This window comes from Lepisma saccharinum, chromosome 10 (genome assembly GCF_977018435.1).
Source record: "Lepisma saccharinum chromosome 10, izLepSacc3.1, whole genome shotgun sequence".
NCBI lineage: Eukaryota > Metazoa > Arthropoda > Insecta > Zygentoma > Lepismatidae > Lepisma > Lepisma saccharinum.
The window spans coordinates 29,863,299-30,007,477 of NC_139238.1; the positions used below are offsets into that span (position 1 = coordinate 29,863,299).

At 38.3% G+C, this 144,179-nt stretch overlaps 2 protein-coding genes and 1 long non-coding RNA gene across 3 annotated transcripts; 1 reads left to right on the forward strand and 2 right to left on the reverse strand.

Annotated features, from left to right (window-relative positions):
* Positions 1-30,153: 30,153 nt before the first annotated feature.
* LOC145994292 (uncharacterized) lies at positions 30,154-44,562 on the reverse strand. Its single transcript, XR_014442328.1, has 3 exons — positions 44,317-44,562; positions 35,232-35,514; positions 30,154-32,050 (listed from the first exon to the last, which is right to left on the reverse strand). It is a non-coding gene; the product is annotated as an uncharacterized LOC145994292 (long non-coding RNA).
* A 322-nt stretch (positions 44,563-44,884) lies between these two features.
* LOC145993846 (transcription factor E2F6-like) lies at positions 44,885-83,244 on the forward strand. Its single transcript, XM_083129700.1, has 8 exons — positions 44,885-45,232; positions 57,995-58,252; positions 58,698-58,827; positions 63,299-63,515; positions 64,651-64,760; positions 65,493-65,641; positions 67,987-68,239; positions 82,942-83,244. The coding sequence occupies exons 2-8, from the start codon at positions 58,073-58,075 to the stop codon at positions 83,109-83,111; spliced, it is 1,209 nt and encodes a 402-aa protein (XP_082985826.1). The 5' UTR covers positions 44,885-45,232; positions 57,995-58,072; the 3' UTR covers positions 83,112-83,244.
* A 14,760-nt stretch (positions 83,245-98,004) lies between these two features.
* On the reverse strand, positions 98,005-125,703 carry Archease (protein archease). The gene is made up of 4 exons (XM_083130397.1): positions 125,546-125,703; positions 105,286-105,310; positions 103,056-103,260; positions 98,005-98,429 (listed from the first exon to the last, which is right to left on the reverse strand). Exons 1-4 carry the CDS (start codon positions 125,595-125,597, stop codon positions 98,250-98,252), a joined length of 462 nt encoding a protein of 153 aa, XP_082986523.1. The 5' UTR covers positions 125,598-125,703; the 3' UTR covers positions 98,005-98,249.
* Between the last annotated feature and the right edge of the window lie 18,476 nt (positions 125,704-144,179).

Genomic DNA, 144,179 nt, shown 5'->3' on the forward strand with positions numbered 1-144,179 from the left:
TTATCTACGAAGTAAAATGTAAAGAATGTCAGAGTGTGTACATAGGAGAAACGAAAAAAAGGCTGAAAGACAGGTTGAAACAACATAGGGATGATGTACGACTTAAGAGAGAGAGAAATGCAATATTTAAACACACGAGAGAAACAGGACATGACATAGAGTGGGATGAGGCTAAGCAGATAGGAAGGGAGAAGAGAATGCTAGTTAGAAAATGGAAGGAAGCCAAGGAAATAAAGAAAGGTGAAGAAGACACAATGAACTGGAATGGGGGACTAAAGTTAAACAAAGAATGGAAGAAGATGTTGGAAAGAGTTGAAAGGACAAGAGAAAAAGAGGAGAGGAGAAGGAAGAAAAATGAAGGGAAAAGAGCGTGAGATTAAAAAGTCCAACCACATTCTATGGAAGTAATTGTGTTTAGCCTTTTAGGTGAAAGTAAAGTTGGGAAGTGAAAGTCATCTGCTAGAAAGTTCCAAACAACTTTCTAAATAGTCTGGAGGGAGTAATGTTTGTGTATATATATTGCCCTTTTGTTGTATCTGGTTACTTTTGTACTTGATACAGAGTCTGAAGAAGACCTTGCTAGAAGGTTGAAACGTTACGTTAGTTTATGTTTTTAATAAAATAAATTACTGCCTTGGTCAGCATATTTAGTTTTTCATAATCATGGAAACAAGGCTTAATGGTGTTATAACTGTATTTAATATGTACGTAATTTAAGATACATGAGTGTTCACGTGCTCATGCGAACATTATCAGGCGACGCGCCTGGTGATATGTCAGCTGTTCTCTCTCCTTGGCTATGACCTTTCCACAGCGACTGTGCATGAAAATATGAGTGAGAAGCCAGAGGTGGTGGGAATATTTTCTAGATCCTCTGTGAAGGGGTGGTCACGACTCCTTTTATCCACCCTAGTACCTTCATCTTAAGTTCATTTCGTGCTTATCTTTCGTCGCCCCTCCCCCTTCCTTACATTTATTCGCCCCCTCTTCGCCTCCTATCTGTCGTCTCCCTCTAATCTTTTGTCGGCTGCCATCTTTCATCGCATCCAGCCTTATTAATTCTTATCTTTGTTCGCCTCCTGTCTCTCTTCACCCCCTTATCATTCGCCGCCCCATCCTTCGTCGTTCTTGTCTTTGTTCGCCCCCTGTCTCACGTTGCCCCCTTATCATTCGTCACCCCTACCTTTCGTCAGTCTTATCTTTGTTCGCCCCTTATCATTCGTCGCCTCCTATCTTTCGTCATTCTTATCTTTGTTCGCCCCCTTATCATTCGTCGCCTCCAACCTTTCCTCATTCTTATCTTTGTTCGCCCCCTTATCATTCGTCGCCTCCTATCTTTCGTCATTCTTATCTTTGTTCGCCCCTTATCATTCGTCGGCTCCTATCTTTCGTCATTTTTATCTTTGTTCGCGCCCTTATCATTAGTCGCCTCCTATTTTTTCTCATTCTTATCTTTGTTAGCCCCCTTATCATTCGTCGCCTTCTATCTTTCGTCATTCTTATCTTTGTTCGCCCCCTTATCATTCGTCGCCTCCTATCTTTCGTCATTCTTATCTTTGTTCGCCCCCTATCTTTCGTCATTCTTATCTTTGTTCGCCCCCTTATCATTCGTCGCCTCCAATCTTTTCTCATTCTTATCTTTGTTCGCCCTCCTATCTTTCGTCATTCTTATCTTTGTTCGCCTCCTTATCATTAGTCGCCTCCAATCTTTCCTCATTCTTATCTTTGTTCGCCCCCTTATCATTCGTCGCCTTCTATCTTTCGTCATTCTTATCTTTGTTCGCCCCCTTGTCATTCGTCGCCCCTATTTTAGCCACTCGTTACACTCGCCAGTAAGCTTCCTGCTCCCCATAATGGTAGTTCTTCGTAAAATACCACAATATTTGCCATATTGAAGAAATAAAATGACATCCTTAGTGGTCTGTCATCCCTCCGTCCCCCTTTTTTTCACTCTTGTATGTTTCTTAATTGTCACTACTTGTGATATATTTCATTCCAACTGTGTATCAATATCGTATCAATCCCTAAGATTATATGTTTATTTTATTTAAGTGTCTCTGAACGCTTCATGTTGACCAGGGCATCCACTTGTTTTTCTCAGTTGTCTCAACCTCTGAGGCATGTTTACAATGCATTGTGTTGTGCCATGCAAATCTCCTGAGCATTCAGGAAACAGGTAATACTTCTGGTTATAGAGTCAGCGGTTTGCATGATGGCAATTAATAACACGATTCGGCATAGAGGAAGAGCTCGATGGCCTAGTAATATAGAGGTGAGACAAGCTGAGAGGGGACTGACTTTTGGGATTGAGTTGAGAGAGTGGAGGTGGTCAGCAAGGGAGTAGGTCAGAAGTGGAACGACGCTCTGGTCGACGAATCAAATAAGCGAAGTCCTCTGTAAGCTTCTCCAATTCGTCGACCAGAGCGTCGTTCCACTTCTGACCTACTCCCTTGCTGACCACCTCCACTCTCTCAACTCAATCCCAAAAGTCAGTCCCCTCTCAGCTTGTCTCACCTCTATATTACTAGGCCATCGAGCTCTTCCTCTATGCCGAATCGTGTTATTAATTACCATCATGCAAACCGCTGACTCTATAACCAGAAGTATTACCTGTTTCCTGAATGCTCAGGAGATTTGCATGGCACAACACAATGCATTGTAAACATGCCTCAGAGGTTGAGACAACTGAGAAAAACAAGTGAATGCCCTGGTCAACATGAAGCGTTCAGAGAGACTTAAATAAAATAAACATATAATCTTAGGGATTGATACGATATGTGAAAAAATAAAATAGGTCCTTGGTGGATGTCGCCCACGACGCCCCCTCTTTAATCTGCCCTTGGGTGACATCGACACTTGGGGTAGCAGTCAGTGGCGTGCCCAAGATGGCTTGATGGGGGCAGAGAACAGCTTAATTTTAGATCTATTCTTTCCGCACCAAGCGATATAACTGTGCACATGTAAATCATTTGCAGAAAGAACACGGACTACAAGGTCGCGTCGGAAGATCACTGCACTGCACTTAGTCGCCTGATAGAGAATCAAATGACTGGTTAGTTTTACTTCTCTCCTTACATTTTTTTTACTAATTTATATTTTCTGTGTGAAAGGGCAGAAAAAAACGAGACGAGACAAACAAATATCGTCTCGATATACCATCTGCCTTGTCGGGTTTTAAAGCTGCAAATTTTGGAGTGTATGAACCACCTTATTTCGTGGGAAGGGAGGATATTTTCTTCCTTGGACATTTTTATTAGAAGTTTACTGTTTGTTTTAAACGTCATGTTCATGACTGATGACTTAGTTTTAGACCTCAGAGAGAGGTAACACAATTTATTCTTGTTAGCAGGTGATCTACTTTTATGTTGGGAGTAGTAATTGTTTAGTTTTAGGTGACAAGGTCGAGGCATGGTCGATATTTTAGACCTCTCGGGGTGAGAGAGGGACGATCTCCCCTGACGCCTTTGGTCTTGTAAAGTTCAGACTTATTTAATTCAAATGCAATACCAGGTACCTAGCTACTATGATAATTACAGATCAAAATATCTAATTTTAAAGCTGTTGGCGTGCCAACTTGGCCCATATTTGATACCTCGGCTTTTTCCAATCATGCACTACATTTGAAAGTCTTCGTTGGAACACTTTAGCCTAGCAAATGCTCTAAAATTACTGAGAGTTTCTTTTTTTAATATCAATCTCTGAACAGCAGTCTGAGATTTGCAAATATCAGTAAAAGGTGAAAGAATCGGTCTTTTTTTGCGCCATTCTTTTTACACCTTTTTAGAAGCAGAAATGTTTTATAGCTATGTTAAAATTTTAAAAATATAGCGCCTACAAAATAAAATATACCATATGGTCTCAATCTCATCGACTGCCTTCGCGATTAGCCAAAAATGGCAGAGAAGTGAAGTAAAATAAACTAAATCTATTATTTCTTTCTAACTTTTTCATTAATGTAACTCTTTTTTAGTATGCGACGTTCGTTTTTGTTAAAATTATTCTACGATTTATAAAATTATGAAATGGTAAATGAGAACACGGGCAACTTTCTTTGCAACACATCAATCAGAAAGTTGCAGAAACATGGATTTTCTCAATGCGTTTGCACGTGTACTTCATCCCCTTTTAAAAGTAGCGCGTTTTCAGTGATGTTAGTAATCATTAAAGAAATGCCTCAATGCCATCATGCCTAACTGCATGCAAAGATTGAGTACCAGGCAGGGATGGAAATATGCGGTAATTATCGTAAGATATAATACGCGTATTTCAGTTTTCTTGCATTAAGTACCGTTTAATGGAATTGTAATAACATAATCCGTAATAGAGGCCTCTCGGCCTCCTCTTATCTCTTACGATCGATTGATTTGCTTTTATTTTACTTCGCTTTTTGTGCCACTTTTGGCTAATTGCGAAGATGGGAATGAGTTATGATATTATGAAATTGATGAATGGACACTTACAAACATCCATGCCCAGGCCGGAATTCGAACCCGGGACCCCTGGCGTCTTATCTCTTATGAGCCATTGTGGATATTCATATATTAACTAAATATATAATATATATATGGGGAAGAGATTGTAAAAGCTGAGGCAGAAACTGAAATAAGTTGTCCGGAAATGATAAAGCAAATTTTCTAAAATAAAAAAAAAATTAAAAAAGTAGCAGTTTTTCAGAAACAAATTATGCAAGTCCACTTCATGCTCGGTTAGGCAATTGGGACTAGACCTCAGTGGCGGCTCGTGGCTCGGGTCGAGCCGTCACATGTGTGTGGGTATAATTGTGTATTTTATGACCCTTTATTCATACAACAATTTAGCAGAAACAACTTCTCCCCTTCTAACGACACCCGATCTCAACCCCGTCCCGCAGGACATAGAGACTAGAATGGGAAATTCTCCCTATTCCACATTCAAATCCAACCCTGCTTATAATGTTGCCAATTTACATTGACAAAAATGTTATTTCCCACCTCCCCTAAAAACTGGAGGCAGTTGTTTCTCTATGGAGGAGGGCCACCTTCATCACTATTTAGCGTGACTACTGTTTTCCCTGTTAACCCACAATATATTGGAAACTTATATATTTAAAATTTCGAGTAGCGGTGCTTTAGTAGATAGAACGTCAAACTGTCACAGGGAAGACGTGGTTTGATTCCCGTGGAGGGTGACCAAAGTCAGAATTTTGCGGCATTGTTCCGGAATAAATCGGCCCTGGGGTTTACTCAGCCTCAAATAAATGGTACCTGTAGGTAAAGTTAAAAAACTGCGATGTGGAAATTTTGATTACACTATGATATAGCAAATGAGCAGCAGGAATTCCCGCAACTTGAAAACTGTTAATAATCAACTTCTTTCACACACTATAAAAACTTTTGTAAGTGATAGAAATATATCTAAGAATAAGAAACAGCTGTTGGTCTGTACATAAACACAGACAACCAGGGTTAGTAAAGGTCCAGTAATCAGTAGCGTCGGCACATTTGACCCCGCACTATGCTAAACCTTATCTACAAAGGGAAATATACCGTCTTTGTCCCCCCCCCCCCGGTTTTGGAACCCAATCGCCGCCACTGCAAGAAGTAACCCATGCATTCTAATGTCTTCTATTGGGTTCCGCAACAGGAGAGTAACCTTTTTTCTCGCACAATTTAAATTCGGTCCAAGTTGCGTATGGTTTCATTTCAATCCGAAACTTGGACCCTATTTAAGCTGATCCGGAAAAAGGTTCCTTGGAACATATTTAAATTGATCCGGAAAAAAGGATCCTGGATCGTATTTAAATCCATCCAGAAAAAAAGTTCCTGGACTGAATTGACAAATAAAAGGTTCTTTACGGTCCAGAACTCATTTATGCTTGCAAATTCTCTCTCCTGAACCAATATTGAATTTATTTACAATTCCTGGACCTTTAACAATCCTGCAGACAAGATGATTAAACAAAGAAACCTAAGCGTTCAGAAAAAAACATATCATGCTGATGGACGTCAGATTGATTTTTTTTCCAGCGGCGGGGCAAATGAGGCACATCTCCCTTCGGAAAACAATGCTTGTTTGAAGTTATATTGCTGCAACGCCCTTGCAATAGTTAACATATTTTATTGTGACTGATGTGTGAAATATATAATTTTTGATTGACTTTCATTTTCCAGCCGTACCTTGAATGCCCATGACCATGCTCCACAAACTTGACTTTTATTTACATCTTAAGTAGCCTATTGCTTATATAGCTATTTCCTCCCACTTTTATGTGTTTCTATCTGTGGTCTAATTGCGACAATGACGATGAAATAGATGAACCGGACAAACACAATGATACATCCATGCTTTGACGACCAGGGTTGGAAGCTTAAAGCTCTGGCATCACAATGTTTGACGCTGCTCACACCGCCAGGAGCTTTCTCAATGTTGTATAAAACGTTGTACACAAATGCACTGTCCAGAAGACAATATGATCACTTTGACATGTGTGTTTCAGCATTTTGAGTGGACGCTTTAGTTCTGAGGTTGGCAACTATGGAAGAGATTGCAACCCTGGCCATCCATACACTGGGATAGGGACATATAATTCTAATAACCTTGGATAGGGTGGCCTTGAAGTGGCAGAAGCAGAGAACACCACCACGTGGAAAGACGATTTTCATCTCGTACATACGCATATGTAGTGACATATATACTCTTAATTGAAAATAATATCATTTATAATAAATTGTGTACGTAAGTACAGTCTACTGCTCAGTTCTCTGTTTCCTTCTGAACCCCCCTTAGTATTTACTATAGGATTGTAGTTACGGTGTTCACTCTTCATAATCAGGGTGGCTACAAACAAGCAGAAATGAAATTCCCTGACTTTTCCAGGTTTTCCAGGACATAATTTACATTTTTCCCTGACAATTACAAACTAAACGAAATCAATGTTTTTGCAAATGGAAATAATAAACTCATACAGATCCACGTATGATTTTGTTAAGTACAAATATTATCTTTATGAAATTGACTTAATTTCTCTATTCTCTATTATTTGAATTCGAACTGCAAAATAGTGAATTTGGAAAATTAATATAATTTACAACCTAGGGAAGGATTACAGAATTTTGTCATACGCAGTAAGTTTAAAATAAAATACTTGATTATTTTTAAAGTTACGACTAAATGAGATAAGAGTGAAGAGAGTGATTGATTAAGAAATACAATTTGTAATTTATCTCTCTCCTTATACATTCTCAGTTTTGTATGTTGATATTTCCACTGTGGTTTGGAACCCTCTGCTTTACAAGAACCATGAGTGCGGACTCATTTTTCAATGCATAAAGCTACTTCTCTCTTCTCTGTAAAGCAAACAACTTAACTCTTGCATATAAGTGAAACAATTGAATCAAACAAAATAAAGTGTCATATTCATTATTTACATTATCAATGGGATTTCTGCTTCAGTACAGTATATCCAAGTGCAGTACTGTGAAACTGACAACATGCAGTTATACCATTAATGCTGACGAAAAGGGTATGTAGGTATTAGACATTTAACGCAAGGAATTTATAGAACTGCACTGTATAGGTACCTGATTTAGTTAACCACACATTAAAACAGGAACACACTAATAATAAAAGCTTCTGAAAGTTTATATACGAGGGGCATCCTGAAAAAAACTCCAATGGTGCCTATACGCAGCACTAGTGGTCAGAGATAGACATACACACATGCAGGCAGGAAGAAGTGGCAAATAGCAGTAATCTGGAACAGTTGCAATGCAGCCGTTTTAGGACAGTTCTAGGTTAAAGATTGCAGCTCTCACACAGTCTCCCACCGACTGCGATGTAGCCTACATTGCACGCTCAGAATTTGGCACAGAGCCACCAGCAATCGTGTGAGATGTGCAGACCGGATGTCGTGAGTGATAGTATGGTCAGACGATGGGGCAGACAATTCGCGGAAGGCCAATCGAATGTGCACAACCCCATACAGCTGAGGCCCTTTGCATCACTTCAGGTGAGAGATCTTGGACCACTCCCTGTACAGACCTGGCAGATAGTTCCAGTCTTTGCTGTCAGACACACATACCATGGACACACAAAATTTAGTGCCATGCTACGAAAAAATGCCAGAATAACGGTGGTGATTATGCCGAAAATTAGGTTAGGACTCACTGTTACTAATGCAATAAATTACAACTGATCTTCATGTTTTATTTATGCCTAATCGGTCGGGTCTCTTGCATAGTAGTCAGATGCCCTAACGACTGAGCTCCATTATTACTCGCTCGACAAATGCCGATGGTGCACACTTAGCTCGGTAATTCCAAACATATCTCGTGCGACAAATACGAAGATATGGCTCCCGTGTGGCGGTAGATACACACTCAATCTCCTGTTTGAACCCTGCCACTTTGCTCTGTGATGTAAATGGTGTTGATAGAAGTTGAAAAAATCATGGGAAATATATGATTTAATATGGCATCGGAATTATTCCATGTACGTATAACTCTATAGTTTACTCTTGAGTAAAATGTTGGAAAACTTGCATGTTCTAGATGACCTAGAAAAGACAAGAATGTTGGATTTCATTGAATTTTTCGTTGTTTTAGGACATTTCTTTAAAATAAATCGCTAAAAATGCCAACAACTCGCATTTTATGCCAAATTCGCATTATTTCGATATTTCGAAAGGGCGAAAAATGTGTCCAGACATCACTACACATTCCTGAACATAACTTCGCAGCAATTACCATTTTTCACGGTTTTGGCTTTTGCGAAAAATCAATGTCCCTACTAATCGGAAATTACTTTCTGGCCACCCCTCGTATAAATCAGTAGATGGAAAGTGAAAATTTAGCAGAGCTGGCAGAGAATAGTCAACTCTTAAAGAAAGTGATTTGCTTTTATGATTGAATGATTCGAGTAAATATTTACGTATTTATTATTAGTATTTTATTTCATAACATTGGACATTAACTTCACTCAGTGAGAGATTAATGACCATCTCTCACGAGTTTAAACTGACCGGACAGAGAGTGGTGTTAATTTCTTTGCAATACTAGTGTTGCAATAAATTTGAGGTTGGGAGCATGCACTTACTAATTTTCATAACGTTCACCAATGTAGATTTAGGTTTCACTTTTTCGTGATAGTATTCGATATATATCCCGTTTGGTTGGATTCATCTTGATATCTAAGAATAGTGCAATGTCATTGTAAACGTATGTTAACTTGTGCGAAACCAGTAATACGTCAGGATGATGAAAGAAAACCTTCGTAAGCACTGCTACATTAAATAAGGTGAAGTGAGCCAGAAGAGTAATAAAATTCCAGCAGCATATTTGCAGTCTAAAGCTCTTCCTGTTCATGCATGCGATTTTCGTTGGATGTTGCAGTCCAAGCAATTTCTGTCGCATGTTGTAGTGAGATACTTTGTCGTGTGGCGATATTCGACAAAAATCGTATGTATCAATGGAACCTATTTGTTTCCATGTTCCTACAGTTTGCCCAACAAAATGCCTTACTACGACGTCCGACAACTATCGGACGGCGCCACCCATTCTTATCCGCTCCATCTGTACTACTCCCATACGGACAAGTAAAAATGATAATTCAATGCATTTTCTATATGCATTCTATATACTATATGGTATCATCAGAGTAAGGTCGTACTGGCCCCATGATACCATATGGTATCATGGTGTTGATTACGAAATGAATGTGCTTTTCGGACCTTCATACTCTTATGTTTTGGTGGAAACTCTGACACAGGTCTGGAGCGGGCCTGGGAAATTCACATTGATGACCCCTCCCCTCCCCCCTCTCCGCAACTTATCCATCCACATTTCCGAACAGTGTTTCACATTTTGGCTCATTATTCAACTTGTAAGGCACCCAGGAACATGAAACGTGTTTCAGTCTCTTTGGAAACGTCCATTCGTTGAAGAGAATACTAAGGTTTGCGCCTTCTCTCCAAAATAGCGGGAGAAGAGGGGGCTAAACTCCAGATTTTTATGTTTTTTTTCATTGAAATTCAAGGGTCGCGCCCCCAAACCCCTTCCTCGATTCGGCATTCTGAATCGTACATGGTTGCATGATATGTTTTAACTGCAAAATGAAACTTATCCGAAGTAGATTGCTCCCATAGTGCCCGAGTTATAACAATTTTCCTCCAACAATGCAAATTACCTATTTTTCGTAAAAAAAAATAAATCACATTTTGGCTTATTATTCAACTTGTATGGCACCCAATAACATGAAACATGTTTCATTCTCTTGATAAATGTCCATTCCTTGTAAAAAATACTAAACTTCGCGCCTTCTCCCCAAAATAGCGGGAGAAGAGGTGGCAAACTCCAGATTTTATGTTTTTTTCATTGAAATTCGGGAGACGTGCCCCCCCGCCCCCTTACTCGGTCTGGTGTTCTGAATTGTACACGGTTACATGCGCTGATGTTTTAGCTGCAAAACAAAAGTTATCCGAAGTGGTTCGCTCCCAGAGTGCCAGAGTTATAACAATTTTCCTCCAAAGTGTGTTCGAATTTAAAATTTCCGCCGAGAAGCCCAGGCGAGAGAAATTTCTCTCTCTCTCTCCCCCCCCCCCCCTCCTGCCATCACTGGTTTCTGGCGCCGTGGTTGTGTTGCGCATAAAGGGACCTAAAAGTTGAGGCCGAAACTTACGAACGAGACTTCCTGTTCCCCTGCAGAGTTCCGTAACGATATCTTTTAATAAATAATTAAATAAATAAAAAAAAGTCAATGAAGACGAAATTCCCTGACATTTCCCTGAATTTTTATGACACCTCAAATTCCCTGACATTTCCCGGTTTTCCAGGTTTTCCAGGTCTGTCGCCACCCTGATAATATACTGTAGACATTTAGACGCAGAATTTTACTGCTGCTATAGCGCTACAATTTTCGTCCTGCAACTTATTAAACTGTGCTATTCTCCCTGCAAACCTATCTGCGATATATTCGATTGTGAATGACTACTGATTTTAAAATCAGGTCTACCATTTCAACTGCTGAAAATTGGTGGTTAACATATTGAGCGAATGAAGCTATTAGTAAAAAATTTAAAAAAAAATGGAGGGCCCCCACAGAACATTTTGCCCAGGGGTCTCCACAAACCTTGATATGGGCCTCAGCAGTACTCACAATGATAAGCAGCTTTTGGACCTAATGGCTAAATGAAATATTAATTCCCCTTTTGGTAGTAAATTCATCTTGTTACGTAATAAACAAGGTATATATGCACTCATGTAATAAGTATACTTATGCATACATACTGTGAATGGTAAGGTCTTTAATTGTACAGAATCATCTAATATTTGTTTCATATTTTATGACATCAACCTTTAAATTTGGCATAAGAGGCACAAACAGATGAAAATTTGTTTTAAATTAATTTTATGCTGAGATAGGCTAATCAGGACTGGACCTATAGTTTTAAAATGGAATCTGAATCATTAGAGATTGAACCTGGCACACTTGATAACAAGAGGACGGCGATTGGATTCCAAAACTGGGGTGCAAGGACAGTTTGGTACAAGTAGATAAGGTTAGCATAGTGTGGGGGTAAAAGTAGCAAAAAGTGGGGGGCAATTGTAATCCCCCCCCTAATCACCGCCACTGGAGGATGGTGTTGTCATTATGCAATTGGGTAGGGTAGGCACACACATGAAATGGAAAGCAACTAGAAGCAATGACTAATATGTCTCTTAGCTGCTTCATCATGGAAAATTATTTATCTAGTTTATATTTTATTAGTAAACAGCATTGTGAACCTCTAAACTCACTCACAATTTTCAAAAAAGCTACGCATCCCAAATGGCTTTTTATCAGAAGAAAAATATCCATTCAAATAGCTAGCCTTTTTGCAACTCTACATAGAAATATTTTTTTCTGATTACAGGTGATGAGAAGGCGTATGTGACTGCATGAATAAAATGTTTCTTAAGTGCTGGATTGGGAGAAGGGGTACTGTGGAATGGACACCAGGGACACCTGACATTAACCCCATGCACTTGGTCATATTGGGAAATTTGCTATCAGGTGTATTCTCTGAAAATCCAGAATCTGTATCATCTCTGGAAATGGTTAATTGCAATGGCTGCTCTGGATTATCACATTTTGAAGAAAAATCAAGGTAACATATTGAGGAAGTATGTTGAGACTGGTGGTGGACATGTTTTCCACTAAGGAAATGAGCTGCTTACAGTTCTTCCATAGGTTGCAGATCTTATGGCCATCCTGTACTATGAGATATTTTTTTCATTTCAAAAGCTTCATCACTTTCTCTGTTGAGGTTATAATCTACAAATGTATTAATTGCACTAAATCATACAGTAGGTTACCTATTGTAAACATACTTCCAAAAGTTAAGCACGCAATGGTAAAATCAACAAAAATGGAAAAGTAAAGCTTTGATTAACACAAAATTGCACATGAAGGTAACAAATGTTTTTATGCATTAAAGAAAACAAGAATTGTGTACAAAGATGAAAAAAAATATTTACTTTTCGTAAGTTATATCATGATGTCACATTTGGGCAGTGGTCGAAAGTAGCGCGCTACTTGTAGCGGTGCTACTGTAGCTAGCTACAAAATTTGTAGCTGTAGCTGTAGCGGCGCTACATTTTGAAAATTGTAGTTGTAGCGGTAGCGAAGCTACAAAATTCCTGTAGTTGTAGCGAAAATTTCGCTACAGCATTTTGAGGTAAATTTTGAATGTGGCAACAGCATTAAAAAAAATCGACAATAACGCTTACTTTTGCAGGAGGTTCATAAAGACAAAGTCTATTACATGGAAATATGTATAATGTAGATAATAAATATCTTGATATCACAGTATCTTAATAATTCTAAAATCCACACAACTAACTGACATATATGAATATATTCCAGCTAACAGCTACTTTTTTTGAGATTTTGGGGAAATGCCTCATTTGTGGCACCCCTGAAAAAAAATACCTCGTTTGCGCCACCCCGGAACATATATTGTGGATATCCCTAGTTATAAGAGGCAGCAAAATGTCTTTAATTACTGTGTAAAACACAACTTGCAGTGCAAAAAGGAGCGATCCATTTTCCACTAGAATGACAGCAAAAGTGCCAGCAATCAATGGCTCAGTATGTTAACAGAACTCTCGGATTTGCACATCAGTTTTCTCAATATATTTCCCTTTAGATTTTCTGTTACTTTTGCTAATCATGACAATGAAGATCAATGTTTTATTTAGTAATTATCTTATCTACAGTCAAGGGGTCCCGGGTTCGATACCTGGTGGAGGCACATAGTGGTTCGGACCCCACTTTAAACTGTAGGTCCAGTCCCGATTAGCCTTACTGTGCATAAAGTGGACTTAAAACAAAAAGTCAATCAATCTTATCTAGAGTCGCTTCCTGTCACTTTTGGCTAATTGTGAGAATGAGGAAGAATGCGTGGGGAAAGGAGGAGCAGGAGGATCCCATCCTCCAGGTGTCTTTCCTAGTTTTTATTTGGAGTCCACTTTATGCACAGATAAGCAAATCGAGACTGGTTTCGAACCACTATGTGACTTAACTCAATATTTATTCTCAAGGAAAATATGTTGATATATAAATGTAAATAATTCTACCAAATTTTATTTGTGTATAGTTGTAATCATTAATTTTGTGTCATCCTAATTGAAATACTCATATGTCAAATTTGAATTGATCTGCTGCTTACATAGGTACGTTATTCTGAAACACTATATTGAAAATAAGCAACTGAAGTAACACTGCTATCAAAATTACAGAATGACGGGAATCATGATAATAAATAACAGAATCTATTTTCCAGCAAGTACAACTATCATACTAGGGTCTTCTTGGAATATCCATGTGGTTGTTAATTTCTTTTATGCAAAAGTAGCGGAAAAGTAGCGAAGTAGCGAGTAGCGAACAGGAGTAGCGTAGCGAGCTACTTCTTGGAAAATGTAGCTGTAGCTGCAGCGAAGCTACATTTTGGAAGAGTAGCTGTAGCTGTAGCGAAGCTACTTTTAAAATGTAGCGTTCTGATCACTGCATTTGGGTCATTAACAGAATGATGTTTAAAGGCAAACAAACCAAACAAAACTTACAGTAATATGGTATATGACCATGGGCGTATTTAAGGGGGGGGGTTCAATGGGTCCAACCCCCCCCCCCCCCGATCCAGTAAAATTACCTGTTCTATCAGCTTGTTCATAAAAATTTATTCGCCCTTATTTTAATCTTCTAAAAATTAGAGATGTATAGGACGGGATATGGATGACAAGAAAATTATGTAATTCCACACACCACATGGGACTGCAGGCCGAATGTCTGCAATTTCTTGATAGTTTCGGAATTTCTGTGATAAGAAACTGCATTGGGACTGTCAAATTATATTTTTTTCTCCTCGAGTCTTCTTAAAGGAATTTGGTTTTTAAATAGGCAGTGCAAATCAGGGAAACACCGTAACATTCTCAAGTTATTTGACATAAGATGGACAGAAAAGTATCAACACTAAGTTGAAATATCCCCACTTGTTCTAACCAAATTGTTTTCATGCAGTGCAAGATTATGTTGTGCACCTCAAAATGAACTGTTCAAGTACTGTGAACATGTCAGTATTCTTAACAGAGATATTAATAATAATAATAATAATAATAAAAGAGAGTTCAGAGAACTAACATGAAATTTATTCCAAAGCAGAGAAACTACTTACTTAGACACTATGATGAAGAAATAAGATACCCAGTCGTCAAATCTCTCGGAATAATGCACCAGCTGATTGACTGATTTGGTGTTTCAAGTCTACTTTTATGCACAGTATGGCTAATTCGGACTGGACCTACAGCTTAAAGTGGGATCCAAACCACTAAGTACCTTCACCGGGGATCAAACCCTTGACAACCCTTGCAAGGCGACAACGCTACCACTACGCCATCGGGGAGGCCTAATGCACCAGCTGAGAACACAGTTGATTATTACAAGGTAAATCTTCAATTGCAACAACTTATTCCAAAAATGTGAAATGGCTATCCCTCATTCATTGGAACAGTGTGTCAAAATGTAGGATGACCTGGTTGATAGATTGGATTTTGATAGCCTGTTCATTATTAGGTCTGCTATACGTCACGGATTTTCCGGGACAATCCTGGAATTATATAATTTGTCCTGGTGTCCCGAATAGTTTCTTCGGGATGCACAAATGTCCTAGAATCAGGTGGGAAAGAAGAAATGATTAAGACTATACTTTCTTCAAATTAAGTGTGTAATATTAAAATACTCATTTTAACAATCTAACTCCACATTAAACCACTCCCTCTCGATGATACAAGAGTTATCGAATTACAAGAAGATGCTGCAAAGATATTCGACTTCACGATATTGCCGCCGTCTGCTAGCAGCACTGAATTTTAGTTGGAAGTGCATAGTAAGCTGTTTACTGTAAACAGTCAGTGATTGGGTGCCCACACTGTTCAGTCCGCAGTTCTCAAATAAAGTTTCGACATTGTGAAATAGAAGGTTAGTTCATTATGGCACCGAAAAGGAATTGCAAGTTTAAAATTTCGAAAGAATATGATAATGGATATGTACAGTTGGATCCATGAGAACTACCGTGTAAATTGTCCATGACTATTTTCATAATTTTTTCCTTCCATCCTGTGTGTTTTTAATCAATGGATGTTTATGCATGCTGGTGCAGAAGTTGTCCACAGCTTATTTTCAGTTTTCTTTTAATTCCTGAAGCTCATATTGGATCAAATAAAGTGGACGAACATAGTGATGGAAAATTTGCATGGTAATACTCATGGATACCGCTGTACATACACAAAACTTGACGGGTTCAGCACCCCCCACACACACTCCCCAACAAGCTTCTGGTCAGCAGTGTCCCGGATATTCACTTATGAAATATAGCAACCCTAATCATACCAAAAGTTGAACCCCTCCCCTTACGTGAACTGTATATACGCCCATGTATGTGACAAAAACAAAATTTACATTAATATGGTACGTGACCACCCTGGACCTTCACACAAACTTTACGATGATTTTCCATGCTTTCAATGAGGTGATCAACCATCGCAGATGCGAGCCTTGGCCATTCCTCCATTAGGGCAGTTTCCAACTCTTTGAGACTGGCTGGAGGAGGTAAACGTGCAGAGACAGCATGCCCGAGGGCACCCCAAAGGCTTTTTTAATGGGATTAAGGTCATGGGAATATGTTGGCCACTCCATACGAGAAATGTCCTCACTCTCCAGGTACTCGTCAACAATGTTGGCTCAATGGGGATGGGCATTATCGTCCATAAGGAGGAAATCGGGATCAACTGCTGCAGCGTAGGCTCTCACAATGGGGTCTAGGACTTCATCCCGATACCGTGTAGCCATCACAGAACCGCCTTTAAAGATGTGCAGCTCGGTATGATATCCTATAGAAATTTAAGCCCACACCATCCATGATGCTGCCACCTCTGAATGTGTGATGTTCGATGATGTTCTTGGCCTGATTGCATGTGCCTCATTCTCTCCAGACCCTTACATGCTTATCATCTGATACCAGGGCAAATCTGGACTCGTCCGTGAACAGGAAATTGCACCAATCTGAGACAGTCCAATTAACATGTTGACGACACCACTTTAATCTTGCCCCTCTGGCTTGGACAGTTAGTGCAACACAAACATGGTACTCGGGCCTACAATCCCTTCATGTGGAGCCTTCGGTGCACAGTACTGGCATATATTGTCTTACCAAGTGCCGCTGCAACCATGGATGTAACAGTTGTGGAGGTCGCTCGTTGATTCCGCTTGGCTACTATAGCAATATATCGATCATCAGATGGGGCGGTAACCCTTGGACGACTGGGCACAGGTCTCCGGACAACTGTTTGACTTGTTTCCATAATCGAAAAATTACCGAATGATCACAAAGAAAAAAGCGACATCTTTGATTGACTGTCCTGCTTCACTGTATCCAACAGCACGCCAGCACTCACTATCTGTCACTCGTCTTCTTTCAGCCATAGATTTTATCAAAAATAATCCTACAAAAGTTATAAACACTTCGTATCAGCTCAAACCTTTCAGAATGCTGGCATCTTCAACGAAAGTGTGATGATTCTTGCACGAAATCCTCGCTTTTATGCTATTTCAAGAGCACAGATTAAGCACCTAGGTACAGATGATTCACTCTATACTTACAAAAAGGAAGCTACACATAAAAACTGACATCTACATCCGCAGCGATTTTCAGCCACTCAAATTCAAATACGCTTTCGAAAATTTGCATTGCGTGCTTAACTTTTGGAAGGCAGTGTAGAATTCACACACCCAAACTACTGAATTGGATAGACTTTATTGCTGGGCAAGGTTCAGCTGTTGCTAATTTACCATCTAGTCCCAAAAGTACAGATCAAATTAACGATAAAATTAAATATTACAAAGAAATTAAATGATAAGAAAATACAATAAGAATAAAATCATAAGACAATAAAAACAATTTGAACAGTAAAATAGAATAGTATAAAAGTAATTAAGTTGAAGAAAGTTAAAAGTGACATGAAAAATAATTTCTGGCAACTCGCAGGAATTTTTGATTATTCATAGCTTGATACATCTTGCTTCTGATTGTTGATCAGTGATTCGTGGAGCATGTCATGAAACATTTGGTAACAGTTTCATACATTGGAGACACATTAAAATAGCATATTTTGTGTTTCGCATGGTTCGTACTTACCAACTGTGTATTGCGGAACATAGTTCAAGGAGCCATTATGCTTTTTACAAGAAAACAAACGCAATTTTTCACATTCTGAGTGCTTTTTTTTTTTTATTCGTTTCTCCCCTCCGGAACACACAATATGACGGGCACATCTTGACTCATGTTGTGGGTATGCAGTGTATCAACCTTCTTCACCGAAAAATACCTACTATCGTGTTCGTCACCGGTGGAAATTATACATGGGTAGCTGACGGATAGCCCCACGAACCATACATGGATAATCCCATGAACCATTTACGGATAGCCCCACGAACCATTTCTGATAAGGTTAGGTTAGGTTTGGTTACATTAGGCAAGCATAGTAAAAAAAAGGGGTTGAAACACTGACAGGGGCTTACGTCATCAAACCTATGCAGCATCCGGTTGTCGTAGGGCAAGCAAATGAAAGCAATGGCAATTGTGCATCGGTGAGATATTTCTCTTGAAAAATACATGATTTCCCGGTCAAATATATTCCACGATTAAAGAAAATACCTCGACGAACGTTGTAAACCTTGGAGAAACTCATTTCCATAAGTAGTTTCTTGTGTAAAATTGAAGAAATGTGTCTCCGATGTATGAAACTGTTACCAAATGTTTGAAGTCTTGTTCTTTCATGAATTTTGGGAATGCATTCCAGACCTTGGGTGTTGTGTAACTGAATAAGGACTGATAAGCTGAAACTGTCAGTGATGAGGGCTGAGTGTGTGTGAACTTTGCTTCTGACATTTAATTTCGAAAAGGGGTAGTTTGGGCTTTTACTATTAATAATGTTGTGGAGCATGCAAAACAAGTGCAGTGTTCTCCATCATACCATGGAGAGAATAAGAAGTAAGTGAACTGTTCACCGCATTCATGCTTGTCACATGTGTTTACTTTTTGTCTAGTGGTGCCCATCATTACTGGATTCATGTTTAAGTGATTCACATTTACAAACATTATATAAGGATATACAGTTTTTCTTCAACAGTAATATAAACAATACAGAATTACAATAAATTATAATGCATATTTAATAATTAATTTTATTATAGGGCTGAGTTGATACTGATGTATTACAATCAGCCAATACCAGTTGGAAGTATTGGTTGGATACTTTCCAATACTTCTCTGGGGTGCAGGTGTAAAAATGTCATGTGACACTATCACGAAATAATTCTTGAAGCTTTCCTGGCTATTGAAGAGGTTTTCTCGGGCAATCAGCCAGATGATTTCCGGATAGGCTTCCGAGCTTTCGAGATCTAACGTCACTCTCATCTTCAGGGATTGAAGTGCAGAGATAAGTCAGGGTGAAGTTATATGTATTTGGTATGGGAGGGGTCCGGTCCGGGCCACCTACACTGGAGCTACAGACGTTCCTGGATCACCTCAACAACCAGCACCAGAAGCAGAAATTCACCATGGAGACTTAGACCAACGGCAGCCTTCCATTCCTGGACATCCTCATCACATGCAAACTGGATGGGACCTTAGGACACAGTGTATACAGGAAACCTCCTCACACCGACCTCTACCTCAACGCCAAGACTTTTCACCATCCAGCGCAGCGATCAACACTACTCTCAACATTGTTTCACCGAGCCATCGCCATCAGCGACACAAAGCACCTTCAAGAGAAAGTAAGACACCTGCGCACAGCTTTCACACAGAATGGATACAGTGAAGGCATTATCAACAAGACACTAAAGAGTACCCGGACCCACCTGATAACCAAGAAGACAAGAAGATAGCCATCGTCTCATACACTGGTAACCTCTCTGCAGTCATCAGCAGCATTCTTTCAAAACACATCAAGACGATCCACAAACCGCCATCGAAAGTCAGAAGGCGACTTCGAAACCCTAAAGACGACCTAGGACAGAAGACACCTGGGATTTACCACATCTGTTGCTGCGGTAAAGCCTACATTGGACAAAAGGGGAGGACAATCTAACAACGATGCAAAGAACATGTCAGCTATATCAAGAATTTTCATCCCGAAAAATCAGGGCTAGCAGAACATTCCATCCAGGAGGGCTATAGAATTGACTTCACAACCACCGAGATCATCAAATTACTGGGACCGTCTCATCAAAGAAGCAATAGCCATACACGGCGAAAAGGAAAACCTCAACAGGGACATGGGACTTGAAGTGGACCCAGCCTGGTTAATGATAGTCGACTGGGATGGTGGATGTCATAGGAACGCCACCAGATTGGCTCGCCACTTACACCGGACCCCTCTCACACCAAATACATATAACTTCACCTTGACTTATCTCTGCACTTCAATCCCTGAAGATGAGAGTGACATTAGCACTCGAAAGCTCGGAAGCCTATCCAGAAATCACCTGGCTGATTGCCCGGCAAAACCTCTTCACTATCTTGAAGTCGAATAACCTTGAAATTATGCAAAATGCAATATTTGTGCATCAGGATCATGGTGGAGAAATGTTTTTTTGTGAATAAATATTAATCTCAGGCATAGTTATGTATCTTTGAAAGTAAATATCTGGTAAATTAATATTTTAAAGAATGTTCAGATATTATTGTTGGATTTTGTAAGGTCATCTTTTCACCAAGAGTGAACAGAAATAAGATGAAACTACAACCATTTGAAACAGGAATATTTGCAGTTTCACACAGACCTTAAATGCATTCAATGTGTGGCAGGACAGGTGTCCAAGCAATACTTCCATTCTAGCCCATTCTCGCCAAACCTTCAAGCATGTTTGTTTGATGTTTCCGATGACAATGTCCATTCTCCTTGGCAATTCTGACAAGTGTCTGTGGAAGTGGATGAACAAAAACATTGTCTTTGATGAAACACCACAGGCAGAAATGGCACAAAAGTCCCATCGGAAACAACACACAAGACATGCTTGATATGATTTGGAGAGATTGAAACTACTGCTTGGACACCTGCCCTGTCACAGTGGTTCACAACGAATGCATTTAAGATCTGTGTGAAATGGCAAATATTCATTTTTCAAATGGTAGTAGTATCATGTATTTCTGTTCACTATTGGAGAAAATATGGCCTTAAAAAATCAACCAATAATTTTTGAACACCATGTATAGTTCCAATGTAAAAATTTAAAAATATTCTCACCCACTTCAAATTAATACGTTGATTGATTTGGTGTTTTAAGTCCAGTTTATGCACAGTAAGGCTAATTGGGACTGGACCTATAGTTTAAAGTGGGATCCGAACCACTTGTGCCTTCACTGGGTATCGAACCTGGGACCCCTTGATTACAAGGAGACGACACACTACAACTGTGCCATCGGGGAGGCCCTTGAATTGTTACAATGTTGACATATCAGTAGGAGGATCAGCACTGGAATCCGCTCAGCTCTATTTTGCTGATTATTACTTTCCTCCAAATTTAAATGTTCCACAGTACATTTATTTTTCACCCACAATTGCATTTTATCATCATTGGGTTATTCCATGTCAAATCAATCAAGGTCTGAACCATGACACCTCAGTGCAGTGGTAGTACCAGTAAAATTGACGAAAACTGCCAAATTTCAGATTTCTTCGGCTCTTAGTTTTTGAGTTATTCACTTTCAAACAAGTAAAAAAATCTCAAAATTTGACGACATTTTGAAATCTTTAAACAGTTGTAGATAAAAAGACTATTTGACGTAGAGAGCTCAAATTGGTGTCATTCTCTTCTGCTTTAAATTAGCATTAATTTGAAATGCAATATAAATATGGTATTTGAATTTTGTAATTTTTAAGAAACTCAAAATTTTCTTTTTGAAAATCTCAAAAACACTTATTTTTTGAAAAAAAAAAAAAATTGAAGACATCAATGGACTATTTGTGTGGAAACTTTCATGTGTTCCTATGGAAATTATTTTTTTGTATTGTGCGAAATTTGTTGACTTCCATGTTAAACCATAACTTAAGTTGAGTGGTTGATGTTGAAGTATTCGTATTAGTCTATTTTATATTTTTTGGACTACAAATAATTTCAAAATTTGTAATATTTATCACTTTTAATAACTATGTATTGGTACATATTTTGTAAAAAAATAACATGGTATCTAACAACCTTAATATATAAAAGTATGATATAAAAGTTTGAGGAGCTTTCAGACCGAAGTGACATGCAACAGGCAACACATTTTGCTTGTCCCTTTCACGTTGCTCGGACTGGGTCATTTTTCAGAAAAGTGCATCATGTTGCTTCAGTCTGTTGTTCGTGCATGCACAGGCGAATGCTTCTTTATTAGACTGAAGGGACCCGTGTTGCTTGTTGTTTGTTACTTGGGTGTGAATCCTTGCTGTCACTTGTCACTTGTTGTTTTGGTCTGAGATCCCCTTTACAGGTATTTGAAGGATAAAGTATTTATATCATGACTCTTAACACAACATAATGATTAATGAGAGATAAAATATGTGAAGTATTCCAGTCAGGTTTACGAGCCATAACAGAAAAGGTACAAGTTTCAAGAGAAATAACTAGGCGTTGAACTTGGAAGAACAGTGGTTCAGTATCAGTAATGGACTACAACAGGGAAGTACTCTTACCCCACTGCCCTTCATAACAACAATGGATACAATTAACGAAGAAGTGGGGAAGAAGATAGGAGAGGAAGAGATGTAGGCCCTGTTGTTCGCTGATGACTTCATAATATGGAGAAACAGGGAAGAAGAAGTACAGAGCCAGCTTGATAGTTGGAATGAGAAAATCAGAAGAGCAGGAAAGAAATTCAGTGCAGAAAAGAGCGAGGTGCTAATAACAACAAGAAACAGAGCCAGAAATGAATCAAGAATAAAGATGGACATTGAAGAGTTGAGGGTAGTGGAGAGCTTCAAATCTCTAGGAAGCATAATTGAGAGAATTGGAAGAATAGATGAGGAGGTAAACAGAAGAGGGCAAATGGGTGGTGGACTATATAAAAGCGTTCGAAGATTAATATGGAACAAGGATGTTCCTATTAAATGCAAGAAGTTAATATATAACATATACTATGTGCCAATAATTTCATATGGAGCAGAGACTTGGACAATGACAGAGAGAGACAAAAGAAAAATGCAGGCAGTGGAGATGAAATTTTTAAGGAGTATATTGTGGAAGACTAGAAGGGATAGAAAGGAATGAGGAGATCTGACAGACAGTGGGTGTGGTGAAGCTTGAGGACAGGATAAATCAAGCACAGATGGGATGGTTCGGACACATAAAGAAGATGGATGCAGAAAGACTACCAGTAAGAGCTTACAATACACAAGGAGTAGGAATAAGGCCAATGGGGAGACCAAGATGTCGGTGAAAAGAGCAGATAGTGGAGACTTAGGAGAAGAGGACAAGATTGAAATACCGTGGAAAGAGAGGAGTGGTGGAAGACCAGAAAAGAATGGAGAGGCTTGACATCTATGCAGACCCAGCCAGAGGCAGGAAACGGCAAAGGATGATGATGATTTCTTGATTGTTTACAGTGATATGTGGTGACCTTGGAACTTGGGTAGCAACTGATAGTGGTTAATCTTTAATGCATTGTCCATTTCCTCCTCCTTTTCTGCATATGCGCAAGCACACGCACACAAACAAATGAATAAATGTATTGTTGTTTCAACAAAATTTGTGACGTGAATATTGAAATTTGCTACAACCTTTCAACGTTTGCAGCAGTTGGTGGGTTAAAGGTGGGAAGGTAGAAATAGAAATAGTCTGATTTACTTTGGTGGCAGTCTCTATCTGAATCCCTTCAGATTGTCGAAAAGGCTGCTGAGTATCTCCTTTCAGTCTACCAGCTTATCGCAGGGGGAGGGTGAGAAGCACGTCACAAAAATTTTCGCTTACGAAATGTGCTTTCGACAAGACAATAAATTCTCCGATTACAGATTTCAGAGCAATTGATCTATCACTGTTAGACTCGGTATACGTAAGTGAACATCACCAATTGTTTACTGCAATCTTCAGCCAGTTGTATTTTGTGAAATGCTCAGTGAAGTAGCTGTGTTTTATACTCTCAAGTGATGCTTTTAATGTGAATTAATTATTATTAAACTAATGTGTGGTCTGTGGTTGATAAAAATGGTTATTTGGTTTATTATGAGTATTACATACGTATATTTTTTTGATATTAAGACCTTGTATTTGTATCCTAATCTAATATGTAAACACAAATATATAGTTTTCAATTTGATTTCCAGATATTAAAAGTGATAAATATTACAAATTTTCATATCATTTGTAGTCCAAAAATTATAAAATAGACTAATATGAAGACTCCAACATCAACCACTCAACTTAAGTTATGGTTTTAACATGGAACTCAACAAATTTAGCAAATTTCGCACACATTACAACACACAAAAAAATAATTTCCATAGGAACCCATTGCCGTCCCATTATGAAATTTTGCACAGTCAATTGATGTCTTCAAAACATACATTCTTTTAAAAAAAATTAAAAAATGGTGTTTTTGAGATTTTCAAAAAACCTTTTTAGTTTCTCTTAAAAATTACAAAATTCAAATACCATAGTCATGTTGCATTTCAAATTAAAGCTAATTAAAAGCAGAAGAGAATGACACCAATTTGAGTTCTCTTCGTCAAATAGTTTTTGATCTACAGCTGTTAAAAGATTTCAAAATGTCTTCAAATATTGGGATTTTTGCTTTTTTGAAAGTCAATAACTCAAAAACTAAGGGCTGAAAAAACCTTAAATTATGGCAGTTTTTGTCCTCTTGATAGGTACAATGTATAAACAAAAAATCTACAAAATCCTAAAGATTAAAGATTCAAAAATAATTTTTATTGGTTGATTTGACATGGAATTTTAAAGCCACAAGGACTACACACCTAAAATGTAAGGAATAGGATAAATATTACAGCACATTTTTTTTTGATTGATTTGGTTTATTTTACTTCGCTTTTCTGCCACTTTTGGCTAGATGAGGATGAGTGATGAAACTGAAAAAAAAAAAAGGGGCTCTCGCAAAGAACACACATGCCAGGCCAGGATTGGAACCTGGGACCCTAGGCATTACAGCATGAAATGGAGGTCCGCTTATTAGAGCAAGAATCAGCCATTATTAGTGTATCTACCAGTGATGTGCGGTGACATCGGCACTTGGGGGTAGCAATCAGTGGTGTGCCCAAGGAGGGCTTGTGGGGGTCAGGGGTCATCCTCCCCCCCCCACCAAGGCAAGTATTGCTAAAAGAAAAAGAACATCCAAGGCAGGAAAAAAACGCAAAATAAGCCATGACGACTAAAATAAAGTACACGTAACCCCTCTCCCTATCTTCCAAAAATCCTGGGCAGGCAGGTAGCAATCTATTTTCATTCTTGAGTGCAGAATTATTCAAAATGTCTATATTTACTCATATGTAGAGTGCGATGCACAAACATTACCAGGTAAATTGTCAATCCCAGTGTTCATTCACTTAATTTTATGCAACGCAATGTTCCAAGAACTCGTAGCGTATGTGGGAACATGAAGGAAAATAGTGATGGATAACTTCCATTTATGTATCCCAGAGTGCAATATAACTATCCTAACTTGAGACCATTACATTTATCACCATCGTAATTCATACTTCATTGCATTACCCTACCTCCACTCCACGCACACGTTTATATTCATACGTCACGGGTTCGAATCCCAGGCTGGGGATCAGTGTTCTTTGTGAGGTTCCATCATCATACCATCACTCATCCTCATCTTCATGATAACCAAGTAAGTACAATAAAGGAAGTTGAAGTTCAATAAACCAAACAAACAACAATAAGAACGTGCGTTCTGTTGCTCAAATAAATACATCCGTATTCATGACTGTTTATCTTATCCAATTGTTTTCTTTGGAGGCTAAGAGAAGAGTATGTTTAAATAAAACATTATCAAAACTAGAGTGAGATAGTAAGTGAGCAAATAGTTGTTACATAATCATTATATCTTCAATATTTGGAAAAAAAAAAAAGTGTAACATTTCGAAGTATTTTTGTCTGCACATAATACGTTCCCATTTCATAAATAATAAAATTACATCCCATATTATACAATGTGTAAAAAGTTGTGGTGTAAATAAAGAGAACATACTGTAAGTACTGCAGATATTTCTTCCCTGAGTTCCTTATAGTACAGTCAAATTGGACTTTGACCTGGACATTGAAAAAAAAAAAAAAAAGAAGATGAAACCTGTTGGGATATGTAATCCTACATGAGGTACATTTCTCACAGAAAGTCCCAAAGAATCCCATTGCGGGTTTCGGAGATATGGCCACCGTCAGATTTGTAGTGCAATCTTCAAACGCGTATAACTTCTCACAGAATAGTGATAGAAACTTCGTTCTTGCACCAAATTAAAGGTAATGAATTGGAGAAGTTGGCCGCGGTGGCTCAGTCGGTAACACGTCTGACTACCATGCTCAAGGTCCCGGGTTTGATCCCCGGCCGGTTCAAATCCGGGAACTTTTCTAACGGTGAAAGCGGCCCCGGCGCCCACCCAGCGTCGAATAACATGGGTACCTGGGGGAAACCCCGGGGGGTAAAGGCGGTCAGGGGCGTGATGCTGATCACATTACCCCCACTCACGACCGGATCAAGAAAGTGTGGGGCGTTACCCCCACACCCCCTATACGCCTTCATGGCGTGGTGCTATGCACAGGGGAACACTTTACCTTTTTTATTGGAGAAGTTATTGGATGCAGGAATTTATCTGCATAGTAAATATATATTAAAAACTGCATATATTTACGTTTTTGAGGATCTGTCTTAAAGTTTGAGCAAAAATTACGCATTAATTATAACATATGATTGAAGATTTTTGCAGTACGATTTTAGAGTGTTCAAAGAACTTTAAAACGGTACCTTTTTATTTTATCTATCATTCAATTTAATGAAGTGATTTTATTTTATGTAATTGTTGTTGACCAACTGAATATGCGGCATATGGTTTTCCTTACAATTAGATGTTGATGCTGTTTTCGTTTGTACGCTCAATTCAACAAAATTCAATAAATAATTGTCTTCACCGGGTAGTTAGAGATGGTTTAGTTCTGTTGAGGGTTTAAATATAACCAGTACTTTGGTGTCTGACAAAAGAGGATATGCAGACCTAGGTATGATGTCATTCACATGGAATGCTGTTGAAGGGGTCACACACTGAATCCCACCCATAGCATGAAAGGTGCAATGACCATCAATAGTATTAATATTATGGTCTGCATTGTCAAAAATAAACTGAATATAGTTCAATTTTATCTACCATTTGTGAGGAGTGCACTGCAGCAGATGCCTCGTACTTAATGGCCTCACTGTATGATGCACGAAAGCCTAGACGGTACAATATATTAATAAGTTGTTTTGATCCATATCGTCTGTGGAGGGTGACACAGACCAATTTGAAGTGGTGACACAAATGAACGTGGTCGGACTGCAGCTACAATAGAGTGCTGTATCGACACGGACTTCCTATTAACTTTTTCATTCATTTTACTTCTGTTTGGCTGAATTATATTGTCAATTAACACTTTCAGTGTTTGTGGCATTAATTCTCCACCACCTTGGTTTATTTCTTGTGTTGTTGGATAAGTACTGCAGTCGTATGCTTGCTTTCGGATGTCCTGACGAATTATCATTGCAGCAGTGAGTACAATGCACTTTCTTTCTTCTTCCATGTCTTGTCTTCTATCATTGTACCATTTTCTCAGTTAGTCCAGTAAAGCATAACAAACTGTGTTTACCTTTCGTCTGAGTTACAGTTATGTTATCCCCGTATCATTCAATGCGTTTGCGCATTAGATGCTTTTCAGTGAATGGTGGTACAGATAGATTTATTTCTTCCATTTTTGAAACCAAATCGCTTATTGCAAATTGACATTCATCATTGGTTTCTAAAAAATTGCAGAGTTGCATAAATGCTGACGATCTTTTATCATCAGCTCTGTTTCCTCCCCATTGCCCTTCTCCAGGTTTTGATGATCCTGGAACCTGGAATCTAGAATAACAATAATGATGATAGCGTCCCTCAGCAGCAACAAGATCTATTACTCCGGACAGTCTTAAAGTAACTTCTTGTGATCACGCACAGTTTCCTCCCTTTTCTACAAAGTTTCGAATGGAATCTAAAATTTCCAGGGTTGAAATGGTACTTCATTTCTCCTGTGCTGCATTTCTAAACTTCCCTGGATCGTTACACTTACCACCACAGAACAAACACTGAGTTGTGAGATCGAAAGGTACACGAGGTGTTGATGGCTTGGGTAACATTGGTGCAACTTAAATTTGACGGTGTGTGTAATCTTTCCGACACTGGTATGAACCACAACAGATTTGCGATCTTTCAAGTCAGATTCTACACCGTCACTTCTAAGCTCGCTGTATTCATTTATCTTCAGAAGTCCTTTCTGTGTAAGGATAACGGTTTTCCCACCAGGGTCCTTGCAAGGTTTCAGGGAACACTCCATATTTAGAACATGTTTAGTTTGGACACTGCTCAGCAAAATTCAAGATATCTGTAGAACTAATGTCTTGTGCTTTAGAAATACAAAACAAGAATAATACCATTTCTTATATTATACATTCGAATTTAGCTCTAAAACAATATGCTGAGTATATTAAATAAAAACCTTAGTAAGAAAAACCATATGCCGCGTATTCAGTTGGTCAACAACAATTACATATAATGAAATAACTTCATTACATTTAATGATAGATAAAATATAAAGGTACCATTTTAAAGTTCTTAGAATGCTCTAAAATCGTACTGCAAAAATCTTCAATCATACGCTTAATAAACTGTCTCGGTCAGCAACTTAGTGTTTTTTAATATGGAAACAATGCTTAATTATATTACAGTTTGTTAATGTGCACACGATTCTTAGGTAGCCCCCCAAACTGCTGTTTTGTATAATTGACAGTTCCATTGAAGTGAAAATGGGCTTCATCACCCAATATAAATTCTTGCCATATCTCGAAAACGAACAGCATAGTTGGCGGTAATCTATTGGCTTTGTCTCTTGCACTAATTGCACCTTACATGGGTGCAAGTACAAAATCTCATGCAGCCACCAACCCTCAAATTCAATGCTTCTAATTGCATGTTATATACATATAATACTAATTTGGTCACTCTAATGGCATAGTGGTAATGTTTTTGCCTTGTAATCAAAGAGTACTAGGTTTGGTTCGATAGTTGGTGGAGACACATAGTGGTTCAGATCGCACTTTCAACTTTATGTCCAATTCCGATTAGCCTGTCTGTGCATAATGTAAACTTAAGAGAAAATCAAGCAATAGAATATACTAATCAAACAAGTTTATCATGAAAGTAATGTACAATTACTGTTCTGAACCAGCTGATGGCAAATTCAAAAAAATATTGTCACTTCATATCTAACAGACATTGGCAATTAAAAATAACAGAAGTATCTTTTGGTTAAAATATATGATAACATCATGCACCAAACAACAAGAATTGAAATGTATTTATTTAAGGGTAAATTTCTAGTATCGGACAAACGGATTTCTTCAAATTTACAGGAGAAATTACTTACCGAATGCAGTTTCTTTATACTTGTGTAAGTTCGGGGAAGTGTTTTCTCGCATCGTTCATTGAATTTTGCCGGTAAATCATCTATTTTTCAATATAAATGTGTGACCGATGCACGAAAGCTCTTGCATCCATTTACTTCCAGGTGGAAGCCTGTGTGTGATGACGTAATCCTGGTCAGTGTTTCCAAACACGTGATTTTGTAACTGAAGAAGGTACGTTTCCACAAATGGTTTGTGGGGCTGTGTCAATGGTTCGTGGGGCTATGCGAGAATGGTGTGTGTGGCTACGCATATCTTTTCGAAACCAATTTTTAACTATTGTAACCTATACGTGACCCTACCTAACCTAACCTTACCGGAAATTGTTCGTGGGGCTATGCGTCAATGGTTTGTGGGGCTACGTTGGTATTTTTGGGTGCAGTGGGGTGGAAACACTGCATGCCGAGTACAGTAGTGAAACTGTGACTGCTATTTTGCGTGTTTCCGAAGGCAAAAAGAAACGAAGAAAACTTACTCGATATGTCGCAAATAGAGCTTATTTCCGTGAAATAAGTGAAATGCCACCTTCAGCAATGTTTCTCAATGCATAAGTACGAATATTCAAATTAAATGAACTAGCAAATTTCAGTCGCTTGTCCGATACGAGAAATTTACCTCTTTAAGTGTTGTGAACAGATTTACACCTTCATACAGCATCGTGTATTTAACATACATGCATAAAACTATTTTACAGAGTAAGGTTAGATACATAAAAGAGGCTTATTTATATATTTATTGAGATAATTCCAGATACAGCACAGTTGGCCATTTTACACTGAAATTGTCAACAATGAAAATGCAAAGATAATAATAAGCAAAAAAATATTTAAAAAATAATAAAAGTAACACAAAAGTGAATAGCAAATTAACAAAAAATAAGTAAAAGATGGCACTATTTGATATTATTTACAAACATTTCTTCCAATAGATGAGTGAAAGGCAAACTCGGAGGAAAATATATCGATTCTTGATGATAGATCATTGTATTGTGTGGCAAGTCTGTAAAAGATAGATCTTTTTTGAATTTCAAGTCTAAGTTTTTCTGTATAAAATAATCTTGTATTGCGAGTTAAAGCATAGGTACTCTAAAGTGGGATTCCTCAAGAAGTGTGTTGCAGCAGATTTTGCCATTCACAATTTTGTATAAATAACTGAAATCATTCTGTAAACGTCGCTGATAAGCAGTTTGTAAGTTTAGAAAAGACAAGAGATGCGGAGATGAAAAATTGTGTAATGAGAGAACCCTGTATCGAACTAAAGCTAGGAAGAAGTGAAAGACTGAATCGATTCTAGAGAGATGAGTGGGACATGCCATGGACCAGATGGGAGAGCAGTATTCTATTATTGAGGAAATGAATGATTTGAAGTAGAAGGTGAGGGCTGAGATGTCACTAAATTCAGTGAAATGGTACAGTAAACCTAAGAGACGCATAGCCTTTTTAGTGGTGCCTAAAATTTGTTCCTCAAATGTGAGCTTTTGGTCGAAAACAATGCCTAGGTCTTTGTGGGAGGATACTGCTTGGATGTTATTGCCAGAGACGGAATAAGATGACTTTAACAGGTTTTTCTTGAGAGAAATGGTGAGAATAGTACACTTTTCAGCAAGTAATGTAAGGCCCCATGTCAGACACCAGGAAGTAAATGTTGTTATGTCATTCTGATAAAGATGAGTATCGTCGGAAGTGGAAATTTCTCAGAAAATTTTACAGTCAGCTGCGAAAAGAAGGTAGTTACTAGAGCGAGCTGTGAGATGGTCGGCAATGTCGTCGACGAATAGTATGAATAAGAGAGGTCCTAGAACACTGCCCTGTGGAACTTCAGAGAGGACAGGAAGAAAGTTAGATACAGTCCCTGGAAGAACGACACGTTGTTGGCGATCGCTAAGGTAACCTGTGAGAAGGGTTAGAAATTTGCCATGAATGTTGAATCTATTGCATAATTTGTGAATCAGAAGGCGGTGACTAACAGTATCAAAGGATTTGGCTAGATCAAAGTATATTACATCTAATTGTGAATTATTTGAAATAAATTTCATAGCATGCGAGAGAAAAACAGACAGGTTTGTAAGACCGGAGCTACCAGGAAGAAAGCCATGTAGGTTTGAGCTTAAGTATGGTGAAACAAATTTGTTCAGTCTGTCTTTGATTACTTTTTCACAGATGATGGACAGAGGAGAGAGTAAGGAGATTGGTCTGTAACAAGAAACAAGATTTTTGTTACCACTTTTGTGAATCAGTGTGATGTGAGCTTGTTTCCAAGCGTGAGGAAAGACGCATTCCGAGAAACACCTGTTCAAGAGAATGGAGAGGGGATAACACAAGGATTGCACTGTTTTCCTGAGGAACATGGTGTTGATTTCGTCCGGACCTAGGGCACGGTGAGCTGAAAGAGACGACAATAGATTTTTCACCTCATTGGGTGTAGTGGCAAGCGTCATTAGAGGAGGAACAGACTGGCCTTACTTTTGGCAACGCTGCAAGGGAGGACGGTGGGTGGAAGTTACCGTGAAAATAAGCGTTGAAGAGTTCTGCCCTTCGGTCATCTGTGGACATTTCACTATCATGTGTAATTTCAGCTGAAATCCTACTATTATTTTTCTTGAGTTTATTACATTAAAAAAGTTTTTTGGGTTTTCCGGGATTGTTGCAGTGATATTGTCTATATGTTCCTTGTATTTTTTCCGAATAAGATATGTGTGTGTGTTCACTAGGGAAGCCCTTCCAAAGTTGCCATTCTCGTGTCTTGTTGGCCAATACATCCCGCACTTCTGAGTCGAACCAGCCCGAAAATCTACGAGAATAATATACATTCAATACATAAGTCAGAAATTTACAAAAAGATAAATAAAAGGTAAAAGTTAAAACAATTGTTCTTAAAATATCCTACATTATTGCTGAATTTCATTTCTATACACTGGGACATTTAACTCCACTAGTGTTACCAATTTGTCCATCCAAGAGTTAGATTTTAAGTCTGTACTTGCTATTATGATGTCTTCTCGTGTTATAATGATGCACTTTCACACATAATTTTTCCAGATTTATTTTACTATCTATTACACCTGTTAAGATATTTTCTATAAACTGATGACAGAATATATTTCTTCTACATTCAAGTTTACATAATTTTAAGTGTTTTACTTAGGTTACTGTATTCTTAATACATGATACATTTTAAATTATACATAAATCTCCAAAACGTTCGTGGAACATTTTCAATTAGCAATGCATTACTTTTGAAATTTAATGGATGACATATTTGTAAAACATATACTAAGGACGGCCTAACCATAATTGTATACATGAAGATGAAAAGTTCCGAATTACTGCTTGCTTTCCATTTTTGTATCAGGTTTCCCATAATAGATCTTGCTTTTTTAACACTCTTATTTATGTGTGGTTTATGTGTAAGCTTAGTATCATATAATGCACTGAGGTCTTTATATTGTCTACATTGTGTACTGGTACATTAACCTTGTAATTATACACTGTGTATTGCATTCTCCTGATGTACCTTACAAATTTAGTTTTATTAAAAGTATAATATAAAATATATCATAAAATACTTATGTTTCGTGAGTATCTGTTTTACAAAAGAACGACGTTTCGGGATCCTACTATTGGAGAAATCTTCCAAGATAAGGACTGTCAACTTGATTTGTTTTTGTGTGGGTAGTGACCCTGCTATGTGTATGTAATCTTTGTGTGTGTAGTTTATTTCATCATTTTAGTTTAGTTCTTCGTCCGAGGAAGACCCTGATATAGGGTTGTTAAGTGTTGTTACATCTTAACAAACTGCCTTGGTCAGAGTGACCCAATCAACAGAAACTTTTCACACCGCAGCGGCACGACAGGCTCCAGAAGCATGTGTTCGATTTGTGAAATCCTCAAGCGACACGTATAGCTTGTAGCTTCAGTGTGAAACCTGGTGGGTCAATCTCATTGTCACCTTGAAACGGCAGCTCGTGTTGACCACAGAAGAAAAATATCTTGTCAACCGGTGGGAATGTTCCTTAGTTTTATTCTATCTCCTTTTTCTGTGCTTGTTAATTAAACAGGCAACATCTTACGGTTGGGCATACATAAGAGATGTGCCGTGCAGAAATTTTAGCGGAAAATGCAGGCTCCACCAGGCATACCGTGCCATTGCTCTACAGAGCCAGCAAAAGATCAAGCGAAGCCAAGGGTGACTCGGTAGCTCACTTGGTAGAACAAAGAATGGCACGGTATATGCCAGAGACCCTGGTTTTCGAGTCATGGTCGAGCTTGCTTTTTCAGCTAAAATTTCCACATATGCAACATCTTGCTTTCTCTTCTCGACATTCATAAAATTTTCGGCCTTCATGGCTGCCCCTTTGTGGTAGTTAGTGTTTGAGTGTTTTTCCAAAACAGTTGACTTAAAAGTCCATTTTTAACCCACGAAACTCTCGGACTGCATACAGGAAACTTGGTCTGGTCACTAATAAATCGTCACTCAAAACTTAGATTTTCAGTCGATCTGAGCAGCTTATTTCCTTTTTTTTTTTTTTTTTTAAAAAAAAGATGATGCTCCAATGCCCATTACTGTTGAAATATTTACTTTAGAGACCTTCGATCATTCGGCTCATGACCCGAAACTAGCAATACACAGTCGGCAGTGTCTTCAGCTTTGGACCCAAACTTGAAATAGTGGTAGACTCCAGCAATTTCCAGCAAAATGTGTCACTAGTTCTCCCCCCTCCCTAATCTCTACATCTTATAAAACTGTCAGTGGACACTGACTGATCACTAATCGACTGTCACACTTACTCCTGAAGTTTCATTGAATGATTCTGTTGTACAGACCAACCGTGAAATTGAATCTGCGTATTTATATCCATATTATATTGTGGAATGTTTCGCACATAAAATGTTTTATAGTTCGACTCCACCTCCTGTTCAAGAACGTTCCCCCTTGAGCTTTTCACAGAATTAGTAATCCAACGAATCGCCCGACACATGGCACTGCCTTAAACAGTGCTTCGTTGTGCAACTTCCAAATGCTGACAAATCTTTAAATAATGCTCAAGTTCGTTGCGACAACACCGAAAGAGCAAGAAAAGTTTACATACAATATTATCAATAACAGGGTTATCCCTCAGGGTTCTAGAACATTCTCCGCTTTTCCTCGATAATTATATCTCTCTTTAAATTATAATAACAATATTTTATTTCACACACACAAGCCAAAAACCTCATTTTATCTAGTGTAAATCAAAATATTTTGGAGGGGGCTCGAGCCCCCCTCTGGATACGTGCCTGCACCCTGATGAAGGAGGCAGTTTGTCATCTGAAACGTTGTCCTAATAAGACTCCATACTCATTCACGTAAGTAGTTAAATTTATTAATACTATCTAACGTATTGATTTTCTTTCCAGATGAATTTAAGTATGGTCCAGGAACTTGGACCAAATTTAAATTCTGCAAAGAAAAAGGCTCCAGTCCTGTTGTGGAACGCAACAGAAGCCATTGGAATTTATGGGTTTCTGGATCTTTAACAACTCGGATAAAATCATAATTCAGCATGTTACACTAAGCCAATGGAGTTCAATGAGGATTGCAACACAGACCAATTTATATCAATATCATCAAATGAAAACAATTTCAAACAAAAATTAATAAGAACAGATCATATACTTACAATTTCCTCCTGAAATTCCAAAGACCCCACATTAAAATACCATAATTTTAAGACAAGGAAATACCAAATGCAGCAGGAAAGAAAGAATGCACTCCTCTCAACAGCAAGCCTATCTGGTGCGTAAGCAGAACCTCAGACTACGCTGAATCACATGGTGCTACACGGCTCATTCACTGCAGCAACCACATCATTCAGCGAAGCCGGAAGGGCCATTCCAAAGCAGAAACAAAGGAAGTTAGCTGCCAAGCCATAAACACAGTATTAAAAACCTGCCGCAACGGAAAGCATGTTAAACTGGTATTCCATACTTACCTCAGAGGAAGACAAGGGCTGCGAGGAGAACTAGAACTCTGTCTGTGATGTGGTTCGCAAAATGCACAAGTCACAGCCAGAGCTCCGTTCCCACAGCAGCAAAGTCTCAGATCTCTGTACTCCCGCAAAGTATTTTTAATGACCAAAATTGTTTTTATGCTCAGGTAGGCTAATCAGGACCGGATCTACAGTTTAAAGTTGGATCCAAACTGCCACGGAAGCAAACCAAGGACCCCTTGATTACAAGGTGGCAGCATTACCACACCATTGGGAGATTCATTAACTGCAAAAAGATGGATGGACGTACTATAAATTGCTGCAGGTTGAAATACCTCATGCAAAACCTTTCAATTTCACCTTAAAAAACTATTTCTGAATACTAAATACTTAAAGATAAGGTAACATTTTCAAAGCCGGGACACGGATTTCTTCAAATTTACAGGAGAAAGCACTTACGTAATTGAGTTTCTGTAGACTTGTGATAGGTCGTACAAGTGTTCTCTCTTATCGGTCAAGTTACTTAACCGTTAATTCATGTTTGTATGTGAGTGCAAATGGAACCTAACCTAACCTCGTAGGCATACCTCGTCCTAATGATTGTTTGTGGGGCTATCGTGAATTTTTGGGGATAACGTCAATGGTTTTTGGGGCTAACATCAGTGCTAATGGAACCTAACCTAACCTTGTAGGCATACCTCGTCCCCGAGATGGTTTGTGGGGCTAACGTCAATGGTTTTTGGGGCTAACATCAACCATCCACGGGTAGCCCCACAAACCAGTGACGTTAGCCTCAAAAACCATCCATGGGTAGACCCAGAAACCATTGACGTTAGCCCTACAAACCATCATGGGGACGAGGTTAAGTTCCATTAGCACTCATTTTCACCGAAAAATACCTACGGAAGGGGAAAAACAAGGAAGATTAATTACTTGATATCTCAAAAATGGAAATTATTTTCGTTAAAAAAAGCTAAATCCCTTGTTAAACAATCTTTTGCAATGCAGAATAGGTAAATACGAATGTCAATAATTACAGAATAAATAAGTTACAGACGTTTCCCGGCTTTGAAAATTTTACCCAAGATAAATACAAGTTTTCATAATATGGTTAAAAAAAATAGAAATAACAGTGTAAATAAAATTAGTCAACATACAAGCATAGACAGGACTACTATCTGCGTCAAAAATATTGAACCCTCTGTTTACATGCTTGTGAAATTGTACTCCAAGGGAAGAAAAAAGTTAAATATACCTCATTTGAAAGCCAGAAGTGTCAGCTTTTAGACAAAAGAAAGAAAAACTCTATGTTTTCTATTCAGATAAATATGTTTCTAAAAATGTTTTTTTTTTTTAAATTCAAGCTTCTTTATGTGGAAATATGTCAGTCATATCCAATGTTGCTATCATTTATGGAACAGCCACAATTAATGCTTAATTACAATGCTGCAATCTCGGTAATGGTCAGCCCAATGGTGATGCAATGCATATCCCAATGATGACCATGGATTAAAAATCATATTTCTATATCTTGTCACATTGTGTGAATTATTGCCGCTTCATTGCTACGAATGCAGGTGGAACAAGAGGGCTTTGTTTCCACACATCACTACCTGCCCTATAAACACCTCATCTACCTAGCAGCTTTGACATGGAAAGTAAGCCAAAGGTTCTGGTTACTAAACGAATTGTTGCATCCAGACCCAGAGCAGTATAGTTGAGATGCTGTAATTTTTTTGCATCGTTCCTGTGTTCCTGCCGTAAATTATTGCCAGAACTCGCACCATCTATAACAATCCTTATGAGCACTTTTTCTTCCCTGTTTTCCTTTGTTATGAAGTTGCTGCACATCACAGGCACATTATTTTTGCATAGAGCAGACTGCAAAACTATAACTCATGGGTTTGAATGTTTGGTAAGTTTTTCATTGACTTCATCACATCGTGCTTATCTTTGCAATTACTCTGAATGTTTAAATAAGTGACATAAAATGATACAGAGAAAATTATGTTTGTATAAAGATTGGATAAAGGCAAGAAAATGTAACAAAATCTATAGTACAGAACAATTTGATTGATTGATTGATTTGGTGTTTTAAGTCCACTTTATGCACAGTAAGGCTAATCAGGACTGGACCTAAAGTTTAAAGTGGGATCCGAACCACTTGTACATCCACTAGGCATCGAACCCGTACAGTACAAGAAAGAAAATGGCTCTCACTCATAATATGACATAATTTATTCATTATTTTATACTGCCATAATGCCTTGGCTTAGACGAATGGAATGCACTCCCAAGATTCCTGCATGCCATGTGGCGAGGCGACAATACTTTGGAAGTCACCTGAAACCTGCGGAGTCTGTGATTGACCGCATTCCACCATACGTCATGTGTGCATTTATCATATTAGGAGTGCTAAATAATAATTAAAATCTCTGGTCATTCTTGAGATACGCATGTCAAACTTCTGGATTTGGATCAAATGTGTTACATAAAGAGCTTTTTACAATTTCATTGAATTTGCCATTGTGCATTTCAAGTTTGCATTTCCCTAAAACTTCTATTTTTGAAGTAACTAGTACAAATCTGCATTGGACTTTCCCCATAAATATGCAAAATTAATCCAACTTCAAGTATGCAATATAATGATATATCTTCAGTTGATTATGAACTGTAGGATGCTAAGTTCTTGTAGAATAGAAAAAATAAACCTCTTAGTTAAATATTAATTATAATAAGAAAATGGAGTGAAGAATAATTTTCAGATAACGCTTATCAAAAATTAGACACTTGAAGGTTTCCAATGAGGTATATTTGATTTTTTTCCTCCCATGGGATACAATTTTACAAGCATGCAAGGTAAGTGCTCAATACTTTTGATGTGGACAGTAGTTTAATACAGACTAATATTTTAAGTTGTTATGTAGGAGAAAATTAATTCAAAAAACTTTCCAACCTAGGTTATTGGTATTCAATGGGCTTGCCTGGTAGCATAGTGACCAACGTCCTTACCTTGTGGTTGATGGATACGATCACTCCTTTGTGCATATAGTGGTCTTATTTTGGGTTGTACTATACTGCGTACTCTGCTAGAAAAAATTGGAGGTTACACATGTGAGGTTCCTGTGATTGGTGAATTCAAATTGAATTAGAGCCTTCATAAGGAGATAAGAGATCATGTCCACACTAGTTCTGAGCAGCATCACATGCCCATTTAATTAAATATTTCATGATAGATTTTGGGGAACATCTAAGGTTCTACTTGAATACAATGTGGATTAGAAGAGTGTAATTTAAGGCTGAATGACATGAGATTAGATTTTGCTGGATTAGCCAGTTGGACTTGGGTGGTGTGGTACTTTATCGGCTGTTTGTTTTTGCCTTACACGCTATTTGTTACCATTCATGTTGGTTCCCTTTTGTCCCCACAAGGCATTGTGTGGAGCAGACAAGCTGAATAGATGGATGAGCGACTTGAGGGAGAATGTCATAGGAGAATAGATCACTGCTGCTGTTTTGCTTACAATTGCAAAAATTAAAAGAAACGCATGGGCTAGAAATTGGCTGTAAAGAAAATATGGTAAAGTGTACTCGACATTTTTTTCTAATGAACTTGACTATGTTGCTCCAACTCCGCCTGTGACTATCTGGTTCTAGACTCTTTTGGTTAACTGTTTGATATCGCCCGAATGGATTTCTTCAAATTTACAGGAGAAACTACTTACTGAAATCACTTTCTGTATCATTGTCGAGGTTCTTTGAGGTATTTTCTTTCGCAGAAACTAAAAACTTCACCATAGAATGCTGCAGAACAATAAATAATCAGTTGTTACGTAAGAAACTTGCATCTCCTGTAACATTAGGCCGTTGTTTCCATTATGTACGTGCAGATGGCACGAGCGTCGAAAGTCACGCAGTCTCGGCAGTGTTTCCAAACGTGCCTTTTTTTTACGAGAATTTTTTTTAACTATGCTTACCTTACCTAACCTTGCCGGAAATGGTCCGTGGGACTATCGTGAATGGTTTTTGGGGCTATCCGGAAATGGTTCGTGGGGCTATCGTGAATGGTTTTTGGGGCTATCGTGAATGGTTTTTGGGGCTATCCGTCAATGGTTTATGATGACATAATAAACACGAAAGTAGGTATTTTTCGGTTAAGAAGGTTGAAACACTGCATACCCACTCCAAATCCACAAAACACAAGCACGACTGCACGCTATATTGTCTGTTACCCAAGCATAACAAGGAAGACAAATAATGACTTGTAACATGAAAGTTGACACTATTTTATGGAAAAAGGCATAACTTCACCTTAAAGAATCTTCCACAATGCAGAATATGTAAGTATCAATGCTAAAATTAAGGAAATAAACGAGTGAGAGGTGTTGGGGCCTTATCAGACAAGTACCCTCTTTTGGACTGGTGTTCTCATCAGTATTGAAGAAGCTGCTGCCGCTCTTCAGAGCTTTTTATCGACTTCCAGGTCTACTGTCGGATTAAAAATGACAGATACTCGAGCTTGGACTCCAATTAAAAATTAACCAGTAGATCTACATTAAAACGAGTTCAACAAAATTTAGCTTATTCAATTTTGCATAAAATTATGCTAACCAAATTTTTTTCGAGTATGTTTTATATCTTTTATCACCGTGAGAACAAAAAAAAAAGAATGAAAGATTGCTCTCTTTGCAGCTCTGTAAATCTAAAGCGAGTTGTCCAATCATGATGAAATTTTAGTAGTGTGCAGGCAGAAAGGTTTTAAACACAATTATTAATATTCAAGTTTTCAAAATTTGTCAAAAATACGTTCATTTCAATTTTGTGAAACAACTTTTTGTTAGTATTGGGTAGTCCTTCAAATACAATATTGTTTTGAATCTCTTTGCATCTGTATGATGCATGATCATTCTCAATTCCCATTGCGAAAACAATTTTATACAGTTTTTTATTCAGTGGAGTAAAGATGTACGTGGAACGTGGCAACACTGTAAGCATTGACTCGCATTTCCAGCCTGTTGTTTTCATGGTTCAACGGACATTGCTATATGCGGCGACAATACCTGTCAGAGGTGGTTACTAAAAGAGGGAACACATTAATTGAAGTTAAGAGAATGGCACATGATATGAAGAGTTTTAGCAGATGGCTGAAGGATCTCGACGCTTAACAGCATGAAGGGGAAGAAGAAGTAAGCAAGAGTATGTATTCATACATGAGATTTGGAGGATTCCTTCATTAAAAAGAAATAAGAAATGTTCAACTAAATATCCCAACATTTAATACACTGATAAGAATAAAGATTTTCATTATTATCAGATCTCATTGCTATGGTTAAATTCCTAAATATTAATAAAAATGAATGCACTTTTTATCGAGCAGTGAACAAAAAAAAAAAAATAAAAAAATCACAACCTACACTCAAAACCACAGATAAAGCGAATTTTCCTTGCCAAACTCGCAGATTATCTTTACACGACCAAATGTTCTCCTTGATTGGTTGTTATCACAGCATGAAAGAAATGTCAAGATGTATGTCAACAAATATAAGGGAACACTGTAATTTGCTTACCTGTATCATTGACAATGCAGAAATCTTATTTATCAAGCTATTCGGAAGAGATCTGGGTATGAAGCGACCAGATACCTAAATACATATAATATTTGGAACGAGTTTACAATACCGGACCACTCTCCAATTTCTATGAAATTTTCGCCTACTCACTAACTGTGAAAAAAATGAAATAAATTATGGTTTCTTAACGTAACCCTACCATAAGAACAATAGCTCCACAGATGATGTCATTTTCCCAACATGAAGAAATCAACGGGCAAGACAAGGTATAGTTCTCTTAGCTAAAATATTAATTTTTATTTGTATTTATGCTAATGGAACCTAACCTAACCTCATAGGCATTCCTCGTCTGACGTCAGCAAGATTGTTGTGCGTAAAGGAAGATCATTAACGAATTGCAAAAGAAAGATGGTTCCCAATTGCTGTGTATGGACTATCACTGTGGTAAATCGCAAGGTTATTTTACAAGTTCTACACGTAAATGTACAATTTTAACAAGTGACCGCCAAATATGAACTACAGATACGTCATCAGGACACCGAAATTAGTGTAGTAGACAAAATTTTATAGAAATTGGAGAGTGGTCCGGTATTGTAAACTGATGCCTAATATTCTGTCCAAAATGTTGGACTGAAGAGGTGAACATTAAGATGTGAAGAAGCACGTTTCGAAGACGAAAATATTCCACATGTGTAATTAAAAAAAAAACTTTTTACATACCAATTGCTTTCAGTGGTCATGTGAACATTCAAGAAAGTCTGTGATTGTGGATGTCAACATTCTCATAAATTGTGTCTGCTAGAATTTGAGTTCTCAGGTTCAAAAAATGTTCTACATATACACAAATTAGAAGTGTGGCAAACTGAGACAATCAAACATGCCTGACCTACTCATTGATTTGCTTTATTTTACTTCGCCTTTTGTGCCACTTTTGGCTAATTTGCGAAGATGGGGATGAGTGATGAATGTGCTAACGACTACACCACGAGGGCTGGCTTGACCTACTCATGTATATATATTTGGGTAACGATTAGATATAGTGGAAACACATTTCTTGAAATTTACAGGAGAAAAGACGAGGAAGTACTTACGGAATTGTTCTTGTGGACTTTCTGAAGCTGGGAAAAGTGTTTTATCGAATTGTGCAAGTTATTCGGCCTGTAAATAAGGTATTTTTCGACATTCATGTATCTCCGTTGCACGATAGCTCATGCCACCATTACCGTCGACTACGTCAATCAAATGTTCCGTGCATTCGATTACGTAACCCCCTGTCAGTGTAGCAACCACGCGGTAGTTTTACAAGATGACGTGTGAGCGGATTTTTTTTTCCAATTTAATTTTCTATGTTTGCCTAACCTAACTGAACGTAACCTAACATTCTGTGAATGGCTTGTAGATCAATTTTCGCTTAAAAACCTTTTGTGAATAGTTAGTGCGACATTTATCGGTTCATAAGTTTGGAAACACCTCATATCAGCTGACGACAGACAACGTGAGTCAAAATTTGTCCGCCAATTAGCAACGACCAATAAATACTTATAATGTTAAAAATAACGCCTTTTTCATTGAAAAAATAGTAATCCCAAGTTAAAAAATGTTCCGCTATGCACATGAGGTAAGTAGAAATGAATTTTATTTCAAAATAAGCGAGTTAAATGTGTTTCCACTATATTTAACTAGTACCCATATTTGTAGGGAATAATATTTTCGATCTTAATTGTGTATACCTGCAAATAAGGAAATTTCTACTCCAAGGAAAAAATTTAGAAGTGAACTAAACTTGTCAAAAATGGTAGCACTACTCTGTTTCACAGTTTATGAATGACCACTCGGTGCAAAAATAGGCTCGGGTACCCTTTTCTACACCCTCGATTTTTCGCACATTTCAAATATTCTCGTTACGAAAATTAGTTCTTCATAAGAAACAATGTTTCTAAATAGCGCGGAAAGTAATTTTTTTAGATCTACGTGCTAGGAAACTTACGTTTTTCAATATTTAGATTCCTTATGCAACGTCGAAACGGTTTTGCAGGGATTTGATCATGGCGCATCTTGGATTCATGTCACAGGCGCACGTCTGAACATTTTCTTTTTCTTCTTATCTTTGACTTGTGCAATGGGATAATTTGCAATTTTTTCTTGTTATGAATGACTTGTGCAATGGGATAATTTGCGATTTCAATATATTATTTATGTAATTTATTGGCGGATTGGATATTTGAGACATTGCAATTGTTTTGTGCGACTTTAGACATTGGAATTGATTTGTGTGACATTGAATTAAGACAAAAGGACTAAATATGAGATTGACACACGTTCAACGGATGAAGGACATAGAGGACTTTGTTCGACGAGACATTGTAATTGACTTACAGGGAACCTAGCCCCACGAACCATTAACGCTAGCCCCACGAACCGTTGGCGCTAGGCCCACGAACCATTGGCGCTAGCCCCACGAACCATTGGCGCTAGCCCCACGAACCATTGGCGCTAGCCCCACGAACCATTGACGCTAGCCCCACGAACCATTGGCGCTAGCTCCACGAACCATTGGCGCTAGCTCCACGAACCATTGGCGCTAGCTCCACGAACCATTGGCGCTAGCCCCACGAACCATTGGCGCTAGCCCCACGAACCATTGGCGCTAGCCCCACGAACCATTGGCGCTAGCCCCACGAACCATTGACGCTAGCCCCACGAACCATTGGCGCTAGCCCCACGAACCATTGGCGCGTGGATAGGTTAGTTCAGTTAGGTTGAGATCGATAGTTAAAATTTGGTGTCGTGTTAGTATCACGATCTAGAAATTGGAAATAATTGCGAACCATTTCAAACGACAAAATTTCAACTTTAAACGGCTGTACAGTCGTAAATACTTCTTTCCGCGCTCCAATTTTTTTTATTCACAAATAGGATCAAATAATGTTCATAATGAAAAAGAAAAAATTTCAAAATTCGAGGGTGTAGAATAGGGTACCCGACCCCAAAAATACAGTATAGTAAAGGCAGATAACTTATTCTGGAAGAGCTGCAGTAAGTAATCATTATGACTATGTGGCAAGTGAATTCATATGTCGAACAGGCACATGTACATAACGAGATTAGCATCTAGCAATTGGAAGTTCGACCTTTCCATTTTACTACTTTTAACTATATTGATGTAATGATGGTAAACCATAGGACCATACACATTATTGATTTTTGACCTGAGGAAATAATGTGGTGTACACACCATCTTGTCTGTCGTTTTTTTTAAAAAAAGGTAATCTCTGTGCACAAGTGTGAGGCATTTTACGACAGGAGAAAAATGGAATAATTTTCACATTTCTTCGAGCAATTGTGAAGAAAGGAAAAATGCATGTATGGATCCCTTAATGCCACATAATTTTATGGTTATTTTTTCTGCGACTTACAAAATCTTGTCCGAGGTTAGGTCTCTACAGTACATAGTCTACAAGATTTTTATGATGCTACAAATGAAACTTTGTTTCCTACAAGAGAACAAAACTACAAACCAATGAAGAGCACTAAATATCTTGTTATCGATACAAATAGTTGCCTTTGAAGTTGATGACACCAAAGAAACTTGGCGGATTACACCATTTTGCATGTTTACATCGCCAAGCTACGAGACGTTATTCCTAATGTTTACTAAACATTTGGTAGCATACAACTTCTTACATAATCCTGAAGCGCACAAATTCCAACTTCGATAACAACACGAGTTTCCTGTAACATGTATTTTCGTCCCTTGCTTTGAATTTTCCCACTTGCAAACTTGAACAGAATTGTATACAAATACCCATTAACGCCCTCTCTTGATAAAATTTAACAGTCGGAAAGTGGATATACCTTTATATCATTCAAATAAATATATTTTGTGAAAATGTAACGTTCACATGTTGTTATAGTATCTATATATAATTAAAAATTAATGAGGTTTTACTATTTTATTTCATGAATATGCTTTCTCATATGTAGTACTTTTAAGTGTTCGATAGTAAAGCTCATTGAGTGGCCTCGACCGGAAATACGTAATTTGCGGGAAATACAAGTTCGCGCCACTCGTTGTTGTTACTGGCTAAGTCGGCAGATGGCTCGGTTTTTTGGGGACGCGACTGCCGCTTGCATTCTTCTTACATTGCGTGTGGTAACTTCTTCGCAGTGTTGGTGTTCGTACATGAAAGAACGTTTGTGATAGTGTGTGTATAACCGTTTTGTCATGAAATTGCTGGAGAGTTTATTTAAATAGGTGGACTTTATTTACAATTCAAATATTAGAGTATGTTAAGCGCGAGCAAACCGCTCTTTGTGAAACAAAAGACTCACGTACTCCACGTTCTGAAGCCAGTTGCTTTGAGATCTATTATGAAAGAAATTTGGAATAATGCTAACGAATTACATCACTGATGCAATGAGACTTTAGCAGAGGTAAGCATTTTACTTAGAAAAGTAGACTTGGAATTTAATATTTAAACACTACTTCAATATTTGACGAATGCGTCTTCTCGAAAGATTCCTGCTGCTTGCAACTTTTTGTATGTACTTCTGTTCGTAGAATTTAATGAGCTTGTCATAAACTTAAGTATAACTTCGATCTTTTATGTACTGGTACTTTTAGTTTCATTAAACAGCAAGATCTTATTTTCGTCGAGTTTGATTGCAGTTGGCGTTGGCGTCTTTCCGGTTTGTAATACAAGGTTGTGGTTAGTTATCACATGTTGCAACGGCAGAAATTAAAAGACGTGAGGCCAATTAATTTTATCCGAAAGTGTAAAATAGGACTTGAGCATGCAATTATTGTTTTCTTTAAATCATTTTAGCACCGGGATTCATCACGTCCTCAATAGCCCGGCTTTGCACGAGTTTCAGCATTGTCGAGATTTCCCCACCAAATTTTCCACGAGTCCCATTGTCATCTTCTCTTGTAAACAGCGTATTGGAGGCTATTTTTAATGTTTTAGTGAAAATTATTAGAATATTAATACAAAACTAGAGAGTTCCGCCAAGTTTTTTTTGGAAACAATTTGTTTTATGGCTTCTCAAGAAGAAATATTCGAAACAATACATTTAGTGTTTAACAAGTCGTTTTCATCGACAATTTTGCGATCATTATTGCAATAATGTTAATCGGAAATGCTGCTTGTATTAAACCACCGGAATTTCGTTTTTCTTATTCGTACTTAAGAATTTCACTCTTCAGTAGTTATTCACATTGAACTTAAAAATCTTTTCAATTTGAGTAACTTGGCAGTGGCATGGTAGAAAGTGTTTTCTATATGCAGACCTCTGTCGTCCAACTTCCCTAAAAGAAGGAACTACGAGTTTAATTAAATATGGAAATTACGCCTGTGGTTCCTGAAAAAGAAAGCCATACAGAATATTTAGGCATGCCACTGCCATTTTAATCTACGAAATTTGTCACACTTGTTTTAGTAAACTCTCAATTCTTTTTATTTTCTACTTTTTTTCCTATTTGAAAGCAATTTTCTTGAATGCTTTCGTTGTTTGCTTTTTATAGTTGTGCAGTGATAATGGCTTATTCCCTTATTTCACGTTGAGGTTCCTCTATGACAATAAGCTAACATATATTTTTTAAATTTATGTATTTTGCACTAGGGTGTGTATTCAAGGACACTTACTGAATGGGTAAGATCCTTCTGGCATTATATTCAGAAAAAAATATTTTTCTACCAAAGTACACGAATGGTAATATGAGAGAGTGAAATTTTTAGTGATTGCTGATTTTGTTGTTTTCCTGTATTCACATAGTGAACTGATGAAAGTATTTTTGCATGAAATGTCATTGCATAATCTGCCTCTGGGGTTCACCCAGGCTTTTATAGTTGGTACCTACAGGAGTCTGGTGCGGGGCACATCCAGCTACTAACAGTCTATAAAATTAATTGCTAAGAGCTCTAGACCTGGCCCTCTTAACCTACAATTCCACCTAGTACTAATAGTGCATATGTGTTTAGTTTAGTTTAGGAGGGCAAGGTTTAGAGCTCTTGCAAAGTTATTTTAGTTAATATTAGCAGTTGGGTGTACCCTGCACAACCCCCCTTCCTTTACAAGGTGCTTCTGTCACCAAGCAATGTATCCAACTCTTCAAGTCATATGGTTAAAAGCCCACATTTGTGGTTCACCCATATCACACCACCAGGTAAATCTAGCAAGTCAATATGATAATGAATTTTATGTCTTAAGAAGCAAATAGTGGGAATTATTTATTCTCAATTTTAGTTTAAATTAGTATTTTCATGCCTTATTTGGTGTTTGAACGTGGTATTAAGGAACTACGAACTTGCCCTCAAATGATATGTTGATTTTTTAATGGAATTTCTGCAAGGTTTATTTGTGTATGTAGCAGGTTTTTTGAGGTGCTCTAACCGAGAGGGACACACTCTTAAACTCACCCATGCAAAGAAGTATTGTGTATGATTGTAAACAAAGGATAATTATGTTCATGTAATGATGAATCACTGCAATCTAAACATGATTCGTTGTGAATTGTTGATTAAATTATTTAAATTTAATGAAAAAATATTGCTATGTGTTGACCTTAGAGGCACAAAGAATCCTTTCTGAGGATTAGCAGAGGAAGGAAGTAACAATTAGGAATGCTGGTTAGAGAATTCGAAGTGGATGGTTTATAGCGTAGAATCTTGGATGGTAAGGCTGCACACATTGCCTCACTGTAGCTATGGAAATTGGCCCTATATGCTTTCACAGGAATTTCATTTTTAAAAACATTGGCTACAAAGTTGTACTTCAAAAAAAGGTTTTGAATATTCTTCCTTATAGACAAGAGGTTCTTTGTTCGATTCTCAGTAAAGGCACGTAACATCCAGTGACATGTTAGTTCCAGTTTAATCTTTGTCATGTTTAGCCTATCAGAGAATGAGGGACTTAAATGTAATATAGACAATTTGTGTACAAGCCATGAATTACGACTGATCTTTCTCTCCTTGTAAACTGTATTCTGCCTGTGGAACATGCTTGATTATACAAGGCAAAGCAGAAAATAGAACTATGGGGTGTAATGCACACATTGCTGTGTCACGTTGCTGTGTAGTCACAGTTTTGTGATAAGTTTTATTTTTGTGATTGAAGTATAATGCCCCTCGTTTTGTACTCAGAGGTAGAAAATATGATGATAATAATAATGGTTAAAAAAAGGGGTTGCTATCCTAAGTATTCCAAGTTTTCTAGGGATATTATTCTTGTTTATTTGTAATACAAGATTTTAATTTTTTATAAACTTATATATAATTGTGTTTATTTTTTCTGTATTATTGTAAAAATTAAATAACCTTCATTATACTAAGAAATGAAAGGTGTGGAAAGGAGCAGGTGTAGGGGAGTTGGAAGACTACGTTAAAAATTTAGAACTTTTTTTTTAATAAAATAAAATATGTAATGCGGTGTATTTTGCCATGCTTACTATCTACACTGGTCCTGGAGCAATTGTAGAAAATCCTTGGAGTCCTGGAAAAAATTGCATGATTTTGTGTATGAACCCTGTATGGGTAAGTTCCCTGGCACATTTTAAAGAAAAAAAACATTCAATAAATATTTTTGAGACATTTCTTAAAATTTCTGGGCAGCTACAGTACATCTAAGCATTATGTAAATTAATGCACACATGTGACCAATGAGAATATACAATGTATATTTTTTACCTCTAGGACAACGGGAAATCCATTTATAAGTTTTATTTTCTGTACTGGTTTATTTTTAAGGTGCAAGTTTCATGCAAATGTGGAAATGCAGCAAAGTTTGTTGTATGATTTTGTTATGTATTGGTGCAAAATATTTGTTGCTGAAGTTGACACAAATTCCTTTTCTGTTAAGAGTACTTGTAGTGTGTTCCTCTCTGGCTTATTTTTTAAAATATGTGCATTAGAATAATAGATATATTTCTGGCCTATCGTTGAGCAAAGTTTCTGTTCCTCACGTGTGTAAAAAAGTGGATAGCATTGTATTCTCCAAGTATAAAAATTTCCTTGGTTTAAATTGCAGGTAGTTAAGCTTTGGTGCTTAATTACAGTATTCTTAATTATACTGAAGAAACGATGTGCAAAATTTGTTCTAAAGTGCAAGGTAGAAAATTTTTCTGAGATATTGCAAGTTTCTCTTGTACCATAATGCTTTAAATTGGAGTTTGCTAAATGCACTATATGACATTCAGTCAAATTTTCTTCAAAGCTAGGCCCCACCTCTGAAAATCAGGTGCCAGAAAAAGCACCTACTAGCAGTTGTGCATACTACGTACAGTATGTTTCAAAAGTTGCGCAATCTAAACTTTGAAAAGTGTTTATAATGAAAATCGTAAGATATTTACATCGGGTTTTCTGCACTAAACGTATCCTGTAGGCTATCGCTGGCTTCATAAATTTATGTTAGCATTTATCTAAATAATAGCAGTTACATTATTTTAAAAATCACTGTTAATTTGCTGAAAACATCTGAACTGAGTTTCAACAATAAATGCCAACTCAATTTGTGGGATCATTTGTTGGTGTTTGACTGGTTGTAAAACAGTTGCTTTATGAGGTACAGCAGAAGCAGGGCATTTTTACTGGAAAACCTCTTGCACATGAGTGTAAGACTGAGTAGTAAAATATTCTTCACCGGCACATGCACCACTGCAATGAATTCGCCATGCTGAATCAATTTAAAAAAAAAAACTGGCACAGTAGCGGCGAAAATGAGTCAGGGGCAGCCTAGGATTCTCTCAAGAGTCCAATTTCGGCACAAAAACTTGATTTACAATTTTTCATGTAAATGTATAGCCAATACTTAGACACATGTTGCATGCAACTGTTGGCAATATTTCCTCCTGCTAGTGTTGACATATACAGATATATGTCCCAAAAATGGCACTTTTCACTCAACCCATAACATCGCCAGTCAAATATGCATCAAATGTTGCACATGACTAATATTTGTTGCAAATGACAGACTGACATGGCATCAGTCATTAAATGTCTAATTATGACCCTTCGTTAATTTCTTACATATTTTTCTTACTCAGAAGTTCATTTCTGGAAAAAATTGAACTCTGCTTTCAGTGTTATTAATTTATAGAGTTTTCTGTATGGAGTGCACTGATAATTTTAAGCATTGAAAAATATCTCAATGGACGAGGCAGAAAACCCAGTGTAAATATCTCTTACATTTCCAAAGTTTTTGCCCGACCCTGTGGCCGAGTGGTTAGCACATCGCGCTGCGACGCCAAGGGTCCCGGGTTCGAATCCTGGTCGGGCTTGGTTGTTTGTGAATGTCTATTCATCAATTTCATCAATCATCCCCATCTTCGCAAATTAGCCAAGAGGCACAAAACGCGAAGTAAAATAAACTAAATCAAATCAAATTTCCAAAGTTTTGGTTGTGCGACTTCTGCCTGAGCATCACTGTATTCAAAACATTGCTAAATTATTTGAGAAAACATGTAATGGGGTGTTGGAGGACAAAGGATAAGAAATTGTTATCAACTCTATGGAATGTTCACAACTTTGATAAAAAAAAATCATTTGCTTACTTACGCTAACTTAAAATCATCAAAATTTCGTACATATTATAGCAAAAGATCAGTCGCCAGGCGGAAATTTTTAGTTGCCATGGCGACCTTAATTTTTCGAGCCCTGCCATAGTTAATCACAATGTCGAAGATGTCTTAGTAACGATTCCTTCCTTTTTTAAATTCTGTACATTTTACGACTACAAATCACAGAAGAATTATGCTAATTTTATGATCATGATTTTCCAATTATCTAGTCATGTATGTTGAAAGTTAGAACTTAATATTCAGCTTCATGATGACAGTGTTTGATAGTGAGATAATTCCATGTGCAGGTACTGTAATGAACATAACATTATCTGACTTGCCAATTTTGAAGTAAAGTAAAATTCCCCATCCTTTAGCATTGTGCCATGAAGACACATTTAGGGCATGTGGGGAGTAAGGCCCCATACATTCTCGATCTCGGCCATGCTCCGGATGCCTCTTCCCCCAGGTGATTGATTTGAGGCTGGGCAAGCACCAGAGCTGCTTTATGCAGGTCAAGGCAGGAAATATTCGAATCCCTTAGATCACCCACCCTGGGTATCTTGACTGGTGCTCAGATGCCCTACCAAATAAATCATCATGCCTCTATTGCCAGTTGTCCATTGTGCAATTAATGCAAAAAAACAAGGAATGTTTTTTATAGGTGTATCAATGCCAAAATTGCCAGTTATAAAGATGCACAATGCTTGTTGTATGTAGTTCAATGTAATAAAACAGTGTGTTACATAGGTATATGGTATTTGATATTGTAAGACCACAAACAAGTTGTTTTTGTAAAAATGTAATGTTAAATGTGGCAAAGTAATACATTCAGGTATATGCAAATTGAGATTAGATACAATTGTGATTTTCCTCTGCTAATACTGGGCAATGCTTTCAGAACTGATCAACATGCATATTTTCTGCCATTATGCTGTCATGTTATTCCTGTGAGTGTGCAAGGACATGAATTACTAAATACTTTGGTGTAGAGTTGCAAATAATCTAGCTTTTTCAGTTCGTTTTTGGGAGAAACTGAACTTTTCTCTTTTTAGCAATTGGAGTTGACCTATTTCACTTGCAGTGTCAGTTAAGACTATAGAACTTAGCATGTTATTTTGGAACTAGCTAAATAATTTTACATGGTGTAGCAGCCAAGAGACACATTTTTGCCAGTTCTTCTACGTAGCTACGAGGGTCGTTCAAGAAAAAAGTTCTCTATGTTGCAGAAAAATTATTTCTTAAGTTACAGACAAAAATCAAGTTGCACCAAGTAGCATGGTTCTTTCTCACTTTTGAACATAATTTCCAAGGCGGCGCAAGCATTTGTCCTATCGTTGCACAAGTTTTTGAGAGCCATCTGCAAAAAATTCGGGGTCCAGGGAACGAAGAATACTTTTCACGGCTGTCTGAACCTCCAAATCAGTGTGAAAACTTTGACCCTGCAGCTGGGACTTCAGTACAGGAAACAAGTCACCCGGGGCCAAGTCAGGGCTGTAGGGGGTGTGTGTGTGGTAACCTTTCCCATTCCTTATGGCCAGAGCAAGTTACTCACGCTAATCACGTGCCATGCATGCCTACCCAATGGCACAGTGGTAACACTATTGTCCTGTAATAAATGGGTACCAGGTTTGATTTCTGTGAGGACACATTGCATATATATTCGGTTTCCATTGTAAAACTGTAGGCCCAGTTCTGATTTGACTATCTGGGCATAAAATTAACTTAAAACAAACTTTCACGTGTTTGGTTAACAAATGCTAATATTACACTATTATATGTTTCATTCATTACTATTCATAATATGTATGCAAAACTTCATCCATATGTACCCCATTTAATACTTAGCAAGATGATTATAGGGACCAAATTAGCTTATAATTGCAAATGCTGTTGTTGTAAAATAGCCATATTTTGATTGGATAATATAAAACAGTAATCCTGTTGGTCATAAAATGTCACCTTGTAATCACGTGGTTCCAGGTTCAATCCCCAATTGGGGCACAGTGGTTCAGGTCCCATTTTAAGCTGTAGCTCCAATCCCAATTAACATATGTGAGCATAAGTGCACTGTAACAAACAAATTTTAACTGAGAGAAATCCAGTTTTTTTAATGGACTTTTTGTGGCCAATCTCAGTGTGCCTCAGTTTTAACCTCAACAACATATTTCATTAACCCATTAACTGTGGTGGAGCTATGTATAGACACTCTAAAAATGGGCCTATTTTTGCGGAGCATCTATATATAGATGGTATTTCAAAATTAATGGTTCTTGTATTGTGGCAAGTCGTTTTTATAGACACCAAATTTTTTTGTGGTTTTAATAGTCTATGTGGGCTATTACCTATTGGCAATCAATAGTTAGTTCCTGAGAAATATATTTTTTTTGCAATATCTAGCCATGGTGGTGTAGTAGGTAGGATGTCTGACTGCCATTCGGGAGACCAGTGTTCGATACCTGGGGTGGGTGTTCTAAGGTCGGAATTTTTTTGGTCTTGTCCGTGAATAAAATGTTTCTGGGGCTCACCCAGCCTCAAATAAATGGATACCTGGAGGGTAAAAGTGGCCGGAGCATGGTGCTGATAACACCACCTCCAATTTGGCCCTACCCCCAAATACTCTAAGCATGCATTTATGGTATGTAGGGGGAACTTTACCGTTTACCTTACCTAGTATGGGATGTTTATTTGCCGCAGAGTATATATGGATTGTTTACCTTATGTTATCTATAGGTATTATTTATGATGAAGCTAATTGCGGTTGTGTCTATATATCTTTTTGTACTCACTTCCCTTCAAGGTTGCCTCAGGGAAGGGGTTAATTAATTGGTGTACTAAATTGTTAATGAGCAATGGTGGCCTGGTTAGTAAAAGTAAAGTAAAGTGGTCCCCTGTGCATAGCACCACACCATGAAGGCCTTTTGGGGGGTGTGGGGGTAACGCCTCACACTTTCTTGATCCGGTCGTGAGTGGGGGTGATGTGATCAGCATCACGCCCCTGACTGCCTTTACCCCCCAGGGTTTCCCCCAGGTACCCATGTTATTCGACCTTGGGTGGACTCCGGGGCCGCTTCCATTGTTAGAAAAGTTCCCGGATTTGAACTGGCCGGGGATCAGACCCGGGACCTTTAGCATGGTAGTCAGACACGTTACCGACTGAGCCACCGCGGCCACTAGTTAGTAGGGCTTCTTAACCCATCCGCTTACCTAGTCGTCGAATCGACGGCCTGACTGGACATTCTGTTCCCATACCTAGTCGTCGAATCGACGGGTTCCCGATTTTCATCATGTAGTTCCTTTTTCATTCAATAGATGGCAGAGGTTGTGTGATCTTTCAAATCTATGACGTGTATGTTTGTGCTGCTAAGTTTTTCATACCATTTCAAGCGTGTTTTGTTCAGTAATTTCTCATGTAAACAAACCTTCATTTGTTACGTCTTGCAAACATGTTGCATAAGAATGTTGTAGATGATTCTGCGATTGAAAAGTTGCTTTTCGATAGCGATGAAAAGGAAAATGTGGATTTAGGAAGGGGAGATGAACACGGGGGTTCATTTTATGTTAGTGAAATTGAAGAATATAGTGAAAGTGAGGAAGAGGTGGCTGTGGCAGGAAAAATATAAAAGGTTGAGGAATGGAAATGGAATGCAACGATGTGTGTGATCAAATTTATTAGGTGAGTTTCTAATTATCTTTCAAGTAAACTGCATATGTGCATACTTATTACTATACTTCCACTTCAATATATAAAATTTTCACGTAAATTGCTTGGATAGTTTAAACAATATTTGACATCTTGTCTTGCTGTGCAACTTTCACGGGAGATAGCCAAATTTAAATTGTATTTCATGGCAAAAAAATTGGCATTTAAATGGTAAGCGGATGGGTTAACTGCCAAGTGGGAGACCCTGGTTCGATTCCCATGGTGTGTGATCTGAGGTTGGAATTTTTCCAGCCTTGCATCAAGTGGCTCTGGGGCTCACCCAGCCTCAAGTCGATGGGTACCTGGGCAATAAAGGCAGTTGGAGTGTGGTGTTGATCACTTCACCCCCTGTATGTCCAAGATAGAGAATGTGTGGGGCCCTACCCCCACACCCCCTAAATGTGCCTTCATGGCATGGTGCTATGTGTACGGGGAACTTTACCTTACTTTACTAAAATATTAATGTTGTATGTTGCCATATTTTTTTCACTAATTCTTATTGCTTGGTTAACATTTTTGTGAATTAAATTTCAAAAATATTGAATGATTCATGAGGGAGATAGAATTTTTTTTTCTAAGACAGTGCAGCTCACACTGGAGACTTTGAGAATGGTAGAAAAGAGGAATCACTGAAAAAGAAAATAAAATGTTTCCAGACACTCTTTTTAGGGTTGAATTGACATGGAATGACCCATAATATAGTGTAATAATAAACCATGGTACAACAGCCCGTGAGGGCCAGGGCCTACTTGCTAACTGCCAACCTCACTCCCACCTGTCGAGGTGGGAAATCGTGTAACCATTTAGGGTGTGAAGTGTGGTCAGCGCGATAAACACCCGGTCGTTGTAGTTTTCGATGGCCAGGTTAAGCTACTCATTCATAGTTTCCAAATTTCCTCATGATTGTAGGTGGCCACCGGTACCATACACAGGACGAAATCTCAGAAGAAGTTATTACGCTTCCCCCAGGAGTGTCAAACCTGTGTGCATCTCATAGCGAGAACCCAGGACATAATGCCTTATGACACCACATGCTACATTTTTGTAGTTTTAAACAGTGCAGGAAAGATGTTATTTGGGTATGTCCACACAGCACAGTGCAATCCACCATAGAGGAGGTGCTGCTCTTGTCAATTTATGCAGTTTGTCTTGCAAAGAATTACGAGGGCCATCCAGAAAGTACCATTTTTGAATTTTAAAAATACTACAAATATTTTTTGAAAAATCTTTGTAATTGTTGACAACAAACTTTAAACTTCTACATAGTCTCCATGTACATTTGTCATAACATGTGACGAGTTTTTGTAACCCAGCTTCATATTCCTCTGCCGCCAGGCCATTGAGAGGAGTAGTCTATTTTCAGTTCCTCATCATTATGAAATGTAAGGAAGCGAGGGGCCCACCTTCCACAAATTTTCCCATACTTCAGACTATCTTTGACAATTTCATGAATTGCTCGTGAAACATCAGTGAACAGTGCACTGATTTCATCCTGTGTGACGTGCTGATCGTTCTTGATCGTCAACTGCACTCAGCAGTTCGTCCGTAATGACAGACGGGCACCCGGAATGTTCGTCATCATGGACGTTCTCCCTCCGAGAGTTAAAGTTCAACACCCGTGCCAAACAGACTGTTCATCAATAACATTGTCTCCATAAACCTCCTTTAATTGACGGCATTGAGAAATCTCATCACAGCCCTAACTTCACAAGTAGCGGCATTTTCAATTCTTTTGAACATTATAAACAATAACTACAATGACAGCGCTACGAAACTTCGCACATACTGATCCGATAGTCAACTGAAGTCGTTTGACCTTGAGCGGCAGCTATCTGAGTCACTAGCGCTCCACACTGCGCGAACGGGTATTACTTTTCGTATGGCCCTTGTACATCAGGAGGAATTTGGTCTAAGACAGTCAAGTTTACATTAGTAGTTACAAATAAAGAAACCTCTGCCTGACACACCTTTTCATTCATAATGGTTAGTAATGGGCTTACTATGCTGCTTGCATGATGTAACTAATAAATACAATAATTCTTATTACATGCTGGTTTAAGGAAAAAATTATAACTAATAATGTAAATTTGGCTGTTATTGACAGTTTCCACTGCTGCGACATTGTTAACCATGGAATATCAGGTACTTCTCACAGAGTACTCTTTATGCTTTAAATATCAAATTCTCCAGAGAAATTGGGGCTCAAATTTTTAAAAAAAATAGCATTTTTGAAGATCCGCAACTAAAACCGGAGACTAGTAACAGAGGTTCATTTTTTTCCTGCTAAAACTTGGATGAATAGCTTTTCCTTAAGATATTTTTTTTAATAATAATTGTCAGGCGGCCAAATATTATTTTATTTTAGCTTTTGATATGAATTGACCCTATAATATTTCTGATAATGCATCATCATTTTGTATTAAGGTCACACAGACCTTATTCTTGTCATGGTCACTGTTGTTCTTTTTATTTTTACTTGCTACAAAAGAGAAACACATTCACATTTGTAATTGCTGCTTAACCTACCCGCTGCACTTTGCCACCCGGCACTACAACTAGCAGACCAGAACAAACTACTAAACCATAGTGATGTTTATTTTTTATCCTTTGTTCTCTTAAGATTTCTTGGTTACCTCTGTGGATAGCAAGTTTGTATGTTTGAATTGATATTTGTCTAAATTCCCCGCAGAGTCTACAGCTTAGTATGGGCCTGTGTAATTTCTTAATAAAGATTATACATTTGTATTGGTGTATTCGTTCTGCTTCATTTCAATATTACCTGTGTTGTGAATTTTAGGTAGCAAAGTTAATCTAGTTATAATGACAGTCGTGATCGCTTTCTAAGAATCTAAAATGCAATTTTCATTTGTATACACCTCTATGACGTTCCTTCATTTCAGAAATCATTGAAATACCAAAGTTAAAGGGGAAAAAAAACCACTGGGTTTTTCAAGTGGGGCCCAAACTTGGCGACCCTTCTACTAATGCGGAAGCATCTTGTAGAGTTCAATGATCTCTAAAAAAAATGTGTGAATAGGAATACTGCCGAGGATCGGTATGTGTTGTACAACATCACACTATCCAGAGAAAATAAAATAAAGTGTTTGAACTCCGTTAATAATTTCTCAGCACTAGTGTCAAAGGCAAACTGAGCAACGGATGCACAAAGATTGATTAAAGTGTTCACATGCACAGTCTTACCTGTGCAGACATCTATGCTCTTGGGCTTATTATTTTTTTTACATATGTCTTCTGCATCCATGCAGTTCCAAGATTTGCACAGTCTTCTGATCCACGTTTTTCCTGAACAGTTTTGAACTGTGCATGTAAAGCGTAGCATGTGGACTGTCAAATGGCCACTGTGCGGGACTACATAGTATGATATGTAGGTAAAGTTAAGTTCCCCGTGCATATGACACTGCCATGAATGCACGTTTAGGCGATGTGGGGGGTAGGGTCCCACATATTCTTGATCTTTTGCTATTTTTGAGGTTATGTGATCAGCACCATGCTTCTGCCACCTTTGCCCCCATGGTATCCATTGATTTGAGGCTGGCTGAGCCCCAGAGCTGCTATATGTGAGCGCAAGGCCTTAGATCACCCAGGAATCGAACCTGGGTCTCCCACACGGCAATCATCTGCTAGACCACCGTGGCTGGACATAGTGTGATATTTCCATGTGAAAATACAAGTGGCAACAACCTTGCTAAGACGTATTTTAAGCTTGCTGAACTTGCACTATGCTACATAATACTTAAGCATCTGCTGCTATTAAGTTGTGGTTTATGCTCTAATAATTCTTCTTTTCACAATGCAAATTTAAATGACTCTACTTTAGTAGATAAAATGGATACATATGTGTAACTTTTAATTTTGTGCAGATATAGTTTGTATAGCAGTGTTCATGTTTGTGTACTGAATGTGTGTTTTCTTCCTGCAGGCTTATTTTGCATTTATGTTGTGTCCATTGATTATCAGTGCACGTGGTCGCTTTGAAGCAACATTAGTGCACTGAATCATGCCTCGTCAACGCTCGCTGGATGGGACCCCGGGCATGCGGAATGCTGCTTCTTTCAGGAGGACACTGGACTTAACTTCTGAGATCTTAATAAGTCCATCATATCTACCAGATCATGAGTATGGACAGACTCCTCAGCACCAGATCATTCGGAGACCAGTTTTACCTGCACGGTCAGAAGTATGTATATTTTGATGTGGCTGGTTTCACGCGCAGGCTTTTACTCTTGTCTGCTGTTTATGTGGGAAGTTGGTACAGTTAGTTTTTGTCTTACTTTCCTTTTGGAACTATTTTGTATAAATAAGTGAAGACTTGCTTGCTGCATTCAACAATTCATTTTCAGAAGCGATGAATTAACTTATCACTTATAAGTGCGCTAAATCATTTTAGAGGGGTCTGGATAGTTATCTAAAACTTCTTGAAAAGGTTAGTGATTTATTTTCTGCACTTAATGTTGGTGTAAATCATGTATTTTTTTCATTAATAAAAATTTTATAACATTTTTTAATGTTGGGACCACCAAAATTGAATGTATAATGTGGGCAAATGTAACATTTTCTTTTTACGTCTGCTATAAGTGAGAGATTGTGTGTGTTTAAGTGTTTGTTCTGAATTTCTTTTCTAGCAAGTGAAAAGGCGGTTAAATCTGGAAACCTTGCCAGTCAGTGACCAGGGTTTTAAGACTCCTCGCTCAAAACGGCCACGCACAGTATCAGGTTGTAGTACGTCGTACACACCTAGCCCAAGTACAAAGTGTAAGCACATTCATTTATTCTTTTATGCGTATAAAATTGATTTTTTGAAATAAATATGTGCATGCATCTGAGCTAGATTTATTTGTTAATACAAATTTACCTAGAAAAAGGAAATACTTATGGAGTAGGAGTCTGGAAATGTCACTGTCTCAATCATTTGTTCCAGAGGTGCATACTCTGATCATTATAGGTATATTATTAACAGGAAAGATAGTTCATATTTTCTAAGTACATTATTGAAACAAAACACAATATTCTTAAGGACAAATCACACGTGTCTGGATTTCCATTAGGAATGTCCTAGTTGGTACTGGACAGGCTACCTGGGTGGATATCATGGCTGGCTGCTTGACTGGTTTTGATGACTAGGCCATGTTCTAATTGCAACTGGCTTTCTGTGCTACATTCTGTGGAACAGCCAGTCAGAGCAAAGTTTGGCTATGTGAAGATAATCTGTCTGTTTTTTGAAGTGGTGGTGATTTTCTTCGCTTCTCGATAAAAGAAAAAGTCAGAGATGATGTGCATTCGTGTTCAGTTTATTAATCCCATATTTACTCATGTATAATGCATACTTTTTTCCAAAACATTTTGCCCCCTAAAACTATGGTGCGTATAACACACAGAATAATTTGGGCAGCCATCATGAAACCATACAGGATCATTCCATGATTTTGTGACACGTGCATTTATTTTTCATGTTTATGGAACCCTATCATGTTATACATTGTTGTAAAGCTTAAAATCGGCAGTTTCTAATTATGGCAACAGTATTCCATTCAAGCTTGTGCTGCTAACTGCTACTTTGAGGGTCCTGAATGTATGTCTTAAATGTTTCTTTAGTCATGGAAAAAGAGAAAATGAGAAAAATTGCATATGAAAGTTTAAAAGGACATTTCCCACGATTTTTCACTTGTAATGTAATGTTCTGCGACACCAAGAAAAAGCAATGCTGTTTTTGCTGAATTTGAGCATGCACCTTCAGTCCCATGAAATTCATATCTATAGTATTTGTTGGACAAAAAATAATAGAAAATAACTTCCTGAGCACTGCAAATCCATAACATAATTTTGATCTGGCTTTCTGTTACAGAATAAATAATGTGGTTAAAGAGTGAATGCTTTGGGATGCTAAACACAGTGGAGGGAGAGGGGGGAGGCAGCATAGGTTGGTGACTTATTGTTTACACAAGAGGATATTTTCCTCTTGGTCCACATAACTCATTGAATAGGTATTATGTCATTCGCTCTTGATTGGCATAGCATCTTCCGCTTTACAACCTACAACTAAGAAAGCCATTTCTTGAACCTGAATTATACTGTGCATTGTATGCGAGATTTATTGTTTTGGCACTTTTCCCCATCATGAAACCAGGGTGTGCATTATACATGGTATAAATACGGTATTTAGGTATTTATACAAAGCGTTGAGATTTGTGCATGACAAATGTGATTAACCAATAAGGAGAATCCTTATTACAAGTGTATTAAATGTTTGACTTGTTTAGTTGCACAAAATGTTCTTTTATGGATGAATCCATCAAACCGTGTGGACGGATATGCATGCCAGACTTCATTAAAAGTCTTGTTCAGAACACATTGATTACCATATTTTTTTTCAAGCCAATTTCTAGTCCATAGTTTTATTTTTATTTTCGGCAGTTATTCTACAAAGTTCTTGAAATTTCTCATCCATCATTTTTCTTGTCTGCTCCGCACAATGTCTTGTGGGAACAAAAGTAGACACACAAGCACGGTAACCCCGGATTTTGATGACATTTCATCTTTTAACTGGTGCAACATAGGCATTGCTAACTAGTACAGAAGTACTGAACACGCTCCTCAGGTTGAAGACATGTCATTTTTTTTATTTTTAGGTCATTTTTTTAAAATTTTGTCAATGCATGCTGAAACATAGGAAGTTCAACAATTTGTTTTGTCTGAATGTTATCTTGCGGTACTTACTCTGTATTTAACTACCAGCGCAACAAAGCCTGTCTGAAAATCTCGAAATGCAACATTGTCTAGTTTCTTATTCACAGTCCGTACAACACACCAAGGTGAAGAAGCAATTGTTAGATTGTTTGTCTTGGAATATATATACTATTTTCAATAAGCAGATTGAGTTTTGTACGAATTTTGGGTCATTTTTCAAAGATTTTAGGTCATTTTACAGATTTTTGTTGTCATTTTAAAGGTCATTTTTCAAATATTTTTAGGTCATCAAAATCCGGACCCTGGTAATATGTATCGTGTGAGGCAAAAGGTAGCAACTGAGCTAGTACCGCACAACTTGTCCAAGTCTAACTGGAAAATTGATTGATTGATTGATTTAGTTTAGCCTCGTGGCTAATTTGCGAAGATGAGGATGAGTGATGAAATTGATGAATGGACAGTCACAAACAACCAAGCCCGACCAGGATTCGAACCCGGGACCCTTGGCGTCACAGCGCGATGTGCTAACCACTCGGCCACAGGGTCGGGCTCTAACTGGAAAATCCAGCTCGAGATCTACCAAGCGTCAGGTTAACCTTGCAGCAGGTTTTATGTATCAATCCGCGCGGGAACTGAGCACAGAATCTTCCGTGCCAGTCTTGCCTCAACCGCTGAGCTGCTTACATCGCAGACACTGAGAAAATCTACAGTATTGCCAACCGCACAACACATCAAAACCCGCATGCATGTCAAGCGGAATATATTTGTGTTTCTTTTTGTCTCCTGAAACATAACATTTTAGAAGTACTTTCGGCGCATAAATTATTTTAAAAAATGTGTCATTACTTAATATAAATGCGAAATATCTTCGAAACATGAGAGTATTTTTCCCAGGGGGGCAAACAAGTCACATTTCCCCCTAAAGAGTGTAGTTCCCTAATAACATTGCTTAAATTTGAATTTATTGTGTTAATGCAATAATTAACATATTATTGTGGCTAAAATGAAATTATATGTGTGAAATACATAATTTTTGGTTGACTTTCATTTTCCAGGGAGGGAATGGCCCCCTTGCCCCTCCTTCTGGACGCCCATGAGCATGTGTGTATATTTCGAGCACGCAAAAATAAAAAATAAACAAAGATATAAGTAAACAACGACAGGCCCTCTTGAATTTAATGACAAATTATTGTTTTTGGTTTATAAAAAAATACGTTTATGAAAACCTTTGTTACTGTAAGACACACGCACTTCAAGTTATACCAGCAAAAAAAAAGTATGATTTGTTATTGTGGATATATACAATCAGGTGCATTGTCTGCTGCTATTATTCTGGTTACAATTTATGAATCACTTCACTAAACCAGGATTCAAATCTTGGTCTGTCCATTTCTTGCTAATCATCCATCCCTTTCCTTGCACGGAACAGTAAATATATGCGCCTTCAACAAAGACGTCATTGCCGTCAGTAGGTGAAACAATAAGCCTCCCCCTTCCCCTCTCCCTTTCTCGTCGGTTTCTTCAGCCCTGGCGGTGGTTTTGCATGGTGATATATATATAATAAAAAAAATCAATATAACGCCCACGCCCCTCCCAGAGTTAAAGCACGTCTGGTCCAAATAATAAACATGTTTCTTCTCACGGTGATATCTTTTAATACCGGGGACATTCTTTTGTAGTCAAACAACAAACAATCGTTTCCTCTTCCTAAACTCAAACCGCAAATCATTCAACACCCGGGATACAGTTCGTGCGCCCATTGACGGCAAATCACCTCACGGCCTGTTTTACTTTGATCTTGTTTCCGTAAGGAGGATTATGCATTTTAAACAACTTGCTTGATTTGAAGAGCTTTTCCCTTCGGATGAAGCCCACAATAACACTCGCTGAACAGGAAACCTTGCTTGATTCAGCTATTCTCGCCGCTGTATAGCACGATTATTAATCACAATAAACATAGGGTTAAAATAGTGGGATGTGCAACACTGGTTTCACGGATTCCACGCGCTCTGCAACGTATTCAGTCTTGCTCGACTCGCACTTGGGCTTCAGGGATTCCTGAGCTCAATACAAACTCCAGTTGGCGAATCTGCGGATCCAAGTTCGTCAGCACAGTGATTGCAACCGATCAAGTCCACACCTGCTAATGGATGTATTATTTTGTCTGTATTTTACAAATCAAATAACTGTGTTCTTGCAAGTATGCAGTTGTGTCGGAATAGAACCCGTCTCAGTGGAACTATATTCTTGCGCGCACGTTTGGATCTACATATGCGAAAACCTGCTGCAAGGTTAACCTGACGCTTGACTTAGTCTCGTGTGGTTCAGGCATTATTTGCTTCCTTTCTGTTTTATATTTACATTAGTTCACCCGGTGGAGGCACATGGCACTGTGGTTCGGATCCCACTTTAAACCGTAGGTCCGGTGCTTTACTGTGCATATAGTGGACTTAAAAACACCAACTCAATATATACATTAGTTCCTTAGTATCTGTATACATGTATTATTGGTAAGCTGTATTTGTGTTCTCTCTTGCAGCCAAGTCGCCATTAGAAAGGACACGGTATGACACCTCTCTGGGACTGCTTACAAAGAAGTTTGTTAGTTTGTTGCAAGAGTCCCCAAATGGTGTTGTCGACTTAAACAAAGCTTCAGAGTGCCTGGATGTACAAAAACGTAGAATTTACGATATTACAAATGTTCTAGAAGGGATAGGACTTCTCGAAAAGAAGTCTAAAAATAATATACAGTGGAGGTAAGTGGAAGTATGGGCGTGTGTGTGTGTCTTTGTTGCCTCTGGTCCGAGGTTCGAACCCTGGCTAAATCATCTTGTTTATTGCATCATTTAATTGGTCAATTACTTATGCTCCTTGCTGTAAAAAACACAAAAGGTAGAAAAGGTAATTACAATCAATGGAAAAGGAAAAGTGTGTGTTGTGCACTGCAAATTTTGCCTTTTAGATTTTTTTATGTGCATTATTTAATTTGAGATTGCAATTTTTTTCCACAGTGATTATCGACCTAGTTCTAGCATTATAAGAATTAAACAATATACTTAGAGGCACATAAGTAAATAAATAAAAAAATACTAAATTTCTGTACAAAAGCAGTCAATTTTGGGTTAAAAAGCGGTAAAGAAAATAAAATTTTGCTGTTATTTTTTTTTGTTATTTGTGGTCATTCTAATAACAAGTTTGTTACCAGAATAATAAGTTTATTCCTATGTAAAGGGGTCCATTTTTGCTTCTCAAGTATTTACAGCAGAATTAATCAATGTTCCGTGAATTGCATAACTTGCAGGATAATTGTGATTTCAGAAAGTGTCACGTTGGTAAATAAACACTAAATTTTATGTTTGAGTGTCTATTTGGCATTTTGCAGTTCATTTCACATTATTTCGGGACAAAACAGGGTAGGAAAATGTACATCACACCTTTCAATAAACGTGAAAAATTAACATTACAATGTGTTATTTCACATTTTGTGTTTTCGTCAAAATTGAAATATGCATGCCTTTAAATAAGTACTTGAGCTATAAATAAATAGTACAAGTTTAAAGAGTGTTATGTGAATATGCAGTGCAGCCCTGAGTTTACGTTCCCCAGTTTTTTATTTTACATTTCATGCTTAGTGCTTTCAGTTTTCACAGTCCCAATAGAGGAAAATGTTATAAAATTTTCCAGCATTTTAAGTTCTTTGAACTTAGTTCCATGAAACACGTAAAATCGATGTTCTGCTGGGACATTGGCAACAGTTGTAGTCACAATGTGGGGGGGGGGGATTCTTGTAGTCTAATTTCTATTCAGTGGAAGGTTATAAATGTAAACCATTTAAACTAATAATGAATGGAAAGATCAGTGTGTACAAGAATTGTTAATAATTCGTTGCAGGGGTGGTCAAATGCCAAACGATCCACTGTCAAATCCAAATGTACTTCTTAAAGACATAGAAGATTTGGAAACCAAAGAAAACATCTTAGATAGACTTATTAAGGAAGCAGGTGAGTAAGCTGTTTTGAATATACGTACTTGATCATTCAGTTTTGTTTTCACATACTTTACTGTATGTGCTATTTGAATATATATATTGTATGAGTTTCTTTTTGAGAGTTTTACAAATACATAGCGTTGTATCAAACATGTGTACTGTTAGAAAATTAAGTCATAAGAGGACTGGATGAAATATTAAAGAATTTTTTCCCCGTATATGAACTGTGCTTTGCATTATTTTTGAAATGAATCACATAAAAACATTTTGTATTTATTATGCCAGATTCACAGAAGAATGTCTCTTAATTGTGTATCTTCCAAATTGTTTATGAAATAAATGGACTATTTTAATAAAAAATATTTCACTGTAACTTGAGCACAGCATTTTTACATGTTACTCATATAGGGAGTAATGACACATCCTCCCCCTCAACCCCATTCCCAACGATCCCTAGTCTCCAGTAACACCCCCCCCCCCTCTCCTCACACACACACGCATGCGTGTACACATACATGTTGCCAAAGATTTTTGACAATTTTGGGGAGAGACCAAGTTTTTCCATGCCAAATTTGTCTTTGCAGGTCAAACGCTTAGCTTCCATTTTTGCCAACTCTTAGTTGTCCCTGAAGGTACGACCAAATAGTAGATGCTGAAATTTAAGCCTTTTCTTTCCATTTGTTATGTTTGCATAGGTTTGTGCATTTCTGCATGATGTACATGCGCAATTGTTACTCTTTTCCAGAAACTAAAGTTCGAAATCTTAATGAGGACAAGCATTTCGCGTACATTACTTACAATGACTTAAGAAGTATACCTGAATACCAGAACAGAACTGTGATGGCCATCAAGGCTCCTCCGGAAGCAAAACTAAACGTACCTAACCCTAGCCAAGTAAGTTTATTTCAAGTTTGTGACTGACTTGTTTTTTTTTTAACCTTGATGCATTTGTCTATTTTGATATCTTATTATTGCATGATTCAGTTTGGCCATCGTTCTGTGCCAGGAAAACAGGAAGAAACAAACATTAAAAGTGAAACCTCTTATCTTTACCTGTTCATGCTTTTCAACTATAAAAATGAGGTAATAAGTACGGTTCAGCTCATGCCGATGTATCTGTATCGGTTGCAGTTTATTTACTGCCGATACTTTTCTGGCATTTTGGTCTTTGATGAAGTACAAATTTTGAAGTTTTTATTTTTTTTATTTTGCACCAGTTTTGTGTGAAAAACTGAATTTTGTTATAACGTATATTGTGCTTTAGTAGTCGGATGTAATTCTCAAATATTTGAAGCAAAAATCTTTGTAAATTGGCACATAGAATTAGTTTTTAAGTCCACTTGATGTGCAGAAAGGCTAATCTGGACTAGACCTACAGTTTAAAGAGGGATCCAATAACAATGTGGTATATAATTAAGAGTGAAATTCTTAAACACTAGCATTAATGTACATTTTGAACAACTTTAGTTATTACAATCCGAATCTGTAAGGGCATTGGTATTGGTAGCCCTAGCAATAAGTTTTAATCTTGTTCAATCCTCCTGAAGAAGCCACATGATATGATAGACTTGAGGTTAATAATACACAAGTAGGTGCCGAAGTGAGTGACATTCATCATGTGACATGTATATAAATTATATCTTTATATTAATATAAATAAAAAAGAGCAGTGAGCACCTTAGTGACCAAGCATGTTGATTTTGTCTCTCCTGATGTCACCAACGGTTCCAGAGTTTAATCCCAGCAGACACTTTCGCGATTAGTGAAAAGTGGCAGAAAAGCAAAGTAAAATGAACTAGGGGTGGAATGATATGAAATCTTAGCCTACACTGATAAAGTACCGATATAAAATTTACTGATAGCAATAAACAATATTCTACTAATCCAATAGAATATTTCAAATGGTTCCTTGACCCTAAACAAATGTATGTTGCCATTTGAGCCAAGCTTTGCAATGCAAAAGAAGCTGAATAATTAGACACTCACTTAGAGTTTATATCAATTTCACTAAAGTGTAAGAAATTTGTAGATACATCACAGGTAATTTTGGTAATTATCCTGATAAACTGACACATCCATGTTGGCTGATATCAATAGCGAACCAATGAATCTGTCCCATCCCTAAAATAAACCATTTTCATTCATTCATCATAATTAAGAAAAATACACGGTGGCGGATATTGTATCTACCAATTTGAGTTGGCAACCCTGCCAGAATGCACATGTGACATACCTACATCCGTGGCGAGTTGGCAGTTGGCCAATTAGTATACTTAGGTAGGAGTGTTGTCCGGTGCAGGCACGGATTTCGGCGGTGGAAGTCTTCATCTAAACATTCACTGAGCACTGCGGCAGAACAATGAAGGTTGCCATGCCCCTGGTCCAGATACATACACAGCATTCTGAGGTGGGTTAGACAATATATCAGGATATTGAGAAAATATCGTCCAGGCGATATCAACTAGACTATACATTGTAACGATATTTTGGTGATATACAGGGTGGTCCAAAAGTGTGGAAACACCTGAATAAAAATTGAATAGCATGATATTTCTAAAAACCAATATTGCAGGTTTGTAATAGGGGTGGGGGAAAATGTTATAGGGCATATGACGATGACCTGCAATGTTAGTTTTTGGAAATGTCATGCCATTCAATTTTTATTCAGGTGTTTACACACTTTTGGACCACCCTATATATCGGCACGATATTTTGGCCATATATATTGTCACGATATTTTGGTGATATATCATCAATATTTTTGCGATATATATCATGTCACAATATTTGGTGATATATATTGTGGAGATGATATATCGCCGATATCACAATATGGAAAAAATATCGTATCTTATCATCTGTAACGATATATCACTTTATCAAATTTCCTATATCGTCCATCCCTAGTGGAGAGCCACAGTTAATGTTGTGAACTGTCAGTCGCCGTGAAATATGTACTATTCTACACGACATGTTGGAACGTGCATCATGTAACTATAAGCACTCGGTCTCTCCATTGTAATTTGAATTTTGGTAGGTACCATATGCACCACCCTGTATAAACTGGATGAATTTTCCAATAAGTTGCCAACTCTTTATAGGTATATCGGTAAAATTACCTGCATTTCTACACACATGCCTATGTAGGCCGATACTGATAGTAATGGTTAATTTTCCTATGCCCAGCAAATAGTAATATTGTCTCAAGTAGAACAAAAGTAATGCCTGTTTTATTTCAGGGTCTCCAGATGTACATGAAGAGTGAGAATGGAGAGATAGAAGTCTTTCTGTGCCCTGATGGAGACTCTGAACAAAATAAAGTTGAATCTGCCGTTCTCAGTTCTCCCGTGAAGGAGGAGCCTGTTTCCCAAGATCCGCCGAGTGAGAGTAGCATCCCTTCATATAAGAATGCGCTTATATCAGAATCTGACGATTTTGGACCAATGGGTGGGGGTAAACTCCAATTACAGACTGAGGATCAAACTGACATTGGTATGTATGTTTAGTCCATGTACATGTAATGGTTTTGTAGTTTTCAGCCTACTTAGAATTACAAACTTCTGAAGCATTAACCTTTTGAATCCCAACCTGTAGAGCAAGCAGAATCCCATGACCATGCATTAGGCAACACCCAGCGATAGTGCAAAGAAGTCATCTATCACTTTGGTTCCTAATTCCATAATTTTTATATACAATGATGATTTAGAATTGTTGTTTTAAGTTCACTTTATGCACAGAAAAGCTAATCGGGACTGGACCTACAGTTTAAAGTGGAATCAAACCCACTATGCCATGTGCCTTCACCAGGTATCGAACTCTCCCCTTCGTTACAAGGTGACGACGTTACCACTATGCCATCGGGGAGGCCCTCAAATTATTACAATTATCATTATTCAGTCCGCCATCAGACACATGTAAAGGTTTGTTGAAAAACACAGTGAAATGTGAAAATCCGAACTATATTGAAAAAAACTGTCAATATCGGATGCTCCGATTTAACCTACTCCATGTTGACTCTCTTGTTAGTCCATGCACACAAATGTTATACAACATGCAAAATAAAAAGCTTCAATACACTTGCAGGTTGTGACATTTCTTCAGCCATGACGGCAGGATGAAAATCAGTCATTTTCAAACTTATAACACGGATTTTCACTTTCAAACTTATAACACGAATTCTCACATGAATCACCGAAAGGATCTTTCACATCTATGTCCAATCTCGAACAGACTTTGCTTAGTCTTCCTCATCGGATATATCTGAACATTCAGCCTCATTACATTTACTCTCGTCGTCTTCCGGAACATTATCCGAAAAATTACTATCCTCCTCCATATTTTTCTGCTTTTGTTTTTCAAACCATACAACAAAACAAAAACACACAGGTCTTCTCAATAGCACGGTTATGTACTTTCAGCAACAGATGGCGTAAGGAGCATGTTTTGCTCATTGCTTGCGATAGTCACGTGCTTCAAATGGACTTCGGTCCTTCCCGACCAGAGGCATTCGTACGTTTTCCTTGCCATTACCATGCAAGAATATTTCCTTTTCGGCCAATAGTACCAGCTACGTACGGGCCATACGTAGTGGTAGGAGAGCATGCAGGCTCTACTACGTTGGGCCGTATGTAGTGGAAGTCAGGAGGTTAAGCTGCATTATCAGGGTTACAGTGGACTTTTTTTTAATTCATAAAGAAAATCGATAAAACCAAATTTCTGTACTCCTGTATTATAAACAAAAATAATGAACTTGCCGGGACCTTTTCACATAAAAATTGGTGTATTTTGTGCATAGTCCTACAGTGCAAGCAAAAACCAATTCCTTTTGCAGTAATTGACAGGGTGGCTACTCGCCGGGAATTCTGGTAATTATGAGTGAGTTATTGGCTCCGGGAATTTTACATAAATTTTTCTCCGTAGACATGAAAAATTGCAACTTTTACTAATCCAAATCCTATTGAATTTATACATATTTATAAACGCCCTGAGGTAAGTTTTTCACCGTTTAGCTTTTATTTTTATCAAGGAAGGAATAGAATTTGTTTTAAAAATTAAAACAATGTTAGATTGTTCTCCAAAAGGCACTATCTGGCAGACTAAAGATTATTGGAAGATAATCTTTAAGTTTATAGGTGAATTTGAGTTTCAAATTCTTGTACAGTTAACAATTTTCGTAGATTAGCATATCCTGCAAAATTTGTGACTTGTGTTTGTAGATGTATTTTAAGTCTTGAGTATATGAAATGACAAATGTGCACTTCACACCTTAAATTAAATATTTTGAATATATATGCCTTTAATTTGGATTGACTTAGAATTTTTGGGTACATTGGAATCGCACAGACACTTTGCATTGTTAATACAGTCGAGTGTATAGGTGTGATAAGTGGTAATGCGTAAGATTGAAATAGAGAAAACATCTGTTTGTATCATAGAATTTTTAGAAAGTTCACATTGAAAACCGGGAATTGTACTTGAATTTTATCATGGTTTTATCATAGCCACCCTGAATTGAGTTACCAGTAACTAGATAACATGTTTAAGTAGGTACACTATTAACACACAAAATCACCTACACGTGTAACAAGATTATCTGCCTGTTCTGACTTCAGTAAGTTTGTGTTTTTTGCTTGCTTTTATTTTATCGAAAAGCGAACAAGAACACCACCACTCTAATAAAATCACAGACAAGAAAATTTCCTTTTGCAAAACTCAGATTATCTTCCGATTGGCTGTTCCACAGAATATAGCAGAGAAAGCCAGTTGCAATTAGAACTTGGCCAGTTTTTTTAAGGTTTTTGTTTGTCATTCTCATCAGAAGTTAGAGAAATTTCTTAGTTTTAAATAATAATAATTCCATGTATTTGTTCAGTTTCATATTTCAGTGCCTAAAAAAAAAAAGAGGCCCGTTTGTGTGATACATTTGACATGCTTTAGGCTCTGTTTGGTTCTAGCGAGAGCATGCGTGTTTCATAGATTCATACAGATTTGAATGTTTTCAGGAAATGAACAGACGTATGTTGCCAGATGAACTAAACAGTTACTGGGTTGGAAACTGATAATTTTTTATCCATTGTATCCTGTTATCTATTGCATCAATTGGGTGTTTGGGGAAAAACACTTAAGTCAAGAAATGAAATGTTAGGGAAGACATTTTTATAATAGCAAACATTACAGACATGATATACATGTTTCATTACCACTGTTTACTATCTTTACATATGCCAAATATATTTTTTTACTATAATATTTAAGAGAATCTGCGACAACTAGAGAAAAGAATCGAAAATCGCAATTTGCGATTTATGTGCCTTTTCCCCGAACATCCTATAATTATTCATTCATAATCAGTTTTTTATCTAACCTAAGTTGGTTTGAAACATAAAAAGGGGTAACTTTGTGGTTTTTACAAAGGCTGAATCATTGAATATTTTGGATGAAATTCTTGTAGATTACTACATTCTAGTGGAATACTTGCACATTCACATATACAGGGTGTCGTCAAAATGGGTTCACAGAAATGTACGGGAAGATCAAAACAAACAACTTGCTCTTGGTACTATTTGTCTTTGATGCATCATTTCGGTGCTAAGAATGTTAAAAAGAGGCAGTCTTGTTACCTGTATGCTTGCAACCCAACATTTAATTGGATCACATCTGTGATGTTGCTTCCTGTCATGAAACTGCACATTTCAAGTACCACAAAAATGGTACAAGACCATTCCTGTGGTCCATGGGCATGGTTTGTAATGACACCCTTCAGAAGACCTGAAATTGTTATATTGCTCAAGAATGGGTATTGGTGGAAATTGTAAGAATATTGGTGTCCATTATGGTGGTTATTGCAGTTTTTGTTACAACTGTAGAAGTATTACAGCAAAAGTTAGTGTTCTGCCTCAGGAAAGAGTTAGTGAAACAGTATAATAAATTTATAAGAATTAATTATGTTAACTTATTTTTACTGAATATTTACTACTACATTTAATTTTGATATTAATAGGTGCTTGGCACTTTGATGTACACAGATGTAACAGTAGTTTGCCTGCATGTTGCTTCGGTATATTTCTAGCATAGAACACAGTCATTACTTATAGTTGTATCTGTATGTACAGGGTGTCCTGGCTAGAGGTATACAAAAAAAATGCTTATAATGCGAAAAATACTCCTTATATTGTCGTATAGTGAAGCGTAGTCGATATACCATCGATCCCAGATTTCAGTAGTCCACTTGTACAATCAATTGTGCTGTTTAGTCACACATGTGCAGAAACTGCCCGGCCACCAAGATCTTTAGATTTGACACTGTGAGACAGCACATCGTTGAGCTAATAACTCCTCAAATGCTGGTCACTTGGCGTGAGCTTGAGTATAGTTTGGATATCTGTCGAGCTACAAATGGTGCCCACATTGAGGTGTACCAGTGTACATACAAACTTTGTGAGCTACTTTGTACAAAACTGGGACAAGAAAGTTAATAAACTTTACAGATGCTAAAATATGTGTGTATTTTTGTATACCTCTAGCCTGGACTATATATTACAAATTCAATGAGAATAATATTGTGTTTACGAGGTTTGTAAGCTGCTAATCCTGTCTTTGGAATTCCTTTTTTTGCTCAATGTACAGTAGTCATTACATCATTTGGTACGTACACAGGCAGTGTAATGTAAAATATTGAATTGTTAAGCTTGCATGCATTAATATTTTTTACTTCTGCTTTTAGTGTGCTTTTGTATTTGCATTGTCACTATGCAGTGACTCATTGTGTAAAATAAGTATGGGTCATTTCCATTTCATGCCAAGAAATTTGCTTCTCCCTCCCCACCCATCACTTGCTTGAATTTCAACATGGCACTTGAAAGCATTTCTACTCATCGGAGGTGGTAATTTTGATTTTCACCACTAACGGGTCTGCTGCTCCTCACCCTTCATTTGCAGGGAACACCCTCTGTTACCATTGCACTTGCTTGTATTTTTTGATAGAACAAATATCAAACAAAAGAAGTCTTCATTAATAGTGAAAGGATTGATAAAGTAGCAATGGCTCTGGTGAAAACTAAGTTAGAGAGCTCAGTTTTTTAATGACAAAATATTTACTATCATGATAATGCAGAACTTACGTTAATAGGCAGTGGTGAATTATCTATAGCATTAATTTCACCTTTAAACAGGATAATTACGATCACCAAATTCAGCAGATGTTTAGAGGAGGTATGTAGTTGTAGTAAATAATGAACAAAATCCATCATGGGAACTTTTTAGTAATGCATTCAAAATTTTGAACAACAGCACCTGCATGTTGCCTGATAGTGTGTGCCATTCATGTGGAAAAAATTACTCACGTGTTTGTTGGGCATATTCATCGAATATTCAGAGGAGGTATTCAGTCAGAAAATTATAAATATTGAACAAAATCCACAATGGAAACTTTTTAATAATGTACATAAAATTTTGAACATTTTCAAAGTTTACATTTACACTGGTATAATATGAAATATTGAAAAGTGTAGCCATGTTTCCGAAGAAAAGAAAAAGTAAAATTGCTAAAATGGAAGGGGGTGTATTTTCTTTGAGAGAAAGAAAAAGCTGCCTTGGACCCAAGGGGACAAATTCTACAAATTTGGCCATAAACAAAGGGGTGTAATGGCAGATGGAATGACCCATAACCATTAGTCATTTCATCATGAGTTTTTGCATGTGGTACTCCACTCTACTACAAATGCATGTGAACAAACATTAGGGTGATTAACATTCTGCTGTGAGAACGGAGCTCTGGCTGTGACTTGTGCATTTTGCGAACCACATCACAGACAGAGTTCTAGTTCTCCTCGCAGCCCTTGTCTTCCTCTGAGGTAAGTATGGAATACCAGTTTAACATGCTTTCCGTTGCGGCAGGTTTTTAATACTGTGTTTATGGCTTGGCAGCTAACTTCCTTTGTTTCTGCTTTGGAATGGCCCTTCCGGCTTCGCTGAATGATGTGGTTGCTGCAGTGAATGAGCCGTGTAGCACCATGTGATTCAGCGTAGTCTGAGGTTCTGCTTACGCACCAGATAGGCTTGCTGTTGAGAGGAGTGCATTCTTTCTTTCCTGCTGCATTTGGTATTTCCTTGTCTTAAAATTATGGTATTTTAATGTGGGGTCTTTGGAATTTCAGGAGGAGATTGTAAGTATATGCTCTTTTTATCAATTTTTCATTTGAAATCGTTATAATTTCATAATATGGTTTTGTTACTGCACACACGTTTTTCATAGTTATGTTATTTTATTCATGGATCGTGAATGTTATAAGTACAGGGGTTCATCAATATTCCTAAAAATTGTATACAATGTTATAATGTAGGATGTTGTTTTTAAAGTATTTTATTTTGTATGCTAAACACCTAGACAGCTTCGATTATCCCCTCAGTGAGAATTATGAACGCAGGCATGGGTAACTATATGGATAGGGAACCCACATGGTGGAAAGACTAAAGAGGTGGATGCAAGCCGATCCTGAAAACTCGCCCTTTCGGCGCATGGCGTCGTCATTGTTGCCGGATAGGACTAAAGGGTGTCCGCTCCCTCTACAGTGAATCGTTCTTCGTGAAACAAATTTCAACTACAGATTCAATATAACTTCAAAACAGGCGGAGTAACCATATAATGGTGTACCGAGCGGAGGGTGTTAATGGGGTTGCAGCCCCCCAAATGCACGAGCCAAGAAATTGAGAAAGAATTAAGGGAATAGTTAAGAATGTGGGTATCTTGCAAATATCAAATACAATGTGAAAAAGTGTCGTTTAGTAATAAATCTCTTTCCAGCCTTACTGGTCAGCATGAGCCTAGTGCATAGCTTTCTTCTGTGTTTTCTATTAGTCTTACACACACAGGAACGAACCTTCGCGTCCAATCATGTTGAGTGTCAGACTTAGCGAAGGCTTCGACATCCAGTCCAGACTTGGGCACTCCTTTCAGTGTTTTCTCTCATGGATTTCATGTATCATAATTAATTCTCGTCATCATGATAGTCTTACCTGTATTTCTTCTTCTTTGTTTTTGGAAAATGCAAATTCAAGTTTAAATCCTAATTAATTCTTTCATATTAGTGTAATAAATCCCATTACAGTTGTTATCTGATTTTCTTATGGCTAGAAAACAAACAGAAAGAGGAAGAGAGAGAGGATGGGGAAATCCATTCGTACTTGATAATTTTACAAGCATTTCCTACAGGTAAAATAGTCTCCAGCTTCAGCTTCCCCCAAAATATTCGGTACGCTATTGCAACCACATGAGTAGAATCGAAGGAGAAAGTATTAGAAATTACAATGGAAAAGCAATATGTAAATGGAAAATTAAGCATTTATATTTCTGAGCAATTTGTTATTTTTACATTTGCTGCTTCTTCGAACAAGTGAAGTGCAGGAATTTTATGAAAAATTGAGAAGCTTTTACAAATCTTTAACAGTACAAAACAACATTAGAGTCCTTTAACATTATTTACATAGTAAGAAAATATATACGGTATCATAAAAGTTTTTTTCAATTCATAAATTTGTACCTACTGACCTCCGTGGCGGAGTGATTAGCACAGCGTGCTATGGCACCAAAGGGCACGGGTTCGAATTCCGGCCTGGGCATGGGTGTTCTTTGAGAGTTATCCTTCATCAACTTCATCCAATTATCACTCATCCATGTCGTCGCGATTATCCAAAAGTAACATAAGGAACGCTAAATAACAACAATAAAGAATCACATTCGTATCAAAACAGAAATCTAAAGGCGGCTGGAGCGTGGTCCTGATTCCATCACCTCCAAAATGGCAGAGATCGAGATTGTGCGAGTCTCTACTCCCCACATCCTCTAAAATGTGTGTTCACCTAGAACCTAGAAATAAATTTGAGGCACAAAAGAGCATATAACACAGACTGCATTAATAACCCTATATATACACACATGTATAGCTAATACTTATACATACATATACATAAATATACACACACACATAAGACTGCATATATACATATATGTACACGAGTCGCTTCGGTGACTGAGGGCGTCAGGTTCTTGACTTGCGATATTGCCACGGAAGTTACCGGGTTTGAATCCTGAACTGGGCAAGAGTATTTGTGTTTGTCCTGTGATCAAATTTCATATGATGAAGTCTTATCGCCGCAATTAGCCCAAGTAGGCAGAAAAGCAACGTAAAATGTGATACGTGAAAGCACATGTATATGCCGCGTGAGGCACCTAAAAGTACCACCTGAAATAGCGAAGAAACCAGAAACAGTAGCAATGTGAGGTTTGCGGGAAACAATAATATCAAATGGGGCTCGTAAATCGGAGGTATGGGGTGGGTCGAAAAATATCGTCAAATGGGCCATCTGGAGCAAAGTCATATTTTTTTAAATGGAACGATATACAATAACATGCATAATATAAAAGAGCACACGCAGGGAAACACAACGCCGTTGGTCTCATGCATCTACTGCACATAGGAACGAAGATATGGCCATGTGAAAATATGTAAACAAACTAACAAGTGGCCCACTTGACCATCAGTACCACGACATGTAAGACTTCTCAGGTGCCTGACAGAACTGCCTTTACGCAGAGCAAGTTTTGATAGCAGGTCCACGAGATCGTGTTAGTTCATAGCAAGCAGTCGTAGTGGTAAGAGTGAAGATTATGGTGTTCACAAACAGAAAAAGCTGATTTATGGGGAATGCCGAAAGAATGCCTCAGAAGCCTACCGTGTGTACGCAGAGAGATATCCGGACAGACGACAGCCATCTCGACGTCTGTTTTGTAAGTTATTTATTAAATTAAGAGACACCGGAAGTGTAACACCACGAGCACGTGTGCGGAAGAAGCCAACTACAGGTGAGGCAGGTGCAACAAATGTTATCGCCGCTGTTGCTGTGAATCCGCACGTTAGCTCCCGTGAAATTGCCAGGGATGCTGGGATGAGTCAGCGAAGTGTATTGTGCATTCTGCACACACACACACACACACAAGTTTCACCCATATCATATCTCCCTCCATCAGGAACTTCACGGGAATGATTTTGTGGACTGTGTTCGGGTTTGCACATGGATGTTACGACACGACACACCCGATTTGTCACGTATCCTCTTCACTGACGAGGCAACTTTTACCAATCATGGAACTGTCAACCTAAGGAACATGCACTATTGGTCGGTGACAAATCCACATGGGCTTCGTCAAGTGGAACGCCAGCGCCCATGGAGTGTGAACGTGTGGTGTGGTATAATGAGTGAACATCTCATTGGCCCTTTTTTTTATATAAGGGACACTGAATGCTGACCGATACATACAGTTTTTACAACATGAACTGCCTGTACTATTGGAGGACATACCACTTCAGACAAGGAGGGAAATGTGGTACCAACATGACGGGTGCCCAGCTCACAGTGCAAGATGCAGTACAGCATGTGTGGAAAATACATTTCCAAATCGTTGGATTGGACGTGGAGGGCCTGTCGAATGGCCGGCTCGTTTCCCAGATTTGACACCGTTAGACTTTTCCTGTGGGGAAAGCTGAAGGACATTGTCTACCGGGATGTGCCAACAACTCCAGAGGATATGCAACACCACATTACTGCAGCCTGTAGGGACATTCCCTAGGAGTTGCTACATTCTGTGCAAGGATCTTTGCGTGGGTGCCTCGTTGCCTGTATCGCAGATGACGGCCACCACTTTGAACACACACTTTGACATTTTTTCGCTTCTTACGCAGTGGTTCTTCGACATACTGTCATGGTCATTTTCATTATGCTGTAACACTGTCAAATACATGGTGCTGACGATATCTACTGTATTTTTTCTTCCTTTAACACGTTCTGCCTTCATCTTGTCCAATGGCTTCCGACATCTCATACTTGTACATGCCGTGGTACTGACGGTCAAGTGGGCCACTTGTTAGTTTGTTCACATATTTTCTCATGGCCATATCTTCGTTCCTATGTGCAGTAGATGCATGAGACCAACGGCGTTGTGTTTCTCTGCGTGTGCTCTTTTATATTATGCATGTTATTGTATATCGTTCCATTTAAAAAAAATACGACTTTGCTCCAGATGCCCCATTTGTCGATATTTTTCGACCCACCCCATACCTCCGATTTACGAGCCCCATTTGATATTATTGTTTCCCGCAAACCTCACATCGCTACTGTTTCTGGTTTCTTCGCTATTTCAGGTGGTACTTTTAGGTGCCTCACGCGGTATATAAGACTTCATCATATGAAATTTGATCACGGGACGAACACAAATACTCTTGCCAAGTTCTATATATATACAGGGTGTCGCAAAACTCTTTCAACAAGGCTTGGGTGCTGGTAGATATCATAAAAACAAGTAAATTTTCCCTATAAAGTTTACCTCGAAAGCGCTTCGTTTCTGTGCTATAAGCGCTTAAAGTCTATGCTGTACATATGTAACCCAACACAGCAAACGCTTGCTCTGACATAACTACCATGGGTGCGTGGCAGGGTTGCCACTAGCGTTCCTCGTTAAGAGAGACGACTTGAAAACAACAACTTGGGAGTCTTGCCTGAGCAAAATCCAAAACATTAATGATACTTGCGATGTTGTAAGAGGCATTGACAGTATTTATAAACTGACAAGACAAAATGGGCAGACTAAAATTCAAGATTACTCATTCTAAAATATCTCCATAATTGATTGATTGATTTGGTTTATTTTAATTTGCTTTTCTGCCACCTTTGGCTAATCACGAAGATGAGGATGATGATATGATAAAATAACAAATGACACTAATGTCTCGGCAAGGATTTAAACCCAAGACACCTGATGCCGTAGTGAGCTGTGCTAACCACATCACCACGAGTGTTTTGTGTGTCATGCAATATCAACAATTGCAAGGGACACATGAGATAGGGGAAATCCAATGTCATCCACAATACAAAGAAACCTTCGGGGTTGGTCTCAGCACCTGCGTAAGAAAAACAGAGCAGAGCGTTATGAGGCGAAGGTCACAAATAGCCAACATACAATACTTATTTTAGAAAACAGTGGCAACCTTTAAATTTTAGAGACAACTGATATGCATGTAAGAAAAAAATGTGTGTTTTAAAAGTGGCTTTCAAGAAAATTCCAACTATTATTTGCAATACTAGGAACATGAGAATTAAAAACTCTCATTCTCTCTCCCCATCTCACTTTCTTTCCACTCAAACTGGTTCATCTTGGATGCTCTATTAAAGAAGTTGTAAGTTAATATTTCATTGAAAGGAATTACATTGAGTTCGGTGCATGCTGCCTGTACAACTTTGTTCCGCACTTCACGATATAGTTTGATATTGGTACATACATCAAGAGAAATCCTTGTGATAAAATCGAACGTGATAAAAAAAAATCAAAAGGAAACCATTGAGTACACGTCATAAATTGTACATATCTACCATTCATTGTATCAACTTTTAGTTCACCCTGGAAACAACGTTTTGTAGCAAACAAGCGAGATTCTGACATCTAGAATTTCAGCGATAATTCTTGTGAATTTCTATTCTTCTAATTGTACGTCATTTTTCTGCAATTTCAGGCAAATAGTAAATACTATCCAATGACACCTTTGTCCAGGTTGGAACTCGTGCCCGAAACATTCTGTAGCGAGATCATGTGTAGATCACTAAACGTACTCAGTCACCAAAGTGGCTCAAGAATATTCATCTGCCGGAGATTTTTGTTTCTTTTCAGTATAGAGGTTTGCCTGCTTTTTGCAATGAACTCAATTCGCAATAGCGCTAGTTCACAATTTTCTAATAAATAAATTGTAATAACATTACAGTCTGCGTATTTGAAACGAGCCAGCAAAGACATCATGTTTATATACACGAAATACTCCGTGGTGATGTGGTTAGCACAGCTCGCTACAGCATCAGGTGTCTCGGGTTTAAATCCTGGCCTAGATATTGGTGTCATTTGTTATTTCATCATATCATCCTCATCTTTGCGATTAGCCAAAGGTGTCAGAAAAGCAAATTAAAATCAACCAAATCAGTCAATCAATTATGGAGATATTTTAGAATGAGTAATCTTGAATTTCAGTCTGCCCATTTTGTCTTGGTCAGTTTATAAATACTGTCAATGCTTCTTACAACATCGCAAGTACCATTAATGTTTTGGATTTTGCTCAGGCAAAATTCCAAGTTGTTGTTTTCAAGTCTTCCTCTCTTAAAGAGGAACGCCAGTGGCAACCATGCCACGTGCCCCAGGTAGTTATGTGAGAGCTAGCGTTTGCTGTGACTTACAGGATAGATTTTAAGCGCTTTCGAGGTAAACTTTATAGGGAAAATTTACTTGGTTTTTTATGATATCTATGCAGGTACCCATAGCTGTGCCCTCTTATGCCAACCTGTTCATGGGCAGGCTGGAACAGGAATTTCTTGATTCCCAGCAACTGGCTCAGATTCATAGATGACATTTTTCTCCTCTGGACACATGGTGAACCCTCCCTCACTACATTCCTTAACCAACTGAACGACTTCACTACCCTCAAATTCACCTGGTTCCACTCCAAAGACCAAGTGACCTTCCTAGATGTGGACATCCACATTGCGGGAGACCACTTGGAAACTTCCATACACATCAAATCGACCAACCACCTCCAGTATCTCCACTACTCCAGCTCACACCCCTACCACACCAAAAAAGCCATCTGCCATCCCATTTTCCCTTGCCCTCAGAGGCCAGCGCCTCAACTCATCCCCCTCATCCCGCTAAAACTACAACCTACGCCTGCACCAAGCCCTAACCAACCGTGGCTACCCCTCCACCCTCATAACAAATAAATCATTAGAGCCAACTCCCACAACCGCACCAAACAACCCAAAACCAACCCTCCAACTCTGATCTCTCAATACCACCCCCACATTACGAAAATCAGACATACCCTCCACTCCCTCCTCCCCATCCTGCATAGTGATCCTGACACCAGGGACATCTTTCGGGATAAACCTAGGGTCGTCATCCATCGCCCCCCAACCTCCAAAACATCTTGGTCCGAAACACTCCCACCCCTTCCACACCACTCCCCCCCAGCTCACAGGTGCAACAAACCCAGATGCAAGACCTGCCCCATACTCATCACCTCCCCCACCCTCCTGATCCCCACAGCGGCAGGTGAGTTCACCCTTCACCCTTAGGGCACCTGCCACTCATCCAACCTAATTTACACCCTCATCTGCCAAATCTGCGGCAACTTCTACGTAGGTGAAACCTCCACTCCCTTGAATCTCAGGATCAATAATCACCGTTCCTCTACCCAAAATTCCGATTTCACAGTTGCCATCCACACCAACAGCCATAACACCACCTTCAATAACTGCTTCCGTGTTGCCATCATCCTTATTTTACCCCCCCCCCCCCACTCTGACACATCTTTCCACAGGCGATCGGAAAGGGCCTATATAACAGGCATGCATGCCACTATACCCCCCCAGACTCAACCTAGCCAACCAGTAACCCTTTCCTCACCTCCCCAAAACTACCCACCCACCTTACAGTAAACACTGGTTAAAGTACTTTTCGTCATCTATCAACTGTTTCTGGCAACACTGATCGTAGAGATGCTACGGTCAGTATTCTGTGCCTCTTCTAGTAACGCCGATCTTTTTCCTTCTAACTTGAAAATGCGACTCAGATCGCGAAATATAGAATAATTTCTCTTCGTGTGGTAAGTGTTTACTGTCTCCTTCATCATTAGTGTGTATATATATATATAAAAAGAGAGAGATACTACCATTTCGGAGGTTTATTTTGTCCTTCCGCCTTAAAGCCAAACCCCATTTGTGACAAAATTCTTGATATTCGTTCTAGTCATCTTTTAGTAATGATTGCTACAGTCGCAATGCACTTAGACTTCTCACTAGAAGTGAAACGAAGACAACAAAAAAGGAAAGAAACACTCAGTTCAATGGTCTACAGAAGAAAAAAAAACCGGAAACGCCACTTGTCACCCTGTGAAAAGCACCCAGTCTCCTGGCTGTGACCACTGTGTTGACATCAGAGCTCTGACGTATGGCTGAGAGCCATGCACGTGCATCCACTTGTTTGTCATTCCACCATGGGGAACCCATACATTTACTGAACATATGTGCAATACATACACACATATATATATACATATATATATCCAAGGTTGCTGCGTGTCTGGAAAACTGAATTTTGCAGATCATCTGGAATTTACGTGCAAATTTAGAGTCTGCAAGAGAAAAAGTTGCAAGATGAAGAAGCAGTTCACTTCCACTTCTGGATTTGGTTCTTGTGTTTACACTCAAAAAAGATTCAGTTTAGAAACCTGTTTCTTTCGTTCTTATGATTCGCAGTCTTGTGCAAAATTATGGTTTTGAATTTCTGTAATAAATTTTCACTTTTATAATACTAGATATTAGAAAGAATATCAAAGTAAAACTTGCAGTCCAGATATCTGATTTATAACTAAATTACATTGACAATATGATCATAATTATCGGAAAGGTTGGTGAAGTTAAGGTTATAGTCTATTACTTTATAGATCTTAGTCTTGTTGGCATTTCCTATAGAATTGCTATATGCAACAAGAAAATCTGCAGATGCTGTGTACTTGTAAATGTAAAAAGCAGCATTTTCTATGACATTATAAATCTGCCAGAAAATGAAAAATTGTGTATGCTTTATGAACTTTTTCTGTTTTTATATTGTGGAGATCTGTTATGGTGAAATGATGTACCTTTGTTGCCTGAAGGCTAGATGCACATGATTGTAGCACCCAATACATTTGATGCCGATTGTTATTTTACATGTTACTCTTCGAATTTTCACATGTTCTTGTGTGTGTGTGTGTAGAATGAAACTTGCTAAAAAAAAAAAGTTGTGAAAGTTAATGTTCATAATAATTAACAGATTATATGTTTAATTAGGTTCAAAACAAGAAATCATGATAAATATGTCCGAAAAAATTTCATATTGATCAACATTCATAAAAAATTATGTTGGTAATGATTGGGAAACACATTGATGTATTATTACGTGACTGATAAGCTCCATGGGTACAAATCATACATTGGCGTATGCTACTTTTTATTTCCTCACAGTGTTTATCCCAAGAAACTACTTAAGATTAATATCTGATAAAGAATGTTTGAAGCATGAAGAATTTGTGCAAAAATACTATACATTGCTTTTTTATTTTCAGAATCCGAAGGCATGATGGACTTCTCAGATCTCTCTGTGCAATCTCTGGGGTCAGAACCATTCCTCCCATTGGAGCCTCCTTTGTCAGAGGCTGACTACAGCTTTAGCTTGGATCATGAGGAAGGACTTGCTGACTTGTTCGATATTCCTTTCAGTCCATTGGTGATGTGAGTGATGAGACAATAGGATTTGTGTGTGAAGTCCTTGCCCAGTGTCTGTTTGATGAGTACAGTATGATTGTAGCCATTGGTGCCTCAAATTAATGGACTTCATGAGGGAAACATATATATATATATATATATATATATATTATATATGAGGACATACTTAAGGTGCAAGATTGGTTTAATGCCATATTTTGCAATGGAGTGCTTTTCCCCCCTTGATTGAATTTTTATACTATAGTTATCCCCCCCACTTGGCATTAAGTTCTGTGTAATGTGTATATTTTTGTATGCACGCATGTCTCTTGCATTTCATTTTTAATTATTTTTTTTGTCTGTAGTGCCATTTGATACAGAGTACTGCCGTTTAAACTATTTAAGATACAACACTTTTAAAATAGAATCAGAATATGAAAAGGGTTACCTTGTTGAGTCTTTTTTGGAAATGGGAAATTGTTATGAGAGCATGCTTATCAAGAAAAACTCGTTATACATTTTTAATTAGGGTTGAGCTGATACATTAGTGGTATTGATAGTGGAAAGTATGTTAGCATTTAACCCTTAAACACAGAGGGCAATTTCACGCAATAAGGCCTGAATGCCAACTGCATTATCTGCAGGAAATTTAAAATTGTGCAAGGTTTTAAATAAAAATTTACACATGACAGTAAAGAACTTCTTAAGTCATGTTCCGGCAGCATACATGTTAAAAACAACTCAAAACACCCAAACTGCACGATAACACTTTTTGTTAAAACACTATTTGATATAAATTTTTGTTAAAAAATAAATTTTTGTTAAAAAGAGTTTGTCCAAGCTTTCGATTCAGTCCTGGAATCATGAACTTGCCATTCTAGAGACTGTGAAGGGGACATGGTTGAGGTTCTGCTTGAGCTAATAAAGACCACAACGTCTTCCAGCAGACACAGGGAGTAGCACCAGCGGAACCTCAACCGTGTCCCCTTTGCAGTCTCTATTCTCCCTTATGATGATTCCAAGATGGAATCGAAAGCTTGGACAAACTTTTAGCGTTTTTATCATGTTGTTTGTGTGTTGTTTAACAAAATTTATATCTTGCAAACTAGGAGTGCTAGAGTTAAAAATGTATCTCATTTTCTTCACTGCAGACTAGGCTATGAGCCTATTGTCAAAGAAACCTAATTTTCATTTGTCAAGTAGAAGATGAAAATTAAAAAGGCCTATTGTTTTTTGAAAATTGAATCCCTTCGGGCCATACGTAGTCAATGCCAGGATGTCTGGGATGAAAATAATACCTGCACATTGCCTGATATGTGTTCTCGTGGCAAGAATTATGCACTTGCTGCTGATACCAAAAGGTGAAAAAAACAACTAAAAGTGACACGTCACATCTTGACATTTAAGGGTTAATCATCGATACTAGATACTTTCCCAGTGTGTCTCTCTCTCTCGTGGAATCCTCAAGATGCCATGTGACACTTTTGAAGAGTCCAAATATCCTGGTATGCAAAATGCATAATTTATAAACATTCAGAACTACTTTGAGTAGTTACAATTTTCAAGTCTTAGTATTTGTATCGGTGGGAATTTGCTAAGTGTTGGAAAGAGGTACAGGCTCAGCCTTAATTGTAATTTATAATTTTTATTACCTTTTTGCTAGGTACGCCGGTATATGCAAGAATTTTACTGTTCTTAACAATTGCATTTTTTAATGGTATGCAGTAGGGCATATGTAATAATTCAGGAGAACAATTAAAACACAATTATCCATCATTACTGATTATTACAAAATATTAAATGAGTTCACACTTCAAACTAGAGATGTAACATATTTTTAACATAATTTCTTGTATTACCCATCCCTTCCAGCACGCAGTGCCTATTGGAACCCTTAATTTTAAAGACCAAATGGTGATGAATAAATGAATGTTTTTCAATATTGACAAGTACAGCCAGTCCAAGTGTCTGAATTTAATTTATTATTTTTTAAATAACTGAAAACCTAAATATTACTGGTATCTCACCCCAGTTCAGTTCCTTGTGATGGTGAATTTATCAAAGTATAGTAAGAAGAAGAGAGTTTGTCAGTTTTATTTTGTTTTTAGAACTAAGTCATCTTACCAGGTTATTGATAAGGATGAGTTTTAAATTTTATTCTGTACAATTTTCTCCTTCCTCTTACGGTGCATCATGGATATTTTCCAATTGCTTGGTTTTATTGTTACTGTTTATTCTAAAGAATAATTTCCATTCTGTCATCTTAAATCTCAAAAGGAAAAAGAATAACTTATAAATATGTACTTTTTTTATTCTGGCCATAAAAAATACATCCTTACATGTTTTTATTAAATTTTCTTGAAATGAAGAAAACAGCCATATAAGATGCAGTGCCATGGATTTTTTTTAAACAAAAATTTCCAAACAATTTATACCTCATCCAAGGTACAGATAGTAAAAACATTGTGTTTGTGTGTGTATATATATGCAAATATTTTTTTTTGAGACAAATGGAATTGTTACAATTGAGAGACAGGATTTTGGAAATGGGTGTTGGAGTTAAACTCTGAGTAGCCAGTAAGTTCTCTTTTTATAAGCATACTGCTATTTGTGTGTATATACAGTTAGGTATAGAGATTTTTTTGTCCTTAATTTTGTGGCACATATTTCATAGGTTATATTTTTGCACCACATTCCCTATTTCCATGCAAGTTAACATATTTTTTTTGCATATATATAATGTTTTATATATAAACAAATTAATCTAAGCATCAACAGGTTACCTTCAGACTTACTGATATGTCATTTTACTGATCATCTTCAATTTAGCAGTTTTATTAAAAATATATCTTAGTTTTATTTTGTAGCCATGTACATTTTCAAAGACATAATATGCAGCACATCTTTACGGAAAATTGTTCCCGTGAGTGTTATTTATGCAAAAATATTCTTGGCATTGGGGCTGCTTTAAACAACCGAAAATCAAATTTTACTGTGTATATTATTCTCAATATCATACCAATGATATTAAAGTTTGCATATCAATTTTGTTTCCAGTGAAACTGAAATTATAAACTATAAAAATAAATATATATATAGTTGCATTCTTAATGTGTAATTTTTATTTTACAAGTTAAATTGTATAATTATATGAGTACTCTTACATTGTTTTTGGACGTGTTGATTGGTATATTTGTGAATTGTTAATATGAGCAAGTGTGTTTGAATTGTCCATTGTATGCTTTCCAGCAGTAGTGTTTTTAAAGAAATATAGGATTGAAAGAATAAATGAGTGTAAATAAAAACAAACTAATGCACTTTGTCCTTAAATTTTAACTTCTAAGTTTTTTATCGAACATGTTGTCTAGCTAGCATTAATCACCACAATATTTGAATCAGGTGGGTGGCAATGTGGCTGCCTAGAGAGCAGAGGTGAATTTGTTGCCAGGTGTATGATGAAGGTAGCAGTTTTGAGTAACATTCATTTGTTAAATTGGTATATTCTGATAACATCAGGCCCTGTAGCATATGCACAATTTATCACAAGTGTGACTGATTTACGACCGTAATTTTGTCGTTAATTTTCATGAAAATTGACAGTTTCTGCGAACATTTTCATTTTTACGAAAAAATTGAATTTTTTTATAAATTTCTTTTTAAGATATATATTGGATTTGAAGATGTTGGGTGGAAAATAATGAGAAATTATTTGGAACGGCACAGTAACCTGAAAGTTATTCCACTTTTTCTAAAATATATACAGTATGTAACATCCTTATTCGTACACACGGATTTTCAAAGAAAATGCTTTAATATCTGAAAGGAAATACACTCTTTTGAAATTGTTTCTTTACAATTCAATAACTTATATCATTAGGAACATAAAATCTTACCCAAATTCTGTATAACCAATGACAATAATAAATTAAATGAAACTGAAAGAGAAACATGCCATTTTTTATACAACTTTTCTATTCGTACACTTAATAATATAAAAGAAAAAAGTATATTCAGAGCAAATTGACTGACAGTTCTAATACTTTGATGCGTATCCTTTGGCTTTAATTACTGCTTGACACCTGTTCTTCATAGAATTAACGAGTTTCCGACATGTTTCAGAGCTTATTTTATTCCCCTCTACTTGCACAACAGTTTTCATCTCTTGTTTGGACTTGACGCCTGCTTTATGGACTCTCCTCTTCAAAATTGCCCATAAATGCTCAAGGGGATTAAAGTCTGGACTTTGAGTTGGTGTTTTTAGTAGCCAATTCATGTTAACTTGCGCCTTATGCTTACTGTCATTTTCTTGATGGAATCTGTAGATAGGCGGCATGTCCATTTTTTGGGCACTCTGCTTTACATTGTTCTTCAATATGTCCAAATAGACATATGCATCCATGATACAATCAATAAACTTGATGGTACCAACACCTTTGGATGACATACAGCCCTAAATCTTTAATGACTCACCACCGTGTTTAACTGTTGGAACTGTGTTAATGTGATCATTGTCTTTATTTGATTTTCTCCAGACCCTATTTATCCCATCTGATCCGTATATATTAATCTTGGACTCGTCTGACCATATGACAGTATCCCAAAATTCCTGGACCTTGTGGATGTGCTCTTTCGCGAATGAAAGTCTACTCCTGCGATTCACCTTATTTACATACGGCCTCTTTTGTGGTATTCTGCCATGATATCCATGTTTCCACAAGGCACATCGGACAGTTTGATCGGACATCATCTTGCCAGCAACATTTTCTACTAACGGTCGTAACTGAGGAACACTTAGTCGGGGGTTTTCTTGAACTCTTTAAAATAAAGCGTTCATCACGTTTATTCAACAGTCTCTCTTTTGGTTTTCTTGGCACATTCTGTGTTGAACCTTCCTCTCTAAATTTGTTTACTATGTATTGAACTGTGGAGTGTGATTTATTGACTGTTTGTCCAATTTTTCTTAACGAATAACCTCTAAGGGCCAAATTTATAATAACATTCTTCAGATCGGAACTAAGTTCCTTCACCTTGCCCATTTCGAACACACTGATAGATAGACTAGGGATGGCCAAACGGATCCGGATCCAAAAGTAACGGATCTGGATCCGAAAATTCCGGATCTGCATCTGGGTCTGAAAGTTTCGGATCTGGATCCAGGTCTGAAAGTTCCAGATTCGGGTCCGGGTCCGAAAGTTTCGGATCTGGATCCGGATCCGAGAGTTTGGTATCTCAATCCCATTATAATATTACCACACCTTAAAAGGTATTATGATCTTCGATTACAAAGAAATTTTTCATTAGTTAGTCCTACAAGAATTTTTTTCAAGTGTTGTTCCTAAAATACTTCGGCTAACACACTCGTGCAGAAAAATAATCTTACTTGTTTAACATAAAATGTCAGAGGTGATTTTGTAAATGCCATTGAAACGAATATGTATTCATTTGAATGTATTGGAAATGAAAACACACATAAATGTGAGACATTCCATTCCAGGATGAAACCTTTAACACATATAACAAGATAGAAATGTTATACAAAAATTATACAATTGTTCTACAGTTAGTTTTACAAATCAAAATAAAACATAATATATGCACTGTTATGTAATTACAAAGTGTAAGACTAACAAGGGAGGTTATCTAAGTGTCCCCCTCCGATTCCCATGAAATTTGACAGGTGTATAGAGAGGCCCTATGCCCCCTGTTTCTTCCTATGCCATATTTACGTGGTTTCGGGGTCAGATCCCTACTTCAATTTCTCCTGTGTGTGCCTGATCTACAATAATTAACATAGCTACGACCAGGCAACGTTGAAGTCTATTGTATTTCAAAGGCAACAGATCCCGTTGCGGTAGCACTGGCAGAGGAGATTCCACGCATGTAAAACGGGGACAGCGAAAAATCAGGCCAGGCGGGCTCAGTGGTTAGAGCAATGGCACGGTATACCAGAGACCATGTTCGAGTCCTGGTCAAACCTGCATTTTTCGCTGAAAATTTCTACGTTTGTATACGTATATTGTTGAAAATCAATTCTCAGATGATTTCAGCAAATTAACAATATTTTTTTAAAAGAATGTAATTGCTTTTATTTGGATACATGCTAACATAAATTTATTAACCCAGTGATAGCGTACATGATTAGTTAGTGCAGAAATCCTGGTGTAAATACCTCTTACGGTTTTCATGATATACATTTTCAAAGTTTGGGCTGTGCAACTTTTGAAACACACTGTAGTATGCACAATTGCTAGTAGGTAGTTTCCTGGCACCTAGCTTTGAAGAAAATGTTTCGAGCACTGGTAATGAGTATGTTTTTAAATCAAAGTTATGGTTATATTCACCATTTCAACACCGAAATGCCATTTTATATACCACTTTTGATGATGAAATGTGCCCAGTTTTTGTATCGAAATATATATATCTCACCATAAACATGTGGCTCTACCTATTTACATTCTCAATAAAGTGCAGAAATGTCACCAGCAAATTATAGGGATCTGCAATCAGCTCCTATTTGATATTGTTCCCTTATGTGTGGTGTCCCAAAGGCAAGGATAGCATAAAAATATAGCAAATCTGCCCAGAAGACTTGTTAGAAAAGCTACTATTTTTTAGTCTGCAGTGACCTCACACCCCTAATCATCAGTTTTCGATGTATCTGTAAAGGTTGTAGTTAAGGCTACATTCCTGAATGAACTCAATTTGGTTCATTGATTCCAATTGCTTTGAATACACACATACTCGTCAAGGATGTATTTAGGGGAGTCTGAACCCTCCAAAAAGATTTACCAATTACAAAATTAATCAAAATATACTTGTTTAGCATTTGTTTATTTCTGCCAAACTTGCTGAAAGGCAAGGATTAGATTGGGATCATACGGCTTTGTTTGAAAGTACCCAAGCTACTACTTATGATAGCATAAAATATTAATCAACTGGATCTAACTCCCCCACCTCCCCAGTAAATATTCAATTCTCTATATTAGACATTAATTTCTTTGCCAGACATTTTATGTGAACTTCTTTCTAGACCCAGAGGATGCAAAAAGAAGAAGTAGGAAAACGTCCATTTCTGGAAGCATAGGGTAAGATGAAAGAGGCATACAAATGATATTACAACATGCTTGTCTAGTTTCAAAGACAAACACTGGAGCCTCATTGCACCTGGGACCTCTTTTCTTGTCTCATCTGAGAAAACGACTAACGCGCTGCACCCAAATGTGACACTAAAGACATGTACCTGCCTGGTGGTCAACGCTATGTGGAAATAAAAGAAACCATTCATTGCCAATTCTTGAACCTTTGAAAAGGACAAATCTAGAGAAACGAGTAGTTTTTCTTTGCCACTCAAGATCATTGGTATCGGCAAAGAAAATTCAACCGATACCACCGGTATCAGCTGCCCTAATTTCCACTATTCCCTTCATAAATTGATCACAGACATACCAGTTGCTTGCAGCATTTTGATGGTATCTCAGGTGTGTCCTCTTGTTGGCAAGTAGGCCAAGAGAACTGATGAGTTTATAGGAATAACAACCATTAGCCCCATCTAGTTTGCTGCACTTTTTGAAACCCTACACTTACAAAGTGTAAGACTGAGTCATCTACTTTGTTTATATGGTGTCATGTCATGTAGTGAACTGCATCATTTGCACTACATCCTGGAGTGGTGTACAGTGTGGTATATGGTCACGTGGTACATGCTAACCAATCAAATAAAACAAAACAGGAGACTGGCATTTGTTGCATCTTTTCAGCTTCAATACCATATATTATCTACAGAGCATTCCCTGACATTCGCTACGAGACACTGAGGCAAGCGGCCCGGCATCAGCGCTAGTCTTTCCCCGTGAACAGGTCTGCGACAGTCGCACGCTACACTCTGTTTTTTATCGCTCTCCCTGCCTTTGCTCTCTTTCCCTTTCTGCTGACATTGCAGACTGACGCCAGTATAATCCTCCCTCAGAAGTTGTGTTGTGAACATGTGTTGAAGATTGTGGCTTAATATGGCACCACAAAAGTTTACATTACAACAAAGGATTTATCTTGTCGAGTGTTACTTCGGAAAGAGGAATTGTAGAGAAGTGTGATGACGTTTTGCAACGAAATTTCCTGGTGTTCCCGTTCCACATAGGACCACTATATTAAACCTCGTACAAAAGTTTAGAGTAACAGGGTCAGTTCTGAATAAAAGTGGAAAGAAAAATGGGGAAATCTAAAAAATAAAGTATACAAAGACAATCCACACACCATCCGTGAGTTAAAAGAGAGTATTGTACGAGAAATCGGGAGAATTGCAGTAGACGAACTTGCACGTGTAAATGCCAATTTCCTTCGGAGATGCCAGGAATGTGTTGCAAAAGAGGGACATCATTTTCAACACCTTCTGTAGTCCAGGCTAGTACACAATATGAAAATTAATTTTAATAGCCGACTCTAGCGACTGTCGTGGACCCTGTTCACCGGGAAAAACAAGCGCTGATGCCAGGCCGCTTGCCGCCGAGTCTCGTAGCGAATGTCAGGGAATGCTCTGTACTTGGTTGAATACAATTTCCTTGCACCAGCTTAACACTGGGTTGCACCTACACTAAACCTAGTGTTAAAAAATGTACCAAACTACATGGGGCAATTTCCTCAATTGTTGACATGTACACAATCGGGAAAAATATTTTTTTAACACATGTAATGTACCAACTGTGGAGTTAACTCACGCTCGATTGCACCAACACTTGATTTTTGTGTAAGAGTAAACTCACAATTAAAACACGAATCGGCTGAATATCTGTTGCACAAACAGAAATGGTAGTGGCGAGTAAAAGCAGTTAACCCAGAGGAGATGCAGCAATGGCTGCCATCTACATCTACAACATAATGTTTCACTTCAGAATTTCAAAAGTAAATGAACATTAAATAGGAAGTAATAAGACAAGACTCCAACTACGCATATCAAAAGTTAGTAACACATAGTCTTGTTATTAAATACATACTTTGGTAGATATTTACTGCGCACATTCTGCAGTACAGTTTGTAAAATTTGCAGGTGCAGTACAAACGTAAACCCACTTATTGGACAAAGAACAACATTTTAGTATTATGAATGATTTTTTTTTTGTGGACAAAATGCGTTTGAATTCAGCCTCCCATATTATATATGAATGGCTTATTGCAGAAAGGGACCTACATTTTTGAGGTATCGGAGTTAATTTTTTCATCTCCACTGTGTCTAGCAGCATACTGCAGGGGGGTGCATTGAGGGTTGCAAAATTAACTATTCATTGTTGAATATTTGAGCCAACAACGGCAAATTTCTTTCTTACACTATTAATATTATACGATTTTTCATTGTTTTTCTCAGAATTGTGCAACAGGTCCCTTTCTGCAATAAGCCATTCATATATATTACTTCACAGGTTTCCATTTCTAGGTATAATGTGAAGGCATGGGAAATATTCCATTTTAGAACAACACACATGCATTTCCTGTTATTTAATGCTAAATTTGAACAAATAATTGTCATTTCTTCGTTTTTCTTAGAATTTATGATAATTTTAAAAACATTATTTAAGATTAGATAATAATTCCCAAACATATGAAGCTCTGGACCTTGTTCTGGGCTCATTTTGAATTTAATGGAATGGAAAAATCAGGAGTTCGAAATGTGAAAATTGCGAACAAAGATAGGCTACTCTATTAATTGTAATGCTCTTATCTTGAGCCATTCCAACCAGCAATAATCATCTCCCACCTCCTTGATATAGAAACCATATTATTGAATATACCTAATCATACGTATAGAGTACCACTTCAGTTCAGATAATTTTAATGTCCTATGCCAAAGCATTTATTTGTAATATAATTAGCTATACCTAATGACGCTGTTCAAGCACTGAAAGTACTATTATTACACATCCAAAGCTGAAATCCTTCAGATCTCAGAGCAAGCAAGGAAAACCATATGCTTGAAAGTTTCTTTCATTTTAATCTTTGGTGGACAATATGAAGAGCCAGCCAAGGTTTATTTTCATATGTAGTGGCATTAAATGTAGAATGTAAGTACATGCGTGTGTTTTAGGGTGACATGCCAATTCTTCGTACTCCGTGGCGGAGTGGTTAGCATAGCACGCGCTACGATGACAAAGGTTCCGGGTTTGAATCCCGGCCAGGACATGGGTGTTATTTGTGAGTGTCCCTTCATCAATTTCATCATAATCATCATTCCCCCTCATCTTCGTAATTAGCCAAAAGTGGCAGAAATGCGAAGTAAAATAAATCAATCAATCAAACATTCCCATCTCACTCAGACCTTGTGAATCCAATCCAATCCAAAATCAACTGAATGTGAAAGTGGGTTCAATGCAATAAACCTAACTTAACGGATTAGAGAAATCATTTAAACGGTTTTGGGTTAAAAACGTAAAATTACATGACTGTTAAAATGCCATAGAGGCTTAGCGATATTTTAAAAGAACTGTTCCCATCCTATCCACACGGATTGAATAGCTGTTGTAACGTGCAAGTGCTACATTACTTCTAAAGTGTTTTTTTGTTTTCATGCAGGAAAAAATGCAAGAATTTGGATCAAGTCGAAGCATCACAGTGCCCTTGACAAGCAAACTGGCAAACCATAGAATCTGACCTGATTCTCATTTCTCTCATACATTCATCTGATTTTCTTACAGTCTGACTTTAGGGTTTAACTTAAAATGGCGTTGTGTTTGTGTTTCATTGGATGTGTGTGTAATTCTAAGTATGCCTAATGCATAGGTAAAAATAAGTCCCTCCTCCCTCTGATAAAATCACAAATTAATGAGCAGGAAGCATTTCATTTCACATGGGAATGATATCGCGATGAGCCGAGTCGAGAATTGTCACAGCCTCATCTCGTCTCCTGTGTGGTGAGGTCCTTCTCGTTCTTGTTTCAGATCAGAAGTTATTAAAACTATTTCTAGATTCACTTCATGCTCAGATAGGCTAATTGGGACTGGATCTACAGTTTAAAGTGGAATCCAAAGCACTGTGTATGTGAGACCCCTTAATTACAAGGTGAGGTATCTCGTCCTGACCCACGAAATGTTTAGTATAAGCAACATGTACATTGTGTTACCACTCTCACAACATACAATATCTCATTAAAGTAAAAACTTTAGTTAATAACGTGTTTCTTCTTTACATCTTGTTTCGACACTACGAACCATCGAAATACGGAATTTTATCCTGAATAGATTAAAACGGGCAGCACAGGCTTACAATTGTCACTACTGGATTTACTTTGCAATCACAATAAATAAAATACACTGCTAATTTGAAAAATAAACTAGATATACACTTGGTATGTCTGAAGACATAGCATTTTAAATTTATTTTAAGCAATTTCTTCAAACATGATAACCAGAGTTTCCAACGAGATAGTCTCTTAAATCAAGTATCGTCTCACTTTGATTTTGCAGAGATTTATTTCATTCTCGTCTTGAAATTTGAGAGAAAAAGATTTTTCTTGTCTTATTTACATCTGTATTTTCAACAAATCTCTTAATACGAGGTATATAGGTTCAAGTATAATTTTCCGAATACCCTTTTACAAAGTTATGGGTGATGTACAGGAGTAGATTGTACCCCCAAGTTGGTCAGTCGCTTCTAGTCTCATTTGTGCAAGCATTTAGTTTCGGAAAATTCCATTTGAAAAATTCGTAAGACAAGGAGGTCAGTCATATACTCTTCTGACTAAGATTTATATCTCATCTTTGAATAGACGCGACCGTTTCTTAAGAAAAGGGTACCCCCCCCCCCCCCTTACGCAAAAGAGCATTCGCCTGGAGAGTGATTTTCTGAGAGTAGGCTAAACTTTACCTGATTCCACTGTTCCACACACATTTTAAACAATTTTCATCTCCTTAAAGAAGTTTCCAAGAACACAGGTCAATGAACTAAATCATAGCAAGCACAATATAGTAGAATAAGTTTACAATGGTTTGAATTTCTGTGGTAAGGAAGATAATAGTTATAACAATTTAATTTTTTTTATTGAGCTAATTGAAAATATGTTATTTTAACAGTAGCACCTTGCGTCTGTATATCTAAGGGGGTACAATTAAGATTTACGGATTTAGGGGGTGCAGTACCCCCTTCAAAAATTTAGGGGGGTACAATGTACCCCTCCCCCCCGTTCCTGCACCACTGGTGGAGGTAGATTATACATCAAAGTCTATTACAAACATCATTGTAAGACATTTACTATGATTACAAGCTGCTATGATACGAGGTGTGGTTAGAAAAAAAATGGATTGATGTTGCTGTCGACAAACGGCAAGCATGTCAAGTTAAAGTGGTGTATGAGTGTATAACGTGATATCCTGCCTATCAACTGTGTGATTGCCCAGGATGCACAGTGCTCCGTAGCTTGTGGACGAAGTGAACCGTACATCTATGCTCCATCGGAAAAATGTTAAGTGTGAAAGTGGAACAGCGTATCAATGTGAAGTTTCTTATGAAACTCAGAAAATCCGCCACAGAAACTTATGTTTTGTTGAAGGAAGTGTACGGAGATTAGTGTTTATCATGCACTCAATTGTTTGAGTGGTTTCAAAGGTTTAAAGAGGGACGAGAAGTGATCGTGGATGACTCGCGTCCTGGACGGCCTTGCACATCAAAAATGGAATCAAACATTGCAAATGTTGGTGAATTGATTCGAATTGGGTACTGGAAGATCAAACTGTCAACCAACATTATTTCATTACGGTGCTGACGAGCCTTCGTGAGAGAGTAAGATGATGACGACCTGATTTGTGGAAAAGCAAGTCGTGGATTCCTCATCAGGACAATGCTCCTGTCCACATGGCGTTGTCAGTCAAGGCTTTTTTGGCCAAGTATGGAATCCCAGTGTTAGAACATCATGCTATTCGCTGGATATTACTCCGTGCAACTTTTTTTTATTCCCAAAGATCAAATCAGCACTGGAAGGAACCAGATTTATGACCGTAGAATCTGTGAAAATCAAAGCGAAGTCATGAACATGGTTTCAGAAAATGATTTGCAGCACTGCAAGATTCGTATGGAGCGGTGTATCGATAGTGCAGGGGAGTACTTTGAAGAGGATAATGTTCGTATTGTACAAAATAACCAATAAAAGATTTTGTAGCAACAGTCTGGTTTTTTCTAGCCACACTTCGTATATCAACATTTATTCACCTACACATCATTTTTTTCCTTCTTTATTAGGTATGTGAAATATTTTTGTGCCAGTTGGTTGTGACTGTTCTCGGATACCAATGTCCCTACTTTTTTTCAGAATACACATACTTTTCATTAAGTAAAAGGCATAGTTTCTTGCTAATGAAATAATGCTAAATTTGTTTACTGTTGCTTCTATCCTTCATCTTTTTTTACCTTTTTTTTTTTACCACAGATTGAAAGCTAACAGATCACATATTAAGTGTGTATGCACATATTTATTATTATACACTTTACGTTCTCCAATAATTTAACATGTTTTCTTTGTATTAAGCAGACATTTTTGCCTTGTCCCTTCATCCTCTTCTTGTTACAATACTTTCAAAATTGTAATTCCTGTAAAAATGCCCTAAGGTTGCAGGACTGATAAGGTGTTTTTTTCCTATTGTTTGGATAAATGTACACACAAAACAGGATCAATTTTACTAACCATGTCGAAAAGTATGTTATTGTGTAAAAAAAAAATCAGTTATTAACAACTACAGTGGAGCCTCGATTTTACATTTTTCAAGGCAACAAGCTGAAAAAACTTAATGTGGAAAAATGAAAAATCAAAGAAAATTTTATAACATTTTACTCTGTGGGACCATCAAGTTTGTATAATGCGAGAATATGTAAAATCTGTGTTCAACTGTATTATTCTTTAACGGAGAAAGTCACAACAATAAAACACCCAAATTGTGAAAATAGCAGGTACTATGCATCGTTGACTATAATTTTTTTTTTAAAAAATGGTGGTTTTTACAGCATGATTATTCACTTATCATGTTCGGATGTAATTAATCAGGTTAAAATCAAATTAACTTGCAATGTAACATAATTACAGCACATCCACCATGAAATTACCCATGTATTTGCTTGTCTGAAGCGCAAGGACATATATTGCAACATACAATTAGATTTGCCCGAGATCAACTGAAAAAGTCATTTCTCTGAAACTATAAATTATATTTTAGTTTAGTCTTTTTGTGACTTTAAAGTGTGGGCTTTTCAAATTCACAGAAATGTTTTGAAATTGTTAGTACAAACTGATTTTTGTTGTAACTACCATTTTTTGCTTTGAATTTTTGTCGTCATAATTTCCTCTGGGGTTTCAAACATTTAAAGTACACGAACTATAACACATACAGCAAAAAGGTGCATATCAGTACATAAAGAATCTCTCCAAGTTTGATACGTATGATACAGGTGCTCGATATGGGCAGCGCTGGTGATGTGGCAGACATCAATCCTGAAATCAAGTTCCTGCCACACACATCCCAACATATCATGATCCTTTCTCGCAGTTGTACCAAATCATGTGGCAAATGAGGCATGAACACACGATCTTTGATGTAAGCCCCATAAAAAATGCATGGGGTTATATCAGGTGAGCATGGGGGCCACAGAAGAAGAGGAGAATCATCTTGAGAAGCACAAGTCCCGGAGAAGCCACATTTGAGTTATACTGCCAACTAGCAGCTAAATCTACAATTACGTGATGGGGACTATTAAGAGTGAAAACTTGAGAGTGATTCTTTATATACTGATATGCACCTTCTTGCTGTATGGTTATAGTTCTTGTACTAATAACGTTCAAAACCCCAGGAGGAATTATGAATCACCCTGTACTCAACTTTTATCTTGGTCTTACAAGTAGTTATCATGAATTGCTGTGACACTAAGGAAAATATTACACTTGAAAATAACAGACTAAGTTATAAAAATTAAAATTTTATTACCTGTGTAGGAACTGTCTTAAAGGACTCTGAAGGGTGAAAGCTTTTATTTCACATTCTCAATATGTGAAAAACACACGTTCCATAACAAAGAAGTTCAACACCAATTGATATCTTAAACAAAAATTTTCAAACAATAACACTGCCAGTGTGCTACTGGCATAACATCACGTCTCGCATGCCATTTCACTTAAAAGTGTTTTCTTAATAGTGAATGACATGCATCAAATATCAATAATCACAAACACCTCATGCTGGCCCTCATTCTCATGAACTTGCATGTTGGAGTACGTGATGGCTTTCACTTCTGATCCTTGTGGATGTTTACTTATGTCAAATGTTTCTCCATATCCTCTTGCCTTTATTTTGAAGTTCTTGCGATCGAATTCCAGTATTTTAACTTTCTGCAAAAAAAAAAAAAAACTTTTTAAGTAAACAGAATTAGGACTACAGCTCAGATCACGTTCTCTGGTTTTGATTATGTCAAAGTAATTCTAAGTGTTTCCTGGCATCGGCACGTTCTGTGTTCCTACTGTGCCGTAATTGAACATGCAACTGCAAATTCTTTTGTTTGTGTCATGCGATACATCTGTTCCTGGCGGAGTTCCTGGAAGGGAAAAAGGGGAAGAATTGTGTCTTTTCTTTATTAGCTTGCTTGCTACATTTGCAGCAGGTTAAGACGAAAATGGCAGGCATCCCTGTGTTTGTAGAGGGTGCACGCAAACACTGAAACATAGGATGTTTTCCCCCCTCCTTACTAGTCACTCCATCAGCTGACGAAACAATTAAACAAGGTCAAGTTGTATCTCTCCACAAGGGAATGATTTTGCAATAACACTTCCATTTACTGGGCAGGAGTAACATTGAGAATGATCATGTATTGCAGGGAACGGTTGGATCGAATGGCTAGATAATGGCAGTGGCGCAACCACAGGGGGGCATTCCCCCCCCCAACCTAGGTCGGAAATGTTGTTCTAGGGGGGGGGCAAACATTGATGACAAAGTGTACCTGCAGGGGGCAATGACTGTCCAGAACTTCAAATTTTATGCAAACAAGAATACTTTTCATTCAATTTTCTTAGTCTTATCAAGTTCAGGACCATAGCTAGTGGACGGTGTGAGACGGCCCTGGGCGCCGATGTTACCACTACACCATCGGGGAGGCACACAAGTTGGAAAAAAGAGAATGCATTGGCGTTCCGTGAAATTATTTGCACCCTATTAAATTAATATTGATTTCAGCCTGCAAAAAAATTGGATCCAGAAATTTTCTTGCTCACTTCGCTCGCAATTTATTTTTCTTCACTGTAATGCATTGTAAATCACCAGAGAGAAATAAGACTTGTCTTATTTCATTTTGTTTTAAATGCATGAACAATTCTTTTGAGGAAAGGGAGCGTGCACATTTGAGAGATAATTTATGTCATTTTTCCTGTTGGTTTATTGTGACATGGATGAATTGGTTGTGTAATGTATTTAAATAATATATGCTGTATATAATATTTATTAAAGAAACTTTGAATACAACTTAGTGTTCACGTCACTCCACGTTGCATATATGCCAAACACATATTGTGCATGAAAATTTATTTGGAATGTATTTATCAAACATTACTAATAGTAATAATAATGTTGGTCCTGGGTTCGAATCCTGGCTTGGACATGGATGTTTGCGAGTATCCATTCATCATTTTCATCATGCCATCACTCATCCCCATCTTCCCAAATTAGGCAAAAGTGGCACAAGAAGCTAAGTAAAGTAAAGCAAATCAATAATAATAATGTTATTTTTATTAACATTATTATTATTATTGGTACATTTATCCTGGTACATGGCCTTGCCCCCAGACAAAAATTTGTGGTTGTGCCTCTGGATCATGGCATCCCACAGATAATTATAAATTTTAAATTGCCTTTTCAGTAGTTGCGTTATTAACATGTTACTGAAATTACATGAGGAAATTTAACTGTATTTTGTTACTTTTATCAATTTAGAACTGGAGATAGCCAGAATGAAACATGCACTACATACAGGGTTCCCACGCAAACTCCAAATCCATTTTCCCTGAGTTTTCCAGAATCCTCATATTTTTTCCAGAGTATTGAATGAACAGTAAATGACTACCATAATTTTAAAATGGTCTCCTCTATTTCCCCTCATAGCCATACCATCCTCACCTTCTTTATTACTGTTGTTTTCTGATGCAAATAACAAAACTAGTTTAATAATAAAATAAAATTACACTTCTTTGCATGTAATTAAGAACAAAGATGACCAGTTTTCTAGAACTTTAAACAACTCTGAAACATAGAACATTGAAATATTTTCACACTTTTCATACATGTTTATAAATGGATACAATATCAATTAATCTGTAATGCATACAGTAATAGTTAAGACAAAAAAAATATTGGAATTTTTAAAACATATAAAAATATTATTAGTACCGATTTAAAAAGGAATTATAAGTTACTGAGACTGAAATATAAAGTAAAAAAGTAAAGTGTTCCCCTGTGCATATAACCACACCATGAAGGCGTATAGGGGGTGTGGGGGTAACGCCCCACACTTTCTTGATCCGGTCGTGAGTGGGGGTGATGTGATCAGCATCACGCCCCTGACCGTCTTTACCCCCCAGGGTTTCCCCCAGGTACCCATGTTATTCGACACTGGGTGGGCGCCGGGGCCGCTTCCAACATTAGAAAAGTTCCCGGATTTGAACCGGCCGGGGATCTAACCCGGGACCTTGAGCATGGTAGTCAGACGTGTTACCGACTGAATAAAACAAGAAATGTACTTAATGTCTGATACAGCAAATTAAGAAACTTTACTTCTCAGAAGCTTCAAGTTTTTTTAATTGTTCTGAAATAGCCTTTGCTTCTTCTTGCATCTTTTGTTGTTTGGCTTGTAAAGCACGGATCTCACTTGCTTTACGTGTAATTTATTTCCTTTTGTCGTCTTTGTGATCACATTTCTTTCTCATCTTCTGCAATGCTTCTTCGTATCTAATACGTGCACCTGTAACACTCTGGATCATATATTTGCTTACTTCTACATTTGACATTCCTCCTACCACTTTCACTGCATCATAAACTTGCCGAATAGCCACAACAGACTCTTCTTTCAAGTTTTCTATTAAAACTTGCTTATTTACAGTAAACCCACTTTCCACATATGCATTGCCATGTGATAAAATCAAAACCAACTTAACAGTGCTCCAACACAAGCCTAATCTAAGATGAAGAAGTGAGGAATGCTAGTACGTAATGGTAAGTTAGTGACAGTTGCAAGTGCAAGTTTGATGGGGGGTTAAGTATACACCATTTGATTGGCCTTCACCTCATGATATTCAATTTCTGGCATATCTGTTGAGAAAACTATCTCACTACATGATATTAATGTAGATCTGTTGGTCCTACAAGTAATTCCATTTTACCATATGTGAGCTTTTGAGTCATGTAAAAATTCACATCATGTCATGACTATAACAATAGTTGAACATGATCAAAAACTTAAAATATGAACAAGTATTTATGAACAGTACATAATTCATATATGGCACTACTAAGTAAATATTTAAAATGCTGTTCTAAATGCAGCAAATACACAATCAACAATATTGTACACAAAAGATGGCAGAAAATAAATATTTCCCTAAACAGGACACTCCATTTTTTTACTATTTTGTAAAAAAAGAAGGAAGAAAAAAATTAAAACTACTCCCTAATAAGGGAAATCAGATGAACACTGGTTAACTTTGGACATCAGGTTATCTTTATTATGCGTTTTCCACATCTTGAAATATATTTTACGTCATGTAAAAGATCGAAATCGGCTAATTAAATTTTAAAAAGTGCAAAATTTATGAGGGTATACACTTGGTCACCAGCCCTGGAATCACATTTAAAACAAGAAACAGACAAATAAATAGATATGAGTTCCTTGCTGAAAGAGAAATGCTACAACAGCCTGGATTATCCACAGACAGGAGCATATTATAATCCCTCAGTTTTGTTTCATTGGGAACCATTAATCAAATACAAGATTTTCCCTGAGATTTGTATTTTTTTCAAATTCCCTGAGATTTCCAGGTTTTCCAGGTGTGTGGGAACCCTGTACATAAAAAAAAAAGGTGTGGGAACCCTGTACATAAAAAAAAAAGAAGAAACAAATAATACTCGTGCAAACAGGCAAATATTCTCATTGTATGGCAAGAAATAATGTGGTACTTTTGTAGGCAAAGTAATGGTAACATGTTACTTTTGGAAGCAAGGTAACAGTAACAGATACATACAAATTACCCTACTGCTTATTTGCCATGAAAAACAAAAGAGCATGAGATGTTCTGAAACATCACTAAAGAAATGGATACAGTGGTTGTTAAATATAATTGAAGTGTTTTTGTTACTCTGAAGACTGTAATTTGCAACTACAGGTATGAAATATGTACAATGGATTATACTAACAGATATACAGTTTTTCACCGCACAATTGTCGCAGATTTTATGCCAAATTTTTTGGTACAAGAAGTGGGGTTCAACCATTATGTGGGGCTTTTTTTTTTTAAAAAAAAAAAAGAGAACTGTGCTGGCATTATCAGTAATAAAAAATCATTTAATCATCCAAAAAATCAGTAATTAAAAATCATTTATTAAATTGTCTTTGGTGCCAGATTAGGATGCATGGAATACTCGTGAACATACATTAAAATTGAATATAGTCCAAATTGATGGGCATCGTTTCTTTGAGACAGTTTAGGGAACTTTTTTTCTGGTCAGAAAAAAAGTTAACACATTAATTGGCATTGATTTGTGCATTATAGTCGAAATATTACACTTGAGAAAAGTTACGAAGTACGGACTTACAAAAGTTAATCTCCTCTCTCCGAAGATTCTGTGCCCCTATCATTGGTTTAGTTATCTGACACTATGAAAGGTTATAAACCAATATTTGGGCTGAGAAAACTGGATGTGACGATTATGTGGTGAAATATGGTATATTTAAGTAACACACATTTTATTTTACTTACCCTGGCAATGAAGAAAGGATCGGCCGAAAACACAAACAAGAACTCATCCAAAAAATGGAAGAGAAGAGCAAGCATATCATGCCCTTCTGCTTCAATGTCTTGGGTTTCTTCAATTGAGACTGTCTCTATTTCGGTCATGTACCCAAACATAGCCATGGCACACTGTTCGAATGCCTCCTCCAGGTTATCACCCCATGCATGAAGTCTGTAATTGAAATATACACATACAGCACATCATATTGATTCACAAAATATATGAGCGATTTTACGATACCGGACAACTTAAAAAAACGAAATATACATTCCTGATATTACTACGACCCCAAATTTTAACTATGTTCGCCTAACCTGACCTAACCTAACCGTTAATGGTTTGTGGGGCTATGCGTGAATGGTTTGATGACAGGTCTTCTTTTTCTGTATTTTAAAAGCTGCTTGTGGCAAAGACTGTGTTCATAACTGTAACTTAAATAAAAAGGAATTTTTCACATAATGCTGTCAACACGTATTCTGTTTACAGTCTTTGTAGCTGAATTTTGTTATTCTTTTTAATGAGTTCGCTAAATTTTATTAGCCACTATGTTTAATTAGAGCCTAATGATAATGACATTATTACAGCTAACAACAATTGCACTCTTATGCTGATTTACATCTCTTCTTCCATTGCCCGTTACGGAGCAAAAAGAGACACACTTTTTTAACAGATTACACAGAGCGAAGATACCAATCCATACCCCCCCCCCCCTATTATTGACTCCTCCTCTTACAATTGGGATATTATATAGTTTGCCCGACAGAGAGGTATTCAATTTTGAAATTTGTTAGTATATGCAAGTTTGTGATCAGTGTTACAGTACAGTGAAGTGAAGTGTAATATTGAACACCACGACAACTACTATGACTTTGATTCTATAATACTTCCCCAGTGTTCTACACCCCTTAGATCCTTGATCAAGACTGCCACATACCCAGGCGGTGAGGGTCATGAAGAAGAAGTATTTGGCTGTCAAGCAGGGTATCCAGTTTCAACTGGTTTGCTCTCCATATTATTTCTGCATCATTTTTCCTTCTTTGTGTCATGCGACTCAAAAGGGCTACCAACTGCTGAGAGTTATTAGCACAGCAACTACTGGGATACATCTCCACAATTAATATTTTTCTATGAATTAAGCCCCTATGATCATATTACTTCACTACAAGCTTATGAACACATTCCACTACCACTGTATAATGTATTAAAATCACAAACATATGATAGTTAAGATCCCATGCTTTGCACCATGCCATGGAAGCATGAACTTAGGGCCCCAAACTTTCTTCATCACGGCTCAAGGTGGGGATGATGTGATCATCATCACTCTACCCCCAGTTTCCTCCAGGTGCTCACTTTTATACAACACTGGGTGGGTGCCGGAGCAGCTTGAACAGGTGGAAAAAATTCCGGTTCTCTCCCATGGGGTAGAACCCACGTCTCTCACATGGTAGTCAGATGTCCTAATGACTGAGCTATAGAGCGACCACGAGGAAAAAAACCTTGGATGAAAAGTCCCCACGCAGCTTTCCCTTCCTCTGTTCAGCTCGGGCCATACGGAAGCATGATCCACTCTCCCCACCCCCTTCTCGCAGGAGTACGGTGCACAGGAGTCGCGGGTCTGCACAGGTTGTTTTGCTTGTGTTTCCACTATACCGTGGCTAATCAAGATCCATATGCCAGATGATTTTTGCAAGAAAAGCATTTGCTAGACAAAAAAACAGTGTAATATTATTTGAGGGTTCAACAGCACGTCAATTTTAGATTTTGAAAGATGTGGAAATAATTAATTTGAAACATACTTGCCCCGAAATAGCAGATTGAGAAGTTATTACACTCGTAAACTGCAAACTGTGGAAGCCTTTTCACCCTTGTAATAAGAACATCCTACATATGTACTGGAGTACAAATTAAGTTTGGTAATAATACTAAGGGGACCAAACTCAACTGGCCAAAAGCATCCAGAAATCAGAAGTTGAGTCAATATACTGTTCTGAGTTGCAGTAATCTGTGCTTCTGAGAGTCTCTTTTGTGTTAATGATGTGTATATATGCACACAAAAAAGGTGGAAAGTGCTAAGGGAAACAAACCTATCATGTACCATAAAACCTATTGTAGTTGAGCATCAAGTTCTTTGCTACAAAAACATAAATAATTATGTAAAACTGAAAGATAATAACAATTTTAAAAAGTACTTACTGGACATCAGCAGTATGATCCAAATCTGTAACAGTAAGAAAAATCATATTACATATACAGTTGTGACCCACAAAGGGGAGTGCAAGAAAATAAGATATAATTAGTCATAAATATTCCACCTCTTAACTGCGCACACTACCTGTTACACTAGTACTTGATTGTAAACTCTTTAAGGAGATCTCATCGCATCATGACATGATGATTCTTCAAAATGCTCTCACAGAACTTGTTAAGTGGTGTCGTCAGTGGAATTTAGAACTAAACCCTCAGAAATGCTCTTTCCTTACTTATTCCCTAAAAAAGAACAAAGTGGTGTCTACTTATACTATTGAAAACAAACCAATCCAAAACGTTTCCACCCAAAAGGACCTAGGTATTATCATGGATGAAAAACTCACTTTTAATTATCATATTATTGCTACCACTAAAAAAGCCATGTGCCTTCTCGGTCTTCTATACAGATTTAGCGAAATTCAAAACCCATCATCTCTTGCTTTATTCTTTAAATCTTTCATCTCGCCCATCCTTGAATACTGTTCCCCAATTTGGGCAATGGCCTCAAAAACCAATCTCACCAGAATAGATTCTGTTCTCAGTTTCTTTCTTGCAATTGTTCGCCATAGAATACCTTCCTTTCGACATGTATCCAAATCAGACACCATGGCTGCTCTGAATATTCACACTCCATCCTTTCGTCGTGATCTAGCTGACATGAAATTTTTATACAAAATAATAAATGGCAAAATCAGAACAGATCTCCTAATCAGTGAATTCTCACTTAGGGTACCCCAAAAGCTAACGCGCAACCTGCAACTCTTCCACAACCCAACCACTAGGCTATCCCTTCTACAACGCTCCTTGTTTTACAGGCTCCCAGAAATCTACAACAAACTTCCCCTGAATGTAGATATATTCCTTCCAGAACGTAACTTTTGTATATTACTGACGAAGAACATGTAAATCTATCCCATCTTGTTATTGTTTTTTATCTTTCGTTATTATTTGTTTCTACTTTATGTTGTTTCAGTGTAAAATGGCCAAATAAGACTGTATCTGAAACTCTGAGTAAATAAATAAATAAATAAATAAATAAATAAATTATGTAAAATTATATTTAACAGCAATTACATCATGACTTTATTTGATAACACTTACAAAGTTGGGAAAAAAATACCACCACCATCTACTGAAACACTGTCCAAGAAAGAAATGGTACTTTTTAAACATAATTCTAAATTAGCATGCAATGTTAATTGGATATTATCCATTGTCTAGTGCTTTAAAGTATACTTATTCTAACACTAAATTTCGAGAGAGCACCTCTTCTCTAGTCTTCAAGTGAATATTTGATTTCCAGATCTATCTACTGGGTCATTCCACGTCAGATCGACCAGGGCCTCCAGGTCATGTTTATTTGATTTCGATGAAATTTGGCATGAAGGTTCAATCATGTCTGGAAGGCTTGTATTCCAAATATTAGGTTCCTCCAAGAAATAGTTCTAGAGTTATAGCCTGTGGAAGAAGGTGGTGCGCAACAGAAAATGTGATCCAAATATGAGAAATGAGCCTCAGAGCTAACTTCAGGACTCAATAACTTTGGAACTATTGATCACAGCCTAGTGATATTTAAACACCAAACAATCCTCTCACCAAGGAACAAGTGTATTGCATCAAAATACCCTCAGCTTGTTTACATTAGCAAATAAAATACCCCAAAATATGCCTTAAAAAGCCTTATGTGGCAAAATGTGCATATCTTGTGTGCCTGCTGTTACAACTGTAATCCAACCAGGAGGGTGGCATTAACATTTCTAGTAACCGTGATGTCAGCTCAGTATGCATACATTATGTCGTCTCCATATATATCACCAATCCATATTATATGTGGTTGAATATGCAAGAAAATGAAAAATCACAGGAAAATGGTGGATTTTTAAATGGTGCAGCACAAAAGGGACAAGAGATATCCAAGCCAAGTTGCATACACTACATAATTAGACATTCCTCTAATGTGTGTCAAAATTTCAACTTGTTATTGCAAGGCTCTAGTGCACAGTAAAGGTAGACCCTTAAACGGCCAGGGCATTTTCAGCTGGAAGTTTAAAAGAAGAAGATGAAAGTTAATAATCTTATTTTTTTTCTTTACAAAATTTCAATTTCGTCGGCCTACCACGTAGGCAACGCCAGGAAGTGAGGGTTCAAAACAGTTCCTGCGTATTGCCTAATATGTATTTCATTCTCGTAGCAAGAATTCTGCAATTACTGATTACGCTTTCGTAGAAAAATATTTTCTAATATAAAAGCCAGCCATGCTTTTTAATGGGAAATTCAAAATTCCAAAAATTGTTATCACTGAAACTATGAATCCTAGAGTTAAAACTTATATCTAGTTTTCTTTCGTACACACTAGACAATACGCCTTTGGTCGAATAAACTTAATTTTCATTTATCAAGTAGAAGAAGATGCAAGTTAAATAAAACTATATTTTTACGAAATTTAAATTTCATCAGGCCCCCACGTAGACAACGCCGGAATGTTATGGTTTAAAATGGAACCTGCATATTGCCGGATATATGTTTCATTCTCGTGGCAAGAATTGCGGACTTGCTTCCCATACTTTCGGAGGAAAAATATAATTCTTAATTTAAAAGCAGTAATTTTTTTCGGGGCAAATTGCACCCACTCCCCATTCCCCCAAATATATTCAGAATCAAATTGAACTTTACTAAATACTAATAGGATGCTTAAGGCTCTTTGTGTAGCACTCAAGACATGTATCTCTTAAAATTGCCTGAATCGCAGTATGCTCCAAAAGTCGAAAAAAACAAATGTGACGTATTTCATGTCTCAGCGTTTATTGTTTAAAAACATGTATTGGAACAGATGACCACTTTTCTGTATCAACCACAAAATTGGGCTTTAAAAAAAATCACTAGAAAGGAAGTAGACGATTATTTAGAGTTCTTTGGACATACATTAACAGGGTGAATTGACTATTATAGGACATTTCAGAAAAGGAATGGATAATTAAATATTCGAGTAGCACAGGTAAATAGGTGTGATGGGACCTACCTTCCAAGACAGAACTACAACATAGCCGCCATATTGAACTCTGCTATCTTATGTATCTTGGGTTTTATTTCTGCTTTCAATTGGAAAGGGTTACATATATCTCATATGACTCACATATGATATATATCAAATCGGGCCATTTTTTTCACCACGTAATTTCATTTCTGCAATTACATTTGTTATGCTTTATGTGGTGTGGTATGAAAATTATTAGCTAAAAAATTTGAAACTACAACATCCAAGTGACCAAATGATGTGCTATTATTTTGTGTTACCCATATGCACCAAAACATCTGGAGAAATGAATTATGTTGTAGGCCTTTAGGATTTCTTGCTGCAGAAGGTAGTCCTTGCGGCAGCCATATTCACCCTAAATGCACAGAGCTAGATGGAAATGCTGCAGGAGACATCTTCTCTTCAATTCTTAGTGAAGATGGCAGTTTCCCCTGTTATTTCCAATATAATGAAGTTCCATCATGTATGGAGGAAATTTCGTCAATGTGTTGATATGAATTACCTGGTTATTAGATTGGTTGGCATTGTCCACAGGAATGGACACAAAGGGCACCCGACCTAACCCCTGCTTTCTATCTGTGGAACATCTGATATCTGAAAATCCGGGACAAAGATCACTTGCAGGAACGCACCCTGGACACCTGTATAACACCATTAAGCCGTGTTTCCATGATTATGAAAAAATATAATATGCTGATCAAGGCAGTAATTTACTTTATTAAAAACATAAACTAAACGTAACGTTTAGTTAATGCCTTGGTCAGCATATTTATAATTTTTGGAGATCTGTAATATGATATTTCCAGATATTCTTGTGCAGGTGCATAACAAGTGCATAATGCTCTGTGCGCAGCCACAAAAGGAGTAGCATACTGACCACATCACATAACATGTGGTCCTTTGGAGGAATACTGCTGACATTTGCATCTGGCGGCTGGGAAACAGAAGCAATTAGCGATGAGTTGAATCCTATTCGACTGGCATCGAACATATTCATGCCACTAGACACCGAATGCTCCTAGCAGGATGAATAAAATAATAACGTTTAAACACACCACATATGTGTGTGTAAATTAAGAATTATATTTTTCCTCCGAAAGTATCGGAAGCAAGTCTGCAATTCTTGCCACAAGAATGAAACATATATCCGGCAATATGCAGGTTCCATTTTAAACCATAACATTCCGGCGTTGCCTACGTGGGGGCCTGACGAAATTTAAATTTCGTAAAAATATAGTTTTATTTAAGTTGAGTCTTCTTCTTCTACTTGATAAATGAAAATTAAGTTTATTCGATCATAGGTGTATTGTCTAGTGTGTACGAAAGAAAATGATATATAAGTTTTAACTCTAGGATTCATAGTTTCAGTGATAACAATTTTTGGAATTTTGAATTTCCCATTAAAAAGCATGACTGGCTTTTATATTAGAAAATATTTTTCTACGAAAGCGTAATCAGTAAGTGCAAAATTCTTGCTACGAGAATGAAATACATATTAGGCAATATGCAGGAACTGTTTTGAACCCTCATTTCCTGGCGTTGCCTATGTGGGAGGCCGATGAAATTGAAATTTTGTAAAGAAAAAAATAAGATTATTAACTTTCATCTTCTTCTTCTTCTATTTGGTTAGTGCAAATTGAATCTTTTCAACAATATACGATAGGCGTGTAGCTGAGACTGTACTGAAAGAAACAAAATTCGTAGTTACTGAGATATAAAATGTCATTTAAAACCTTGCACAATTTTAAACTTCCAGCTCAAAATGCCCTGGGCATTTAAGGGTCTACCTTTACTGTGCACTAGGGCCTTGCAATAACAAGTTGAAATTTTGACACACATTAGAGGAAGGTCTAATTATGTAGTGTATGCAACTTGGCTTGGATATTTCTTGTCCCTTTTGTGCTACACCATTTCAAAAATCCACCATTTTCCTGTGATTTTTCAATTTCTTGCACATTCAACCACATATTTGAGTCAGCCTTCAACGAGTTCGGACGTGCATGAATAGCTCTCTCTTTCCGCTTGAGTCGCCCGCTGTGAACCGCATGTAAGAGGGTCCGTCTACCCAACTCGAGCTTGCACGGAGGAGGGGATACTGCAGCACAAGTACTTACTCTGTCGTATTTTTTTTAATTGTTAAGAGCAGTATTGCCCGAAAAATGGGAATCAGCAAAGCTGAGTGGCAACGGATTGAAAACTCCATCTCGACAGCCATAGCGAAGGAACTCAACCAACAGTTCGGAGACCTGGACAGACGCATCGCCCTGGCATTTGCAAGTGATGCGGTGTTGAAAGAAATTAAACCAGCGCTGACCACTGCAATTAAATCTGCCGTGGAGGATGCCATTCAAGAAGTAAAAAACGATCTCGAGAGGAAAATCTCTGAGCTAGACAAGCAAGTGAAGCAAGTGCGAAAGGATCTGAATTCCCTGGAACAATATGACCGTCGCCTGAACCTTGTTTTTCATGGCATCAATGAAAGTGAGGGTGAAAAGTGTGAAGTGATTGCTTCAAAAATCATCAATGAGCAGGTGAAAGTGAAAGTGCCACAAAATGTGTTTCATCGTGTTCACCGACTGGGAGCACCGCGACGTGATGGCAAACCCCGGCCGATCATTGCGCGCTTTGTCACCTACGCCCAGAGAGACTTGGTCTACAAGAACAAGAAGAACCTCAAGGCTACAGGGACAGGTATTTTCATAACTGAAAACCTAACAAAAACAAATTTGGACCTTTTTCACAAGGTAAGGCTTAGTAAAATATTCGAACGAGTATGGACAACCGATGGGAATGTACTTGCCCTACACAACGGAAACGTGGTTAGGATTAGTGACCCGGAGGACATCGCAAAGTTCAGCAGAAAGTAACGCTGTTCCGCCACACTCCCCTCCTAACGGTGGTTGCGTTTATTTTTGGAACTGCTTCCCCCATCAATGACGTACGGGCAACGGTGACCAGTCAAAAGTAGAGGGTAGGGGAATGCAGGAGAACATTCCGCGCCGAACCATACAAAGCTTGCAATACTCTCTGCATTCCTCAATGGTGGCGAAAGGAGGGCATGAACCTGTCGCATAATAGACTGTTATATAAATGTAAACAACCCTCAGCTTGTATTCTAACTCACGCCAGAATATATCGGCAAGCTCAAAAATCTATATTTCTCCCATTTTTAGTTAATCAACAAATATTTTCATTTTTTTTATTTTTCTTTTTTTGTGTCAGTATTCACATTTTTATATTAATTTTTACTTTTTTATTCTTAAATTTTTCATTTATTTTTTACATTTTTAAAAATTTGATTGTAGTAATAAGTCACTATGATAACTAGCACCTGTTTTTTTATGCGTATGCACATTTTCATTGTTATTCCAATATGCAATTCACACTTGGGACAGAATATATACTTCATGACCAACAGTGGAGGAAACGATAAATATAAATGACCCTACCAATGTAGTCAATGGTGCAGAAACGCCACTCCCAATCAGAATTCACTCCAGTTACTTTGATGAGTCGCCCATTAATATCCGCCACAGCAATTACAATATAAAGGAACAGCTCGAAGCTGAAATAAATAGATCTGAAAATGGCTTTAAATTATGTCATCTAAATATTCAAGGTTTACTTAACTCCATAGATGAATTTAAAGAAATGATATCGAACTTAAACTTTGACCTGATAGCCATTACAGAAAGCTGGTTAAAACCGAATATTAGTAATAATATAGTAGACATCGAAAATTACACAATAGTTCGACAAGATAGATTAAACAAATCTAGAGGTGGTGTGTGCTTATACATTTCTAAATCGCTTAAATGGAAACTTTTAGACGGGTTCGTTAATAATGATATCGGCGTAGAGTACCTTGTAATCGAATTAACTATCGATAGGAAAAAAATTGGACTTATGGTAGCATATAAACCCCCAAATGTCAGCTATACTCACATCAGTCACGTAGCAGATATCCTCCAACACCTATACTTAAATTACGATTACTTCATTGCGTTAGGCGACTGGAATATCAACATGTTAAGAAAAAACGAAAGCAGTACTAGACTCCTTCAGAGTATAATCAAGGAAGTTCACGGGAAACAATTAATTACCAAGCCAACCAGAGTGACAGCGACGTCAAAGTCATTAATTGATTTAATCGTTTGTTCACAAGATTTAATTGTAAAGCAAATTGGGCAGAGCGAGTTACCTGGAATCACAGATCACCATATAACATACTCCATATTTGACCTGTACACACCAAAGCAACCTAAAAAAATTATCAAAATTAGAAATTTCAAAACCATGGACTTGGACAAGTTTCGTAAAGACGCGGAAAATGTGGAATGGTGCAAAATCGAAAGAAACGAGGACGTAGATGCAGCGGTGGAGGCCTTGAATGATAACATTATCAGATTAATAGATAAGCACGCCCCCCAGCGAAAAATTCGTGTAACCAAACCTCCCGCCCCCTGGATTTCAAATCAAGTAAGGGAATTCTGGAAGTTGCGCGACTTCTTTCATCTGAGATATGTAAATACAGGAGACCCAGACGCTCTCCTATCGTACAAATACTTCAGAAACAGAGCCAAAAAAGCAGTCAGAAACGCAAAATTTAAGCACTATAACGAAACGGTAAATATGAATGTAAAAAATGCTAAAAATTTATGGTCTAACCTCAGAAGCCAGGGACTTTTACCAAATAAAAAGAGTAATGCGCTCTCCCCAGATACATTTCGGCCGAATGCGGTAAACGAGTTCTTTGTTAAGCCGAGTGCACCCTCAGATAACAATGCAGCGGTGATTGATGAAACCAACACGTATCTTGAGCAACCCAACAATGACACGTTCTTTTTTACCCCAGTAAGTAGCGAACAAGTACGTAAAATTTTTAACAAAATGAAATCGAAAGCGTGCGGTTATGATGGCATAAACCTAACTATTTTACAGTATTGCATCCCCTTTTGTTTAGAAGCTCTTACGCACATTATTAATCTTTCCCTTTCCAAAGGTTGGTTCCCTCAAGAGTGGAAAAAATGCGAAGTAACACCTATACCTAAAAAATCCAACCCCACAGAAATAAAAGATCTACGACCTATTAGCATTCTATCCACAATGTCCAAAATACTTGAAAAAGTAATTTATGAACAAATACTTTCGCATATTCAAGGTTTCCTACCACACTTTCAATCTGGTTTCAGAAAAATGCATAGTACTTGCACTGCGCTGGTAGATATCGTAGACAATGTAAGTAAAGGAATAGATGAAAATGAAGTTACACTTTTAGTCTTGTTGGACTATTCAAGAGCGTTCGACTCGATCAATCATGAATTGTTATTGGCCAAACTGTATCACTATGGCGTTACCGGAAACGCGTTAAATTGGTTTCGATCATATCTCGGCAACAGGAAACAACGTGTGAAATATCGGGAACCGGAAGTCACATACTCTAAATGGTTAGTTGTTCAACAAGGCGTCCCTCAAGGAAGTATATTGGGTCCACTACTATACATGATTTACGTAGCTGATTTCGACCGCGCTGTCCAATATTGCCACTACCATCAGTATGCTGACGATTCGCAAATCTATATTCAGTGTAATACAGAAAACTATGATAATGCGATGACCAAACTTCAATTCGACCTTGATGCTATAACAAATTGGTCACGGAGGAACTCCCTTCAATTAAATCCAACAAAATCTTGCTTCATGACCATAGGAACTCATGGTACACTTAAGAAACTTCACAAAAACGCACCTTCTCCTCCAACTCTTGGCAGTATACCGCTATGCGAAGTGGATACAAGCAAAAACTTGGGGATTGTGTTCGATAGACACTTAAATTGGGAGCCACAAGTCGAATTTATTGTGAAAAACTGTATGGGGAAACTTAAATCTTTGTATCATTTAAAACATGCTCTGGACGCTAATGTTAAAGATCGTCTTATGCAATCACTCGTCCTATCCACGTTAGACTATTGCGCTCCAGTGTACAGTAATATATCCCAGGGCTTAAACTATAAACTTCAAAAAATTCAGAATTGTTGTATACGTTTCATATTTAACCTAAACAGAAAGGAACATGTATCCCCCTATTTAAAGAAACTTTCTTGGCTAAACATTAGCAATAGAAGAAAATACTTAACACTCACCTTGATGCACAAAATACTTAAGAGTGGCTCCCCAAAATACTTATCCGATAAGATCTGTTCTCGTAGAACATCAGCCGAACATAATATCCGCAACAAGCACAATCTAAAAATCCCCAAACATAAAACCGCCACATATAACAAGTCCATCATTGTTACAGGGATCAGGGAATGGAACAAACTGCCTGCACCATTGACTAACATTATTTGCCATCAAAGTTTTAAGAAAAATCTGAAGAACTTACTATTGTCCCAACAACTTAATTAACCTTCATATGTTAACAATTGCACCTGCACTTATGCATACCTAACCTACCCCCCCCCCCCCGGCATACACATTGAACTACCGAAGACTTATTACTTATCTTTACTCAACAGTATATATACTAATCTATTCAATGTATTATTTTATCATTGTATAATCTTTATATTTTCTTTATTGTATTATCATGATCATTATGTGTTTTTTTTCTTTCTTTTTGTTTTTATTCATTTATTGTATCTTTGACAAGGGTTGGTTGTAAGAACGGCCCATGAGGCCGAAACACGCCTGCTTAAATAAAGACCATTCTATTCTATTCTATTCTATTCTATATAATATGGATTGGGTGATATATATGGAGACGACATAATGTGTGCATACTGAGCTGACATCAGCGTTATTAGAAAAGTTAATGCCACCCTCCTGGTTGGATTACAGTTGCAACAGCAGGCACACAAAATATGCATTTTTTGCCACACAAGGATTTTTAAGGCTGCAACTGCGAACGCGAGGCTTACTTTACACTTAGGGGAGGAGTTACAGTTATGCACCATGTGTGCATTTATTTTAATATCGTCGGAATTAGCAATGCTACTAAAAAGAATCTGGGCGAATGCAAGAGTATGAATTTCTCCCCATGTTGCAAGTGGAAGAGGTTTTTCTTTGTCTATTATTATGCTAGACCTGATACTTGAAAAACATGACGAGTGAGAATTTTCAGAATCCTATCTATTCCATACAGAGGAAAAAAAATTCAACAACTTCAACTTCAAGTTGCAGTTAATCAAATGGAAGTTTCGACTTTCCGCCGGTCAAAAGCTTTAATCAAATTGCCCTCTTTCCGTTGATATCTCTTTCTATGTCATCAGAAGTTTGATATTCCCAAGAGAACAAATCAAACAATACTCCAATAAGTGCAATGCATTTCTCCTTCTGTCCTACTGCCATCCTGGCAGTGTTGCCAAACCTGATGTGCATAAAAGAGCTAAATTTCACATTAAATTGAGTAAAAACTGACTTTCAAGAAGCTAGATTTACGAAGGCTGGATTAAGTACCTCCAAGGGTAATTTTAGGTGTCAAGAGATGTGGGCACTGCTATTACCATAAACTTTAAAGTAATGGCAATTTATTCTAAGTTTTCAGCGGCATACCCATCTCATATAACCACCAATGGTCACATGAAATAAAAAATAAAGGATTCCCGGATAACAATATTACGTAATCTCCAGGGTGCTATAAAAAGTAGCTGGGAAGGTAAAAGGAGGGGGGGGGTGGATGCAGCCAATATAACAATATCACATCACATGCAAAATGTATACTCATGGCAAAAGTTGGTCTATGTGGCAGGAGCCAGTAATGGCATCATTGTGGGGAATGGGGGCAGGCGTCCCAGTTCACAACCAAATGAGTGCACAAAAGAGCCAGATCTGGGCCCAAAAGAGCTAAGTTGGCAACACTGACTCAGAGGGAAGAGCCTGGCGGAAACTGTTCCACATGCTCTTAAATGCTACAAAAAAATAAACTACAACTAGCTTTATTTGCTTATGGAATGTTATTCCTTCAGGTTGCCCGTCAATTCCCTTAGTGCAAACACATATTGAGCAGGTCACAATTGCTTCCTAAATCTTATTCAAAAGTACACGCTTCCTTGCGGCATCTTCAAATGTTTGGGCTGACTTCGCCGGTGCTATCACGTGACCCAGATTCACATACAACACTCAGGGCTTACTCCTCCCCTTTCTGCCTCCATGGTTTCAGCACACAGGGTGGACACTCTAGGACCATGATAAAATTAAAGTATAATTCCCGGTTTTCAAGGCGAACTTTCCAAAATTTCAAGGCTACAAGCAGATGTTTTCTCTATTTCAATCTTATGCATTAGCGCCTCCATACACCATACATACACAGGTATATTAACAACAAAGAGGGTCTGTGAGATTCCAATGTATCCAAACATTCCAATTTAATTCAATTAAAAAGTATATATACATATATAATATTTAATTTAAGGTGCGGAGATTACATTTGCCATTTCACATACTCAGACTCAAAATACATCTACAAAAACGAGACACAAAAGTTTAGGGATATATTAATCTACAAAAAATTGCTAATTGTATGAGAATCTCAAACTCAAATTTACCTAATCAACTTCAAGATATAATATCTTGCCAAAATCTTCTGTCTGTCAGATAAATTGTTCTACAAAGAACTCTAACAAACTAAACGGATTGAGAGAATCTGTTTTATTTTCAACACAGCTTTATTTTCCTCCCTCGATAAAAATAAACGCTGAACTGTGAAAAACTTGCCTCAGGAATTTATAAATATGTATAGCTTCAATGAGATTTGGATTAATAAAAATTGCAATTTTTCATGTCCAAGGAGAAAAATTCACACAGAATTCAAGCATAATTCCCGGAGCCAATAATCCACGTATAATTCAAGGAATTCCTGGTGAGTAGTCACCCTGGCACAGGTTTTAACCACCATTGCTTCCCGGATGTGCTAATGGCTGATATTCAGGAAACAACTTCCCCTACAATTCATTGCACAAAATCATGCCCAGGGATATTTGTTCCAGGATTGAATTGTGATCAGCACTACACCCCTGGCTGCCTTTAACCCCCCCCCCCCCCGACTTTCCTCCAGGTTCCCACTTTATGTCATGCTGGGTGGGCACTCTGGAGCCATTTGAGCAGGTGCAAAAACTGCCAGCTCTCGCCATTGAACTATATATAACTGGAACACTCGCTGCAATGTTGATTGACCGACAAAAAGTGAAGTCACGTTTGTGATTAGTTCCTCCAGGGAAGTTTGGAAGAAAACATGGTAATCCCATAAGCTAACGCATATTTACTCTTTTTGCTTTTGTATAGGGTAAAAAGAAACAATTTAACCATATTTATGCCTTCAGTGCTATATATGAATATCTTATTAAGTGTTTCTTCGCTATTAATAGATGGCATTGTTTCGAACAATTTATGCAGTCTTAAGGGGGTTGAACATGGTACGGTCGTGTTCGGCATTTGGTTGTACAAATTGTGTAGATAATTGTCTTGGTGTCTACTTTTTTCGGTAAGTATCATTCTTAAGATATGTGTATACTATGCCCATATGTAATGATATTTATTTATTTACTCAGAGTTTCAGATACAGTCTTATTTGGCCATTTTACACTGAAACAACATAAAGTAGTAACACAAAATAACAAATTATAAAAAACAATAACAAGATGGGATAGATTTACATGTTCTTGGTCAGTAATATACAAAAATTACGTTTTGGAAGAAAAATATCTACATTCAGGGGAAGTATGTTGTAGATTTCTGGGAGCCTGTAAAACAAGGAGCGTTGTAGAAGGGATAGCCTAGTGGTTGGGTTGTGGAAGAGTTGCAGGTTGCGCGTTTGCTTTTGTGGTACTCTAAGTGTGAATTCACTGATTAGGAGATCTGTTCTGATTTTGCCATTTATTATCTTGTATAAAAAATTCATGTCAGCTAGATCACGACGAAAGGATGGTGTGAATATTCAGAGCAGCCATGGTGTCTGATTTGGATACATGTCGAAAGGAAGGTATTCTATGTCGAACAATTGCAAGAAAGAAACTGAGAACAGAATCTATTCTGGCGAGATTGGTTTTTGAGGCCATTGCCCAAATTGGGGAACAGTATTCAAGGATGGGCGAAATGAAAGATTTAAAGAATAAAGCAAGAGAAGATGGGTTTTGAATTTCGCTAAATCTGTATAGAAGACAGAGAAGGTGCATGGCTTTTTTAGTGGTAGCTATAATATGATAATTAAAAGTGAGTCTTTCATCCATGATAATACCTAGTTCCTTTTGGGTGGAAACGTTTTGGATTGGATTGTTGTCAATAGAATAAGTAGACAGCACTTTGTTCTCTTTCAGGGAATAAGTAAGGAAAGAGCATTTCTGAGGGTTTAGTTCTAAATTCCACGTAACAAGTTCTGTGAGAGCATTTTGAAGAATCATCATGTCATGATGCGATGAGACCTCCTTAAAGAGTTTACAGTCATCCGCAAACAAAAGTATATTGATAGGGAGGGAGGACAGTTTTTCAGGGAGGTCATCCATGTACTGAAGGAATAGGAGCGGCCCTAAGACACTCCCCTGGGGAACTCCAGACAAAACGGGAAGAAAGTTAGAAGATGTACCTGAAAGAACAACACGTTGTTCACGCTCATGGAGGTAGTCCTGGAGTAGAGAGAAATGTGCCATGGATGTTAAATCTGGATGATAATTTATGAAGAAGAAATTTATGATTAATTTTGTCAAAGGCTTTCGAAATGTCCAAATATATAGTGTCCAGTTGGGAGTTATTATCAATAGCTCTGGCAGCATGCGGCATACAGAATTTCAACAAAGTTCTCAACGGCTTCATTTACTTCCTCTTCCATCAACAAAAACCAAGGGTAGGCGTTGAGCGCATGCTGGATGACATTCCATGGAGCTTTCCGCCATAGGTGGTGGGGGGGGGGGGGGGGGAGGGTTGGTTCTGCTTGACGGATTCCTTGTCTTTCTTCATGGTAGGCAGGTGCGTTGTGACGCCGAGTGAGTCATGGTCGGAGGTTAGAAGACTTTTTCCTGTAGTTACCTGCATATTAGGCAGGCTAGCCAGTACATAGTCAAGGTTGCTGTACCACGTATTTTATGCAAGTTGAACTGGTTTAACCCTATTCCGTGTATGAACGTATCAATAAACCACTGATCAATTTGGCAGTTTATAGTTCCCGTATTTGGGCTTTCCCAATTGAAGAACAGGTTCAAATCATCAAATAACATAATATCACCACTTTCCATTGCTGCTAATACAGAATCCCTGCAGGCTTCAAGCATGGAAATAGGAGAGTTCTTATGTGGGCGATAATACAATCCAATTAGCAGTTTTTTGTTTTTTAGAAAATTGAGTTCTATCCAAATAATTTCACAGTCTTTGATTTGGTCTCTTCGTATTTTACAATTACATTTAACATTAACGCAGATCATCACTCCTCCACCACGACGACTTGCACGATCATTTCTAAATACATTGAAATGCTTTAAAAATGGAAATTCACTATCCATCACCGTGTCGTTTAGCCAAGTTTCGGTGAAAACTAAGAAGTCATATTTCAGTAGCTCGCTTAAGTGAATGTCACAGTCAGAAAGTTTGTTTTTAATACTTTGCACGTTCTAGTAATATACGGAAAAAACAGCATCATTTCCTTGGGAGGGTCCCGGGTTGACATGGATGTCACCGCACAAGAGCACGAGGCACAAGAGCTGAAAGTAACCAAGAGTGGATCGGTTACCTCGCGGTCGTTGGTCCTCGGACGTCCATAGTCACATCATGGCTGCGGTCAGGCCAGAAGAAGTTCCAGCGGCCGGAAAAAGAAACTTCCTATTTTCCACGTCTCCAATAATGAGCCATTATTGACCATAGTTACTTCAGAGTTCTGATTCACACGTATGTGGTATTGAAAAACACAAATGCAGCACAACACCAAGAAAATAAAACCACAATTTGCAGATCAAAGAAACACGCTTCCAGTACTATCCGCCATCTTGTCTCGTGTTAAAGCGAAAGCTTTCAAATATGTTTACAGCCAGGTGTATCATACACTGTCGCAAGTGATTAAACTTTGTAATAACAAATTAATCTTTCATAACTTATAAATATATGTTAGGACCTAACAACATTACTTTAATCAATGATGGTATTGTTATTGCATGCTATCAAAAATTATAATTATATTACGAAGCAATTGTGCTTGTGGTAAAAGGAATAATTAACGTTTCCAAAATATATGCATATATATATGAGCCAAGTTCCTTTTGTTTTATTGCAATTTCATCATGCTACGAATACAATTTTTACATGGTTCGATTTCGATGTACGTTTTTTAACACATACTGCGGAGTTTTAGCGATTGCTTAAGGTTTTGTTCAATATATGCTATCGTGGTTAGGTTAAGCAGGTTAGGTTTGGTTCCCTTAGCATTAAAATAAAGTCCCTAAATGCATTCTACTAAGGTTCCCATTTACTTCTACATTCATTCCCACGCTTCTACAGTATGTACTGTCGCTGTCTTGTGCATGACAAGTGCGTAAGGTAATTTTCAAGTTGTTTTTCTTCAACATAAATAACTTTTTTTAAAGTCCAAACAGTGCTCCATTACCTTAAGGAAGGTTCGAATTTCGTCTGACAATGAAAAATTCTAGGATAAGTCTTTGTGCTAGAAAAAATCATAAAACAATTGGAACTGTTACCTGTAGAGGTAACTGTGCGATCACGCACAAACAAATTTCTTCATTTTTACAGGAGAAACTGCGGTAAATATGCAATATCGCCCGAATGCATTTCTTCAAATTTACAGGAGGAACTACTTACTGAAAGCAGTATCTGTAGCATTGTCGAAGTTTTTCGAGGTATTTTCTTTCGCGGAAACTGAAAACTTCAGCATAGAATGCTACAGAACAAGAAATAATAACTTTTAATGTAAGGAACTTGAATTTTCTGTAAAGCGACAACATTATGCCGTTGTTCCCATTATGCACCTGCAGATGGCGCGAGCGTCGAAAGTAACGCGGTCTCGCCAGTGTTTTCAAATGCCTTTTTTTCTTCTTTAACTATGCTTACCTAACTAACCGGAAATGGTGCGTGGGGCTATTTTGAATGTTTTTTTGGGCTATCCGTGAATGGCTTTTGGGGCTATCGTGAATGGTTTTTGCGGCTATCATGAATGTTTTTTTTTTGGTACTAGTTTACTATCCTTCGGACACATTTATTTATTTTTACAGAAGAAACTACTTACCGTAATAAGTTCCTGTAGCATTGTCGAACATCGGGAAGGTGTTTTGTGTGATGTGGGAATGTTTCATAGCTGAAATTCATGTTGTTTGTTGAAAATTAATTCTCCGACGGAGAATAGCTAGCCCCACGAACCATTGGCGCGTGGATAGGTTAGGAAACATAGTTAAAATTTGGTGTCATGTAAGTATCAGGATCTAGAAATTGGAAATAATTGCGAACCATTGGCACTAGCCCCACGAACCATTGACGCTAGCCCCACGAACCATTGGCACGTGGTTAGGTTAGGCAAACATAGTTAAAATTTGGTGTCGTGGTAGTATCAGGAATATATATATTTGGTTGTGAAACAAAAAAAATCCCGAAAATCGACGGTTTCCAGTCCGAAAACTAACGCATTATTTTCGCTTATTTTGCAATTTCTAGATGTTCTACACCTTCAGGAATGTTCCGCGAAGCAGATACGTAAGTACAAATGTCAAAAATTGACGAAACGAAAAAATTAGAGGTGTCCGAAGGATTGTAAATTTTTACCTTTTTTTTTGGGGGGGGGGGGGGGCTCTCCATCAATGGTTTGTGATGACATAATGAACACGAAAGTAGGTATTTTTCGGTTAAGAAGGTTGAAACACTGCACTCCAAATTGACAAAACACAAGCACAACGCGCGATGATCCATGACTAGTGCATGCCATATTGTCTCTTACCCGAGCGGAACAAGGAAGACAAAAAATGACTCGTAATATGAAAAGTTGACACTATTTTATGGATAAAGGCATAACTTCACATTAAAGAATCTTCCGCAATGCAGACTAGGTAAGTATCAATGCTAAAATTAACAAAATAAATGAGTGAGAGGTGTTCGGGCGATATCGCATAATTACCGAAACTACTTACGGGATTGAGTTTCTATAATTGTTTAAATGTCGTGGATGTATTTTTTCCCATTGTGTAATATATTTGACCGGAAATTCATGTATCTTTCAAGAAGAAGTGGTAACATTATCGTATGGGTAAAACGGATTCCTTCAAATTTACAGGAGAAAGTACTTACGGAAATCATTTTCTTGAGCGTCTTGGAAGTTCCTGAATGTAGATTTGATCCATTTTAATGTGAATGCGTTTTGTTTTCTGCGAAAATCTCTGTCCGACACGCTGTTTCTGCTCCCGCCATTTGCTTTTTGCATGAGAGTGCAATGTTCCGTGTGTTAAGACGATGCAACCCCGTAGCCAGTGTTTCAGCCTCGCCGTGTTTTCACTAGAACCACCTGTCGAGTTCGGAACAAGCCATTTTCCCCCGAATGGGTGTCACTTATCGCACAACATTGTAGCAACATTGTGTTCGGACGTCACAGGAGAGAGCTGTTTTTACAATTTTTCTTTGTATTTATGCTAATGGAACCTAACCTAACAGGTCTAACCTAATCACGTAGGCATTCCTCGTCTGATGTCAATATTCAAGGTTGCAAGATGGTTGTGCGTAAAGGAAGAGCATTAACAAATTTGGAAAGAAAGATGGTTCCGACCCGAATGGGTGTCACTTATCGCACAACACTCTAGCAACATTGTGTTCTGACGTCACAGGAGAGACCTTTTTCATGTTAGGCAATACAAAGGTAACGCGTCTCTTAGCGAAAATATTATTTTTTCTTTGTATTTATGCTAATGGAACCTAACCTAACAGGCCTAACCTAACCACGTAGGCATTCCTCGTCTGACGTCAATATTCAAGGTTGCAAGAGTGTTGTGCGTAAAGGAAGAGCATTAACGAATTGTGAAAGAAAGATGGTTCCGAATTGCTGTGTATGGACAATGAACGTGGTAAATCGCAAGGTTATTTTACAAGTTCTACACGTAAATGCGACGTATTAGCATAATTTCAAATAGGGGCACGAAAGTAGATATTTTCCGGTGAACGAGGTTGCACCACTGCATAAATCGACAAAACACTCTCAGAACGCCCCCTAAACCAGTATGCTATCACGGCCATAATGTGTTACAGATTCGAAACAACAAGTAACAGTAAGTAGTCGTAAATAGAGAAAATAAACATTATCTTAGTTAGAAATGCATTATTTCGCCTTAAGAAATGTTCCGCAACACGTTAGCAATGTAAAGAAGTCCGAAATATATGATTCGTAGGTGTTTCACCCATACGATAATAGTACCGAAGAAGTATCTTTCTTACGCTCTCCTGTAACCAGATGTCACGTACGTTTCATGACGTAACCCCGATGAAGTGATTCCAACCACGCGGTTTTAGCAAAGATTTTTTTAATATTATTTTTTGAAAGCTGTATCGCATTGTGTTACGAACAAAATTTTAACTATGCTTGCCTAACCTTGCCAGAAATGGTTCGTGGGGCTATCCGCAAATGGTTTTTAGGGCTATTCGTCAATGGTTTTTTGGTGTTCGAACCCACGAAAAATCCGAAATTAGTAACACCAAACTAGGTATTTTTCGATTAAGAAGGTTGGAAATGCTGCATACCCACTGATGATTCACCACGCTACTCAAGATGTGGCCGCCATCTTGTGGTACGCAAAGGAAGAAAGCAAGAACAATAATTACTGTTAATGTGATAAATTGGAGTTATTTTCTCCACAACAGCAAAATCTCACCTTCAAGAACTTTTCGCAATGCATAAACGGTAAGTACGAATGTTAAAAATGATGAAAGAAACGAGTGAAAAGTGTCCGTGCACTTTTGAATCTATTTCATACATTAACAGTTTCATGCATCGGAGACACATTTAAATCCGATATTTTATCTTTCTCGTGGTTTGTACTTACCAATTATGTATTGCGGAACATAGTGGAAGGTGCCAATATGCTTTTTGCACGAAAACAAACACTTTTTCTGCTAAAATAAACCATTTTCCTTAATGCTACGGAAAGCACGTCACGGTGCGATATCGCTTGCTTTGCGAATTGTAACGCTTCTTTTGTTTTGGAATATCAATGTTTCCAACTCTATTGTGCATGAAAGTTGTAAAAAAGCCCCAAAAACCATCCACGGGTAGCCCCACAAACCATTGACGTTAGCCCCAAAAACCATGCACGGGTAGCCCCACAAACCATTGACGTTAGCCCCAAAAACCATCCACGGGTAGCCCCACAAACCATTGACGTTAGCCCCAAAAACCATCCACGGGTAGCCCCACAAACCATTGACGTTAGCCCCAAAAACCATCCACGGGTAGCTCCACGAACCATTCACACGAGGTTAGGTTAGGCCTGTTAGGTTAGGTTCCATTAGCACCCATTTCACCCCTAAATTCATCGAAAAACCATTTTCCTTTCTCGACAAAAAACCGCGCGTTTCTCGAAGAAAAAAAAACTCGCGTTTCTCGACAAAAATCGCGCGTTTGGAAACCCTGATTCCACTAGCGATCGCGTGACTTCCGACGCTAGAGCCATCTGCAGGTACATCTTGGAAACAACGGCATAATGTTGTCGATTTTCACAAAATGCGCAATATTATTACATGAAAAGTGATTATTTATTGTTCTGCTGCATTGTAGGATGAAGTTTTAGGAAGAATATATATCGACGGAGGTTATAAACCTTGGAGAAACTCATTTCCGTAAGTAGTTTCTTGTGTAAAATTGAAGAAATGTGTCTCCGATGCATGAAACTGTTACCATTTCATACTCTTTAATTATTCTTTTCATTCATTTGCACAGTTATCGTTAGTTTGATGCTGTCAGCTGGAAGTCACAAAACGCTGCTCAATGTTGTCATACAAAATGTTATAGAGCATGTTTTGATCAAGCAGAATAAAATATTTAAATTTATTTCATAATTTTTTAAGAAAGCCCATGACAGAATGATTTAGACTCGATACCTTGAAGGACAGTGAAATGTTATATTTTATCTGCATTTGCGGCTTGAATTTGTCCAACAAGTGGACTTACATCCATATTATAAAAAAAATAATGTTTAGAAATTTACTTACACTCGTATTTTATGGAAGGTATACTTAGTTCATCCTCTGTAAATACATCCATTATTGTGAGATCAAGCGTCTTTGCAGGATATTAAAGTTTTCCTGAACACGAACTTCTTGAATTGTTATTCATGCGGCCAGCCATGTTTCCACGGATGGTGTAATAATAGTAAAAATGATAAAGTTTAAAGCGCTATCCTGGTATTCCTTACGGATAATTTTGAACTGTGTCCGAATGGTACAGGGTCAACGAAGTTAAGCCCGCATCACACGGAACTGGATTTCCAGTAGGTATGCCCTAGTTGGCGGTGGACTTGCTATCAATTTGCTAGTTTTCGCCTCACACGATACTTATCGGCGTACTTGTCGATATACTTTTGTTCCCATACGAAGTTGTAATGGCGGCCGCGTGAGAAGTAAACAATGTATAACTTCACATTTTTAAAAGCCGATAACTATAGACCGTGTTAAAAATGTAAACATAAACATTGGTGAGGTCTTGCCCGGTCCCCCCGGAACTTCCGGTTTAGGCCAGTCCCCGTTGTTGCCAGTGCAGATTCACCGGCATACGAAGTAAGAAATGAGAGCTTGTTTTCATCAGTTGTGCGACGATAGTCAAGAAAGGTATTTGTTAAAGTTCTACCAGAGTGTATAGAAGAAATAGTGTGCGCATTCCCTGAGTTGCCGTGGTCCACCGCCTAGATGGCAGTGGTGACGTTTGAGAGGGCGCGGAAGATGCTCGCGTTGCTTACATAACTAACTACATAAGAAACAAAAATGCATGTTACTTACGTTTGGAGAAAAGCTCAGCAGCTGGATAGTTTGGAGAATTTCCGAGATGATTTTGCTGTCTTCGAGGCACTTAATTCCTTTCTTATCTCCTTGGTGCGGAAGAAAAATCGACGTTTCAGATAGTGAAATACGAGTTTAGGTAGCGTACGCAGCACATGATTTTCACAGCATCCTAATTGCGAAGTTTTTACAGCAATTATATTTAAATTGTCCAAACACTCAAAAAATACATCACCCCATAAACTATTAGCACATGATATTTTTTCTGCAACAAATTCTTCCACTCGTAACAGCACATCCTAAACACTTTTCGATGCATAGGTAAGGTATTTACAGCCGTCGCCCGAACCATAGTCTTGGATTATCGTAAGTGAGGCAGGTACATTAGTTGGTTCCCCGGGCAGAAAAGTTGTACACAGTTTACAATCCGTCACTTTGGAAATATACCGCACTATGTATCCTGCCAAATGATATGCCAAGTATTCTTTACCAACACTTTGTTCATTTAAGTTCGGTATGTTGTTTTCCCAGTCCGGTATTTGAATTTCATCTTCAACAATGGAAATTTTTTCCCTTATTTTATTTTCAGCTTGCTTCTTCACCGAAAGATTTTTATTTTCTGTTGCTCTTGCCAGAGTTCGCATTTGATTAACAAAAGACGTCATCAGTCCCGTATTCACAGTTTCGCCCGAAAATAAAGCAAGTTTTGCTGGTACGTAAATTGATTGCAGCATATGTAAGTGCAGAAAATCCACAGTGGAGGGATGCTCATCACAAGTGAACGACCGCAATATACCAAAATGGCGTTCTAGGGGATCTTCATTAAATTTTCCTATCAAAACGTACTTGTAATTGTTCTTCCACAAATATTCGGACACTTCTAAAGTACTTTCTAAAGTCACTCTTAAGGACTCTAGAGTTTTTTCTGAAGCGAAGGAATTTCGATTATCTCTAAGGACAGCATTCCACTTTATTAAAGTTGTATGTGCTTCTGATCCTTTATATAGTGCCTGTGCAGGAGTGAATGAATTTAATGCGTCAACCAGGCAGTTTAGGTCCCTTGTGAAATTTTCCGTTGTTTCACTGCCTTCTAACCCCTCTGCATTAATACTCCTATAAAATTTTATTCCATTAGCCACAGATCTGCTGAACTGCTGCATTGCGAGTCTTACATTCATTCGTTGGAATGAATTAGGATCCAAATGAGCAGAGGTCACTTTGTAGCAAGCTTTGATACCGGAAAGTTCAGTAGATGAATCATGTTCATACACTTTTCTGTAAAATGAATAATCAACAATATCACCATTATAGTACACCTGCACTTTACCATGGAAGTTATTCCTTATGCATTTAAATATATGTGGTGCGTCTGAAAATGCCCAAAGCTGGATTTGATATAGAGCACTTAAGATTGTTTCTGTTTCCGGAAATTCCTAAGCATTTCCATAACTTTTTGTTAGATTGGCTACCGTCAGATGTAAAACCAATAATTCTGACCCCTGCTGTATCTCATTCCTGTCTTACTTTTCAGTTGGCATTTCTTTAAGATTGTATCAATTACAATTTTTTGATTTTTGCTAAGAGACGCGAACTGTTTTTGACTGTGTGACCGTTGTCTTTAATTTAGCATCTTTAACGCCTTTTTCAAGCAAATTTATTTTAGCCTGTGCGACCTTTAGTTTATTCTGCGTTCTAATTAAATTGCGTTTCTGATTCTTAAGTTTTTCTTTAGCAATGCTATTGTTTTGCTAGCATCCGCAGTGTAAGCAAATCATCCTCTACTGATAAGCTTAATGATACATTGCGACGAGTACTTACTTTATTATCATCTGTCCGCAAGGATTGCCTTTTCATGGGAGATTTTCGCTTCTTAACTGTCTTAGAGATGTATTTAGGCAGATTAGGAAATATATGAGGAACTGCTTCTGGTTTTAATTTCCACCTTTGTCGTGGAATTTCTACTGTATAGCCAGCCAACCACTATGAACGAATCCACTTTCACTAAAAGGTCAGTGGAAAAATTAATATCACACACATAGCAATTATGACTTAGTTTTATATTTTTTCTAGGGATGGCACTCTCCCATTTTGAGAGACCATTACTGTCTTTGGGTGGCCTAAAAAAATGTCTACTGCCTGAAGAACAGCGGTCATATCCAGATCTACAGCCGGGTACGAAACACGTAGGCATCTTGTAGTTTTCGCTCGCTGCTGTCTCAAACACAATAATAATGCGTTGAACACAACACAAACTATAGCTCTTTTCAGTTCTTACGTCGTGCACTCTAGAAGCTGGCAGGGGAAGTGGGGAGCGGGGAACATGTCGCTGACCAACCAGAGAACAGACCACCTAGCTGTGGAGCCGAGAGTTACGCAGTCGCGGGAGGAAGCTGCAGCGCTAACGTCGTTCTGCACGTTGCTCTGTTGCCAATTCACCGCGATGCTGATGGTGGTTTTCCCCAGTGTTGATTCCTGTTTGTTATGAGCGGAATGTAGGAATAACATACGTGGGAGCAATTGTTGTCCGTCGTGCATTGTTTCTTCGATAAACGTGTATGTGGCATGTGATGTGACGTTTATTTGTACTCTCGTTGTTCCATAGGGAGCTTTGTGCTTATTAACGCAGTAAGTATCGTACGATGGCGAACAGGAAAGAGGTAGTTTGTAGCCAAGGCTGGAAAATAATCAGTAGGGTTCATGGATATTTTCAAAAGGAAGCAGAAAACAGGGGTTCCTTAGTAAGTGTGCACAAAGTGCAACAGAGAGTGTCGGAAGCTTGTGGAGTGACGCGAACTGTGCAGCGTATTGTTAGGGAAGGCAAAGACAGTCTTGAGGCGTCGGGTTCCACGTCATTTGAATCACCGCGCAAACGAATCAAAAGGAACAGTATCACAAAGGCTATCGAGGGTTGCGATAAAGATATAATAAGAATTATCCTCGGGTTATGTAAAGGGTGAATATCCAACACTGAACAAGTTTTCGTTGATTTGCGTACACAAATAAGCTTTCAGTGGGGAGTTTCGTCGTTGTGGAGGATACTGAAGTCCATGGGGTTCAAGTACAAAAAGAGCAACGACGGTAGACGATTTCTGATGGAGAGAGCCGATATAGTTACAGCCAGAGTAACGTTTTTGCGAAAAATGCATCTTATAAAAAATAAGGAACCTTTGCCCTATATAGGTATTGCATTTAGATGAAACGTACATACATCAGAATTACGTTCCAACGAAAATCTGGCAAAATAAAGAGGGTACAGGGGGTTTAAAAGTGCCCGTGGGTAAAGGTGGGCGCATTATTGTTTGTCATGTAGGTTCCAGTCACACTGGTTTTTTACAGGAATGTAAATTAGTTTTCAGTCGTTTTTGCAGTTTTTAGGTACGCTTGACGAAAGAAACACAAAAGACGCAGTGATTGTAATGGACAATGCTAGCTACCATTCGGTACAGTTGGAAAGAATTCCTACAACGTATACACTTGATATCATACACTTATGCGTATTCTACTGACCACAAGATGGGGATAATACGCATTCTCAGGCCATACGCGAACAATGGGATGTCTGTATTTTATAGTTATTTCGTTTTCAACTCACCCTTCCCGCTACTCTGGCAACGCTGCAGTCTCTCTCTCTAACCGGCCTGTCTCGTTGCGCTGGATAGGTCGTTTCCCCGCTCTCCACTTCCCCTGCCAGCTTCTAGAGCGCACGCCGTAACAACTGAAAACAGCTATAGTCACAACGGATCAATCACAAATCTAACGACACTAAACTCAATAACGTAACAACGTTGTCATTAATAAAAGTACACAATGTTATTCTAGCACAACAAAACACAACGCTCTACGTAAAGCGCGGCCGCACTGCAAGCAGAAGACGCTCGCAAGCGAAGGTGCTGCCAGTGTTTCGGTGGGGCACCGCTCTATTCACTTGGCTTACGGGAAGAAAACGAAGTGCACACACTTTCTCTTCTATAGGCTCTGGTTCTACTATGAAGGAGTGGACGTCTAGAATCCGTCGGATGATCAACTGCAGAGCAGATTATTAAAATATGACGTGTCTTTGTGGCCGCCAGTTGTATAGCACACTACGTACATACAAGTATCTCATGTACAGTGGGATCCATGAGTATCATCGTGCAACTTGTCCATCAGCATGTTCGTGCACTTCATTTGACCCAATAAGAGCTTCAAGAATTAAAAGAAAACTCAAAACAAGCTGTTGACAACTTCTGCACCAGCATAAATAAAAATCGATCGCTTAAAAACACATAGGATGTAAGAGAAAAAATAATGAAAATAATCATGAACAATTTGCACGGTAATACTCATGTACACGCACGACGAACGTTTAGATATATTCAATTATTTTGTAAATGGAAAAGTGAGGGAAAGATAATTCCATAAAACTAGTGATATTATTATACAGGGTGGCTCAATAAGTCACTTAACACCCGCAGTACAACGCCACTGCGGCATGGAACGTGAAAATGGCGATGACCAATCGTTGCCTGGCCAAGGGGGAACCACATTGACGTCACCCGCATGGTCGGCATAGCCATCTTGAATTCAACTTCAGAAATTTAAATGGGAAGGGGGTCGTGCGACATATCAAAATGGGCTAGAATTTCACCAGGAAAACAACTGTGACATTTGTTTTCATCTAACTTTAAATTTAAGGGCGATTTCCGCATGGGAGAGTGACACGTCCTTTCCTTTTTGCTTAAATGTTTATTGTTCATATAATCGTTAGTATGTGATTATGTGGTATTTATTGTTAGACCAATCACTGAAAATGTCCGGATATTGACTTACCGGTATGTACATATCTTGTAGTATTGGTTGGCATGGGAATTACGATTGTGTTTTGTCTTTACATAAAAGTTTAGAAGAGTGATGAAGTGAATTGATCGTGTCAAGAGTAGCATATTTCCTTTTTCACTGATCTGAACGAAAATGCCACTAACACGTGAGGAACGGATTGCCATCATATTGATGTCAGGGGAGAGAAGTACGCGTGATATTGCCGCAGACTTCAATAACCGCAATCCTGCAAGACAACCGGTGTCACATGTGGCCGTCAGCCAGATGCTGGCAAAGTTCCAAGATACTGGATCTGTGGATGACAAGCCGCGACATGGACGTCCGAAAACAGCCACGGATGAGGGTACTGCTGTAGCGGTGTTGGGATCATTTGCAAAGTCCCCAACCCCTAGCACACGGAGACTGGCGCTGGAAAGCGGTGTCAGCAGGGGTACAATTCAAAGGATTGTACGTGACCACCACTGGCATCCGTATAAGATACAGCTGCAGCAGCACCTTAGTGAGGACGATCCAGACAGGCGTTTGCAGTTTTGTGAGTGGGCTATAGCACAACTGCAACGTGACCCTGCCGTCGGTAGCAAGATTCTGTTCAGTGATGAGGCTAATTTTTATGTGTCGGGAGAGGTGAATAAGCAAAATCTGCGGTACTGGTCACCCGAAAATCCACATTGGACAGATCCCAGCAAGGCGACGGGAGGCGGGAAGCTAATGGTGTGGTGTGGTACTTGGGGTTCCCGACTTGTTGGTCCATTTTTCATTGAGGGCAACTTAAATGCAGAGGGCTACTTGCTTCTGCTCGGGAGCAGATCTTACCATCCTTACTGTCCGAGGATGGGAGCTATCCTGAATGGTTCCAGCAAGATGGTGCTCCACCGCACTATGGGATGATAGTCCGTCAGTACATGGATCAACAATTCCCTCACCACTGGATTGGTCGCCGAGGGACTGTGGAATGGCCTGCACGCTCACCTGACCTGACACCATTGGACTTTTACCTCTGGGGACACCTGAAAGCCATGGTGTATGCTACGAAAATCAGGGATCTGACCCACTTGCGCACACGCATTGTGGATGCCTGTACTGCAATAACTCCTGAGGTTCTTCAGAATGTGGTAAGGTCATGGGAGAGACGATTACACGTGTGTGTTGCGCAAGAGGGACGTCATATTGAGCATGTGTTATAATTTTGTGGTATTGTTAACTCTGCAACAGTTAAAGTTAGGTGAAAACAAATGTCACAGTTGTTTTCCTGGTGAAATTCTAGCCCATTTTGATATGTCGCACGACCCCCTTCCTATTTAAATTTCTGAAGTTGAATTCAAGATGGCGGGCATCCAGATGGCTACCGACCATGCGGGTGACGTCAATGTGGTTCCCCCTTGGCCTGATAACGATTGGTCATCGCCATTTTCACGTCCCATGCCGCAGTGGCGTTGTACTGGGGGTGTTAAGTGACTTATTGAGCCACCCTGTATTATAAAGTATGCTTAAGTGAATCTTTGCCAACAAATCTGCAGATGTAATGACACATAACAAATGCTAGTAAATGTATTTGTTTTTAACGTCATCTTTCCGCCTGAGGGATTTAGGGAAAACCTATGATATGGCATGTCACTTTCACTTGCACGAATTTACTTCAATCAACAATGGAGTTTTCAGACTGAAGCGACAAGCGATATCGGGATTTCGCACAGAAGCATCCGATCTAAAGCAAACCATTCACTAGTGACGCTTGCGCAAATAACAGGCCGGGGCAACACAATGCACGGTATTGATAAAACGGCCCAGTCCGAGCGACAAGCGACACCTGCAATTTGTCGTTCGGAAGGTGTTGTTTATTTTTTAATGTTGGTTTCCTAAAGACACGTATCGTTGCAGTCTGAGAGCTTCCTTTCGAACCAATTCACCACGAGAAAATGCACTTGTCGCTTGGAATGGACTCTTGTTTTCTCAGTATCATACATCGTGTCGCCTCTCTCTGTTGTACTCGTATGCAAGGTGAATTGTTTCCTTTAGAGTAAGGGGACCGTTGCTCGTCGCTTCGGTGTGTAATATCCGTGCCACTTAAAATAAAATGAATCCTCAGTGATCAATGAAATTTTTCGAACCGAAGCGACACGACAAGCTGCACGTGTCGCTCAGATTCCCAATGGCGTATATTGAGACGCCTGAGAGTTGATATCCCATGAGCGGTAAATGCTTATTTATAGACTAAATGGCAGGGGCGGCGCGTGCCTTTTCAGTCAGGCAGGGCACATTTTTCTTTTGGGTGGGGAGGGGGGGGGCAGTTAGCCTCTATATTCCTCTTTAAGGTTTTTGAGGGGAGTTCCTTGATATGGAGTAAGTAAATTGTTCGAACAATTTGGAATAAAATTAACATTCTGATCAAGATATCTCTCCAAAGAGCATTAAATACTCACTACGTAGGAATACGAAAAATCAGCAACATATGGAACAAATTACATGAATAAAAAAACCCCTCGAATACTGACGTCGCTTGCAGTAACTAAACTTTGGGTAGATACTGGAATGATTAGGAAAATGTTACACTGCAGTTTCTCTTCCATTGTCAATGAATTGAAAGGCGTTGATATTAAAGTTTCTACATGATTCAATGTCATATTCACCAAGTATCCACTAATATCAATGACTAAGTAGGAAGATGATGCAGCGTTAAGTTCAGTTACAACACTTTACATTGGCCATGTACCCCCAAAAAGTTCGTTTATACTTACGAAGATATTCTGCATGTCAAGTTGCTGGAACACAGACACAATTACACAAATAAATAAACACGTACAGTAACTATAAAATCGCGAAAAACTAATTATTTCATAAGCGACCAATACGCACAGACGGAACGCAACGCAAACGCACACACTAACTCAAATCCAAATCCGTATTACAATGGGAAGAAAAGAGGAAAGGAGGATCTCTTTGAAAATACGAGGGACTAATTTGTGCAATAAAAAGTGCGCCGAGTCTGCTGCCACGCACGTGTCAGCAGTAAGAATAAGCGTCAATTTGCTGCTGCCACGTAATTCGTCTGCTAGGAGGATGTTACAAATCTTAAGAACAGATAAAGACGAGAGAAATGCAAGTTTATGATTAGTGGGAATGAATGTACAGGTAATTTAGAACCTTTTTCTTTAGAAAGCACTTAGCGATACTATTTTAATGCTAACAGAACTTAACCTAACTACGAGAGCATTTAGGTTTATTATTAGAAGAATGCTGAGGGACATAATGTTAAAACATTTTTGTGAAAGTAATCGCTACAACTTCACAGTATGTGTTACAGACGTAATTGCATACATAGCATGATGAAATCACGATAAAACAAAGACCGAGTCTGCTGCCACGCGCATCTTTTTTGAGGTTCCAGCAGAAAAAGAACGTGGCAGCAGACACTGCCTAAAAAGTGTTGTCAACTTTTCAGGTCACCGGAACAAGCGCGAAGAAAAGCATTCGAGGGATTTTTTTCTATCTTATTGCTGCAGGCTGGAAGAACGAATGAACTGCCTACCAAGCGTTGGAAACACTGAACGGTGAACGAGGCAAACATGAATGGGCAGGGCACCTCGTTTACTGCCCAGAGACGGCTACGAATTTTGCGCTTTTCCATTGTGAGGGGACCGTCCCTTGCCTATGCTGTAAATGTTTGGATCAGTCAGTGACGTCACGTCTCCAGGGCAGAGCCGAAATTGGACTCTTTCCAACAGGACGGAGAAATATATTAACCTCGCACAGGGTGCATGCCCTGTAAGTCTGGTTGCAGCAACGTAGGGGTTGAGGGAAAAAACAAAAAAAAAATATTTACGCGTATATACCGATCGTCTCTTCAGATGAACTTTTTATGTTAAAATTGTTGTGGGGCAGTGCCCTAGTTGCCCTTTATGTAGCATCGCCACTGCTAAATGGGCCTGTGTCGCTTGTCACTTCGGTACGAACCACTGCTGCCGCGTGTCGCTTCGATTTGAAACCTCACTAAGAGGCGTGCTTTTCACCACAACACAATACGCAGATAAACGATCAACATGCTTGTAACAAAATGCAAGTCGTAAAAATCCTTTCCGGGTACCAATCCTTTCTCGTTCTGTTTGTATCAACAGGTTTCGTCTCGTCTACCTACGAAGTGATATTTGACTCAATAAATTTGTTCCGGATCGAATGTGCAACCATATGCTACACAGCTGACAACCTATTTCCTTGTAAAAGAATCTCCACTTTGCTCTTTCATATTAACGTCCATAGCATCGTAAACGTAACCGGATGCTCGAGGGGGACCAAACGAGTGCGCATGCTCCGCAGTAGCCCCGCCTTTAACACCGTCTATTCAACCGAGAGGAATAACGTTTCGTATAAAACATTATTAGGTACAAAACAATGGCGCTGCTTAAATACATACTTTACAACGTGTACTGTACGCGTATGTAAGCATATTTTAGTTGTTTCAAATGTAAACACCGTGTACTCAGCATAGTCAACGCGCCTTTCATGCTGTATACGTTATACATTGCTGGAGTAACACTCGGAAACCACAGACAAAAACGCTCTTTTGCACACTCACAGATTATCTTCACATGGCGAAACTTTGCTCTGATTGGCTGTTCCACAGCATCCAGTCGAGGAAAGCAAGTAGCAATTAGAACATGTTCTATTCCTCCAAACCAGTCAAGCAGGCAGCCAGGCGGCCATGATTGCTACCTAGAAAGTTAAGCCCCTATCACACGGAACTGGATTTCTAGTAGGAATGCCCTAGTTGGCGCTGAGTCACTACGTTTATTTCTTACATACGCACATACGAACCCTCTACCTCCACTACACGTATGTCAATGGCTGAGGGCCCCCTAAAGACTTACTTGTCTCGGGGCCCCACCGCACTGCGGGGTTTTGCGGTTTGTAGATCCGGCACTGATCCTCCGAGTATGGTCTTGGAGTGCGGTGTTCAAGTCGTGGACTGGAAGTGTTGTCTTTCGAATTGCACTTCGACTGCAGCGCCAAATATGATCAGTAGATAAAACTGAGTACTCGTTGTTTTCCTCGCCATTTAAACACTTGTTTTTCACCACAGAAATCACATAGCATTTTGAAATGCTCGTACACATACATTTCTACACATTAGAAGAACTATAACCTATGCTATAACCAACAACTTGCTGGCTCATAACCAGTAGCGTAGCGGCCGCCCCGCAACCCCAGCAATGAGGGGGTGGTGGCTCGAGGTGTAGGGATCCCGCAATGTTCTCTCTCTCTGCTCCTGAAATATTATATACTCCCAGAAATTCAACAGAGAGTATCTCTTATATATAAAAAATCGATATACGAAACGTATCATATGACGTCTGCAATAATAAGCAGCGTATTGTCCCAGTCAAAGGGGCCCAGGCAACTGGACATGTGGGCCCCCTCCGAAATGCAAAATTAACTTACTTGCTCGCAGATGACCATCGATAGGAAAATACGCTACGCAGTTTGTCGTACACGTAGTGTAGTGTGTCAATTGTCTACAGTTATGAAGTTATGAATCCAGTAGAAAGATTGTTGGTCAACCAGTCGATGCCTTATTGCTATACCGTAAACAATCAAACTTGTTCATGATCTTTTACCACTAAAATTAGTTACAAGTGATATTTATAATGTAACTTCCCACCAAATATTTTCAAGGGGGCCCCAAGCCTTTTCATATTGAAATAAGAGCTGAGATAATTTTCCACATTCTTCACACTTGTTACGTTTAACTTCAAAGGGGCCCAAAACTCAGTAGGAGATGGAGTCCAGGGGCAATTAGCCCTTTGCTCTAAGGGCAAGTACCCCCTCTTCTGTCACGCAGGGTATATGAGTTAAATGTCACCAATATTTTGGAGGATTTTGTGAAGTTCGTTTTTCTTACATATTGAATTTTTTTGCTCATTTCTGTCGAACCAGTTCTACTTTTCCAATTTGTTAAGATTATGTGATCTACATTGTTCGATGTGGAAATTCCTAGCTGCGAATTTGTTTCTTCAAGTTTGAGCTCAACGTGAAGACAATGCAAGGTGGAGGAGGATGCTTATGCAAATTATGCTAGCTGTGGGTGGATGCATTATGATTTTTTTCTTATCTGGGAGATAGCATCACCCTTCGTCCCTCCCTCCCACATACTCATTTCGAGAACTGATGATCTATTATTAAAACGGTTCTTGTTTCATAAGAAAAGTATTTAAGAAATATATGTTCAGTGGTCTATTGAAAAGAAATGGCATCGTTTAAATTATGAATAATAATACTGAGGTCCACGAACACCAAAATTAAACACCGTGTCCGTGTGGAAACACCTTTTTGGGGGCCCAGTCATTCCAATCGGCATTTCATTAAGCAAAAACTTTTCACTTTATTATCTAAGTAAGTAAAGTAAAGTAAAGTGCTCCCCTGTGCATAGCACCACGCCATGAAGGCGTATAGGGGGTGTGGGGGTAACGCCCCACACTTTCTTGATCCGGTCGTGAGTTGGGGTGATGTGATCAGCATCACGCCCCTAACCGCCTTTACCCCCCATGGTTTCCCCCAAGTACCCATGTTATTCGACACTGGGTGGGCGCCGGGGCCGCTTCCATCGTTAGAAAAGTTCCCGGATTTGAACCGGCCGGGGATCGAACCCGGGACCTTGAGCATGGTAGTCAGACGCGTTACCGATTTTTTTTCTTTTTTAATATTCTTCATTTTATGCAGTAGTGACTACTTACATGATCCTATGATAACATTACACATATATCAGATCTATATTACATAATTAGGTGTACTTACAAGCAAAGGGTCTGCAAAAAATTTGCATAGAATGTTTTGCGATTGGCTTGGTCCATCTGGTAATAATTCTCACTGTAGTGATATTGCAGCGAAATTTGCATTGACACTGAATTATGTCCTAAAATATAATAAATATATTGAGCTACTAAAAACTGGACCGCTCTTACTTTAGTAAGAGGGAAGAACACAAAATCTGGTAACAGTAAATGTTCTACAGTAAATGTATCGGGCGATGTTCTACATATAGTACCAAGGCATTTACACAAATACTTCCATTGATCTACCGTTGCGGGACATGTTACGAGGCGATGTCGTAAAGTGTCTTCAGCTTGATGACAATTGGAACATACAGCATTGGCAGTCATTTGGTATCGCCACTTTCGAGCACCGGTCGCAATGGCATCGTGAACTACTAGGTACCACAAAGATCGAACGCGGTTAAGAAGATGAGATGCAGATATATTTCTCCATACGTTTGACCACACTACATTAGTTCGGAGAAGCACAATTCGTGGCTGGTGGTGTAACCTGCATGTCAATTGGTTATAGAAAAATTTCACTGTCATGCCATCGACATCTATGTGAGGTGAACCGATTAGGAGATAGCAAAACTCGACAAGAGTTGTCCTCAAATAGTTGTAGTGGGAAGGGATCTTCCCTGGATAAATGGGTGTTCGCAGTTCCACTTCATCTATCAACGTATGTAGTAATCTTGCTATTAAACTATCAGGGTAGTGCAGAAGCAACCCCATGTTCCGTTGTAGAAACAAGGCTGAGGCTTGTCTCTCCACTTGGCGCAAGTTCAGTCCTCCGTTACTTACTGGGAGGCATAACGTTTCATGTGCGACATGAGACAAATGTGCATGCCATATGAAGCGCGTTATCATCTTTCGTACTTGCGCCGCGACTTTCGCAGGCACAGGCAAAACTTGCGCAGCATACCACAACTTCGATTGATTGATTGATTGATTTAGTTTATTTTACTTCGCGTTTTGTGCCTCTTGGCTAATTTGCGAAGATGAGGATGAGTGATGAAAGGATGAAATTGATGAATGGACATTCACAAACAACCAAGCCCGACCAGGATTCGAACCCGGGACCCTTGGCGTCGCAGCGCGATGTGCTAACCGCTCGGCCACAGGGTCGGGCCACAACTTCGATAATGCAAACATGTTCACATACTGTATTCTAGAGCGTAAAGATAATTGTCTGTAACGGTTCATGTTCAACACTGCCTGGATTTTTGGGAGAATAGTTGTAAAAGTTCTGGAGACAGTCTCTGTGATGGTCGTAGTGAAGTTTATTCACAAAATTGTCACTTTATCTACAACGGGTATAGTTACAGGTTCAGTCCACAGAGTGGGGTTACACCCCAGGGGTAAGATTTTAGATTTCTTCTGGTTCAAACTAAGTCCCGTCTGCTTTCGTAACGTTTCAAGTACTGCCTCCATACGAGTCAAGTCTAGCCGATCTTTCACGATTACGGTCACATCATCTGCGTACGCACATATTTTGTGGTCTCTCCCAAGAAGCCTGAGTCCCTGAAGTTTTTCATGCATCAGTCGTAAAAATGGAGCCAGAGCTGCGCAGAATGCAAATAAGGAAAATGGACATCCTTGACGGACAGAACGCTGAATAGAAAAGGCTTGCAACAGAAAACCATCGATAGATAACTGAACTCGAGCTTCTCTGTATAAGCTCTGTATAGATTGGACAAAGAAATCGCCACATCCCACTTTTCCAAAGTATTGGAAAAGATAGTCATGTCTGAGGGAGTCAAAGGCACTTTTGAAATCTAACGCCACTAAAGCAGTTTGAGAACCTTCAATATCTTGCATAGAAGTGATGATGTCACGTATACTAGTTAGAATGTGAAATATTTTAACTTTTACCATATACATGTTGATACGGCCCTAATAAAGTATCCGCAAATTGTTGCAACCTTCGGGTGATCAAACGTGCAAAGATTTTATAATCAGCACATAGTAATGTGATTGGCCTGAAGTCTTCTGGCTTTCTGGGCTGAGATATTTTGGGAATCAAAACCATAACACCCGTAAGACTCGTTCGTCCAAGGCGTTTCTTCGTAAACACAGCATTGAGCCAGCGTGTGAACAGTGGAGCCACCGTTGTCCAAAAGGTTTGGAACAATTCTATCGGGACACCATCGATTCCCGGAGCTTTACCTCTTTTTCCACTGTGAACAGACTCGTGCACTTCTTTCTTTGAGAATGACTGTTCTAAATAGCGACGGTCATCTTCCGTTAACATGGGAAGGTCCATCCCTTGCAGTGGAGTGCGATGGGAGCGTTGATCTTCCTTCTCTTTAAACTGATCTGCATAAAAGTCCCGTAAGTAATTTCGTATTAACTTGGGTTCGGTTAGTCTCCCCGTGGCTGTATCGAGACACGTTATCCTCTTTCGCTGTGCACTGCGTCTCTCTGCTAACACCTGCACCAACGAGGCTTCTTCTTGTGCGTCAAACATAGGAAGACGACTCCTAACATTGTAACCTTGCATACGCTCTCTGTGCATGCTCAGCAGCACTGCTTGCACTCGTTTCACTTCTTGACGCACTGGCTTCCCTTGTATTAGCTGTGTTGTTAGTTCGTGAAGCACTCTGTAGTAAAAGTTATATTTCTTATTGAAATCTGAGTATTTTTCACGACTATATGCTAAACAGAAATATTTAATGGAAGGTTTTAGAAAAGTGTCCCACCACATAATAATAATATCAGTTTGACGTACGCTCATTTCTTCCCACTTCTTATATTTTTGTTTAAATTCGGTACGAAATTGTTCATCTTCCAATAACCGTACATTGAACTTCCAAAATCCCGGCCCTCGTCCAACTGAAGGTACATCCAAACTCATGTCGAGTTGGACACTTAAATGATGACTAAAGCACGTTGGGAAAATTCTAATCGCAGATATTTTGCTAATCATGTGTGCACTAACGTAAAAACGATCAAGCCGACTCGCTGTGTCGGCACGTATGTATGTGTAGCCTTCTATATTCGGACCTTTAGCCACCCGAACATCGTGTAGTTTAAACCCTTCAACCAGCGTCTGCAAGCTAGGTGATGTATGGAATCCTGGATATTGGTCCTGTCTTCTTAGAGTACAATTAAAATCACCCACCAGCACAATGTTTTGACGGGAGCCACCTAATGCCTTCGACACTTCTGTAGCGTAAAATATGTTCCGAGTATTTCTAGCGTTGGTACCTGATGGTGCATAAACATTACAAAACCATATGTTTCCTATTTGGATACATGAGATACGACCAGACGGGTGATGGTATACTTCCGTTATATGGAGGCCTTCTTTCACAACTATGGCGGTTCCTAGAGAATTGTGAGTTAAATTGTTATACACGGTATATTCACTGCCCAGACAGAAATCATCGGTCCCGACTTCTTTTAGGAAAATTACATCCAGGTGACTTTGCTTAATATAATCTAAGAATGCATGATGTTTGACACTAGATTTCATCTTGTTAATGTTTATTGTTGCAAAATGATATATGGGGGTCGTCATGTGGGATTCTGTACTATTGTACCCGGTGGGAATGTTATGTGCAGTTACTGACGTTAAACTATTTACCTTCTTCAATTTCACTACGACATGCGACAAACATAACCCTAATAACATTATAACGCGGACAACACACTTCATAACTAGTATATGGTAGACATATATCACACATTGACTGCAAGCGACCAATCAGAGCCGCCGCTAGATTTCGCACTTTGTTCTCTTGTCGCACTCATCGTTCTACCAGTCGCCGAGACACTGGAGACACCGAACGATGAGGGCCATCTTGCCGCCGTGTCGACGCCGTATCGTTCGTGTGGAGACTGTTTTTCTTCTTTTTTGGTTTCTTCGTTGTTTTTCGACAGAGCGCCTGATGCGGGGGACGCCGTCTCGGAGTTCCCACCTTCACCTGCATGATCGTCATCTGCCTGCTGCATCGGACTATGGGGCACCTCTAGGGTAACGTCCATTGTTTCTTCCCCATTATTCTCTGCTACGTGGGCTGCTCGGTTGACATTCACTTGGTCCACACTGACGGGGATAGGAACGTCTCCTGTTGTCTTGTTTTCTACACTGGGTGGTAAAGTGGAATCTGGTACGGTATTTTTAGGTACATCCTGTAGTGAAGCTTGTACGTTGCCCTCATTTTCCTGGTCTCCGGAGCGTTTCAGTTGCACAGGTAGTATAGTGGGTGTCGGGGTCATCATTTTCTCAGCAGCCGGCACATTCCTCGGGACAGGACGCGCCGCCCCGGCATAGGACGTATCTTCGGGTTTCTCCATTTGACGACGTCTGGACGGACAGGTAACGTAAAAATGGTCACTAAGGTCACAGTAACTGCAAGTACGGTCTTGCCCGCTATATGTCACCCAGTATCGTCCGCCACTGATTGTGACGTACGATGGAATCGCACGAGTCAGTTTCATTTTGGCGATTTTAAGGCCAGTTCTTACCGGATAAATATGATCACTGGAATACCGTTCATCTTCCAGGGATATTATCTGACCGTACGTACTCAGCACCGGTCGAATAGCGTCATCGGACAGTTTACTCGGTACAACGTGCACTCTAACTATCACGTAATTTGCATCCGCCCACGTAACAAGCACTGGACAATCCCCGTCTTCGTCACTATATTTATATTCTCCGTTTGACTGTAGCAACAACTGTTCACACACTACTTTCGATAGTAGTTTCAGAAAGATACAACGTCTATAATTGTCTACTTCAATACTTACGACTTGTTCCGGTTTCAATTTCATCGTCTTGCTGATCCAATTGTCTATTTCCGTCGAAGTTGGTTTCCTTCGCACTTGACTGAAGTTCAGTTTTAGTGTATTCAATCTCTTGATTACCATGTGTTTCACTTCAACCGGACTCGCGAGTAATACGCGCTACGTGACTTCGAGCTATTAGAGAGACGCGCAAACACAACCATCTCCGACCACTGCTCGAGCCAGACTGTCCGACTGAGCCACCGCGGCCACTATGTCTCAAAATTAGTGTCCGCTACTATTTCTTCGTAGCAGATTGCAATTGACCTCGTGATGTTAGGTCACCACTGACAATCTAGAGGTCCAGTTCAACCCCAAAACTGAAATTATAAGTTTGCTTGAGTATATTACTCACTAATAGTATTTGGAGGCTAATATGAGCAACTCTTAACGTCGAATCTTGGCTGGAGCAGCCAGGGAATAGCTTTGGAGTTGAGGGCGCATCCACTTCCAAATCCCAAAGAGGAGAGTTTACTATCCTTTAAACAATTCCCCCAAACATTATTTTTTTAATTGAATTGTTTGAATTGTTGTTTTAAGTTTTTAAGTCCACTTTTTGCACAGATAGGCTAATAGAGACTGGACCTACAGTTTAAAAGAGGAATCCGATCCACTATGTGCCTTCACCGGCTTTCGAACCTGGGACCCCTTGGTTACAAGGCAACGACTTAACCACTACGTCAACGGGAAAGCCTAGTATTTTTTGAATATCTGTGCAATTATATCTAACCTCAATTTTTTAAAAAAATGTTTCAAGCAGAACATACAAAGAATCACGAAAAATTATTTGGCTTCTATTGAAGCTTCTCCCTTACTCCAAAAGAGAATCCTGGCATTCAAGTAAGATAAAGTGTTTCCAATTTCTTCTTCTAGTTATTCTCAGAGATTCAGACCATCCTGATTTAGTTTCAAGAAGCTACTAATCTGATATATTCGTATAAGTCGATAACATAAAATGGGAAGGAATATTTTTTGGGTAAAAGTGAATTTCTTGCACAGCTGGGAGCGGGGGTGGAGGGGTTATTAGCTGACTATTGCACGTGCGTCCCATTCTGGCATCGTCTCACTGCGCTACGCCACTGCTCATAACGTATATCTACCTGTGCTGCTGGCTTTCTACCTCCGTGATTTTAAACAAGTGAACAACGAGTGCGGAAACCACGTGACCTAGTCACCAACCATCTGTACTGCGAGCTGTGTACTTGCGTGATTCTGTTCTTGGAGCTTTCGAACTGTACTAGGTAACGTCACTTCCGCCAAGACCATACTTCAAGTCTGTACTTTGCAGGTACCTGCAGTCTCGTATCACTCCTTGCTTTCGTTTTGAAGCCAGTGGGCAGAGCTTACGTTTGTCTGCGTAAGATGACCGCATCTACTTCAACCTATGACTTCAACAGACAGAAGAACATCGCATCGGCTGCTGCAAGCGCACGCGC

What these genes read in the sequence shown, in the direction of transcription:
- LOC145993846 (XM_083129700.1), top strand. Translation starts at nt 58,073, where the DNA reads ATGCCTCGTCAACGCTCGCTGGATGGGACCCCGGGCATGCGGAATGCT. An exon ending in TTTTACCTGCACGGTCAGAA is followed by an intron (nt 58,253 to 58,697) that starts GTATGTATATTT and finishes TTTCTTTTCTAG; the next exon opens with CAAGTGAAAAGGCGGTTAAA. An exon ending in AAAAATAATATACAGTGGAG is followed by an intron (nt 63,516 to 64,650) that starts GTAAGTGGAAGT and finishes AATTCGTTGCAG; the next exon opens with GGGTGGTCAAATGCCAAACG.
- Archease (XM_083130397.1), bottom strand. Translation starts at nt 125,597, where the DNA reads ATGGATGTATTTACAGAGGATGAACTAAGTATACCTTCCATAAAATAC. An exon ending in GATCATACTGCTGATGTCCA is followed by an intron (nt 103,261 to 105,285) that starts GTAAGTACTTTT and finishes TTTCAATTACAG; the next exon opens with ACTTCATGCATGGGGTGATA. An exon ending in ATCCTTTCTTCATTGCCAGG is followed by an intron (nt 98,430 to 103,055) that starts GTAAGTAAAATA and finishes TTTTTTTTGCAG; the next exon opens with AAAGTTAAAATACTGGAATT.